This window comes from Anolis carolinensis, chromosome 5, assembly GCF_035594765.1.
Source record: "Anolis carolinensis isolate JA03-04 chromosome 5, rAnoCar3.1.pri, whole genome shotgun sequence".
Taxonomy (NCBI): Eukaryota; Metazoa; Chordata; class Lepidosauria; order Squamata; family Dactyloidae; genus Anolis; species Anolis carolinensis.
Window position 1 is genome coordinate 104,735,229 of NC_085845.1, and position 144,179 is coordinate 104,879,407.

At 41.0% G+C, this 144,179-nt stretch overlaps 1 protein-coding gene across 3 annotated transcripts; it reads right to left on the minus strand.

Moving 5' to 3' along the window:
• Positions 1 to 3,929: 3,929 nt before the first annotated feature.
• On the minus strand, positions 3,930 to 112,447 carry slc2a9 (solute carrier family 2 member 9). Of its 3 annotated transcripts, XM_008115897.3 has the most exons (13): positions 112,295 to 112,447; positions 86,532 to 86,617; positions 56,591 to 56,689; positions 49,881 to 50,041; positions 48,014 to 48,138; positions 44,388 to 44,533; positions 41,576 to 41,708; positions 40,491 to 40,678; positions 33,225 to 33,335; positions 24,928 to 25,029; positions 20,430 to 20,505; positions 9,265 to 9,392; positions 3,930 to 5,079 (listed from the first exon to the last, which is right to left on the minus strand). In XM_008115897.3, exons 2-13 carry the CDS (start codon positions 86,607 to 86,609, stop codon positions 4,825 to 4,827), a joined length of 1,602 nt encoding a protein of 533 aa, XP_008114104.2. In that variant the 5' UTR covers positions 86,610 to 86,617; positions 112,295 to 112,447; the 3' UTR covers positions 3,930 to 4,824. The 3 variants fall into 3 exon arrangements, with proteins under 3 accessions (XP_008114104.2, XP_008114103.2, XP_008114105.2); XM_008115896.3 differs by lacking the exon at positions 112,295 to 112,447 and having other exon boundaries at positions 86,532 to 87,107; XM_008115898.3 differs by lacking the exons at positions 86,532 to 86,617; positions 112,295 to 112,447 and adding an exon at positions 71,831 to 72,211.
• Between the last annotated feature and the right edge of the window lie 31,732 nt (positions 112,448 to 144,179).

Genomic DNA, 144,179 nt, shown 5'->3' on the forward strand with positions numbered 1-144,179 from the left:
GGGTACCCTTCTGTAAACTATGGAATTCACAGAATTATAAAATCAATATGCATCATATAAGTAAAAATTAATGCCTATATTTTATTCAGTTCTGGGTTACATTCTCAATATTCTCATTTTCAAACACTGATCCTACCAGTGTAGCATTCAAGTAATACAGTCTTGAGTTGACTCATGAACAGTCTGGAAGCTACTGAATAAACAAGAAAAGAGGACAAAATATAATCTAGCATTTGTTCAGTTCTAACAGCACACTCTTATTATGTTACTTTATGGTAAATAGACAAAGGAGTGCTTAAGGTTAGAATACAATGAAATAGAACTCAATTTAAACAAAACATTCATTGATTTGACTACATCCAGTAAGACTATTTATGATATTCCTGAATGCTTATGCTTCCCTTATTAAACAGCAGTCCCAACATGGGAAAAAGACGTTATCAACAGGAATATTAGATGATGAGACATTGTGATATTCTTTATAGAGCTTTGATATTTCCCGTATGTCCTACAAATGAACCTCTAGAATTGTGACTTTGATATTCAAACAATGGCTGAAGTTCAGTGCATACCAACTGCAGTAGATCTGTACAAATATATGCAAAACATCAAGGAATGCATGTTGGGCAGATGATGGCTCTGAGGATTGAACAAGCGGAAAACATACTGCTTTAACATGTTAACATAGAGTCCTTTCCTTTTAGCAAGCTAGTCGTCCATAAATGAGAAGTTGTATCCGACATTCTAAATTGGCTAGCTCATGACTCATTTTGTTTTTGCTCACATGACAATGCAGTAAAATGTCGCACTATATCCCAAGCTTCCATCTGGGGATTTGTAGCAGTGGTGCAGTGGGTTAAACCCTTGTGGCAGCTGAACTGCTGACCTGAAGGTTGCAAGTTTGAATTCATGAGGCAGGGTGAGCTCCCATCTGTCAGCTCTAGCTTTCAGGGACATGAGAGAAGACTCTCAGCAGGATGGTAACATATCTGGGCACCTTCTGGGCAACATTTCTGTAGATGGCCAAATCTGTCACACCGGAAGTGACTTGCAGTATGTTCTCAAGTTGTTTCTGACATAATGATAAAAAAACCTCTGGGGATTTGGTCATATTATGGCACCAAACCCAACTAATGGGAGGTAAGTATGTTTATGATGGAAAAAGGAAAATATGCTTAAATATATCACTTTCCTTAACCTTTTCCCCATTGATGCTAAAGGGTTCTGATCAAAGACTGGAGTGACTGGCATGCATTTATTGTTACTGAATGTTTTTGTGTCATTTCAATCCTAAGGCAAACTTATTCCAGAATTTTCTTGGCAATATGTCTTTAAAGGTTTGCCACGGTCTTCCTCTGAAAGAGGTCACTTTGTGGGTTTCATGGCCAAGCGAGGAATTGAACTCTGGTCTCCAGAGCCGCAGTACAATGCTCAAACCACTACACCACAATGGCTCCAGTGTATATTGTATATCTAGCATTCTCTGAGGTCTTTGAAGTTATGAATGGCTCAAGCAGGCTATTTTCCACCTTCACACATTTTTAAAAAATAACATCAATGTCTTTCAATACTCTGTGGCTCAACTGTCCCTTTTTTTGTGTCAGGAGTGACTTGAGAAACTGCAAGTCACTTCTGGTGTGAGAGAATTGGATGTCTGCAAGGATATTGCCCAGGAGATGCACAGATATTTTGATGTTTTTACCATCCTTGTGGGAGGTTTCTCTCATGTCCCCGCATGTTGCTGGAGCTGATAGAGGGAGCTAATCCGCGCTCTCCCCAGATTGGATTTGAATTGGCAACCTTCAGGTCAGCAACCCAACTTTCAAGTCATCAGTCCTGCCAACACAAGGGTTTAACCCACTGCGCCACTGGGGGCTCCTCAACTGTCCTAAAACTAGACTCAGCTGCTAAGATTCTGCCAAGGCTCTGCTTCCTTTAGAACTCATTCATGTTTTAAAGCCCCTTTCCCTAAACTTCCATAGAACAGTGGACTTTATGACTAAGATCCACGGGGACAGAGGAAATGCCATCACCTTCATCCAAATGTCAGTTTCCATGTAAAAAATTACTTTGCTTCCTGAACTTAGTAAAACATAAACCCAGGTCAGAATACCTTTAATTTTTTTTAAAAAATAGTTGTATTAACTACAATTAAGAACTTCGACAGTAACATAATTAACTTCCAAAATTAATAGTTATTATTATTATTGGAAACCTATGAGGTTCTCAGCTTCCAGGCATAAATCATGGGATCCAACTCATTTCTCTCTCTGCCTTCATTATCTTGACAGACATTCTGGAAGGTGCCTGGTAAGCTCTAGCTAGGGAAATATAAAGTAAGAGAACATGGCTCACTGGGAAGTCAAAAGCAGAAACATCCCAATACTGAAGAAAATGATGGTTTCTGAAAGACTACTACCATCACCACTGCTCTAATATTGGAGGCTTCAATGATGCTAAAGGGATCCAAAACCATGTATTTTTCCTTATCTGGCATCCCAGTGTCTGCTCCATTGCAGTTATTCTTTAACATAACTCTGAAGGAGATTTAATTGCTCCACTGTCTTAGATGGATCTAAAGATATTCATTGATCAGATTGCACATCCCTAATTGTTGTCCAAATGGAAATATATAGTGGGACAATTTTTAGCTTCCAAAGCTTAAGCAATACAGACTAAAGTAAATGATCAAGCCCAGTATACTACTTTTAAAAAAAGCAATTGAAAAATAATGGAAGAATAACAGAAAAAAAACCCCTCCATCACAATTCCAAATAATCAGCCATATTTAGTCAGGGCTGATCACTTACTATTATTTTGGTGTTGTATCTGCATGATTGAATAATAGAATCATAGAGTTGGAAGAGACCTCATGGGCCATCCAGTCCAACCCCTTGCCAAGAAGTAGGAAAATTGCATTCAAAGCACCCCCAACAGATGGCCATCCAACCTCTGTTTAAAAGCCTCCAAAGAAAGAGCCCCCACCACACTCTGAGGCAGAGTGTTCCACTGCTGAACAGCTCTCACAAGATTGAAATAAACCAAGAATACTAATTTGATGCAAGAGCATCACCCATATCTCTCTCTCTCTCCCTCCCTCCCTCTCTTTCTGCCCATTCATGCTATGGAATCATTTGTAGTTGGATGAGGCAACAGTATTTTTTGGCAGAGAAGGCTAAAGACCTTGCAAAACTACAACCCTAGTATTGAGTCATGACAATTAAAGGAGCCGCAGTGGTGCAATGGGTCAAACCCTTGTGCCGGCTGAACTGCTGACCTGAAGTTTGGGTTGCTGAGTTCGAATCCGCGAGATGGGATGAACTCCCATCTGTCAGCTCTAGCTGGTGGAAGCCCCCCCCCCCCCCAGCAGGATGGTAACACATTCGGGCATCCCCTGGGCAACGTCTCTGTAGACAGCCAATTCTCTCACACCAGAAGTGACTTGCAGTATGTTCTTAAGTCACTTCTGACATGATAAAAAAAGACAATTAAACCAGTTTCAAACTGCATTGATTCTCCAGTGTAGATGTACCCCTACAAGATCAATCCTATTTATGGCTAGCAGCAGGCTGAGCATTTACTGCACTGGAATGCTCCAGGAGAGCATCTTGATTCTGAAATGCTGGACTTCTTGGATATTTAACTTTTACTGATTCATTCAAATTAATTAACTAAACCACTTGAAAATGATGTAAACCAGCACTTTAGTTCAGAAACAGTCACTGACCAAACAAATGGTACTCAAGCCATAAAAGGCTTGCATTCAGAAAACTGCCCTGCCTCATTCTGAAGTACATGCCACATTATGTCTGTGGTCGAATTTCAAAATGCATAAAGAATATCTTAATTATATTTACAAAATAGCTGCCACTACATGAAAATATTCTGAAACATAAAGAAGAAATAATTTGATTCAGATTTGCTTTAAAAAATAAATAAATTCCTAAAACATAGTTGATTTCATTTCATTTGACCTGATTTAATTTGAAGAGGAATGGATAAAAATCTGGTAAACCCTGAGATTTTTTTAAAAAAAATTCTTGCAGATGAACTTTGAATCTGAGAAATCTGTACTATATATGATTCATGCGGTGTTGAATAGTTCCTCCTTAAATTCCTGGAAAACTAAAATCCAAGGATATAAAGAGTTCTTCATCCGTTTGTGCAGCATCAGCTCAGAATAAGTCACTTTGCTCACAATAGAAGCACATGGCAGTCAGGGTTCCAGAAATGCAAAGCATCTTCTGTGAGAGTTACAGTGGTCCAACCCACTGGATAGGTCTGTTCAAAAGGCACGTTCTTCCTTGAACTGGATTGCTTGCAACATACAAAGTTGTTGGTTACAGACAAGGTTTCTCCCGTGAACCCCAATGAGATGAAGAAAGCCAAGTTTTGGGTGAAGAGGGAAATCCGGTCTTTTCTTGCTCCAAAAGTAGAAAGTCGATTGGGCTGGGATAGCAAGCCCAGCCATAGGAGTAATGAAGGATTTCAGTGATAAACTCCAAGAAAATATGAGTGTGGGGCATTGTGGAAGTGAGATGGCATTCCTACCAGACAATATATGGTTTCAAAATCCCCTTTGAAATGCTGAATTGGCCAGACCATTTCCTCCTTATCCACCTCGAGTAATGATCCATTTGAAATTTGCAAAAATATAAAAATAAATCATTGAGCAGCATATCTGAGGGCTAGAATTATATGTCACTGTTCATCTTATAATATACCCACCCTGGTCAAATTCAGTCCCAACAGTTTCCCTTGCAACCACACTGATGATAACAATATCAAATTATATGATGGAAAAAACATTTTAAAAATTGGATTTTAGACAATTCGATTTTTGACTTCTCCATTCTCTAGTGTAGAAGAAAAATTGTGTTCTTGCTCTCCGTGCGGTTTTTTCTGGGCTTCAAATTGATCCATTTCACGAGTTTCCAGTGGAATTTTTTTCTTGGTAAATGCCTGGTTGATTTCAGCAAGAGTCTTGTTTTTGGTCTCGGGTAAGATGAAAAAAAGGTAAATGGCTCCAGCAGTACAGACAGCAGCAAACACAAGGAAACAGTAGGACTGCAAACCTTCCTGAAAAACACAAACGAAACAGAAAATGTACCACATTATCCATCATAGAAATAGACCTCAATTTGAGATATAACAATGTATTACAGGAATGTAGGACTTCTGTCTCTTTAGATGCATCTGGAGAGCAACTTCCATCAGCTTTAGTTGGCATGGCCAATGGTAGTATTATCCCCTCTAATAGTATTATCCCTCCAGCAAAAGATACGCCCTTTGAATATATGTGTAATAATACTAATAATACACTTTATTTGTATTGCACTTTATCTTCCTGGAGGGGCTCAGAGCGGATTACAGTTTTACATATGTTTAACACACTGAATAATGACATACAATACACAGACAGATGTAAAGGCCTTCCCCTTTCCATCTCTTGTGTCTGGAGGCGAGGCTCAACTCCGGCCAAGGGGAGGTGCTCTTGTTCTATTTTTTCCTTGGCAAGGAGCCTGTTGTCCAGACTTTCTTCAATTGTTGCCAGCATGTCTGCATGGGGCGCCCTTTAACCCCCTTGCTGAAGTGGTACCTATTGATCTACTTGCATTATATGCTTTTGAACTGTTAGGCAGGCAGAAGCTAGGGCTGTTCACCCAGCCAGAAGTTCACCCAGACTCGTGGCTTTGAACTACCAATCCTTTGGTCAGCAAATTTCCTAAAGCTAATGGTTTAACCACTGTGCCACCGTGGCCCCTTCTACCACGTAGAAGCAGTGATACCCATAAATTGAATTAAATTAATAAAATCAATATAAGATTCAGCCTTAATGCACATTCTTTTAACTATATTGTAGGTTAAGAAGGTGCAGAAGTATTTCTGAAAGATTACTCTGTACACTTGTGTTAAGAGTAAACCATCCAAGGACCAACTTTATGAAAGAAAGGCTTTTTAAGTGAGTTTAACTTTAAATTATACAGAAAGTGATTAACTCAAGAACCATTTCAAACATTGTGCGAAGGAAAGTCAAGGTTCACTTTCTGCTGGGTATCTAGAATCATGGAAATTGTTTAATGCAAGCAAAATAGAAGTGGGCAAAGCGTGCCCTACAGGCTCCATATGCCCCACTACATGTACTTTGCAGGTGTGCAGAGAACATTTTCACCAAATTTAGAGCCCTCCCACCCATGCCGCTGGGACAGTTTCTGCAAAAAAAATCAGCATTTTGTTGCCTTGAAATATTCCCAAATATCCACTGAGAGTGTGAGGTGCATTTTAACTCTGGATGTTATCTTGTATTAACAATCCATTTCTACTGTTAGGCAGTTTCTTTCTGCTATTGGGAATATAAGGAATATAAATAGCCCTGGGTGATGCAGCGGGCTAAACTGCTGATCTGCTGAACTTGCTGACTGAAAGGTCGGCGGTTTGAATCTGGGGAGCAGGGTGAGCTCCTGCTATTAACCCCAGCTTCTGCCAACCTAGCAGTTCGAAAACATGCAAATCAATAGATCAATAGATACCACTCCGGCAGGAAGGTAACAGCACTTCATGTAGTCATGCCGGCCACATGACCTTAGAGGTGTCTACGGACAATGCTGGCTCTTCGACTTAGAAATGGAGATGAGCATCAACCTCTTAGAGTCAGACACAACTAGACAATGTCAGGGGAAAACCTTTACCTTTACCTACTGCTATTAACTGCTTAATGCTTTTCTTTCTAAACTAGGAAGAAGGTTACCTTGTCACTTGCTTATCAGACATATTAAACAATGAGAAATACCCTCCTTTGAATTGTGCATCATCCAGTATACTCAGCAGACTACAGAACAGAAGCCCTTGCTGGTATTCATGTTGTAATGTCAGTATAATAGATTGAGCCTATCTCACATTTTGTTGGGGAAACAGTGTTTCTCACAGTTTGTTCATGGTGACATTTCCTTTACCACATGTCAACTGAGTAAGGATATCTACTACTGAAATACTGATCTCACTTTGCCAGGTAACGATGGAAGCCTATTACAAACCAAATTTCTAAACATTTTCTTTAGAACGGACATCTCTGAGAATCTTAGTTTTTTATTCAGTTAGTTTCTTTGCTGCCCACACGTATCAGGGTCAAACCAGTCTTTCCTCTAAGAATAGTGCTACCGTTATAAAATGGATAACATGATTTTCTCCCCGGGCATATATACCTTTAAGGATACTAAGGAAATGTAATATTCACCATTTCCTGAGACCTGAGAGTCCCTGGAATGTGCTGTCAGGCTTCATTAGATCAGCTGTCATCCTAGCATAAACTGGAAGACTAGGTATTTGTTTGCATGAAGTACCACATTAGTGGAAACAAGGACATGGGAGAAAAGGCTTGGTTATATTTCTCCTTCTCTTCTGAAGGACATACTGAATACAACTTGGGTTAATATATTGAGAGGTTCTTGAATAAGAAGGAAGGATGGATTAAAAATAAAAGGAAGTAATAAAAGAAAGAAATTGGGAATATGTTTAAGGAAAACTTTCCACTTAGTTATCCACTAAATCACCAAAATACCTGGGAGTTACTCTGGACCATGCTCTGACTTACAAGAAACACTGCTTGAATATCAAGCAAAAAGTGGGTGCTAGAAATAATATCATATGAAACCTGACTGGCACAACCTGGGGATCACAACAGTGAACACATCTGCCCTTGTGCTTTGCTACTCTACTGCTGAAAACACATGCCCAGAGTGGAATACATCTCACCACGTTAAATCAGTGGATGTGGCTTTTATTTATTTATTTATTTATTTACATCATTTATATACTGCCTTCCTCCCCTAGGGGAACCAAAGCAGTTTACAACATAATATACAAACAATACACATAGTGTTAAAAATGATCAACTTATAGCATTTAAAACATCCCAAATAAAAACAGATTAAAACATTGAAAATAAAAACAGTTAAAATCACACAATGAAACATGCCGCATTATCATGGGATGTCTACGCCCAACATCGCTGGAGAAATTATACTGTTTAGCCGGTATTGCACCACCTCCATTGGGAAGTAGCAGCCTATAATGAAAGGACCAAGGTATTGACATCTCCGGCCCATCCTCTGTTCAGACACCAGTCAGCATGCCAATGACTTAAATCAAGAAATAGCTTCCTAAGATCTACAGAGATACTTGCAGGAACACCTCAGCAAACAAGAGTCCAAAGTGGCAGGTACCAGATGAGAAACCTCAATCAGTGGTTGATATCAGATGAGAAACTCTCTCCTGAGCACACAGAAGACAGGGCAACTTGGAAGGCGGTGAACAGTCTGCGCTCTGGCACCACGAGATGCAGAGCTAACCTTAAGAAATGGGGCTACAAACTGGAGTCCACGACATGCGAGTATGGAGAAGAGAAAATCACAGACCACTTATTATAATGCAGTCTGAGCCCTGCCACATGCACAATGGAGGATCTTCTCACAGCAACACCAGAGGCACTCCAAGTGGCCAGCTTCTGGTCAAGGAAAATTTAGTATAATGTCAAGTTTTTAACTTTATTTGTGATTTTTCTATACATTATAACTGTATTCTCATTTCACTTCTGGCATGATAAATAAATAAGTCCACTAAATGGATTCAGTAAAGATGTTCACTGCATTCTGTCCCAAATAATATTAGAAAATTACACTAGACAGCATCCTTGACAATCCTTTCCCCCCTTCTTTCCCAGTCTTGGCTGTTCTGTTCCACAACCTCATTTATCTAACCTGTGTTCCTTCTCTCTCCCTTCTATCTTTGTCTTCCCAAGAAGTCACACAAGTCTTCCTAACTAGAGAAGCATATTAGCTATTTCTTCCAATTCTACTTATTTTCCTGAGGCAGCAGGCTTTTGTGTTTTACTCTATGTGAATGCCCAGTTAATGATAGCAAGCTAATTCATTAAAGAACATTTTAGATTTCAATATTACTTTGGGAATCTAGAAAGCACAGTGTAATCACTAGAAAAAAGAGGAATCTACAAAATAAGTTAATTCTAAGTTCTATATTCAAAGTAGAAAATTTGCCTTTTCATAGTGGAACTTAATTCTGTTTAATAAATTTGAACACTTTAATTCACCTTATGTGGAGATTCATTGTAATCTAAGTGTGTTTACAGTTAAAATGCAGCGCTGTCAATTAATACATATCAATTCATGTCATTGCGTACGTTATTTCACCATTTTCTGTTTTTACTATTTTAGCATTCATATAGCTTATATAATTCAGAACTCGTACCTGAATGAAAGGGAAAACAAGCCCAACTATAAAGTTGGAGAGCCAGTTGATTATTCCAGCAATCATAAATGCAGCTGGCCTTTGAGACTGTTGGAAGAACTCCCCGGTTAGGACAAATGGGATCCCACCTGCAAAAAAGAAGTCAGGAATTCATTTTTTTTTAAATGCCTTCCTCATCAGAAAAACCATATCTCTTATTTTGGCTCACCATCTCTAGTTTCTGTCACTAAAATATTTTACGAGGAGTTGGAGCTCAAGCTGTGAAAGTATCTTGCGTATATTTCACCATCAAAAGGGCATTGAGTGACTAACAAAACATAAATCCATTAGATGAAAATTAATGAGGCAATTAAATAAGACAATTAAAAAGCAAGGGAATGGCTCCAGAATTGTATGAATCTACAGAACACCCAAATCATGTTTAATCCATATAAGCTCTTTGAATGGGGGCCGAAATGAAGAGCTCCAATTTAGCATCCTATCTACAGGTATAAAAAATAAAGTACCTTTTACCATTTTTTCAAGAGTCACGCTGACTTTAATGGTGATAGGAATTCCTCTTCCTTGCCTTTTCATGAATTATTAGTGATATTTGTGATAACAGTGTTCCTTGCAGAGGCTACTGGTTGATGTTTCCCTGTCCGCTTAACCCAGAATAGCACTATAATACATCAGTGTGACTAGTACTTTTAAGGCAACGGTTCCCAACCTTTTTTTGACCAGGGACCACTATCCAACATTAGTACCAAAAGGATTCTGGATCAGTTTTTGGTCAACTTTAGATTTGGTTTTTTTATTTGGGGCGCTGATTCAAAAAATTGTATTGGACAGACCACATCAGCTCCAGTTTCTGATACAGAACATATGTCATCCAATAGCCGCCATCTGCTCACCCATAAAAATCCATATTTAATCATCTAGAGCTGATGTGGTCTATCTAATGCAATTTTCTGAATCAGCACCTAGAAACAGGCCTAAAAATGAAGACACAAAGAATTTTTTTTTTGGTTAGGCTGTGTTATTCTCCATAGTAGTAACGGTCAAGCCGCGGACCATACTTTAGTTCTTGCGGACCACTGGTGGTCCATGGACCACAGGTTGGGAACCACTGTTCTAAGGTGAAAATGTGGCCTGACATTTGGGCCCTCTATCACACCTCTATAATTGGAAAGAGATCCAAATACTGTGTCTTTGGGCAGCAAAAAATGATAGGAGTTTTCACAAGCCTTTTAACAATGCAAAAAGAGTTTAAAAGATGAGCTGTTTCTACTGTCACTCTTCAAAATGCCATGAGTTTTCCAGGCTGTATAACCATGTTTCAGAAGCGTTCTCTCCTGATGTTTCACCCACATCTAAGGCAGACATCCTCAGAGGTTGTGAGGTCTGTTAGGAACTAGACAAGTTGGGTTTATATATCTGTGGAAAGTCCAGGGTGGGAGAAAAAACTCTTGTTTGTTGGAGGCAAGTGTGAATGTTGCAATTGGCCACCTTGATTAGCACTGAATGGCCTTGTAGCATCGAAGCCTGGCTGCTTCCTGCCTGGAGGCATTCTTTGTTGATTTGGAAGAATAGATTGCAAGAAGAATAGGATAACTTTCAGGATAACTTTTCCTCCATTAAAATTTTTCAACAAAACTTCTGTTTTGCTAAGTGGTAAAGAGGAATTGAGCACATCATATCCTAGAAAAATGGGAAAAATGTTTATAGTCATTCCCTTTATGAGTTTTACACCCACCTATAGCCACCCACCCTGCTACTTCAGTAGTATTTCTTTTCTTTTTTGTTAAAACCAAGCCGTGATTGTTGCCACAGCAATTTGAGTTCTTGTTATATCTTACAACCTTTACAATGTAGATTATAAGGATAGGTGATATTAACTCATCACCTGCCAAACGACATCTTCCGTTCAATAAAATGATCCGGACGTAATCATTCAATCCCAAAGGCTCTATGCATGCATTTTACAGTGCAAACACATTCTTCTTTGACAATGATTAACAAAAGTATCACTAGAAAGCTATCCTGCAGTTCTTATAACAGTGTCAAGATAAATTCATAAATGCATCTAACCCATCTGCTGGACTGACTATACTCAGCTGTACACTCTTTTTCCTTACTGACCTAACCAAAATAAAGAAAACAACCTAGTACTTTGAGGAAAGGGAGTCACACTAAAAATAGTAAGAATCTTTAGTTGAAGTTTTAAGCCTAAACCATCAAACCATAAAAAATACAAATAGAATATTTTAAAAATGTTTACTGTTCTCTTCATCTTTAACAGCCATTACACACAATTGTATGTACATTAAAATGAAAAGCACTTATTCACTGAAACATCTTTATAAATAACTGAGACTTGCATAGGTTACCAAAAATATTAATGTTGTTGTTGAAGGCTTTCATGGCTGGGTTGCTGTGAGTTTTCTGAACTGCATGACCATGTTCCAGAAGCATTCTCTCCTGTTGTTTCACCCACATCTATGGCAGACATCCTCAGAAGTTGTGAGGTCTGTTAGAAACTAGGCAAGTGGGGTTTATATATCTGTGGAAGATCCTAGATGGGAGAAAGAACTCTTGTCTGTTTGAGGCAAGTGAATGATGCAGTTGGCCACCTTGATTAGCACTGAATGGCCCTGCAGCTTCAAAGCCTGCTTCCTGCCTGGGGGGTCCTTTGTTGGGAGGTGTTAGCTGGCCCTTGATGTTTCATGCCTGGAATTCTCCTGTTTTCAGAGTGTTGTTCTTTATTTACTGTACTGATTTTAGAGTTTTTTAAAATACTGGTAGCCAGATTTTGTTCAGTTTCATGGTTTCCTCCTTTTTATTGAAATTGTCCACATGGTTGTGGATTTCAATGGCTTCTCTGGGTAGTCTGATATGGTGGTTGTTAGAATGGCCTAGCATTCTCAAATAATATTCCGTGTCCAGGTTGGTTCATCAAATGCTCTGCTATGGCTGACTTCTCTGGCTGAATTAGTCTGCAGTACTTCCCAGACAGGAAACAATCGGGGCCAACTAAACCTCCCAACAAAGGATACCAGGCTAGATTCTGGAAAAGATCATTAAGGAAGTGGTCTGGGAACATTTAGAAACAAATGTGGTCATTGCTAATAGCCAAAACGGATTTACCAAAAACAAGTCATGCCAGACTAATCTGATCTCTTTTTTCGATAGAGTTACGAGTTGGGTCGATACAGGGAACGCTGTGGATGTCGCGTACCTGGATTTCAGTAAGGCCTTCGACAAAGTTTCCCACAACCTTCTGGCAAACAAACTAGTAAAATGTGGGCTAGACAAAACTACGGTTAGGTGGATCTGTAATTGGCTAAGCGAACAAACCCAAAGGGTGCTCACCAATGCGTCTTCTTCATCTTGGAAAGAAGTCATGAGTGGAGTGCCGCAGGGCTCCGTCCTGGGCCCGGTTCTGTTCAACATCTTTATTAACGACTTAGACGAAGGGTTAGAAGGCACGATCATCAAGTTTGCAGACGACACCAAATTGGGAGGGATAGCTAACACTCCAGAAGACAGGAGCAGAATTCAAAATGATCTCTACAGACTAGAGAGATGGGCCGAAACTAACAAAATGAAGTTCAATAGGGACAAATGCAAGATACTTCACTTCGGCAGCAAAAATCAAATGCAAAGATACAGAATGAGGGACGCCTGGCTCGACAACAGTATGTGTGAAAAAGATCTTGGAGTCCTCGTGGACAGCAAGTGAAACATGAGCCTACAATGTGTTGTGGCTGCTAAAAAAGCCAATGAGATTCTGGCCTGCATAAATAGGGGAATAGCGTCTAGATCCAGGGAAGTCATGCTCCCTCTCTATTCTGCCTTGGTCAGACCACACCTGGAATCACACTGTGTCCAGTTCTGGGCACCACAATTGAAGGGAGATGTTGACAAGCTGGAAAGCATCCAGAGGAGGGCAACTAAAATGATCAAGGGTCTGGCGAACAAGCCCTATGAGGAGAGGCTTAAAGAGCTGGGCATGTTTAGCCTGCAGAAGAGAAGGCTGAGAGGAGACATGATAGCCACGTACAAATACGTGAAGGGAAGTCATAGGGAGGAGGGAGCAAACTTGTTTTCTGCTGCCCTGCAGACTAGGATGCGGAACAATGGCTTCAAACTACTGGAAAGGAGATTCCACCTGAACATCAGGAAGAAAGTCCTCACTGCGAGAGCTGTTCGGCAGTGGAACTCTCTGCCCCGGGCTGTGGTGGAGGCTCCTTCTTTGGAGGCTTTTAAGCAGAGGCTGGATGGCCATCTGTTGGGGGTGCTTTGAATGCGATTTCCTGCTTCTTGCAGGGGGTTGGACTGGATGGCCCATGAGGTCTCTTCCAACTCTACTATTCTATGATTCTATAATTCTATGATTTCCCCAGGCAGGAAGCAGCCAGGCTTTGAAGCAGAATCATAGAATCATAGAGTCGGAAGAGACCTCACGGGCCATCTAGTCCAACCCCCTACCAAGAAGCAGGAAATCGCATTCAAAGGTCATTAAATGCTAATCAAGGTGGCCAACTGCAATAGCCACACTTGCCTCAAACAAACAAGAGTTCTTTCTCCCACCCTGGACCTTCCACAGATATATAGACCCCACTTGCCTAGTTTCCAACAGACCTAACGACCTTTGAAGATGCCTCTCATAAATGTGGGCAAAACATCAAGAGAGAATGCTTCTGAAACACGGCTGTATAGTCCAAAAAACTCACAGCGCAAAAATATTAATGTTTTTGCTTATGGAAAAACCTCAATATCCACATGATCCATTTAGTTCACAGAAGAAAATGGTAATGGTAGTCATCATCATATTCAAAAGAATTACTTTGGAGAATATTTTGCTTAATGAATAAGCACAATGTCTTGACATACATTTATTAATAAGGAAAATTTTTTTTTTTTAGAATTTCCCAAAATATTCTAGGGGCTTAGTCAACCATGTGGATAAGATATCTAACTAAAATGATACCAATTGATATCTAATGCAACAATGTCTTTAATGTTTGTGTGTGATTTATTTATAGGTATAGTAGAGTCTCACTTATCCAACATAAACAGGCTGGCAGAACGTTGGATAAGCGAATGTGTTGGATAATAAGGAGGAATGAAAGAAATGCCTATTAAATATCAAATCAGAATATGATTTTACAAATTAAGCACAAAAACATCATGTTTTACAACAAATTTGACAGAAAAAATAGTACAATACGCAGTAATGTTATGTAGTAATTACTGTATTTATGAATTCAGCACCAAAACATCACAATGTATTGAAAAATTGACTACAAAAACATTGACTACTAAAAGGCAGACTGCGTTGGATAATCCAGAATGTTGGATAAGTGAATGTTGGATAAGTGAGACTCTACTGTAATTCAAAGTCATAATTGCTGCAGCGGGTTAAACCACTGAGCTGCTGAACTTGCTGGTGGTTTGAATCTGGGGAGGGGGTGAGTTCCTGCTGTTAGCCCCAGCTTCTGCCAATTTATCAGTTTGAAAACATGCGAATGTGAGTAGATCAATAGGTACCGCTCTGGCAGGAAGGTAATGGCGTTCCATGTAATCATGCCGGCCACATGACCTTGGAAGTGTCTATGAACAACACTGGCTCTTTGGCTTAGAAATGGAGATGAGCACCAATCCCCAGAGTCAGACATGACTAGACTTGATGTCAGGGGAAAACCTTTACCTTTACCTAATTCAAAGTCAAGCTGGACTTAATACCCTATGAAGGCATCATATTTCCTTTAATCCCGGCGGCCAAGCATGGTCAGCCCTGGTTAGTACTAGGATGGGAGACCACCGATTGCAGTGGACAAAAAGAACAGAAGTGAACAGAAGAAAAAATGGGCAAAGCCATATTTGATGAACTATTACCTAATAAAACCCTATGAAATTCATAGGGCCAACACAAATTGACAGGAGAGAAAGTTCAAAGTTCCAGACATACACAAAAGTAAAGCACCAAAAAAGCATAAGCAGGAATCATAAGATAAATGGCTCATGATGCACTATTTCTCTCTCTATCCGTTGCCTGTGGGTTGGTGGGTGACATTACTCTCTGAGAACAAAAATTCTCACTATATATAATTTCTAAAATACCACAAGCTAAGCTTGACCTTTGGACAGACTGTTTGATGGGACCAGAGGGGCTCGTCTTTTTTTGGAACGCCGGTTTGGCAGAAGTGAAGCAAGGTCTTGCTATTAGGGCAGATTTAGTAAGTGCAAGAACAAGCACATTACAGAAGAGCAGTCACAGTAGATTGGAGCAGCCAAGGGCAAATCCAAATAAGGTGACTATCACTTTAGCTGTACCTGAAACCTCTGGCTGGAATCCTGTCCAGGTCATATGTCTTCATAAGTGTATGCAAGACTTAGAACTGAGTAATTTCATAAGATTCATCTTGAATAGAAGGTTTCTGTTACATAGCAGAGCCAGCAAACTGCCTAACGCACACAAGTGTACATTGTTCACTGATACACATTGACACACCAGTGTGCAACATATACTGATGCACTTCATACATCATACACTGCCCATTAATGCTCACTGGCCTTGACCTGCGTAACGGATCTTGTCTACCTTACAGGGTTGGTGAGTGTCCTACCTTGAAGGGCTGGTGAGTGGCCATTTTGCAGGCCTTGCTTGCAAAAGCTCAGCAGAGCAAGGGGGAGGAGCGATCAGGCAGCCATTACTGTCAGTCCAGTCGGATTGGCTGATGCAAAACAAGAAGTTGCTTAGCAACTGGCGATGGGCGGAGCCAAAGTGACAGTTAGAGCTAGGCAGCCAAAGAATTCTTTTTTTCAGTTGGGGGTTAGAGTTTGAAATGTGAAGATAGAGATAGAGTTTTGGGAACTGTGTTTTGAAAAGGAAGTCTCTTTGAGGAATATAGTTAAATGCCTTCAGGAAAGGAAGGGCTGAGAACTATATTGTAACTCTAGAGTTTAGAGTGTTAGTGTTAAATCCCAGGAGAAGTGGATTTAAAAGTTTAAATTGTCCTGTTTGTGTTTCCTTGGTGAAGGAACATATTTACACAGAATCCAAGTTATAAAACCATCTTTATAAGAGAAAGCCTAACTTGTTACTGAAACCGCTCTGCATCTTTATAGTTCAATGTTAATAAAACCACTATGCTTTTTACTGCACAAATACAAATAAACAACAACTTCTTGTTTTTCCTCACATAAAGTGTCTAGCGTGACTCTCTCAATATCCTCACATAGAAGAGGCTCCTGAATAAAGCATTAGTGGAGATAGCGAGTTCGAATCCTCCATATTTTTGGTGGCAGCAGAAACCAAAGCCTCTGAAATTTTTGGCAATTTGAAAAATCCTCTAAATACTATATTTTTAAAAGCCAATCCTCTATAACATGCATTAGTATTCTTGCCTCTTTGTAATCTTTGCTATTCACAATCAGGGTTTCTCAGCACTTGTGCTACTTAGCTTAGTGTTAGTTGTGATGGCAACCAACCATTTGTTGATTGAGTCCCCATGGGGGAGAAAGGCGGGGTATAAATAAAGTATTGTAAAAGGCTTTCATGACTGGAATCACTGGGTTGCTGTGCGTTTTTCAGGCTGTATGGTCTTGTTCCGACAGAATTGTCTCCTAAAATTTCATCTGCATCTGTGGCTGGCATCTTCAGAGGTTCTCTGAAGATGGAGCCCCTGAAGATACCAGCCACAGATGTAGGTGAAACGTTAGGAAAGAATCCTACTGGCACATGGCTATACAGTCCGAAAAACTCACAGCAACCCATAAATAAAGTAAATAATCTATACACATAATAAAAGTGAAAATCTGAATGTGTGTATGTGGCAGGAGTGTCTATGTAAGTAAGATAAGCTCCCACTTCCACAAATAGCTATAGCTCCCACTACTCAGGAGATAACAATGGCTCTTCCTCAAATGACATTGCAGGTTATAGTGAGCACCACAAACATGTCCAAGAGCCCTGCAAATGTCCTCCACAAACACTATATCGTCCACCACCTAAGTGAAGGCTTTCATTTGGGGACAATTTCCTTCTAGATTTTCTGTTTCTCCTCTACCACAGGCATCCCAGTCTCTCTCCATTAGTGAGGAATTTGCAAGGCCCCACCCACTGCCTCTTCCTTAACCCTTTATTATTATTTTCTATGGTACACAGCAAGCAGAGGAATTGATCAGCAACTGAACATATTAGAGAGGGAGATTTGGGAAATTCCCCATGATTTATTCATGATTTATGAATAGTTCATCTGCAATCTAAGAGCACTCTGAACCCCACCAACGATGGACCTGGAACTAACTTGGCATACAGAACCCCCTTGACCAACTGAACATACTGCAGGGGTTTGTGGGAAGAGACCTTGATTTATGGAGTTATAGTTCACCCTTATACAGAGAGCACTGAAACCAGCTGATGTTGGATCTGGATCAAACTTGGCACACAGACCCAACATGGCTGTGAATACTGGCAGCTTCCAGGGGTGACTGCCCTTGGCATATGGGAGTTGTAGTTCTCTATTATACAGAGAGCACTGAATCCAGCCAACGATGGATCTGGACCAAACTTGGCACACAGACCCAACATGGCTGTGAATACTGGCAGCTTCCAGGGGTGACTGCCCTTGGCATATGGGAGTTGTAGTTCTCTATTATACAGAGAGCACTGAATCCAGCCGACATCGGATCTGGATCAAACTTGGCACACACACCTGAGATGGCCAAAGTGCTTACAGGCAGGGTTTGGGGGGTGACTGTCCTTGGTATATGGGAGTTGTCGTTCACCCTTGTCCAGAGAGCACTGAACCCAGTCAACAAATAACCCAGCCGACAAATGTCCTTTTCAAACCACCTAGACACTGCCGGGTCCCCAAGCTAATAATGGCAGAGACTGTGTGTTCCCACTCCTCACAAAGACTTGAGAAAATGACTGAACCTCCATGGTCCCTTTGTTTTATTTTTTTTCATCAAAGGGCTCCCAAATGTTCTTGATGGCCCTGAGAAGCATTTATAATGATGTATGATGAACCTATGTCATTCAGAGTCACCAAGAGTAGTTTTTTGGTGACCGCCTGCAAAAAGAGGGTGGGTGGGCAGGCTGGAAATGTACTCAACCAACACAATTGAAAGAATGATGAAAGACTGGAGACCACATGTCATAAGGGCAATATTATTCATATTATAAAAAGTAATATGAATTGATTTAGTAGATCAGTGTTTCCCAACCTTTGGGCCTCCAGGTGTTTTGGACTTCAGCTTCCACAGTTCCTAACAGCTGGTAAGCTGACTGGGATTCCTGGGAGTTGAAGTCCAAAACACCTGGAGGCCCAAAGGTTGGGAACCACTGTAGTAAATAAACTGTTTCAAAACCAGAGGGATCATTTGCAGCTGTGGAAAATAAATATCTGTGAGTGGATTAACTCCCAAAAACTATACTTCACAAATGAAGCACTCTATTCATGCAGAATTAACAAGAGAACTACTTTTTGTGGTTTTAATAGCTAATTTTAATGTATTAATGCAATGTTTAAATATGTTATGATTTTTATTTTTAATGTTTTATATTTATGTATATTGTGTCCATTGTTGTTTGTATGGCATTGAATATTGCCCTCTTGGAAGCCGCTCTGAGTCCCCTTTGGGGTGAGAAGAGTGGGGTATAAATATAGCAAATAAATATATAAATAAATACTTTGATTATTTTTTGTACTCCATTCTCCACAGAGTGTAGAGCTCATTAAAGTCAGTGGATTATGTGCAAAAGCCCGAATGGAGAAGAAAAGTAAGTGCATTCAAGATCAACTGAAATCAAGGAAACTAATGTGTGCCTGACTTTGGCTGGATCTACACTGCCCTATATCCAGGATCTGATCCCGGATTATTTGCTTTGAACTGGATTATATGAGTCTACACTGCCAGATAATCTGGGATAAGAAGATAAACTGGGATCAGATTCTGGGATATAAGGCAGTGAAGAACCAGCCTGTGAATTGGTCTCTGGCTAAAGTGCATGAATGAAAGGAAAAATCAATGTTCCATTATGAGCATGATTTTCTTGAAAATCTTTTCCCTTTCATTGTACAGCTATACTGAAATATTTTTACCAATGCTGTAGGCGACAGCTAAAGCAATAGTAATTCAACAAAATCAATCCAATGGTATGAAGTGGTGCTGTCAGAAGGCAAGAGCAGAGATGAACATTTCTATTATACAGCACATGTCAAGTTAACATTATGATTTTTTGGTTAAAAAATCTCAGCCTTTCCTGTTTTCCAGCTCCCCACATAAAAAATGATTTTTTGTTCCTAGTTTGAAAGTGTTATTTCCTGTGTAATTACAGAGGCGGTCCAACTGCCCGGGGAGGGAGACATTTGTCTGTGGCGCCATGGTCCTGGGGGCGCAGTCGAGCCCCCCAGAGGATGGCGCCACCCCCCGCCTCCTCCTCCTTCGGGCCCGAAGAAGAAGGACCATCCAGGCTGGCTGAGCCTCCCTGCCGTGGCTCATGCGCCCTGGCCCCACCTCCTGCGCAGCGTGGGGTCAGGGCATGCCCAGCCAGCCAGGATGGGCCTATCCGCCGTGGCCTGGCTCAGCCAGGCGGGAAGGTCCATTTAGGCCACGGCGGGAAGTCCCAGCCAGGCTGGCTGGGCCTTCCCACTGTGGCCCACGTGCCCTTGCCCCGCCAGGAGGCGTGGCCACGCAACGCGGAAGGCATGTCCGTGGGAGGCGGGGCCAGGGCGCGCGATGCGGGAGGCAGGGCCAGGTCTGGCCACGCGTACCGCGTTGTGTGGCCATGCTTTCCGTGGCGTGGGGGGGGGGCGCCAAAATTTATTTTGCCTACTTTGTTTTTGTGACAGCTACAAACTATGCTGAATTGGTTGAAACTCTATGAAATATTCATTAAAAAAACTATAGCAAAATGAGTTGCAGATGTCCCGTAAAAACAAAGTTTTTGCAGTTTAATAAACTTTCCCCATATTTTTATGACAGAACTAATTAGGAAATGACATTTATAACCCAGGAAAAAAACATTGTGTTACATCGTGTAATCAGTGTTCATGACCACTGACCAGTAATAGAAAGCATATGCACCATTTAGTTATGGAAAAAAAATTACTGCAATGATAATTTGCTTGAATTATTCACTTAAGAAATATATTCTTGGGAAAAATAATTACCTGGTCCAATGCAAAATGATGCAATTATTGCAAGAATGCAGACTATGCTGAGGTATCGAAGCCAAATAGCCTGATCCTAAAAAATAAAATAAAAATGCAAGTATTGACAGTATTAATTTGTAATGTGCATACTATATACTGCTCATAATAAATGTAAACATCAGCACCAGTTTCAAGCAGTCTATAATCATTAGTAGCAAAAAGGACAGATGGGTGCATATAAAAAGATGGTTATCATGATGACTCATTCACTGTAGTACAGGGACATGACTTTTAGGACAGTATCTGTGCAGATACTGTCCTAAAAATCATGTATGTATTTTTCAGGCCGGTATGTGTTCACTAATGCATTTAAAGTAACATCAATAATAATATTATTTGCTAGCTAATAAACTCAGTCTATATTATAAGGCTTTACAGCTTAAACCCACAACTTCCTCTGTAAAAAAAAGCAGTAAAAATCTGCTTACATGGATTATGTCATCAGACATCTGTACAAGGAAGTCTGTCAACAGAGCACAGGTATCATATTCCCTGCCCCACTGAGACAATTTTCTGGCTGAAAAAATTGCCAATCCAATCTTCACTACATTGCTTTGCTATAACATCCATAACAGTGGCCAAAGCGTGATTTTGATACCTGGTGACTTGGGAAACATCAGCAGTCTAGTTTGACCTCTATAATTTGTCTCCAAACTTTATTCTTCAAACTAAGAAGTTCACTAGAGGAAGACATGCTTTGCCTCCAACAGATTGTCTTTTGCTTGGTTTTCTGCCTTAGATTTCATCGTGTCAGAAGCTAATTGAGAACACACTGCAAGTTGCTTCTGGTGTCAGAGAATCAGCGGTCTACAAAGATGTTGCTGAAGGAACGCCTGGATGTGTTACTGTCCTTCTGGGAGGCTTCTCTCATGTCCCTGCATGGGAAGCTAGGGCTGCCAGAAGGGAGCTCACCCCGTCTCACGGGTTTGAACCTTCAACCCTCAGGTCAACAGTTCAGCCGGCACAAGGATTTAACCCATTGCACCACCATTGCCCTTAGATTTTATGATAAATGACTAACACTTTGTACTGAAACCCATCCACAGTCTGTTCAGATCAGCTTTAGCCCTAAAAATCATGTTGTTATGCCAGCATTTACTTTACAGTAATATGAATTGGGAATAAACACAAAACCGTCATTTCATTATACATAAGCGGAGGAAGAATAATAATATAATTTCCCATACAAAATCATTTCCACTCTTGTTGAAGGAAGCCTTTCCCCTTCTTTCCTACTGCATATTTGTTCTGTTTACAGAAGGAGCTATATTAATTTGTTGCATGGGAAAACATCAGACTCTTGGTAGGTTTGGCTAAGATAAATGAATCTTGTTACCCTATAATGCAGTACATGACTCCTTGTTAATGTGGCAGAATTTCTAATGATTTGTCTTGGCACAGCTCCACTTGAATCAACCACCATTTCAAAACTGACTTCAGCATTTCACAATATGTACTGTGAAGTGTCTGCCAAAAAATGTTTACGTATATTGGCAAATAGTAAAATGTCCTGCAGTAGTGGGAGAGATCTTTTGAAGAAGTCAGAAACCACATCTGGGGAAAAGTCTTAAGTAATTAATGAAACACATAATGTGCATTTATCAGATCACTGCTGAGATCTTGCATCAGAGGCATGGCTATGATATAATAGCGACTCTCCTACTGATCTGATCCTTGAAACCCATGATAAAAGCCAATCAGCTGTTCCATGAAATAAGAGTTCTATTGGTCTTGGGACATTTGAATTCACAGCAAGGGTGCCACAACTGTAAATGTGAATCCAGGGAAGTTAGAAGGTCATATAGGATGTTTTTAAAGATGTTTTAAAGACGTTTTTTAAATTGTTGATTTTAGCCTGTTCTTGTAAGCTGCCCGAGCCCTAGGGGAGTGGCGGCATATAAGTTTGAAATATATATATATATATATATATATATATATATATATATATATATGTTGGAGTTCAACCCCACACTACCCAACTCTGCAGTCCTCAATGAGAAATAGTTAGTTAGCTTAGAACAGGCTGAGGGAAATCCCTTTCCCTCTGTCTCCTGAGTGACAGTTGGAATATATCTATTTCTTCTCTTTTCTCTGTTTCTGCTCTCTTTCTGATTGGTTACGTAGAATGGATACTTTGTATTGCAGGTGAGTGCCTTTTGTTTTTGACTTCTACTTTTATACCTTGGTGTGTGCTGTGTGTATTGAGACCTCTCTCTGCTTGTGTGTCAGGAGAGATGTGTGCTTGGAGATTTCCCCTCTTTTGAACCTTAGAAGAGATGGGATTAGTTATGGAGTAGCTAAGACCCAGTTATTTACTATTAAGAAAGGTAGTTATTATTTTTGTAAATAAACCTTTTGTAATCGTAAAGATTGAACTCTGGATCTTTGTCTCCTAAGCTCTAAAATTTTTACAGCCACATGGTACTTCATGCTCTGCTTGCTGTGAGCTGAATGCTCAACTATAAGTATCCTGTTTTTCTATTTTGGATGCTCTGCTGTATTTTTGGTAGTTTTCCCTAACCTAACACACAATCCCTATCAATATGTCAGCATGGTAACTAACTACCTAACAGAAAGCTAGCACCCACCTTAATTCCTTAGCATTGGTAGTTTCAAAGGGCTACAAGCAACATTGGAAACTGGTGTGGATAGTACTAGGGCTACCTGGAAGCATGATAGGACCCAAAATAAGCCATCTTATTACAGTAGAGCCTCACTTATCCAACACTTGCTTATTCAACATTCTGGATTATCCAATGCATTTTTGTAGTCAATGTTTTCAATACATCGTGATATTTTGGTGCTAAATTTGTAAATACAGTAATTACTACATAGCATTACTGCATATTGAACTACTTTTTCTGTCATACATGTTGTATAACATGATATTTTGGTGTTTAATTTGTAAAATCATAACCTAATTTGATGTTTAATAGGCTTCTCCTTAATCTCTCCTTATTATCCAACATATTCGCTTATCCAATGTTCTGCCGGTCCGTTGATGTTGGATAAGTGAGACTCTACTGTATATCCAAATTCTGATTGATGAGTCAGTTATACTCAGGTCTGCTCATGACTCAACGTAGCTCTTGCTTCTACTCTAGTGATCATGGGGAATATGTTTTAACCTTTGTGTGAGGAATGGAGATCATGACTTTGCCTGGAGAAATACAATGTGCTGAAAGTTCACCCAGGCAAGCTCTTCTAACCTGTCAGAATTTTAGCTTTCATCCATTTGAGAAAAGCCTCCCAGAACAAAAGGAAGTGTACAATAATTTATTTGAACAGAAGATAACCAAGGTAGAGATTAAACTGACTTTCCCTTAGCTCTGTCATCTGCTTCTGGAACTGTTTTTAGAATTGAAAAACAACCACTTGGAAAACAAATGTCAGTTCTGAATCAGAACATCAAGCTCTTGGCCCTAAAGAAATAATTAGGCATCACTTTTGAAATGTAATACGTAAAATTATATTCAGAAAAGCAAATCGGACTGGGAGAGTTGGTTCCTTTGAAGCAGTACTTCCTTAAAATGATATTGGGTTTTAAAAAAGGGATATTTAAGAACAGAACTAAGTTTCAAGCATGCACATTCAAGTTTCAACCATAGAATTTGGGCTGGTGAAAAGACAATATAGTATCATAGTGGTCTTGGGAATCATAAATGAATGACAAAAATATTATAAATTAATTGCTATTTTGATAAGTTTGTACCCAGAATCAGCAATATTCATTCATAATGCCAAGTTAAAGGGTATAAGAATAAGTGAAAGAAGGAGATCTGTGTGATCCAACAGTTTTACCCCAGAGCACAAATCTCTGAATCAATGTCTTTTTCAAAGATAGGCACAATGTGTTCTGAGATCTGAATTCAGTTTGTAATGAACCTGAGTGCCTCTATGTTGAGTTGAATCCATGGTTTCCTGGTACAACATTAATGCAGATTAAATAGTCATAGGCACCTCTTTCACTGTCTTTTGAACTTTCAATTTAAATTAACCATTGCTGTTTATTTGTTCAGTCGCTTCCGACTCTCCATGACCTCATGGCCCAGCCCACACCACAGCTCACTGTTGGCAGTAGCCATCCCCAGCTCCTTCAAGTTCAAGCCAGTCACTTCAAGGATACCATCCATCCATCCATCTTCTGAAGCATGGCCATACAGCCTAGAAAACTCACAACAACTGTTTATTCTGTTTTTTGGTTACTTAATGACCAGAATACTTTATCCCCTAACTGTTTTAGTAATATATTTCAAAAAAAAAACAATGTCAAGGAGAAGTAGTATGTTGTTTCCTGTCCAATAAACAAATAGAGAAATAAAACTGGCCAGTGGAAAGTGTTTATAGTTAGCCCATTAATTTGTAGTTACATGTTCAAGTTCATACCTTCGTAGAGAGTCAGTAAAAGGAGTGGTCTCATATTTCAAAGAAAACAGAGCAGAAAATTCTTGCATACCTGTAGAGTCATGCACACAGTAAGTATTATGAAGAAGAGAACCATCAAGCCAAATCCTCCAATCAGAAGAGGTCTGCGTCCAACCCGTTCTATCACCAAGCCCTGAAGAAGAAGAAAAATATATGCTGTAGCCTATTTTCTCACAAAACAAGAACAGTTTTGGATTTATCATGTCAATTCTTGTAACTTCTAGTGGATTGATCCAAAGGCAAGTCGAGGGGGTGTGCACTGTTAATGACCCTCGGAGATTTCAAAGATTGAGTCAGGCAATCTTTTCTTACAAAGCAAATGACAAGAGCTCCCAAGTGGAGCATGCATAACAAAGAACTTCATCAGGTGAATTGTCAACATTATTTCTTAACAATAAATGATTTGACACACAAAATGACATGGTGTATGTTCAAGCTGTAAAGTTTCCTAAAAATGCTCTACCAAAATGAGTAAACAGATTCTGCCCATTCTTTAGAAAAAGAAAACCAACTGTAATAAATTACACAAGGAACTCAAAAATACTCTGTTACAGTTCACTGACAGAGGCTCTAAATTCCCCATGCAATAAAAATATTAGTTACAAATAAATACATAATAAATAAACTTTATTTCTAGACCATCCTCTCTCCCCAGAGGGACTCAGGGCCTTCTCAGTGGTGGCTCCTCGGCTATCCTCTCACCAACGAAATTAGATCAGCTCCCTCCCTCCTGGCCTTTAGAAAAAAAAGTAAAAACCTGGTTATGGGAGCAAGCTTTTGGGCAGTAATCAATGCAATGAATGATCAAGGATCATGTGCAACAGATATCACATTTCAAACGGCCTGGACCATGATTCCTGGATTATGTGATTTTAATGTTATATTGATAGTTTTTAATTCTACATTTTAATGTTAAATGATATTGTTGTTTTATGATTTAATCGATTATTGTATGTTACTATTATTGTATTCTGTCTTTGTATGTAAGGCATTTAATTTTGCCATAATTAAATTAAATTAAATTAAATTAAAGGAGCCCCGGTGGCGAAGTGTGTTAAAGAACTGAGCTGCTGAACTTGCAGACCGAAAGGTCCCAGGTTCAAATCCCGGGAGTGGAGTGAGCGCCCGCTGTTAGCTCCAGCTTCTGCCAACCTAGCAGTTCGAAAACATGCCAATGTGAGTAGAACAATAGGTACCGCTTCAGTGGGAAGGTAACGGTGCTCCATGCAGTCATGCTGGCCACATGACCTTGGAGGTGTCTACGGACAACGTCGGCTCTTTGGCTTAGAAATGGAGATGAGCACCAACCCCCAGAGTCAGACATGATTGGACTTAACGTCAGGGGAAACCTTTACCTTTTTATGTTGGAAACTGCTTTGAGTCCCCGTTGGGGACAAACGAAGTAAATAAATAAATAATACATAAATTAACATACGTATAAAATGGCAAACATTCAATGCCACAACTACATCACTTAATATCAAAAAGTATAAAATAACAATAACACTTACTGTAGTAAAAATTCCAAATTAGAAAAAAAATATTTTAAATGTAACAGTCAGTAAAAACATTATTGCACAGAGCGTATACCCAGACCAAATTAAATGACCAAACTGCAGAAAATGTTTGGCATTTGTTCTAGTTTCACTTAGACCAGGCATGCAGAAACTAATGCCCGGGAGCCAGATGCAGTCCCCTGGGTGCATATCTCAGGCCCTCCTCATTTTTCCTGTCCTTTTGGCAGGCTGCCGTGTCCTTATGCCAAAAGATGGGGGAGGAAGGCCCATAGCAGCTGAGAGCTCTGGGGAGCGCTCTTAGACACAGTGCGTCTTGCCCTCCTTCTGGCATAGGGACGGTATAAGGGGCCCCATCCTTACGCTAGGAGGATGGCTTGAGGAAGGCATGCGGTAGCTGAGAGCCTTCCAAAGCACTCTCAGCCGGTGCCTGTCTCTCCCTCTTCCCAGTATATTGCCAAGAGGACAGCTCGAGGATTGGGGGAGGAGGATTGGGCTGGGGGAGGATCGGGGAAGTCACTGTGTGTCCTGTCCTGCCTTCCGGCATAAGGATGGGGTGAGCAGCCCAGTCCTTATGCTGGGAAGCCAACCCAAGGATGACCTGGGCCCTGCCTCGCCCCTCCTGGACTTGTCCTCTCCTGGGCCTCCCCACCCAGCATGTGCCCGATCCCCTCCCTCCTTGCCCAGGCCTCCTGATCAGGCCCACAATTCAGCCTCAAGACAAAAAGGTTTGTCCATACCTGCCTTAGACCATAGCCGCTATGAGGTGACGATTATGTTAATCCTCCTCCTCTCTGTACCCTAAGGTACATAGATGTCTCTTTAAGTGTTTCCTAAATGAGAGGAGGGTGGGCGCCATTTTTATTTCTTTAGGGTGGGAGTTCCAGAGGTGGGGGGAGATCACGGAGAAGGCCCTTTCTCTCATTCCCACCAGCTGCACTTGTGAAGGGGGTGGGACTGAGAGCAGGGCCTCCTCCACTGACCGAAGTGTCTGAGATAGTCTATACAGGGAGATGTGATTTAACAAATAGTCTGGACCTGAGCCGTTTAGGGCTTTATAGTGGGAATGAAAATATGATATTATTTTACATCTACTAAAATATTTTTTTGAAATAATAATAATAATAATAATAATAATAATTTTTTTAATTTATACCCCAGGTTTCTCCCCAAGAGGACTCAAGGCAGCTAATAGCCACACATTGTAATCAATTTAAAACAAATCAATTACAAAAATAAAAAAACAATTAAAAAAACAATTAAAAGTACTGTATGTGTTAGGTGAAAAATAGTTAAAATACAATACATAGAATAAAAATGCATTTTAAAACACCCCTCCCAGATTCCATTCACAATCTCCCCAACAATGTATATTAATAGAAATATATATTTATAGAATTAATAATAAAGCATTAAAAGAATATCGGGGCAAATATGTACATTTATGGGTATTAACACTTATGAATGCACATCACTTGATTATTAATGATCACTTTCAATTGTTCGATCTCTCTCATGAAATGCATTGTGTTTGAGTAATTTTTCCAAATTTCTGACAGTCAGTATTATTATCTCTGTAAATGTATACTGTTATTTCCACTTATGGTGTGATAGAATCATTAGCAAACTAAGCTGAATATATAAAGACATGAACCTGCTTATACTGTGCCTGACGATTTATTTTTCTAACTCACTCCTGCCCCCAAGGCTTCAGGCTCAGCTCTTTCCTAACTCTGATGCCTGAATGTCTTTTCAATTTGGTACATCCAGAACCATGACCTTCTGGAAAGCCTGCAGGAAAACAGAATATGCTGGAAAGGAACTTGTTTTAATGACCCCAAATGCATGTACATTGAGACCACAGGGAGCTTTCAAACATCAGTGTTACTATCATGAAAGAAATCAACTGTTTAGTACTCTGGACCAGTTATGTAGGCTTGAAAAGAGTGGATGTTGATAGAAATATCTTAAAAGGTTAGAGTTTTAAAATATTGTAATATCATGGATTCTAAGCTGGTGCGTCATCAGGGTTACACTGGCATTACACCAAGGCCAGTGCAACTGAATACGATGGAGGTGAACATCTAAATAGAACCACAAACATTCGTTCATTATGATCTGTTTAAAATTTGGCCAAGGGGAACGTGCATTGTGTACTGCTAAACACATGACAGTTCTTTTGTCTTTGTCATCCCAGGCTACCTTCTAACAAATACAGATAAAAAGATAGTTCCCACTCTCTTGAAAGGACATCGGCTCCCTTTTCCTTTTCCTGTTTCCTATATGAGTGCTTTCCCCCAACTAAGCTGAAAGTTGTTTCCAATAGAGGCACAATTGTGATTTTTTCAGTGGTCCCTTCCCCCTCCCTGACACTAAATATGATCATTCAAGAGAGTTATAATTCTTTCTGTGGGTCTTCTTTTCTTTTGGATTCTTTATTTGAGCGTTATAATAAAATGTTGGTCATTCCTTTCCTCTTTTCCCTTCCCACTTTCAGTATCTTTCCCTTTGTCCAAAATCATTACTTCCACCACCATTATCAACATTGTTTCAAATGTTGAAATCTTTAGATATCATCTGGGCTGGAATAAGCTATAATTATTGACCTCAACAAGTGAGAATAAGTCAGAAATCACTCAAAATGTTTGGTTTGAACTTGATGAATCAACCCAACAGTCACTAAAAGAAAGCTAGCTGTTTATTCATGTGTTGTTACTTTTCAGGGGCCTCAAACAGGTAAAAGCCAGGCTTAGCACAGTGGGCTGAACTGCTAGCTGCAGAAAAAGCCTGCCGATCAAAAGGTTGGCAGTTCGAGCCAGGGTTAGGGTGAGCACCCGCCATTAGTCCCAGCTCCCTGTCCACCTAGCAGATCGAAAGCAGAAATGTGAGTAGATAAATAGGTACCACTTTTAGTGGCGAGGTAATAAAGGCACCCTTAAGGACATCTAAAGACAACAACGCTCCTAGGCATGGAAGATCCTAACCCTAACCCTAACCCTAACCCAACAGCAACACCCCCCCCCCCCCCCCCGGTGGCTGGAGTTGAGCACAGCCTCCAAGATGCTGGAAATAAGATGGGAAACACCTTTACCCTCTGTGTATTGTCTTTCTTTATTAATTGTATAATGGCATTGAATGCTTGTCTGTGTGTTCTATAATCTACCTTGTGTCCCCTTGGGGAGACAGAGCAGAATATAAATAAAGTATATTATTATTATTATTATTATTATTATTATTATTATTATTATTATTATTATTATTATTACCATTATCAAGCAGGCCGAACACTATTGTGTAATTTTTATGAAATCATTTAAAGTGATTGTGTGGGGTTATGGCTAAGAGACAGAACTATGAGCCAGAAAGTTCCTGTTTAGATATCTCCATCCCCATTGTAAGAACTCCTTAATAACCAAACCATAGGCTATTGGTCACAGTCAGTTGCCTCTTATATGATGACAACAATCAGCATCTCCATGTCTGAAGAACTTTGAAAAAACTAGTTAGGTATAATCAAACATTTTAGAATTATTCCATAACAGACCTAAATGAGTTCTAGACTAAGGAAAATGTGGGTCTGTCTGTCCAAGATGTCTGCGCATTTTGATTTGCAAAATACAAAGTGGCTGTAGCAAGCTGTCTGTTAACAGTAGCATTAAACTCATTGGCTGGGTCCATGTACAGTGGAAAATATATCCCCGTTACCATCCCCAGTGACACTTCAAGAAACCCTGGCCCATGCCTGTGCTCTTCCACGTTGCATCAGTGCTTCTAGAAATGGCATGACAAAATCTCTTCATATGCTTGGGCATTATTTTCTCACATGTACTAAACTGGTTCCACCATATATGCTGTATTATTTAGAAACAGTTAAAATGAGCTGTGTGACATATGCACTAACCATAAACAGTAATAAAGATGAATACTTGTAATGCTTCAGTATGCATTCCTGTGGTACAGAAATAACAGAGGCAAGTGAAATAGAAGGGAAGTAATATCAGGACACAATGGCATTATGGACTTCATCATATGAGGTTTGGGCTCCGTCCTAGGACACTTCCTTGATGGAGCCAGGACGGAGCCCAATGGAGCCCATCACATGATGCAGGGCTACTTCTGGTGGGGCTCCATCCTGGAAGGATCATAAGGAAAGCTGGGGAAAGCACGTGGGAAGCTGGGCAGTGACGGTTTCCATAGTGGGTTGGGGAAGGGGGTGTTGTGGGGCACGGAGTGCTGGTTTTCCCTGCTGCCCGCCGGATTTGCCCGCTTTTCCCCAGCTTGAGAAGCTCAATGTGATGAGGTCCTATGAAGACCCACTTTTTCATCTTTAGGTAAAGGTTTTCCCCTGACATTAAGTCTAGTCGTGTCCGACTCTGGGGGTTTGTGCTCATCTCCATTCCTAAGCCAAAAATGCAGCATTGTCTGTCGACATGTCCAAGGTCATGTGGCCGGCATGACTGCATGGAGCGCCGTTACCTTCCCACCAGAGCGGTACCTATTGATCTACCCACATTTGTATGTTTTCAAACTGCTAGGTTGGCAGAATCTGGGGCTAACAGGAAGCTCACTCTGCTCCCCAGATCCAAACCTCCAATCTTTCGGTCAGCAAGTTCAGCAGCTTAGCAGTTTAACCCACTGTGCCACTGCAGTGGGTTAATCTTTAAGGACCCATATACTGAGTTTAGGAGAAATATTTAGTGACCTATAGGAGATAACGAAAATTATGATAGTGATGTTGAAAATGATAGGAATGATGCTGATACTGACAAACAGAAGCAGCATTCATTTAAAACATAAGCACAATCAAATTGCTACCTATCACAGAATCATAGTCACCATTCCTATATCTCTATAATGTAAGACATTATTATTATTATTATTATTATTATTATTATTATTATTATTATTATTATCACCATCATAATAATCATTATTATTATGTGCCTCTTGCAAATAACAGAAAAAAGGCTGGGAAAACAATGGTTTGCCTACAGGTGCCGAGTGAGTTTGTCATTGAACCAGAGACACACAAGCTGATGCTCTCGGCTATTAAACTAACCTAACCCCTTTTCCTGAAATATGTTCTAGCTATTAAAATGCAAACATAACAGCAAAGACAAAAATGCACTGTTTTGCTATTCTGCTCATGACCTTATATTCCATTTTCTGCTTTGCTACTATGGGAACATGCTTTCTGACAGAGCCCTGGATGACAGCAAAGATAACAAAGATGCAGAATTTTCTGCCTGGAAAGAATGAACTAATTATACAACCAGTGGAATCAATGTCAGGATTTTCTTTGCTAGAATGCTTTACTAATTTATTGGTAACAAGTATTATATTGATCAAGGCAGTTGTAATAAAAAATTGCTCCACTAAATTTAAAAGCTGAAGTGCTTAGGACCTTGGTCACCTGACACCAGGCTCCCTGGATAAATGTGTTAAATTGATGTAAACCTGCAAAGAAGATTTTTCTTCTTCAGAGAGAAAAAAACAGCAGAAATAGTGATTTTGGTGCAATTCTTGCTACCTGTGTTACTCCTTTAAATTATGGGATGATCTTGTACTTTGACAGTGCAAAATTATGCATGAATTCCATGCAATGCCGCTAAGTTCAGTATGCAATAGTTACATGTTTTTTTTGGTAATTGAAATATCACAAATGAGGCTCTAATACATTTAAGGGAACTAGTTGTTACTGATGAAAGCCAGCTGTTTTCTTATTTGTTTACCATAGTTTACCATGTTATGGAATGTCATTTTTGTTTTTTCTGTGATTATCACCAGCTAAGAGACAAAGGAGACCACTGAAGACCAAATGATACAGAAGAAAGTTCTAAGAATAGCTAAGATAGCAACCAAGTATGTATTTGAAATACCGGTCTCTCCTTGCTATGATTTCTCATGCTGAATTTCAGATGGCCAATTTTACATTGCAGGGAACCTTTCCTCCACACTCTGCCTTCTTTAAAGTGATGTGTAGGTACACAACAACTGTGTATAAACTCCGTGGATTGAACAGAAGCTCTCTGAAGCTTTAGGTACTTTCACTGCCTATTACAGGGAAAACTAGCTGATCCCTAATCAATGTAAAAGACAGATGTGTGCTTTTCACCTTAAGAACAGACACGCATTTAGAGCTTTCTAAGATCTACAGAGATGCTTGCAGGAATGCCTCAGCAAGCAAGAGTCCACAAGTGGCAGGTTAAAACCCGGAACCTCCACCCATGGCTGATACCAAATGAGAGACTCCCTTATGGGAGTACAGAAGACTGGGCAACTTGGAAGGAGCTGAACAGACTGCACGAGATGCAGAGCCAACCTTAGGAAATGGGGCCACAAATTGGAGTCCACAGCATGCAAGTTTGGAGAAGAGCAAACCACAGACCACTGACTACAATGCAGCCTGAGCCCTGCCACATGCACAATGGAGGACCTTCTTACAGCGACACCAGAGGCCCTCCAAGTGGCCAGCTACTGGTCAAAGGACATTTAGTATAATGCCAAGTTTTTAACCTTGTTTGTGTTTTTAAATACATTGCAACTGTACCCTCGGTTCACTTCTGATACGATAAATAAATAACTCCATGGATTCAATTCTTGATAATGGATTACTACTGCAGATTTGCAGTTTTATTCTTATTTTAAAATAGTCTAACCTTTTACAATGTCCAGTAACATTTACACAATGTAGTTGTCCCCTTAGCTTATGGTCTAAGGATACCAAACAAAACACAAAAGGGAGAAAAACAGAGTAAGTCTTGGTTTTTAGATTATTTGTTTGTACAACAGATATAAGCCTCACAATACTTACTGAAGAAACAGCAGCCAAAATCTCAACAGCTCCCGTGCTTAAGGTGATATAGGGGATCATTTCTGGACTTAGTCCAGCTCCTTTGAAAATGTCATTTGTGTAGAACCAAATCTGTAACACGAAGCATTTTTCAATTATTCATTTTTGAAAAAAAATCTTCTATAAAATTAAAGTCTTCATAGGTTTGATGCCTGAGTAATGATGGGCTGGACAAGGGATGCAAACTGTTGTGTTTACCATCTAGCTCTTCAGACGTGGTCCAGCCCAAGCTGACACATACTCATGACTGAATGATGTCAATGGCACTTAACACAGCAATCCTATGCTCCAATTACTTTGGACAGTCTCCTTGAATAAATCAAGTTTAAAATTCATGCTTTCTTTAGCATCTGATTAAAAATCCACATTACCCGTTTTGTGTTGTATAACAGTGATACTGAAAATTAAAAAGAAACAAAACTACATAAATATATTATGCATACATAATAATGTTACATCAGGAGGTGTCAGTTCACCCCTGGGCACTTCCTCTGGTGCTTGCTTCCAATCTAATTTTTTAAAAACAATATTTCTTCCCAATGACTGTGTTGAAAGAGAATTGGGATCCCCTAGTTGATGCCATCACCATTTCCTATAAACACCTCTGTACCCCTAAAGACATTCTTAAGTATTACAAAGTATGTGGAAAGTTTTGGTCGAATGCTACCAAGGCTCCTCATAAAAAGGCAACGGTTTTCCCCTGACATTAAGTCTAGTCGTGTCCGACTCTGGTGGTTGGTGCTCATCTCCATTTCTAAGTCAAAGAACCGGTGTTGTCTGTACACAACTCCAAGGTCATGTGGCCAGCATGTTAGGAAGTATGTGGAAAAGTTTGCTTGAAAGCTACCAAGGCTGCTACCATAACAATTTTACCATAACAATGTAATAAATTGCTGTTTGGAAGATGAGGAGTAGCCAGTTGGGCGAAGAGCTGTGGAAAGAAATAGGTCTCAGCAGAGTTAAAGGGAAGTACAGGACTCGGGAGAAGGAAAGGCACATTTATTCTGTATAGGGGAGGTAGTTTTGTGCGATATGTAGTGTTTTCTCTCTGTGTAATTTATGAGCAAGTTAGCTGTTTTTTCCAGTATTTTTTGTGCAGGATAATTGTTTTTCTCTCTCTATGTGAGTGTAATCTTTGTCTTTTTGATGTCTCTAGTTTGCTTTTCTGCGAGTTGAAAACTAATTTCTTAGTACTTTTTCAGCTGCTTGCTTGTTTGTCTTCCTTAGCATCCTTTGTTTAATGGGTGTTGTGTGATTGATCACACTCACCAAAACAACCACTCTGTGAATAGGCAGTCCTTATCTGCACCATGACAGTTGATTTGTGAGGATGCCGACAGCATTTCCACAATATTAGATGTTACATTTTAAAGCTAGGTTATCTACTGCTCTCTAGGATGCTCCACTTTGAGGTTAGGGTGTTACACAAAATACGGCATCAGTCACAGTGTAAAGGGATCACCTGGAATCAAGTACAAGGGTTATCCAGAAAGTAGATTACGTTTTGGAATTAAAAATGAACAAAGTATAGGAGAAAACATTTACCATATGCAGTTGAAAGCCACACCCAAATACCACTTCTCAACATAGTCGCCATTCAAATCTAGGCACTTATCATAGCGATGAATGAGCTTGGCAAATCCTTTCCCACAAAACTCTGCCGCTTGCGTCCTCAACACAGTGTTTTGGCGACGATGTGCAGCTGCGTGAAGGGGTGACCCGCTGGTTGAGGACACAAGCGGCAGAGTTTTGTGGGGAAGGAGTTGCCAAGCTCATTCATCATTCATCGCTATGATAAGTGCGTAAGGCATGTCATGGCCTTCTTCTATTCATATTGGCCCAACAGATAGGGCCCACAGGGAAACACTGTGCGAGCAGCACATGGCAGCCTCTTTGCATGCTGATGCCAAATAGGGGAGAAGGAGCCATGACTGGCTGCCATGTGGTCCCGTAGTGGATGAAAAAACATGACAGCTGGGCCCTTACTGTTACGGTCATCCAGCCAAGCCAAACAAACCGGATTGGCTGAAGGGAACCAACCACTCCGAATCCGTACACAGTTACGGCTACCAGTTTGTAATGACCATCAAAACCCTAAACATTTCAGGTCCCGGAAACTGTGGAGACCACTTCCTTCTATAACACTACTTCTCAAACTGTAAATCCTGACCCTACTTGGGGTCTCCTTAGCTCAATGATGAGGCCTGAAAAATTGGCAACAGTAAGTCTTCCAAATGTCACCTAGTGGCTGTTTTGTATGAATCTGTTGTGTAGTATAGTGAACTCTGCAGAAGATGCTTCAGCTGTACTTCATAAAAAGGAAAATCAGACTGTTTAGAAAGCTTTGCAAATGCTGATTTGTAAATGTTTGATTTTATACTTATTTTACATACCAATATATTTGGGGTTGCATAAAAAGGTCAACAATTAAAAAGGGTCCTGTGTGGAAAAGTTTAAGAAACCCTGTTCTATAGTATCCTGCCTGCTTCCTGAAATTTCACAGAGAAGCCTTTCTCTGCATTCTAGCTCCAGAAGAGTCAGAACAGAAAAGGAAAAGAGAAAGGGCTGCACCTACAGGCTACAAGAAGGCTTGGCTGGCAGCTTTTTGATAGGCTTTTACAATATGTGCAAGTAGTCCTTGTTGAAGCAAGTGGTGTTTTAATCAGTTTTTTTAAATCTCCAAAATCTGTACCTTCAGCATATTATCTGGGAATTTTTACTATTTTTATTGGAGAAACATAGAGACCAAAAGAAATTAATATTCAAAACCTTCAAGGCATATATTTTTATATATTGGCCTTTTAAATTATGATATGTCCCACAACTAATTAATGCAACTCCTTTCTATCTCCTCTTCCTCCTCTTCCCCTCTTTCTTTTAAGAAAAAGCCAGCTTTTAAATCACAGAACTTGACAGAAATTGTCTTATTTTACCGTGTATGTCATTTTCCTATTCCTCATAAAGTATAATTATATGAAGAGCTATTCTAAAAAGAATAGGTGACAAGATAATGCCATGCTTCTTCTCAGTAAAATATCTGCAACAAGGAACAGAAGAAGGCTGTCATTAGTACTGAAATCCTGCAGTTAGCAGAAAGATATACTCTTTTTGTGGGGTATCTGTGTAAGTTTATTGAAGTTATGGTGCAATTTATTTTTCATCTTATTCTCAGCAGGCAATGAAAAAATGTCAGTAACATCTAATTAACTCTTACAGTGATACTGTAACTGTTTGCACTTGTTTGTCTTTGACAAACAATAACACAATGCTTCAGAGGGACATGTTTTCTTTTTAAATAAATTGCATCATTGCAAATGATTGTCAGGTTATTTCTTAACTAGTTGTGACCTTACCATCAGCTCATTAGAAGGCAAGTGGTTCATTCTGAGTGTTTCTATGTTTATTATAACTTCCTACATAAAATGTTGGGCTTTATGTGGGAAAAGGGGAGTGTATGCTGTGTATTTTGAAATGCACTGTTTTGTCCCATTTTGCCCAAGGAACATGGTCTGAGCAAATGCTGAGGTTCTCTTGTCAAAATAGTCATGGCCAACATCATGGGCACGAGCAATTCAAAGAAATCCTGACTAGAAGATATATAATTTGAGACCAGATTCATGAAAAGATTATCTTGTTCCATATAAAATGACTCAGAAATTGAGGCCATCAAGAGAGGATCCTTTACACAGCTCTCTACGGCTGGATCTACACCAGTAGTTCTCAACCTGTGAGTCCCAGGTGTTTTGGCCTACAACTCCCAGAAATCCCAGCCAGTTCACCAGATGTTAGAACTTCTAGGAGTTGAAGGCCAAAACACCTGGGGACACACAGGTTGAGAACCACTGATCTACACTGTCCTATATCCCAGGATCTGATCCCAGATTGGCCATGGTGGTTCACACCTTGGTTACATCCCATTTAGACTACTATAATGGGCTCTATGTGGGGCTGCCCTTGAAGAGTGCTCGGAACTTCAATTAGTTTAAAGATCCACAGCTAGGATACTCATAGGTGCTGGATCCAGGGAGCGTACTACCCCCCGCTACAGCACTTTAACTGGCTGCCAATTTGTTTCCAAGCCCAATTCAAGGTGCTGGTTTTGACCTTTAAAGCACTAAATCAGTGTTTCTCAACCTGTTTCTCAATTTTCCCCAAACTCCACCAGTGTTCACATTTGGGCATATTGGGTATTCGTGCAAAGTTTAGTCCAGATCCATCATTGTTTTGAGTCCACAATGCTCTCTGGATGTAGGTGAACTGCAACTTCAAAACTCAAGGTCAATGCCCACCAAACCCTTCTGGTATTTTCTGTTGATCATGGGAGTTCTCTGTGTTGAGTTTGGTTCAATTCCATCGTTGGTGGAGTTCAGAATGCTCTTTAATTGTAGGTTAACGATAAATCTCAGCAACTACAACTCCCAAATGACAAAATCAACCCCTCCCCCGCAAACCCCAGCAGTATTCAAATTTGGGCGTATCGGGTATTTGGGCCAAATTTGGTCCAGTGAATGAAAATACATCCTGCATATCAGATATTTACATGATTCATAACAGTAGCTAAAATACAGTTCTAAAGTAGCAACAAAAATAATTTTATGGCTGGGGGTCACCACAACATGAGTAACTGTATTAAAGGTTCACAGCATTAGGAAGGTTGAAAACCACTGCCCTTAATGGTTCAGGACCAACTTACTTATCTGACCACATCTCCTCATACCAACCTGCCCGCTCCTTAAGATTGGCAGGAGAGGGCCTGCTCTCACTTCCGCCACCGTCTCAAATGCGGTTGGTGGCGACAAGGGAGAGGGCCTTTTCAGTGGCTGTCCCGAGCCTGTGGAATACCCTCCCCAATAAAATTAAAACAGCTCCTTCTATTTCCTCCTTCAAGAACCAGTTGAAAACATTCCTGTTTAGATAGGCCTTCAATAAAGAAATTTATTCTGAAGTGCCAGAAAGTGCCATAACGTTATTGACTAGAGCAGAGTGCAATACAACTTGACATGATGCCACAAAAGTATATTGTTTTTAAAATTGCCCATTTTAAGATATTTTTTATTTTATTTATTGTCTTATTGGTCTGGGTTTATTTATTTATTTATTTATTTTTCAAACTTATATGCCGCCACTCCCCTAGGGCTCGGAGCGGTTTACAAGAACCGGCTAAAATCAACAATTTAAAGAACATCTTAAAAACATCTTTAAAAACATCTTAAAAACATCCTAAAAGCACCTTTTAAAACATCAACAACAGAACTCAAAAGCCTGTTGAAACAGGTGTGTTTGGACTGTTGTTTGTATGACATTGGATTGTTGTAAACCACTTTAGGTCCTGTGAAGGAGAAAAGTGGGATATATATAAAGATTCCTCCCTCCTCCTCCTCCTCCTCCTCCTCCTCCTCCTCCTCCTCCTCCTCCTCCTCTTCTTCTTATCTCAGATTATCTGGCAGTGTGTAGACTCATATGATCAGGGCAGATCCTGAGATATAGGGCAGTTTAGAAGGGGCTAGGTTACAAATATCTTGCAGTGCCCATACAATAGAGGTTTGGCTCTTCTCCTCTTTCAGCATTTTCAGATAGAGAGTAAAAACATGAAGACTGAAACACCTTTCTGAGAGTGCATTTCAGTGCACTGTTCCCTTTCTTGCTGCCATCTTTTTGATCTATGCTTCTAAATATTTTGATTATATACATGCTGGTACTTCTGCTTTTGAGTTGTTTTTTAGTTGATTTTTTAAAATTTCACTCTACTTTTCAAGGAGTTTTAATCAGCTCCAAGGATAATATTTATGTAGAAATTATTCTGGCCCAGCCTACCTGCCTGAACATATCTCCTTCTATGAACCATGCCAAAAGTTACAATCTTCTGGCCCTGTTCTCGGTCCCACCTCCTTTGCAGGTGCGGCTGGTGGGGACGAGAGACAGGGCCCTCTACATGGTGGCCCCTCAGCCATGGAACTCCCTTCCCTATGAAATGAGATCAGCTCCCTCCCTCCTGACCTTTAGAAAAAAAACTAAAACCTGGCTGTGGGACCAAGCTTTTGGAGAGCAGTCACTGACATAGACAGCTATGAAGTAATTGCAATAAGATTGGAATGGCTCCTGGATTATGACTCAGATCTTGTGTGGTTTTTAATAGTTTTTTTTCCAGAGCTGCAAGTCACTTCTGATGTAGCAGGATTGGCCATCTGCAAGGACATTGCCCAGGGGATGCCTGGATGTTTTGATGTTTTACCATCCTGTGGGAAGCTTTTCTCATGTCCCTGCATGGGAAGCTAGAACTGATAGACAGGAGCTCACCCTGCTCCCCGGATTCGAACTGCTGATCTTTTGGTAAGCAGTTCAACCGGCACAAGAGTTTAACCCACTGTGCCACCAGGGGCTCCACTTTTAATAGTTGATTTTAATGTATTGATGTGCTATGATTTTTAATTTTTTTACTGATTTTAATGTATGTGTATTTATTTATATTTATATGTTTACATTTGTATGGCATTGAAGTATTGCCAATTTGGAAGCCGCTGAGTTCCCTTTGGGGTGAGATAGAGCGGGTTAAAATACAGTAAATAAAAAATAAATAAATAAAATAGATGAAAGCTTCAGGACTAGAACTTGGCTACAGCAAAGTCAAGTTCGCCACCCTGTCTTGTATCCCGAAGAAGGGGCCCAACTTCAGGAGGAAAAGGTGTGATCTTATAGAGTCTCCAAATTTTTTCTTTCTAAAAACCTTATCTTATGAGGCTGTAATTGTAGGATAGCAGTGGAATTTATTATGCAGTATCATTCCTCTCCTGTATTTTTTCCCCAGTAGAAAAACCTCATGTGATAAGTCCCTTAACACTTGTCCATTGAGATGCCATCAACCACATGGTGTACTCTAATAGGTATCATTTTGCTTTTTAAATCAGCCAGCAAAAGGAAGCCAAATTCATACTGGGACCATGGCATGGGATTTTCAACCTTTTCCTGCTGTTGGAGTTTTGGAAGAAACTTTGGGGCATTGCACCTGCTATTTGAATGGAGTAAAAAAAATGACAGTGGCATTCAAGGGCAATGCATATGATTATCGTAATTCATGTGTACTTTTAAGCTCAGATAAGCTGTCATAAAAGTATTGCTTAAACATTCTCAAGATCTTCAAACATTACAGCAAAGCTTAGCATAAATCTTCTAAGAGATATCTTCCATAAATGCTGAAAAGTCCAACACCATAGCAACATGGTTACTTACAGCATTGAGGCCACAGAGCTGGTAGCAGGCCATGGTTACAACTACAGTCAGTATCTGCCATCGCTTGCTGCTATCACACAGCAGCTGAAAGATGGAAGCTACTTGGATATTTCTCTGCAGTCGACTTTCTTCCAAAACCTCTTCTATTTCATATGACACATCAGATTTCCCAAGGAAGGTCTGAAATGCTGTAAAGCCACAATGGAAACATTTGTTTATAATGCAAATTGTTGCTGTGTGCAAAAAGTGGCATTAGTCACACTGAATGAACATTATTACATTATTAATATTATTTTTTTCGTGTCAGGAGCAACTTGAGAAACTGCGAGTTGCTTTTGGTGTGAGAATTGGCCATCTGAAAAGACATTGTCTAGAGAATGCCCGGATGTTTGATGTTTTACCATCCTTGTGGGAGGCTTCTCTCATGTCCCTGTATGGAGCTGGAACTGACAGAGGGAGCTCATCCGCGCTCTCCCCGGGTTGGGTTTGAACTGGCAACCTTCAGGTCAGCAACCCAATCTTTAAGTTAGCAGTCTACCGACACAAGGGTTTAACCCATTGCACCACTGGGCCAGTATTAATATTATATTAATATTATATAATTATTATATTACCATATATATTTCATTGTATATTATACTGGCCAGTACTATAGAAGAGAAACATTGACCACAATCTAAGATGCACCATGAATGAATGAATGATCACAAACTTAATTAAATAAATGGCTCCAAGTTAATTGAGAAAGAAAAATGAGGTGTGGTCACAAAGCTATTGTGCAGATAATAATGAAAGAATGGACTGCACATGAAATATATGGGTCTTGGGTGCAATTTAGAATTGTTGAAAGAACAGGCCATCAAAAACAGCAGGAGATGCTGTACAAATTCCCACACATAGAGTAGTTAATTGGCTGTCTTATAACAGAGACAAAATTACATTAAGTGTGAAGCAAGTAATTTTTACATCAGACATTCCTCGTGCTAAAGAAAATGACTGCAAAAGAAAAGCACTCTTGTCCCTTCAAAAGGGTTTTTTAAAGCTACATGAAATATGAAATGAAAGGTAATACAAGGATGCCGAACCTTTTTCTGCTGCTTTTGGGTCATGTTTTTCAAGCAAAAGAAAGCGAGGACTTTCTGGGAGAAAGGGCAAGACCACAAGCTGGAGGACTGATGGGGCAATAATCATTCCAAATAAGTAGGGCCACAGGGATTCCTATAATGAAAGTCAATGTAAAGTCTTAATACAACTGTAATAACAAGCAAACAGAAACTTACCATTGTCAATAATTCAGTTGCACAACACTTGCTTCATTCACATGCTGAAGGCTCATTTGCTGTGAATTTCCAAGTTTTTTTAAGGGATTGAGACTATCATATGGCAAGGCTAAGATCTACATCAGTGGTTACCAACCTTTATTTTGACCAGGGACCACTCTCCAACATACGTACCAAAAGGGTTACGAATAAATTTTTGGTCAACTTTAGATTCAGGTTGGTTATTTGGGGTGCTGATTCAGAAATTGCATTGGATAACCACATCAGCTCTAGTTATTGAAACAGAACATATGCCATCCAGCAGTCACCATCTGCTCACCCATAGAAAACCATATTTAATAATCTAGAGCTGATGTGGTCTATCCAATGCAATTTTCTGAATCAGCACCCCAAATAACCTCAGGAACAGGCCTAAAAACGATGACACCAAAAAGCCACATGGAATGGTTCCACTCAAGGAGAGGGAGGAGGAGGAGAAGCAGCGTCAGGAGGCTTGTTGTCCCACCTTTCGTGGTTAGTCAGACTCTCCCCTCTCGACATCCCCATTGCCTCGGCACTATAAGAGGGTTTTGCGAGATCAATCGCTCTCGTTGCAACGGTGTAGTAACGGTGAGGCCATGGATGATATTTTAGTTCTTGGGGATCACTGGTGGTCCACAGACCACAGACTGGGAACCACTGATCTACATGAAGCCTTGGAGGGACAATGCCATTCACAGTGAATCCTGCTGAGGCATACAGAACCATTCAGTATAAGAATAAGATTCGAGTTTCTGTCTAGGATTTTTTTAAATTGTGGTGCTAGACATCCATAAATCCTACTGTGTTGTCTCATAATATGGAGATTAAATAGCTTTGACAATGATTAGCCAGATTGATGGAGAATGGGTCTCTCAAAAACTACATTATGTAACAAAACTTGAAAAAAATCTGTCCCTGGTTTGAAAGTGTTAATTCCTGTTTAATTGTGTAGTACTTCCTTTGAAGATAGTGGTGATACTCCAGAAACTTTGTTTTTGCGGCCGTCACAAACTATGTTTGTGAGATATTCATTGAAAAACTATAGCAAAATGTGCTGCAAGATATCCCACAAAAACAAAGTTTTTGCAGTTTAATAAACTTTTTTCCATATTTTATGATAGAACCAATTAGGAAGTGATATTTATAACTCAGGAAAAATGTATTACATAGTACTATGAGCAAAATGGCAATTTTATCATCAGAGTCAGTATGGTTATGAATACAAATTCCTATATATGAGAAGAAGGCAGTTTTCTTTATGCCCTCCTGTGAGATTCCAAGAACCAATTGTTGGAAAAAGATTAGTCAGCACCTGATATAGAAGTCCAGTTCAAGTGGGCATGGCTTTACTGTTGGATATAGTAAGGTGTTCTCAGTTTGGTATTGCCTTAGCAAATGTTTAAATAACCTGCGAACTGTACTGATTTTGTAGTAATACTGTTTTTACTCTTCCCCCCAAATTTTTCTGAATCCTGTTTTTCTTTCTGAGAGGCAATCTATCTCAGAATTTTATATCTAAAATATATTTACATGTTTAACAGCTTTGAGATACACTTAATGGGAAATTACTGAGTGTTTTAGTCAATTTAAAGTAGAATTACATATGTGTGCCAGGGGCAACAATTAGACAATATCTCATATTCTATCATAAAATCATAGAGATGGAAAAGACTGCATGGATCATCCAGTCCAACCCTCTGCCATGCAGGAAAAGAACAATCAAAGAACCACCAACAGATGGCCACCTAGCCTGTTTTTGTTTTATTGTATCAGAAGCGACTAGAGAACATGCTGCAAGTCGCTTCTGGTATGAGAGAAAAGGCTACCTACAGAGACGTTGCCTAGGGGATGCTGGGATATGTTAGCTGAGAGACTTCTTTCATGTCCCCGCAAGCTAGAGCTGTCAGACGGGAATTCACCCCATCTTGTGGATTCGAACTGGCAACCTTCAGGTCAGCAGTTCTGCCGGCACAAGGGTTTAACTCATTGCCTTTGTTTAAAAGTCTCCAAAGGAATTTCCATCACATTCTGCGGCAGAGAGTTCCAATGTTGAACAGCTCTTATGGTCAGTAAGGTCTTCCTAATGTTCAGGTGGAATCTCCTTTCCTGCAGTTTGAATGAATTTCTCTGAGTCTTAGGACCCTTCCACACAGCTGTATAAAATCCACAATGAACTTGATTATATGGCAGTGTGGAGTCCAGGCCCTTCCAGACAGTCCCTATATCCCAGGATCTGATTCCAGGTTTTCTACTTTAAACTGGATTATCTGACTCCGCACTGCCAGATACTCTGGGCTAAACAGAAAACCTGGAATCAGATCCTGGGATATAGGGCTTGCCTGGAAGGGCCCATAGGTAACCCAGTTCAAAGCAAATATTGTGGCTTATCTGCCTTGATATTCTGGGCTATATGGCTGTGTGGGAAGGCTCCTAGTGTCCAGGGCATCAGAAGACAAGCCTGGTCCTTCTTCCTTATGACAGATTTGTAAACATTATTTACTCATTTCTATTTATAGCTTTGAAGTTAACTTAATCAACAGTGTTACAGTAACTCAGCTGTCTTGAAATATAGTAATGTCTGATGTAGGATACAAACCTTCCCAAATATTTCAGGTAGCCCCAAAACCTGTCCAGTGAAGACACCAACACAGATGAAGATCGCTGTAATTTGCCCTAAGGAGCCACGGATCTGTTTAGGAGATATTTCACTCAAATACATTGGAAGGGCACTCAGAGATACACCTATGAAAGGAAATAGAAGGAGAAAAATAATGTATTAGTAAAAAAAGCAAAAACTAATGAGCATTCGTAATGCATATTTATTAAACTTTGAATAGGGAGTTCTTAAGATTATGGTTCAATTGTGAAAACCAAAAGCTAGATGGATGAACAATTGGAACTATCTATGGGATAATAAGACTCTGTTAGATCAGTGGTTCTCAGCCTGGGGTCCCCAGATGTTTTGGCCTTCACCTCCCAGAAATCCTAACAGCTAGTAAACTGGTTAGGATTTCTAGGAGTTGTAGGCCAAAACACCTGGGCACCCACAGGTTGCAAACCACTGTGTTAAATGATATGATAAATTGGTTAAGAATGAAAGCTGTGAGCTATGAAATCACTGGTTGCAAAACAGCCATCCTTCCCAACACAAATTCATAAAACAAGCAAGTCATCCATGCTCTTGCAGCATCTTAAATTTAGGTATATAAGGAAATGATAGTTCTGAATGTATGGTTGAGATCTGTGATAGGACTGATTGGGTGGATACAATTAAATTTGATCCAAATAAGGTAAGAGTTGAGTGTAATGGGGTCTCATAATTTCTGTGAACAGGTTTGTTGGGATATATATATATATATATATATATATATATATATATCCTAGAGAAAATTGCAATGTTCTGAAAGGATCAGGTTTTGAGCCAATCAAGCATTGCTCCTGAAATCCTGAGTATTAATCCTGACATCAAGTGTCTATTTATTATTATTGTTACTTAGTATTTCTACAGCATTAGTTAGGTAGGTACATGGAACTTCAGGAAGAAAATGTCTAACATGTTTACATTTTAACACAGGGAAACAACCGCTACAGCCAAGTATAGGCTACTGTCATTCATACTTTCCAGATTTAATTCATGTGCTAAAGACTGTATGGAAATAACATCCACCCCAAAATGCTGCCTCTTGATTACTAATGTGGTAGAATAAATGTTCTTACAGCACTTTTACTTGTTAGATTAATTTTTGGGATGAATTCAAGATTTTGGTTTTAACATTTAAAGCCCCAAATTACATGGCTTCCAATGTTGTCAAGAAATATCTTCTTCTATATGAATTTACTGCTTCATCCTGATACTCAAGACTACTCCATGAGGTCCCTTTTAGTTCAGGCTACACAAGAAGCAGACCTTTTGAGCTGTGGCCCAAGTGAAAAGTTCATGTGGCCCATTCTTTACTGGCTTTTCAGATATAGTTTTGGATTATATATACACAGTTAGCCTTCCACATTCACTGGGAGTAGGGAAAAGGTGATTCAAGAAAACACTATTTTTGTACTTGAGAGAATACCTCTCTAGGGGTGCATCTTGACAAGGCAGTTATCTTGATGCTGATTCAGATCGGGTTTAGGAACTGCGTGGCAGCTACACCATCAGCCCTAAACTAGCCCTAAGTGAAATCTTTATGCCACTGTCTGGCCACCACCCAAACTTTGTCCCCCTCTAACTTTTCTTAGTGATTTCTTTTTGTGTCAGGAGTGACTTGAGAAACTGGTATTCAGAATACTATTTAATGGGTGAAGAGAGCAAATCTGTGGCCCTCTAATGCTGCTGTAGTAATCGTGTGATAGGAGCTGGAATCCAGCAGGCCTGAAGGATCACAGAGAAAAAAATGTAGTATTTTCAATCTATAATTCAAAATGTTTTATATCTGTTTTAGGACTATCTCCATGCTAGTTGGAAGATGTAGATTTAAATTACAATTCAGCTATAGCCTGGCTGGAGAGCCTTTATGGAAGCTGCAATCGTAAGTCCAAGTTTATTCGATGCTTAGACCATAGGTCTTTCACATACAAGGCAAACAAACAAATACATGAAAAACAGATTATTAAATACAATATAAAATACACCATTAAAATCTTATGTAAATCATTAAAATGCTACATATATCAATGGCAAGATGTGCCCTTAGAATACTGCATAAGGTACTGCATAGGTGTATTTTATATTGTATTTAATAATCTGGTTTTCATGTATTTGTTTGTTTGCCTTATATGTGAAAGACCTATGGTCTAAGCATCGGATAAACTTGGACTTACAAAAACTTGGACTTGAGAAACTGCAAGTCACTTCTGGTGTGACAGAGTTGGCTGTTTGCAAGGATGTTGCCCAGGGGATGCTCAGATATTTTATCATCCCGTGGGAGGCTTTTCTCATGTCCCCACATGGGAAGCTGGATCTGACAGATGGAAGCTGACTCTGTTCCCCGGATTCAAACTGCCAACCTTTCAGTCCTGCTGGCACAAGGGTTTAACCCATTGTATCACCGGGGGCACCTTCCTTACAGATTCCTGGTGGGCACTAAAATGATATCAGACACTGGGCCAATTATGATGATATCCAGTGTGCTGGGCAGATGACAGAGGAATCCCTCTTATGAACTCCCCAGAGTGCTGGATATTATAATTCCAGGAATGTCTGCTTCAACTTAAAGGGGATAAGGCAGGTGCCATCCTCTTTCCCCAGGCTTCAGCCTAGTAAAGTGTGATGGCATTTAATCAACTGTGCTACTTTACAAAAGTTGATTAGACAGGTCCAAAGTCACTAGATAATCCAGCACTCTGGGAAAGTTCCAGATTATCCTGTGACTTCAGATAAAGTGGGTCAATGCTATGGTATGCTGGGTCAGCTCCCTGCATTGTATAATGACCAGAGCTGATCCAGCTCCCTTGTGGAGAAAATAACATATCAAGATGTGCCCTACATGTTCCAGCAGGACTTCTGGTGGACGTGGGCCACAAAATTGTGCTGGAGAACTTAGAAATCGCTAGAGAGAACATGCTAATTCAAATCGGCCAAAGCCAAACCCACAAATAAGGAGGGTCAACTGTAGTTGAATTAATATGTAGGGTACTTCTGCTCTGATTATTTTTTGTTTTTGCAATTGTTTTGTTTTGTTTGCAGCTTGGAAATTTTTACTGGAAAGTGTTATAACAAATATCTATATTTACACAGAATATGGGGTAATACTACAGTGGGCCCTGGTGTCTATTGAGGTTCAGTTCCAGAGTTCCCTCCCTGTAATAACCAAATTCTGTGAATGCTCAAGTCCCATTATATACTATGGTGCAGTACAATGGTTTCCCAGGGAGAATATTCCATTGCTTACTTACAATACTTTTTTGAGTATTAATATTTATGTAGGCAAATAAGCACCATCTTCAAATAAGAAGCGTGTAAGGCACAGCTACCTACTGAGGCATAAAGCCTACGCTAGAAGACTGATTATAATGATGGTGCTGGGATTCTCATCTGCAGAGTTTGGCACTCAAATTCTGACCTCAAACACCCCTTTCAATTTTTTCTTCTGTAACTGAAATAGTCAACACAGAAGAGAGATGAAGGCTAAAATACACTTTCCCTGCCACCCAAATCAAGGCAGAGTTTATATATGCCGGAGAAAAAGATGCGTCTGAATTGGTAGAAGAGCCCTTTCTGAACCGTACCTCCATCAATGCCCATTATGAATCGACCTACAATCATCATTTCCATGAAACCTGCCAGATGAGAGAATGCCATCAACAATGCAGCCACAATGGCGAATATATTGTTTAGCAGCAGCGTTCGTTTTCTGGAAGGAAATAAACTATATTTCACACACATATTGCATGGTTACAGCACCACCTAGCAAATACCATAAGAAACTACAGTCATTATAAGTGATATGACAAAAGAGATGAAAACCTAACATCCATAATGTCAAAAAGGCACATTGTAAAAGCATGCTGCTCAGTATTATAGAATGACGTTATGCATGGCATTCCAACGCATAGCATGGCCTCAAGATCCCCAATCACCTCTGCTTGGATGCATTGTCCCTTTCAGCTAGCCCATTTTTTATCGTTTCAGAAGCAAATTGAGAACATACTGCAAGTCGATTCTGGTGTCAGATAATTGGCTGTTTTCAAAGATATTGCCCAGGGGACACACAGATGTGTTCCCATCCTGCTGGGAGGTTTCTCATATGTCCCTGCATGGGAAGCTAGTTCTGCAGGTTCACCTATAGAAACCTTGTTATGACTTTTACTGCCTCTAGATAGGGGCCATGGTGGCACAATGGGTTAAACCCTTGTGCTGGCTGAACTGCTGACCTGAAGGTTGATGGTTCAAATCTGCGAGACAGAGTGAGCTCTCGTCTGTCAGCCCTAGCTTCCGATGCAAGGACACAAATCTCTCAATACGGCAGATCTAGTTGTATGACCAAGTACAAAATCAATTCTGATAGAATGGACTTCCTCCAGATATTCGATAACACATACTATGCAAATACATCTCTTGGATACCAAGGACTTGCTCATGTTTTTCCTGAAAAATCCAGTATTTTTGCCTTCTATACTGTGTAAAATTGTTAGTTGTTCTTTAAAGAGAGGACATACACAGATAAATCAAAGTTTTTAACCTAAGTTTTATCTGGACATCAATGCTGAAAAGATCCCAGATAGCATGGTTGTGGAAGACTTCTCGCTGAGATCTTGAGTGCTGCAAAGAGTTCTTGATGAGATCTTGGAACAGATTACATTTGTCTTGGGATATCATGACACTCTATCTTTCATATACAGTAGAATCTCACTTATCCAAGCCTCGCTTATCCAAGTTTCTGGATTATCCAAGCCATTTTTGCAGTCAATGTTTTCAATATATCATGATATTTTGGTGCTAAATTCGTAAATACAGTAATTACAGCATAACATTACTGTGTATTGAACTACTTTTTCTGTCAAATTACATAATGTTTTGTTGCTTAATTTGTAAAATCATAACCTAATTTGATGTTTAATAGGCTTTTCCTTAATCTCTCCTTATTATCCAAGATATTCGCTTATCCAAGGTTCTGCCGGCCCATTTAGCTTGGATAAGTGAGACTCTACTGTATTCAGACTTTTTATCAAACAATATTGTCATGTGCTGATGGGAAAGCTAGCATTTCAAGTATTTTGTCACAGACATGTTGCAATTCAGTCCAAAATGACAGATTTGGCCCCAAGATTGATTCCCTACAGTTTCAATTAACAATGTATAAAAGATGACTTGGTCTTTTGTCTATTGTTAACAGAAACAATACAATAAGAAGTTACCTTATTCTGAAAGTCAAACCTTAAATCGTATTGAAGAAGCAGCATGACAAATTTTCATATTAAAAATCACTTACCCTTCTTTTGGAAAGGAAGTGCAGGCTTTTAAAAATGGAACTTTTTATTTAAGTTTTAAACATGCCAAGTATATTATCTTTTTAGTAATATGATGAATAAAAATCCAAAGAAATCAGATATATATACCACACAGCATATACTGTATATGACCATACGTGCTTACCGCCCAAAATACTTGACAGTTGGGGTAACAATTAAGGCTCCCACAAGTCCACCGATAGCAAAAATGGAAACAGATATAGTCCAGAACAAGGTAACTGATTGTTCTGTCATTGACTGGTTATATCTTCTTTCCCAAGTTTCATTGTAAAATTTCTTGATGAACTAAAAGAAAAGGAAAAGAAACAGAGAGAAAAATGAATGGCAAAAAGTGCTGCACAGTTTTAAAAAAGGTGACAGCTATCTCATATTTATTAACAGGCCATTTTAACCTTCAGTAAATTACTTATCCTGGTTAACAATTTGCCAATGTATGAGGGTTTTAAACCAAGAAGCTATATGCTGCTGTTGTTGTGTGTCTTCAAATTATTTCCACCATAAGGCAAACTTATCATGCGGGTTTTTTGGCAAGATCTGTCCAGAGAGGCTTTTCCTTTGCCTTCCTCTGAAGTCAGTGGAGTACTTGCCCAAGGTCACCCAGCGGATTTCCATGGTGAAGTGGGGATCTGAACCCTGGTTCCCAGGACTGAAGTCCAATACTCAAATCACTCCACCATGCTGCCTCTCTAAGGAGTCACTAGTAAATATGACTTTATAATAAATAAGGAGCTATTTAGAAGAGTATATTAATTATGATTTTGGGGAAGGTTATGTAATGCATTAGATTAAAAACAACAGATTAGTAAATTGCAAAGTTTTATGGGCTGACAATGATTAAACTCCTCCGGGCATTAGCAGCAGCTACTCTGACTACATCATTCTAAATGCTTGTTTTAAAAACTGTTCCAAAAATAACACCAGGAAATTGCTGCAAAACAAAAGTGGAAAATTTCAAATGATTTGTTATATTCAGATTTCAGCTAGAGTATAATGCCACTTTTCTTTAAAAAGGGAATGCTTAAAAAAATTGCACAGCTAGAAGAAAAACAGGACTGGATTACAGTTTGTGAAAGAGACTCTAGGGATTCTGTAAACTAAGGGCCCTTCTACACATGCCCTAAAATGCAGAAGGAAATGGGATAAATGGGTGGTGGTGGCGACAAAATGATGTTTCATGTAAATGCACACTGATTCGGATTAACAGCTGAAAAACACGTGTTAAAATGGTCTGCATAAAACTCGATTTTGGCCAAAAATGTGTATGTTCACATTACTGTATATCCCTGCAGTCAAGGAAAAAATGTGATTTCGTTTGTATATCCTGGTGAGACATGCTCCAGTGCATGTGCACATTTTAAAATCCTGAAACATCTGATCAGGGCTGTAAACAAATGGAGCTACAAGCACACAGGTGGCTAAACTGGAAGCAGAAATCTAAAGCAATTGCAATGAGAACTCTCTGCAACCACTCCTTTGTTATGATGTTTATGAAATTAAACAGAGTTTCAATTTACAATAAGGTGAGGAGCGATATTAAAACATTTGTATGTGTGCACATTTAGATATCCGCATGAGCGCATATGAGGTCCAATGCATCTTGGAGTCAATTTTTTAAAAAATAAACTTCCATTGGATGTCTCTTTCCATCTTGTGAATTTCTAAAATCTGCTACAAACAAAGGTATCAGAATGGCGGAGAACCGTTTACTGGAACGTACAGGTCTATGTTTGGACTTGCTGTCAGTCCTGTAACCTTTTGACTCATTTATTTGACCCGCATTTTGACGCTGTCTGGAAGAGTCCTAAGAGTTCTGGTTGATTTTACAAACACACTGGTTATGGACAGGCTGTTAAGGACAGATGGGATCACCTTCCCCCTCCATCACAATATCACTAAATACTATTGCAGCAGAAAAGACATCTACTATCACAATATCATAGATATATGAACAGAACTCCATATGAAGTCATCCATGAATTTGGTCCACAAACCCAGCCAGCTTAGTAAATTGGTGACAATTAAACAAAGATTAGGAGGAGGAAAGAGATCTCTTCTGTGTGTATGAGTGTGTGTGTGTGTTTTTTTTGTATGGACAGACCTTTGAAAAGTTTGTAAGAGCTTCCAAGTACCATAGTTGATCCAAACTATTCTAACAATGGGAAGAATCCAACAGGAACAATGCAAATGGTTAAGTAATGCATGTATATATTTGAGTCTCAAAAGCTGACTTTGCAAAATGTTTTCCCCAAATGGAATAGTGGGAAAATTACATGTAATTAATTTAATCAAGCTCGGTGACCACAAGTTATATACTTTGGATCACCTCCGGAAAAGAACACAGTCATACAATAAAGTGCAGTTTCTTGTACAGAAGCATAAATGATAGGACTGCACTTCGGTTTATGTTGTGAGTCATTTTGGGCTCCAAGATAGGATAAAAGTGGGTTAAATATTGAATAAAGAAATACTTCTTCTGCATACTATTCCCTCACTTCACATTTTAAGAGGAATGCAGCCATGGTCATGGACAGTGTAACTGGACTGGGAGCAAAACTCCTCTGGCTATGTTCCCTTCAGTACAAGTGATGTATCTATGCTCGTAGGGTCTATTCATACTGTAGAATGAAGGCGGTTTGACACTACTTTAATTGCCATGACTCAAACTATGAAATCATGAAAATTGCAATTTTATAAGTTCTTTAGGGGTGGCGGTGGCACAATGGGTTAAACCCTTGTGCTGCTGAACTTCTGACCTGAAGGTTGGCAGTTGAAATCCATGGGACAGGGTGAGCTCCCTCTGTTAGCCCTAGCTCCTGCCAACCTAGCAGTTTGAAGACATGCAAATGTGAGTAGATTAAAAGATAGTGCTTCGATGGGAAAAGGCAACAAGATGCTCCAAGCAGTCTTGCTGGCCACACAACCAAGAAGTGTCTACAGACAATGCAGGCTCCTCAGCTTGGAAATAGAGAAAAGCACTCCCCCCAGATCCAGAGATGAGCACCGCCTTCAGAGCTGTGTATTTATGACTCATTGTATGTCATTGTAACAAGGCATTCAATGTTTGCCTGTGTCTGTTTATATGCTGTAATCCCCACAGGGAGGAGAGTGGAATATAAATAAAGTGATGTTGTTGTTGTTATTATTATTTTATTGTATGACACAGCAAACAAGAGACATGCTGGATTTCATATCACAAAATTACAAGTCGAACACTTCCCAAGTGTCTAGGACTGTGTGATGTATTTTCGGATGATGCATGCAGATCCCAGTAGGGTGGCCTTTTGCAGTTGGCAGATCGTAATTTTGTCAATGTCTATTGTTTCCAAATGCCGGCTGAGATCTTTTGGCATTATTATTGTTATTATTATTATTATTATTTAGCCTACTCTGACAAAGAGTGTGGGTACCTCAGCAGACTATAAATGACAACATTCCATAGCATCAAGCCATGGTGGTTAGAGGAATATCAAACTGCATTAATTCTAGAGTAGATGCACCCAAAATCTGCCAGTTATCAGAAGCTTATTTAACCAATGCTTGCCTTATTTCGTGGGCTTATTTCCTCCTCCTGCCATCAACTATACTGGTATGATATGCATCTAGGATCCCAGCTCTATTCCTCCTCCCCGCAACGTCCTGTATCACATTTACTTTATCATACATATAGAAGAGTGTGTTAGGTCATTTTCTCTGTATAAATGTACCGCCAGTGCCAACTGGGTTGATTGCTGAACCATGTAATGGGCTTAACCAATGAACAAAGTGCAAGTAATGGGGTCAAAGGTGTGAAATAAACACAGATCCACGGTGACTAATTCCAATATTCCACCCGAGCAGCAATGAAAATACATCAGAAAGAGCTGCCAACTGTACTTTTGCCAAAATGTGTCTTAAGCTTTATGATAACAAATGCTGTACTGATTGATTTTCACCTGGAAAATGCTTATCTATTTTTTTTTCCAAATATCATACTGCACTACTATCATGCTACATTTTATGATTGTCTAGCTTTTTGGGAAGGTCTAAATATTTTCTACAGGTATTTTTTTTCTTTTTTTCATTCAAATATTCCATGCATGAGATATGGTTTTTCCAATGTAGAATCATATCTCACATCAGAAGCAACTTGCAGTATGTTCTCAAGTCACTTTTGACACAATTAAAAAAAAGCCCCCATCTGCAACACACTACCTCTAAGCACTGCTTCAAAAAGCAAGAATGGAGCAACACTACTAGTCACACTTCAATATCTATGACAACATGACCTGATTCCTACTGTGTTTCCCCGAAAATAAGACAGTGTTTTATATTAATTTTTGCTCCCAAAGATGCTCTAGGTCTTATTTTCTAGGGATGTCTTATTTTTCCATGAAGAAGAATTCACAGTTATTGTTGAACAAAAAAAAAGAACATTTATTATATACTGTACAGTAGTTGTCATTACAAACCAGCATAACCAAACAAACTGGGGCCGGGCTGTGGTGCAGGCTGGAGAACAGCCTGCTGCAATAAATCACTCTGACCATGAGGTCATGAGTTCGAGGCCAGCCCGTGGTGGGGTGAGCACCCATCAATTAAAAATAAAATATAGCCCCTGCTCGTTGCTGACCTAGCAACCCGAAAGATAGTTGCATCTATCAAGTAGGAAATAAGGTACCACTTATAAAAGTGGGGAGGTAAGTTTAACTAATTTACGACATTGGAATGAGGAAGTGCCATCAGAGTGGATGATGAAGCAGCTGCTCCCCCCTGTGGCCAGAATCAAACATCCCCTTAGGAGAAGGTTAAATTGCCTCTGCGTCTGTCTGTCTCTGTCTCGGTTCAATGTGTTTATGGGCATTGCATGTTTGCCCTATATGTATATAATGTGATCCACCCTGAGTCCCCTTCGGGGTGAGAAGGGCGGAATATAAATACTGTAAATAAATAAATAAATAAACAAACTGTGAATCCTATCAAGAATTTCTTGTTACTACCATTATTTCCATGTATTTCCATCTGTTTTATATAAATTGTTGTTTTGTAGATTGTTTTATATGAATTGTTGTTTTTACATTGTTTTTAGGCATTGAATTTTTGCCTATTTATTGTAAGCCTCTTTGAGTCCCCTCAGGGAGAAAGGCGGGGTAAAAGTGATGTAAATAAAATAAATAATACAACACTCTATAGTATGTACATTTACCAATCCTGCATGCTCTGGTGTTCTGTTCGGCGGGAATGCTTCCAAATAAAAACGTTGCTAGGTCTTACTTTCGGGGGAGGCCTTATATTTAGCAATTCAGCAAAACCTCTAATAGGTCTTATTTTCTGGGGATGTCTTATTTTAGGGGAAACAGGGTAGTAGTCACAAGCTGAAATGCCAAAAAACACAGCTGCAGAAGCAAAAGATCCACAGCATCTTGGAGATTAAGTACTAGAAGGACAGGTCTGGCTACAATGTTTCACACCTTAATTACCAGGAGCTGTCTGCAAAATGTGTCTGGAGGCTATGGCTCAAACTAAATGTGTGAACCAGACAATTATCAGGTGAGTATTTAACAAATGCTACCGGTCTTGCAGTGGCATTTGCTTTCAAGCTTCCAGATAGCTTTCAAGTTCAATTCAAGGTATTGTTTTTGACTTTAGAAGTTGTGCATGGCCTTGTAGGTCAAAGAAGTCTACCTTCTTCCTTGTGAGCTGCTAAAAGTGGACATATTAAGTGAACCTTGTTGTATGTTCCCCCAACCCCAAGAGATTCGGGTACAGACAGATGACTTTCTTTGTAGCAAATCTCAACTATGGAATTCCCTTCCAAGAGATGTTAAGCTGGCTCCATCACTTTTGAGTTTGGTTAGGTAAGACTGTATGCCTACGTGTCCTGGGCACCAGATCTCTTACAACATTGTGTATTTGTTGGTAGTTATCCAAGTACTAACCAGTTCTGATTGTGCTGATCTTCCAAGATCAGATGAGGAAAGGAATTGGCAAGCTATATCAGATTATTCCTTGCCTAAGAATAATATAATAATAATAATAATAATATACTTTCTTTATTATCTGCTCTATCTCCCTGAGGGGACTAAGGGTGGGGACCCAAGAAAGCCCTATGAAACTTATAGGTAAGCAATAAGTAGACAGGCAACTTGAAGGGAAGCATACACACAAATCTAAGACTGTACCATGGCATGGCCTTTAGTCTTAAAACTAGGGTGGTGCCTGTTTTAACTCTTTCCGGTTTTTAAATTTTTGAAATAAGTCGTTTTACTGTTCAAGTCGCATTAAATGGTGAAATAAAAAGGTGTCCCTTATATAAAATGGCAAAATCAAGGTTTTCTTTGTGGAATATTTTTGGGAATATTATCGACCATGGATGGTTGATTCTGTGGATACAGAAGGCCAATTGTACAGTATCCTCTCTCTGTGTTACACACAATCACATGGAATAGTATTAGAGATAAATAACTTCCATGTAATTCTGAGCATTAAACTATCACATGGAGCAACAAATTATTTCCCCTTCTGTTACTACTAAATGGATACAGCTAAAACTGATCTCTAACATGGGAAGATTTGTGTTAACAGTGTCGTCGACTGGACTTTATTTTTTAGACTGCACAAATTTCAACGACAGAAACACAGCATGGACCTTTAGATGAAATTATTTGATCTTGTAGAAACCAAGAAAGCAAAAAACAAAACAAAAAAAACCCCAAAAACAAAAAAAAACAAAAAAAACCCAACCCCCCCCCCCAAAACCAAAACAAAACCACACCTAATTATAATTGTAACAATAAAGCTTCAACTGGATAGACTTGCAGTGGATACAGTAGTTTTTAAAAGCACTAATTCACTCACCACGGCTGGAGCATTCACTACAGAAAGATTGTAACCATACAGAAAGGATGATCCAAAGGCTCCAGCCACAGAAGCAACAATAAGGCTACGAGACCAGTCCTGAAATGAAAAGAAAAAGTACTGTACTCAAGTCTTTTAAATATTTTAGCTTTGAAGTACTGTTTCAGAAATATATAATCAATCTTTATTTTTAACTCGCCCTCTCTCCCCGAAGGGACTCAGGGCGGCTTCCAAAAGCAAACATTCTATGCCATGCACAGTTATAATAATTAAACATTTACACATAAAATTAAATGAGATTTGACAATTTTGGCTAAAAAGGTGTAAATTGATCAATCAAGCGTCATAGGCAGGTATGTAGCTGAGGGGGGGGTTGAGGGGCTTCACCCCCCCCCGCCCCCAATTCTCAGGGTGGTCTGCGAGAAGAGAGTGAAAAGTGTGTCTAGAAGTTTAATGACAGACCAGAGACTTAGTGGATTAGCAATGATTTCCATCCATTAGGACATTACTATCAAACCAGAAAAAGTAATTGACAAAATGGCTGGGGAGAAGAAAAGAAGATTGTTGCTGTAAAGTAAAAAATAAGTCAAAAAGTATTCTAAACATTTTGTTAATGAAAGTAAATAAATAAGATTCATTATTTAAACTGTTATGTTTATTCATATCATGATCTGATCACCATGCTCAATATATCGCATATGCATGGGGGTATTGGGATAACGATACAAAAGGTTTGCTAGGGTAGATCCTCTCTCGCTCAGACTCAGCCCCCCACCCCCCGAATCACATCCTGGCTACGGGCCTGGTCATAGGTATTACCAGTTACATGGCAATTGTCAACTTCGTCTGCCAGGATGGAATCAATGATATTATTCATCCTCCTCTCCATAGGCCAGCGAACAGAAATACATTTTAGTTCTTTCTTAAATGAGAGGAGTGAGAGAGCTGTTCTGAGTTCTTTTGGGAGGAAGTTCCAGGGGAAAGGATGACCACATAGAAGGCCCCTCTCTGTTCCCACCAGCTGCGCCTGAGACGGGAGTGGGACCGAGAGGAGGACCCCCTCTGATGACTGCAGGGTTCAAACAGTTTTGTAAAGGGGGATGCGGGTTGTCAAATAGTCTGGGCCCGAACCGTTTAGGGTTTTATAGGTAATGACCAGCACTTTGTATTTGGCCCGAAGCAAATCGGCAGCCAGTGGAGCTGCCACAACATGAGGGTTGTCTGCTCCCTGTGTGGCACTCCAGATAGCAATCTGGCTGTCGATCTTTGAACAGTTGCAGCTTCTGAACTATCTTCAAAGGCAGTCCCACATAGACAGCATTGCAGTAGTCCAAACGGGATGTGACTAAAGTGTGTCTCAAAGTACGGGCACAGCTGGTGCACAAGTTTTAATTGTGCAAAGGTCTCCTGGTCACTGACGACACCTGGGGTTCCAGGGTTCAGGAGCACCCCCAGACTACGAATCTGGTCTTTAGAGGGAGTGTGAACCCATCCAACACAGGCTGTAATCTTGCACCCTGACCCACCTTCCGGCTGACCAGGAGCACCTATGTCTTGTCTAGATTTAATTTCAAATTGTTTGCCCTCATGTAGTCCATTATTGATGACAGGCACCAGTCCAGCATCAGGACAGTATCCTTGGCTTTAGATGGAAAGGAGTAATAGAGTTGGGTGTCATCTGCATAAATCTGACACAAAACTCCATAACTCTGGATGATCTCTCCTAGAAGTTTCATGTAAATGTTGAACAGCATGGAGGACAGAACTGAACCCTGAGGGACCCCACAAGCCACAGGCCACGGAGTCGGACAGGAGTCCACCAGGTCCACTATCTGGGTTCATCCCTCCAGGAAAGACCTGAGTTACTGCAAGACAGAGCCCCCAAGCCAGATCCCGGAGAGGCGGCTCAGAAGGATAACATGATTGATGGTATCGAAAGCCGCTGAGAGTTTTAGGAGAACCAGAAGAGACACACTCCCCGTCTAGTTCTCTTCGTAGATCATCCACCAAGTCAACCAACGCTGTCTCAGTCCCAAAATTGGGCCTGAAACCAGATTGAAATGGATCCAGATAATCGGTTTCATCCAAGAAACTTTGGAGCTGGGAGGCTACCACCTTCTCTTGCCCAGGAAGGAGAGATTTGATATTGGCCAATATTTGTAAAATCGAGTGGGATCCAGTGCTGGTTTCTTTAATAATATAGACCAGAAAAGCACCTTAAAATCCAATGTAAATTTTTATTATTGCATATATCTGAAACTTAAATGCCTTCAGTTCATTGAAATAGTTAAAGGTGGCTTTTTGATATAACAGGAATTGATGTAGTCCTCTTGTAATGTGATTGTGCAAGCACAGTGGTATGGAAATAAACTTTAAAGTGCAGGTCTTCATTGTGAGAGCCCCTATAATGACATACCCCATGGAATCCAAAAATAGGGATAGCTTTATTTCTCTCTATTTTTTAAATAACAACATTGACAACAACTTCTTGAAATTTTCATTTCTACCATAAACAAGACATCTTTTTTGCAAGAAATCCTTCAAAAGTGTCTCCTTAAAGACATATTCATTTCAAACTGTTAATAATCAAAAGCTTCGGTTAATTACTCAACCAACTGCTGCTTGTGAATATTATTTTACAAGAAATATTTAAACAACGTTTAATGTAGTGAATATTTAGAGTTTCCTCAAGGGTAGAAGACCCAGCAAGCATTTCTGTTCACAAGACTTCTGCCAAGTGCAATTAATGTGAGATTTTCCCTCATCTGCTACCGTCCGTTTCAATAGCTATCTTGAACACCACACAGTTTCTTGTTATTAAGTTGTGACATAAAACACACAAAGGTTTTATGCCACAACTTTTATGAATTGTGGCATCAATACAGAAATAAAGATACAGTTTCTCTTAATTTGTGCTCAGAGAATACAGAATTCTGTCTATATCAGTGGTTCTCAACCTGTGAGTCTCCAGGTGTTTTGGCGTATAACTCTCAGAAATCCCAGCCAATTTACCAGGTGTTAGGATTTCTGGGAGTTGAAGACCAAAACATCTGGGGACCCACAGGTTGGGAACCACTGGTCTATATCATTACTCTTATCGATTCTAGGTGTGGGCAAAGTGCAGGTTCCATGCTGTGTGTGGCCCCTGCTGCTGTTTTTGTGGCCCTGTAATCATTTTCTTTGTCTAAAAATGATATCTAGGCATTATGGAAGACATTTCCGCCATATCTGGAGCCTTCCTGGACACCCTAGATGGCAAAGCAGTTGTTTGTAAAAATTTTCTTTCTTTTGCAAAAAGAAAAAAAAATCCAAACTGCCGCCTAGGGCATTAAAAGCTCAAAAATATTGTATTTAGGAAGCAGGCATGGTTGAGGTGTAGCCATTAAGTTCTCCTGGGGGGAGCAATGTGAAAACCCTTGCCTTACATAGTTATCTATTCCTGTTTTAGAGCTGTAAAACATGCTCAGGATTCTTGGCTTCATGACTTCAGTTTACAGTTGGCTCTCCATATTTGCCGGTTTCACCTTTCTGGATTTGATTCTTCATGGATTTAATTAATATTTTCTCAATAATAATAATAATAATAATAATAATAATAATAATAATAATAATAATAAATTTTATTTATTACTTGGCTCTCCTGATGACTCGGGGTGGGTACTGTTCCGTCCCCCAGGACGATGGTTTGCCTTACCTATTGGTCGTTTGTTTGGTTTCCCTCCTTTACATTTTGTTTCAGCCTCTGGCTGCAAAAGCCCAGGAAAAGTGGCTTGGAGTCTGCAAGAGCTGGCTGCAGTTTTCTTTGCAATGATTGGTCAAAGAGTACAACATCTTAGGACCGCCCTTTTTTAACCAGGGTCTAGTCTCCATTTTGGAGCCTCATTTTGGCTATAGTCTTCCAACGTGCTGCAGCTGTGCAAAGCTAACTGGGACAAATCATCCTCAAAACCAGGCCAATCTAAGCCTATCCAAATTAGATAAGTATTGAATTATACTGATCTGGAATAGAAAATCTAATTAGAGGAGCAAGGTTATTCCGTCGCTTCTAGAACTAATCTTTGCTGTAAAGATAGGGAAGGAAAGAGTTTCTCCTTCTATTATAGACAGCGTGATTAGAGTGTAGTGGTTTTATAATCACCTTTGCCTTCTGGAACCAGGGATAATTCTGTAACTAAAACCTATAGAAATTTGTTTCATTTTCTGTAACTTTAAGATCTGTGCCAAGTTTACAACTTTGTATGAATAAACATCCTTTTTTTTTTGAAGTTTTCCAGACTCAGTCGTTCAATATTGTTAGGACAGCTTATAGGGATTTGCAGTTCGCCCGGATAAAGGACGGCACGTTTCAGCTTTATAGTTTTTTTTTTATTGTCTGGCGGACGGCACAGGTACAACAAATTCAAAAACATATTAACATAAAATATATACAGCAAATTCCACAGATAAAAACACAAAAATATAAAAATTTGCACCAAACACAGATACAGACTTGACATATACGGTAGTAGGAATAGAATGCAAATCAAAACTCATGACTGAAAATTGACTGGGTAGTAGAGTTGTGCGTGGAACCCGTTTTACTTCATAGTTTCATTACCTTTGGGAGCACGTACTGGGAAGTCCCCCCTACAAAAATTAGCTTGATATGAAAGCAAGCAAAGCCAATCATAGTCTCCCCCTCTGCTCTCTTGAGCATGTGGCACTTCATGACTCCTTGCCTTGGAAAGAGAGTGTGTGTGTGGTGTGCAGTTCCAGGATGCAACCAATCACCTCCTCTAAATTAAGAAAGTCAGAACTTGCCTCCTTGCCTTGAGAGAGTTTGTGTATGGCCTGCAGGCCCAGCATGTGCCTGCCCGCAGCCGAGTGTCTCCTCTAGAGTAAGAAAGTCAGAAATTGCCTTCTTCCCTTGAAACAACGTGTGTGTGGCATGCAGAACCAGCATATCTGCCTGCAGCCGAGCACCTCCTTTAGAGTAAGACAGACAGAACTTGCATCCTTGCCTTGAGAGAATGCTTGTGTGGCATGCAGGCCCAGTGCGTGCTCTGCCTGCAGTCAATCGCCTCCTCTAGAGTAAGAAAGTCTTGCCTCTGCTTTGAGAGAGCGCATGTGACGTGCAGGCCCAGCACCCACATCTGGCTGCACACAAGCACCTTCTCTAGAGTAGAAACAGGTAAGATGCCTCCTTAAGACTAGTGCCTGCCTGAAGCTGAGTGCCTCTCCTCTAGAATAAAATAGCTCAAATGCCTAAAATAATAGGAAGGGGAGCCGGGGAGCCTGGGACCCCTCCCCCCCCCCAATAATGAGCCGATAGAAAATGGATCTTTCAGCACCCCAGAGTGGAAAAAAAATCTGTCCTCCCAATTTTGGGAAGCTCCCAAAAACAGATTGGGGCCCTCCAATGCAAACCAGGATACGAAATGGGTCAAGGTTTACACTGAAAGCATAACCCTACTGGGTAGGCCTGCCAGAAGAGCTGGGTCTTCAATTGCATTTTAAATTCCAAAAGCTCATTTAGCTGTCAGAACTCTCCCAACAGATCATTCTACAGTCTAGGAATATCTAGGTTCTTCAGCATATCTCCATGGTCAAATTCCACCATAGATGTGTACAAAAGGTCTTAGAGATACCCTAAATGAGGTTTATTTGTGTTTTGTTTTTACTTTTGTGGGGGTATTGCATCTGCAACCACAGCAAATGTGAAGCGCTGACTGTAGTTACAAAATGTGATGATTAATCTCTTCATCTATGAACTCTGATACATGGATGTTCTAAATCATCTCAAAACAGAAATGCTGTCAAAAATTATTTTGAAGCTGTAAAAAAATGCATACATTCACTTCCAAGAAATGGATCAGAATGCAAGCACTCATGCTCTAATCTTAATTTGAGCATGCCAGAAGTCAGTTTAAGCACTTTACCACTGTTTCTTGGTAACCGATTTTTGCAGGCAGGCCTATTGCCATAGCAAGAACTCTCACTACAACGACAACAGTCGGGGAGGGCAAAGTGTTCAAAACTAGTTGGCGTATATGATCACTGTAATCATGAATGCAAAGTACGATGTCTCCTAATGCTAAAGTCCACACATTTCAACATGTTAAACCTTTCACTGTATAAGCAGAAAGGTACAGGTATGTTCTTGGGCATTACATCTTAAGCAGAACATTTGGGATCAGAGACAGAAACAATATGGAAAGAATTATGAAAGATTCCTGCAACACAAAGTAAGGGAGGAGTTGAGCATGTTTCAACATTTGTTTTTATCTCAAACTAACAGTATCCATGCTTGAATACGGAATTCAACCAGATTAGGTAAGCTTTTCAAAAGTACACAAAAGCATTACAAACTTTCTAGAGAACACGTGAAGGGTCCTTCCAAAATGTACCCAGGTAAGGACTATTTCCTTCACCAGCCTCCACTTTTCTTATGATTTCCATTTTGGTGGCCAAACTTATAGGTTTATACTTTTAATATAAAAATATTAAAATTACTAAGGACTGGGGGGAAATTATAAAATACATGTTAGTTGCCACTCAAGCAACAGTTGCCTTGGGTTGGAAAGAGCAAACAAAGTGGGATGTTAAAAAATGGTATGAATACCTAGCTGATTTTATGCTTCAGGATTATATCCTTGAAAGGAGAACTAAATATATATCAGGCCGAATAAAAAAAGAATTGGGAGCTGAAATGGGGAAGATTGATAGATAAAGTCAAAGGACAAAGAAAATATGAAGAATTGAATCATTCTCTACTTACGATTGATCAATTAAAATAATATCTGAATGGAAGAAAGTACTGTTCCCAGAGGGAGGGGGAGGGGTGAAAAACTACTTGACATAAATGGGAGATAAAAGTGGAACTAGCAAGTGTAATGTTACTGAGAATATGTGATTGGATGTGTATGTTGATGGATTTTGTTGTTGTTTTGCTGGTATCTACAATAAAAACATATTAAAAAAAACTTTTAATATACTACGTTTAGCTGATGAGGCAGGCTTATCTGCTTCCCCCCTTTCTCTTTGCTTTGTTGTTCACACATGTTGACCAAGGGATTTTGGACACAGCTGCTGTTTACTTAGCTACTGAAGCAGGCATGTACAGCTACACTAGCATTATCCTTTCTCACTTCAAGTTTTATTACATTATTTATTGCACTTCTGGAACCTGACAAGAAAAACAGGAACTGGGGCCATAAATAGGTGCACACATACATACACACATATCAATAGAAAGTGGGATGGTTTTATTATCTCCAAATATTCCTGTATTGCAGATGGAGCATGAGGGTCTCCTGAAACCCTCTTACAGTGCAGAGGCAACAGGGATGTTAGGAGGGGAGAGGCTGACTACCCATGAAAGGCATGTCAACAAGCCTCCTGACTGCTGCTTCGCCTCCTCCTCCCTCCCTCTGAGTGGAGCCATTCCATGTGGTACCTAGAAGTGGGGGTGCCTTCGTTTTAGGCCTGTTCCTGGATGACACATATTCTGTATTAGAAACTAGAACTCATGTGGTCTATCCAATGAGATTTTCTGAATTAGCACCCCAAATAACCAAACCGAATCTAAAGTTGACCAAAAAATGATTTGTAACCCTTTTGGTACTAATGTTGGAGAGTGGTCCCTGGTCAAAGTGGTCCCTGGTCAAGTGGTCCCTGGCCAAAGAAAGGTTGGGAACCACTGCTATAGATTCATAATCATTGGACTTTTCTGCTGTTTGAACCTTATATTTAATTAATATGCTTTTCCTAGGTATTCTGTTATCTGCAAATGTTTATACAACCAATTTAATGATATCAGACCCTGAAATTTCATGATAAAAGTGTGGCAATTGAATATTTTAATAAAAAAATAAAATAAACAAACCAACAAACAAAACTGTTGCTAGCTGGGAATGGGAGAATTGTGGTTTGGCACATCTTGAAAGGAATGTATTTAAGCAAAAGTGCTCATGCTTATTGACAAGACTCCAAAGTTTTCCACATACTAGATTCCACATTTGCACAAATGGCTGTGTTCATGGCCTTGACTTCATTTGTGCCAAAACAACTGATTAGCTTCCCACCCACCGTCAAAAATGAAATGAAGGACCAAACTCTGTGAATGCACCAGCAACTGGTGTTCAGCTGGTGCAGTGCACTAAAAACATTCCAGCCATTATCTTAATGATCCTTGTAATAACCTTTTGAATAAGGCTGACACTGTTGTGCCGATATGTGAACCAGGCCCACAGCCAGAAATACTGCCAAAAAGGGGCCTTAACACTACTTTGGGGGGAGGTGGAGGGGAGGTAAGTCAGCACAAAGCAATCAAACCTAAAGCAGCTCAAAACAAAATGTAATGTTCTGGAACAGGTTTAGCCCTGTTATCAGTTACCTGTATTTCTTTGCATTAATTTTCCAGAATGCTGCACAATAGAGGAACATTCATGTCAACAGATTAGGTAACAGAATTGGAAGAGACCTGGAATATACTCTACAACCGCATCTCTGGCACTGTACAAAGACCAAGCCCAGCATTCCAGAAGACAGGCTTGCATGAGCCGTACCTTGAAAACACCCTGTTTGTAAAAGATTTGTACTAAGGGCTTGCTTGCTCTCCTGCCTGCCCACTGTCCAAGCCACTGCTTCTTAAAATGTGGACCCTGACCCCAAATGGGGTCACCTGAGGTCAATGTTGGGCCCACAAAAAATTGACAACAGTAAAGGGTTTCTGAATGCCACACATATCAGTTAGCAACAATGTGCAGCATTTACAATGGACTCTGCAGAAAATACTTGAAGCTGTGCTCCATAAAAAAGGAAAACCAGCTTGTTTAGCAAGCTTCGCATCGGTGGAGGTCACAGTTTCCCTGGTTGTGGGTGAACTACAACTCCCAGAAAGGAAGGTCAGTTCCCCCAAACCCTTCCAGTATTTCGGCATATCAAAATGTGTGCCAAGTTTGGTCTAGATCCATTGGTGTTTGGGTTCACAATGCTCTCTGGATATAGGTGAATTACAACTCCCCCAAATCAGGGTGAATTTTTCCCAAAGACCTCCAGTATTTTTTTGCTGATCATGGGGGCTCTGTGTGCCAAGTTTAGTCCAATTTAATCTTTGGAGGAGTTCAGAGTGTTTATTGATTGCAGGTGAACTATACATCCCAGTACCTACAACTCCAAAATGCCCGGGCCAATTCACCTCAAAACCCACCAGTATTTAAATTTGGGCATATTGGGTATGCATGCCAAGTTTGGACCAGATCCATCATTGTTTGGGTTCATAGTGCGCTCTTAGATTGCAGGTGAACTATAATATTCCAGTACCTACAACTCCTATAAATCATGGTGAATTCTCTCCAGAGAATTCTTCTCTCTAGTATGTTTAGTTACTTATCAATTTCTCTGTTTGCTGTGTGCCATAGAAAAGAATAGGAAAGGGTCAAAGGAGAGGCAGTGGGCGGAGTTATGCAAATTCCAAACCAATGGAGAAAGTAAGGAACACTGTGATGTCTGTGGTGGAGGAAACACAGAACATCAAGGATGAAATTGTCCCTGTATGAAAGCCTTCACTTGGGTGGGGGCAGTATGGTGTTTGTGGAGGACATTGGCAGGGCTCTTGGACATGTTCACGGCGCTCACTATAACTGGTAATGTCACTGGAGGGAGGGCCAGTGGTGTCTCCTCAGTAGCTATTTGTGGAAGTGGGAGCTTGTCTGTGTAAATGGCCACTCCAGCCACACACATACATACATATTTTCACTTTTCGTATGTGTAAACATTTCTCAGGTAGAAAGGTGGTGTGAGTAGAAAATGTTTAAGAAGCTCGGGTCTAAGCTGCACCATTTATGTGATTCTGCAAAATATTCTAGCTCATGTGGATCATAATGCTGCCAACGAATAAGCATTATATCATCAGTAGTTGCAGTGCTTTGATGAAACCAAAACTAAAGATTCCCATGTGTGTTTCCAACTCAAATCAAGTTGTGTGTGGACGGATAGGACAGATAGCAGGAGTGGTCACGGCTGATGATCCTGATGATCGGCTGGACTATATGAGAGCAGCAGAGAGAGATGAAAGCTCCAAGAGACTTTTAAAAGTTTGGGCCAGGAGTAGGAATGGATTTGGGCTCAATGCCAGGCAGAGAAATGCCTTGGGCAGACACTGAGGATATAAACAATAGAGTCACATGACTAACTTTAGTTACTACTCCTGGGATGAAAAAAAGTAGAGCCAAAGAATTAATGGCGAAAAAGATATGGGAGGAGTTTAACAGAGAAGGGGAAGAGTAGAAAAATGCTAAGCTTAGTTTGTTGTTCCTTGTGCCCTTTCTGATACGGCTAATAAAAACTCAGCTCATTTTTCTTTCCTTCTTCTACTAATTGGCCAACAGTCTGTAGTTAGACAGTATTTTTAGCCCTGCCTTCCAACAGCTGTTGGTCTAAAACTAGCTCAGGGGAAAATGAGACTACTCTCTGCTTGGACTAGAAAAGGGCTACTTACGGCCCCTTTCTTCCATTTGAAGAAGGAATAAGGATGGTAGGCTCCTCTACACTTGCCCAGAGCCTCCCTACACTGTTATTACTGAGGCCCCATCTATACTGCCATACAATACAGTTTCTGAATCGGTTTTGAACTGGATTGCACTAAGTAACAAAATTTGAAAAATTCTGTTCTTAGCTTGAAAGTGTTATTTCCTGTTTAATTGTGCAGTACTTACTTTGAAAGTAGTTGTTATACTCCAGAAACTTGGTTTTTGTGGCTGCCACAAACTATGTTGAATTGGTTGAGACTCAATGAGATATTCATTGAAAAGTCATAGCAAAAAGTGCTACGGGATATCTCACAGAAACAAAGTCTTTACAGTTTAATACACTTTTCCCATGTTTTTATTATAGAATCAATCACAAAATGGCATTTATAACCCAGGAACAAAAATTGTGTTACATAGCGTTATATGGTAGTATAGTCTCAATATAATTCAGTTCAAATCAGATAATCCGGATTCAGAAACTGGGGCCCCTCCACACAGCTATATAAAATCCATATTGAACTGGATTATATAGCAGTGTGGACTCAGATAACCCAGTTCAAAGCAGATATTGTGGATTATCTGTCTTGATATTCTGTGTTATATGGCTATGTGAAAGGGCTCTGGATTATATGGCAGTGTAGATTCAGCATGAATGTGTATGTTGTATGCATGTGATAGACACACACACACACACACACACAGGCCCCTTCAACACTGCCCTATAAAATCCAGATTATGTGCTTTGAACTGGATTATATGGCAGTGTAGCCACAGATAATTCAGTGTAATGCAGATAATGCGGATTATCTGCTTTGATAATCTATATATATATAAAAGCGTGATGGCATCAGGGCAACCCACAAAACAAAAAAACTACAGGCCACCCAACCTCGAAATTTGACAACACAACCCATCATCCACGGCTCCAGTAAGATACAACGAAAAGAAAAGAAAAATAAAGGGAGGGAGAGCAATAATTGTTTTTATCCAATTGCTGCCAGTTTAGAGGGCTAATCTCTTCCCACTTCGTCTCCTAGCAACCAATTCAGCCAAGGGACAGCTAGGGTTCAGTTAGGGGACAGGCAGACTTAGGCCTCACTTAGGCTTCTTCCACAGATTATCTAATTTGCACTGGATTATATGGCAGTGTAGACTCAAGGCCCTTCCACACAGCTATATAACCCATTTATAATCTTATATTATCTGCTTTGCACTGGATTATCTTGACTCCGCACTACCATATAATCCACTTCAGTGTGCATTTTATACAGCTGTGAAAAAGGGGCCTCATATAATCCAGTTCTAAGCAGATAATATAAGATTATCAATATGCAGTAGAGTCCCACTTATCCAACATAAACAGGCCGGCAGGATAAGTGAATATGTTGGATAATAAGAAGGGATTTAGGAAAAGCCAATTAAACATCAAATTAGGTAATCGTTATACAAATTAAGCATCAAAACATCACATTATACAACAAATTTGACAGAAAAAGTAGTTCAATGCTCAGTAATGCTATGTTGTAATTACAGTAGAGTCTCACTTATCCAACACTCGCTTATCCAATGTTCTGGATTATCCAACGCATTTTTGTAGTCAATGTTTTCAATATATCGTGATATTTTGGTGCTAAATTCATAAATACAGTAATTACTACATAGCATTACTGCGTATTGAACTACTTTTTCTACCAAATGTGTTGTCTAACATGATGTTTTGGTGCTTCATTTGTAAAATCATAACCTAATTTGATGTTTAATAGGCTTTTCCTTAATGCCTCCTCATAATCCAACATATTTGCTTATCCAACATTCTGCCGGCCCATTTATGTTGGATACGTGAGACTCTACTGTACTGTATTTACAAATTTACCACTAAAATATCACAATGAATTTAAAACACTGACTAAAAAAACATTGCTTATGAAAAGGCAGACTGCGTTGGATAATCCAGAACATTGTATAAGCAAATGTTGGATAAGTGAGATTCTACTTTAATATGAAATAATTACTGGGATAGAATACTGCAGAACAATATATTCTCTAAAACCAGGACAGTAAATAAAGACCAACAGTCTGAAAGCAGGAAAATTCGAAATTCCACAAAGGAAACAATCAGGGCCAGCTAACACCTCACAAGAAAGGATTCTTCCAGAAAGGAAGCTGAGAAGGGAGTGAAGCATTGTGTATTACCAAAGTCATTATTATTACTATCATTATTATTATTATTATTATTATTATTATTATTATTATTATTATTATTGTGTTGCGGTCAACCGTGAAAATGAATACAATCTGGTTCCAAGTATTCAAAAACACTAAAATCAGAATATATAAAAATTAATGTGGTATATTAAAACAGAACAATACAATCTCTAAAATCAGAACACTAAATAAAGAACAACACTCTGAAAACAGGGGAATTCCACACAGGAAACAATCAGGGCCAGCTAACACCTCCCAACAAAATATTCCCATCATCAAAGTCTGGTAAATCCTCTGTTTTCTCAGGGCCACAGACAGTAGAAGCACATAAAATATTGCAAACACCACCACTCTGAAAACAAGGGAATTCCAGACAGGAAACAATCAGGGCCAGCTAACACCTCCCAACAAAAAATTTACTCGGGGAGGAAACAGCCAGGCTTTAAAGCTGCAAGGCCATTACATCCTAATCATTTTTCCTAATTGCAGCATTCATACTTGCCTCCAACATACAAAAAAAATAAATCAGAAATATTGTATATTCACAACCTTTAGGAAATAATATCCCCTGATGGCGCAGTGTGTTAAAGCGCTGAGCTGCTGAACTTCTGGGCCGAAAGGCCGCAAGTTTGAATTGGGGGAGCGGAGAGAGCCCCCACTGTTAGCCCCAGCTTCTGCCAATCCAGAAGTTCGAAAACATGCAAATGTGAGTGCATCAATAGGTACTGCTCCGGCGGGAATGTAACGCCGCTCCATGCAGTCATCCCACATGACCTTGGAGGAGTCTATGGACAACGCCGGCTCTTCAGCTTAGAAATGGAGATGAGCACCAACCCCCAGAGTCGGACACGACTGGACTTAATGTCAGGGGAAAACCTTTGACCCTTTACCTTAACTACCAATTCCTCAATACTTTATTTCCCATAACACCAGACTTCGCCACAGCAACGTGTGGCCGGGCACAGCTAGTCTGGATTATATTACAGTGTAGAAGGGGCCACAGAGGGACAAAAGATGGGGCACCTTCTACACTGCCATATAATCTATATTATCAACTCTGATAATCCACATCATCTACTTTCAACTGGATTATATTAATCAACACTGCCATTTAATACAGTTCAGTACATATAATCTGGATTTGTATGGTAGTGTAGAAGGGGACTGGATCTATACTGCCATCTAATGCAGTTTCAGGGTTATCTGAGTCCACATTGTCATACATCCAGTTAAAAGCAGGTAATGTGGGATTGTATTCAGCTGTGTGGAAGGGGCCTGGATTATATGAGGCTGGATCTACACTGCCCCATATCCCAGGATCTCAAACCAGATTATCTGGCAGCATAGACTCATATAACCCAGTTCAAAGCAATAATCTGGGATCAGATCCTGGGATATACAGGACAGTGTAGAATAGGCCTGAGTCTGTTCTGCCACCCCATGCAAACGATTGTTACCTTGACGTGGTGCTGGGGCTTGAGCGCCTCGATGATGCCATGAGCTATACCGTGCAGGGCCACCCAAGACGGGAAGGTCATGGCAGAGAGGACAGACTAAATACGATCCCTGGGGAAGGTAATGTCAACCCACCCCAGTATTCTTGCCATGAAAGCTACATGGATCAGTACAACAATGAAGGAAAAAGGAAGAGAGGCCGACCAAGGGCAAGATGGATGGATGGGATCCTTGAAGTAACTGGCTTGACCTTGAAGGAACTGGGGGTGGCGACGGCCGACAGGGAGCTCTGGCGTTAGGCATGTGGGGGGGGCTTGAGGGGCTTCAGCCCCCCCCCCTCCCGAAATTCTCAGGGTGGTCCGGGAGAAGAACTTAGATTTATTATTTAAACTGTTATGTTTATTCATATCATGAATATCATACCATGCTCAATATATCCCATATGCATGGGGATATTGGGATAACGATACAAAAGGTTTGCTAGGGTAGACCCTCTCCCGCTCAGACGTACCCCCCCCCCCGAACCAAAATCCCAGCCCCTCCCGAAACAAAATCCTGGCTACGGGCCTGTCTGGTGTTGAGGTCCATGAGGTCACGAAGAGTCGGAAACGACTATGCTACTGAGCAGCAGCAGCAGCTGTTCTGCCATATAATCCAGTCCGATGCCCTGACGCTGCATTATGTGGCTGCCTAGATCCAAGGCAGTGTGAGAATCCAATAAACCCTGCAGGAGATTTCCCTCTGTGCCCAATACAAGGAAATGAATGCAAAGCCAGCTGCTGGGGCAAACCTCAAAGAGAATTTCCCACTGAATTGGAAGTTGAAGGGGAGGTCAGTGGGTGGCAACAACAGAGGGGGAAAGGGAGTGAAGGGCAGGTGTTCAGGTCCTCCAGCAGGTGCAAAAATGGGCACCTCCCTGGTCTGAGACCGCAAAGAGGCTCCAAACCTCTGAAAAGTACAGAAGAGAAGCAAGCCATGACCAGAAGCAACTCCAAGCGCCCCAGAGGACGAGCCTGTCTCCAGCCAAGGCAACCAGGGGAGCCACGTGGAGGGGGCCGGGGCTACTTACGCTCCTTCCCTTCTTGCTCCCGGTTTGGATCAAGGGCACCAGGTTGGCCATGGCTCTCCCAGGCGCCACCCGCTGCTACCGTGGGCTCGGTACCTGCCTGGCCCTGGCAGAGGAAGGAGGGAGGGCAGAGAGAGGGGCGGGACGAAGGTGGAGCCCAAGAAATCCGCCTCCGAGTAAGAGAAGAGAAGATCTGTTGGATCGAGCCCTACAGGAGCCTCTCCGTGAGCCTGGGTTGGGTCCAAAGGGACTGCCCCCTTTCCCTTTCAGCCTGGATTTCCTCTTGGGTCTACCGAAGGGGAGGGAATGGGTCTAGGAAACTCTCAGAGGCAACGGGTCAGGACGACGTCCCCCTGTGAACACTAGTGAACTGAACACCCGTTTCTTCTCCAGCGAAATCTCCTGGAGGCGGCTCCTTATGTAATGCAACCGACAAGCTCACTTCCAAAGCGTTGGATATGGATAGTGCAACAAGGGGTGATTCAAAGGCAGGGGAGGGGGGAGGAATACTGTAGTTCCAGGAAAGGAGTTGTCCTACTCCAGGAACTTCGTTTTTGTGGCTGCCCCAAATTGTGTTGAATTGGTTGACAGTGTGATTTTATTGTTTATGATTTGTTTTTATTGTTGAGTTTTATATTGCTTATTGCCTGGGCTTGGCCCCATGTAAGCCGCCCCGAGTCTCCTTGAGGAGATGGGGCGGGGTATAAAAATAAAATTATTATTATTATTATTATTATTATTATTATGAGATATTCATTGAAAAACTAGCGCAAAATGTGCGGCAAGATGTACAGCAGAAACAAAGTTTGTTCGCAGTTTAATCTGTTGGGAATCATCATGGACTACTCAAGTCTAAATGTAGTTAGATAGATCATAGAATCATAGAATAGTAAAGTTGGAAGAGACCCCATGGGCCATCCAGTCCAACCCCCTGCCAAGAAGCAGGAAATCGCATTCAAAGCACCCCCGACAGATGGCCATCCAGCCTCTGCTTAAAAGCCTCCAAAGAAGGAGCCTCCACCACAGTCCGGGGGAGAGAGTTCCACTGCCAAACAGCCCTCACAGTGAGGAAGTTCTTCCTGATGTTCAGGTGGAATCTCCTTTCCTGTAGTTTGAAGCCATTGTTCCGTGTCCTAGTCTGCAGGGCAGCAGAAAACAAGCTTGCACCCTCCTCCCTATGACCTCACATATTTGTACATAGCTATCATGTCTCCTCTCAGCCTTCTCTTCTGCAGGCTAAACATGCCCAGTTCTTTCAGCCTCTCCTCATAGGGCTTGTCCTCCAGACCTTTGATCATTTTAGTTGCCCTCCTCTGGACACATTCCAGCTTGTCAACATCTCCCTTCAACTGCAGTGCCCAGAATTGGACACAGTATTCCAGGTGTGGTCTGACCAAGGCAGAATAGAGGGGGAGCATGACTTCCCTGGATCTAGATGCTATACCCCTATTGATGCAGGCCAAAATCCCATTGGCTTTCTTGGCAGCTGCATCACATTGCTGGCTCATGTTTAGCTTTTTGTCCACGAGGACTCCAAGGTCTTTTTCACACATACCGCTGTCGAGCCAGGCGTCCCACATTCTGTATCTTTGCATTCCATTTTTTCTGTCGAAATGAAGTATCTTGCATTTATCCCTAGATGATAGAGTTAAATTGAAGGAATCCTTTCCCTGTTTCCAAAGCATGCCTAGACAGGCTTTACTGTGTTTCACTCTATCCTTTTTACGTCACATCCCTTAGTTTGAAGTTAGTAGAAATGTGAATCTCCAGGGACACTAACTTCTCATTGGTCAGAATGTCTTTTATGGCCCCAATAAACTGGACCATGAGGTTGGAACCATTTTGGTTCTTCTCTTCTCCCTTTGTTCTTCCAGCTAACACGAAGCATCTCGCCGTCTCTCCTGGCAAGATGTAACTATTTAGATATTTGTTATTTTTCCTTTCTTATTTTTCCTTAGAAACCAGTCTAGAGTAGACTAGACAGCGTCCAAGCCTTTCTATCTACAATGGAGTTCTTTTTACGTGAATAAATACTTTTTTGAACTTTTACTGAGACTCTGCAGTCCATTGCAACCCTAAATAGACAAAGGCTTCTCTTGCTCACCCCGTATAAGTAACTGTTGCATTTGAAAGCTTTGCTTTTGCTACTCTGCTGATTTTTGATGTAATCTCCCCCAGAGAAGGTTAAATTGAGTCTAACCGCTCAGAAATTACCACAACATAATTAACTTTTTGGATGTTTTTATGACAGACCCAGTTAGGAAATGCTATTTATCATCCAGGAGCAAATATTGTGCTACATAGTGATCAGACTGCATTGTTGAGATTGACACAGAGAATCTCATCATTCCAATATTTACATGTCCTGCCGCCATACCATATTGGCTTGACAACAAAGGGATTTAGTAATATTAAAAGGGATCTTTTAATATTACTAGTAAAGGTAAAGGTTTTCCCTTGACATTAAGTCTAGTCGTGTCCGACTCTGGGGGATGGTGCTCATCTCCATTTCTAAGCCGAAAAACTGGCGTTGTCCATAGACACCTCCAAGGTCATGTGGCCAGCATTACTGCATGGAGTGCCATTAACTTCCCGCCAGAGTGGTACCTATTGATGTACTCACATTTGCATGTTTTCGAACTGCTAGGTTGGCAGAAGCTGGGGCTAACAGTGGAAGCTCCCCGGATTCGAATCGCCAACCTTTCTGTCAGCAAGTCCAGCAGCTCAGCGGTTTAACCTGCTGCACCACCGAGGACTACTTTTAGTAATATACCAAAAAAAGGGAAACGCTAAAGAATGCTCAAACTTCCGTACAGTGGCACTTATTTCCCATGCCAATAAGGTAATGCTCAAGATTCTGCAAGGTAGACTCCAGCAATACATGGAGTGAGAGTTGCCAGATGTACAAGCTGGGTTTAGAAAAGACAGAGGAATGAGAGACCAAATTGCCAATATCTACTGGATAATGGAGGAAGGTAGGGAGATTCAGGGAAAAAAATCTATTTTTTGACTACAGCGTTCCCTCACTTATCGCTGGGGTTAGGTTCCAGGACTACCCGCAATAAGTGAAAATCCGCGAAGTAGGGACGCTATATTTATTTTAATATTTATACATTATTTTAGTAGTTATACACTATTTTAAGTCTTTGTCAACCAATCGTGTGTTGATAAATCTCCTTCTTTCTCCTCCTGTTGCTGCTTCGGCTCCTTTTCTCTCTCTTTGGCTTCTCCTTCCTCCCTTCCTTAGGCTGTACATTGTAATTTTTTAAAAATTTATAATAACTCTTTTAGAGTTTATTGAAAAACCGTGAAACAGAGAATCCACAAAAAGTGAACCGCAAAATAGTGAGGGAACACTGTATTCTAAAGCCTTTGACTGCGGGGATCATAATAAATTGTGGCAAGTTCTTGGTGGTATAGGGATACCAAGTCACCTTGTCTGACTCCTGAGAAATCTGTATAATGACCAAGTAGCAACAGTAAGGGCAGACCATGGAACAACAGACTGGATCAAGATTGGGAAAGGAGTGCGGAAGGGCTGTATACGTTCACCTACCTATTCAACTTGTATGCAGAACACATCATGCGATGTGCAGAGCTTGATCAATCCAAGACTGGAGTTAAAATTAGAGGAAGAAACTTTAACAACCTTAGATATTCAGATGATACCATTTTGATGGCTGAAAGCGAGGAGGAGCTGAGGAGCCTTCTAACCAAGGTGAAAGAAGAAAGTGCAAAAGCTGGGTTGCAGTTAAACATAAAAAAACCCCAAGATGATGGCAACCAGACTGGTTGATAACTGGCAAATAGAGGGAGAAAATGTGGAGGCAGTGACAGACTTTGTATTTCTAGGCACAAAAATTACAGCAGACGTAGACTGCAGCTAGGAAATCAGAAGACCTTCACTTCTTGGGAGGAGAGCAGTGACCAATCTCAATAAAATAGTGAAGAGTAGAGACATCTCACTGGCAACAAAGGTCCACTTAGTTAAAGCAATAGTATTCTCCATAGTAACTTATGGATGCGAGAGTTGGACCATAAGGAAGGTTGAGCGAAGGAAGATAGACCCTTTTGAACTGTGGTGTTGGAGGAAAATTCTGAGAGTGCCTTGGACCGCAAGAAGATCCAATCAGTCCATAGTCCAGGAAACAGTGCCCGACTTCTCACCGGAGGGAAGGATATTAGAGGCAAAGTTGAAGTACTTTGGCCACATCATGAGAAGACAGGAAAACTTGGAGAAGATAATGATGCTAAGGGAAAAGGAGGAGGGGCAAACCAAGGGCAAGATGGATGGAAGGTATCCTTGAAGTGACTGGCTTGACTTTGAAGGTGCTTGGGGTGGCAACGGCCGACAGGGAGGTGGGCTGGTCCATGAGGTCAAAAAGAGTTGGAAGCAACTGAACGAATAAACAACGACAACAAAAGGGATCTAAATGGGCACTCACAACCTACCTAGTTGTTAGGGATCTTCCACAAAGCAATATAACCCAGAATATCAAGGCAGAAAATCCCACAATATCTGCTTTAAACTGAATTATCTGAGTCTACACTGCCATATATTTCAGATCAAAGCAGATATTGTGGGATTTTATTCAGCTGTGTGGAAGAGACCTTAGTCCCAACTTGAGATGAACAAGTGAATCAATGGGAACGTCCACAAGTGTTAGTGTACCAAGTTCTCATTAATTCAGCATGTCTTCTCTAGCTGGGATTAACAGTCTGGCCCAATCCTCCAATTATGCAAAGCAGGCAGGGTCCCATGCAGTGGTGGCTGGTGCTTTCCATGTAGGCAAGATGATGAATCCATCAATTTTTAGACTGGGCTATCCAAAATGGCCAAACTATTTTGAAAATGAGGTTTAGCACTTTGGATAACTTCCCTTAAAATTGGAGCTAAAACCCAGAATGACTGGAGAGCCACACTGATATTGGGGTAATGAGCTGCCACTAGTCCTTTGTTTGTGTTACATATCTGTACTAAGCCACAAGGAAAATTCACTGGAGTCAAGAGAAGGTAATTCTCCCCATCCCTCTATACTGTAGCTATGTTCTGACATGTCTACATCTATGAGTGCTCAAAGTGAAGAGAGGACAAATCTTTAGTGTCTCAGATTGGATTCATATTTAGTGTCTTCATTGTCTTGATCTGGTCTGTTTAGCTCAGTGGTTCCCAACCTTTTTTTGACCAGGGTCCACTTGACCAGGGCCCATTCTCCAACATTAGTACCAAAAAAAATCATTTTTGGTCAACTTTAGATTCGGTTTGGTTATTTGGGGTGCTAATTCAGAAAGGAGTGGAAATAAAATAAATTCTAAATAAAGAGGAAGAAGGTTTGCAGACTGGATTTTCATTCTCGCAGCCCACTGGTTGGGAACCACTTATTTAGCTGCTACATTTTATCAGTAGCATTTGAAAGGGACTTCTATGTTGAATTGGCTGAACGTATGTAGAAGTTTCCCAGCATTTCAGAATCTGTTGGACTAATGGAGTATGACCTGTTATGATCACAATCTATTGGGGATTATGACTTGTTAGGATCATAACCTATTGGATAGTAGAGTTTCAGGAGTGTTCCTTTAGTTTATTCGGTAATGAATGATCACTGGGCACATAAATAACTTGTTTCTATTTCACGCTCTCAGCAGACAAAGATTCAAGTTTGTTTTACTCATGATTTCATGTATTTAAAGATAAGGGTACATTTCTTGTCAGGTTAAACTTTAAAACATTTCAGTTTGTATCTTTAACTTATAGTCTTTATCAGTCTCTTCAAAACTATATTGCTCTATTTTATAACAGTCTACTTCCAAGGAACTCAAGCCTCAACTGACTTCTAACTTCTAACATTGGCTTTTGTACTTTTAGAGCACTATTAGAGCACTGGACTTTAAGACTTTTCTGCAGAATACATAAAGGTAAGGTAGAGTGGGTTAGGGACAAAACTAGTTCACATGCACCCTCCCTGCATTGGCATCTACAAGAAGGCTAATGTCTAAATCCTTATTCATACTTTAGGTGAAGCAGAATATGTGCATTCCTGATTTTTCCGAAACACTCTTCAGCAGAGATATCAGATTCGGTTTCTAGAATCATAGAGAAGGCAGAGACCACAATGGCCATCCAGTCCAATCCTTTGCTATACAGGAACACACAATCAAAGCAGCCCTAGCAGATGGACATCCAGCCTCTGCGTAAAAGCCTCCGGAGAAGGAGACTCCACCACCCTCCAAGGCACCATATTCCACTGTCAAACAGCTTTTACTAGGAGGGCATTCTTCCTAATGTTGAGGTGGAATATTTTTTTCCCTTCAGTTTGAATCCTTTGCTCCATGTCCTAGGGTGCTTCCAGACAGCACTAAATCACGGGTTTTAAATGGGCAAAAAAATCCTGGGACTTCAGAAGAGGTCTCCCACACAAAAAACCCTCATGGGGTAGGACCACTACTGCCCAAGTCAGCAGTACACAATCAAATAGGAACACACACTCTTAAGCCAGGAACAGAACTTTGTCATTATTGACTATTTTTACAGCCTGGCTGCCTGGCCATCTGTTCAGATGCAAGTACACCATGAAACCTCTCTGCATAGATGGTAATACAACAAGGTCTGGGTAATTATAGTGATGATGGCGTTCTGTTCCTGGTTTGATAGTGTCTGTTCCTGTTTCATTGTGTGCTACCTACTGTGAAAGTACTTGCTGCACCCCAGGAACTTCATTTCTCTGTCACAAACTTCATTAAACAGGTGAAGGACAAAGTTCCTCTTCCCAGGACAAAGTTTTTGCCTTCTACTCAAGTGTCACCTTCATTTTAGGAACTGACAAATCAGGAACAATCATCTAAAACCCAGAAACAAACCCAGATAAAAAAATTGCATGATTTCCTATTGCAGGGTCATACAGACATGTGAAGATCTGGATATTCGTCTCAAAATCGTGATATTCCTGCACCTGGAAATCTTGGGTTTTTTTGCCTTTTGTAGCGATTGCTTCCAGATTTACAGGGAATGGTGTCTGGCCACCCTCCTGTTTGTTATTAAAGCTCCTGGGATAATGGTACTGTCTGGATGGGCCCCTAGTCTCCAGAGCAGCAGAAAACAAGCCTGCCTCCTCCTCCTTGGTGTGACATCCTTTCAAATATTCAAACATGAATCTCATGTCCTTTCTCAGCCTTAAACATGCCCAGCTCCCTCAGCCGTTCCACGTAGAGTTTGGTTTCCAAAACTTCCCAACTTCTCATTCCCCTCTTTCTCAAGCGAAACAGTTACGTTATGTGCTCTTTTAATCCCCTGATATAATTAATTTGTAAAGTATACTCTGATTTTTCACTGAAGCTTATTGTTTTTCTTTAACTGAATTCTCTAGATAAAATCTTCACAAATCTAATAGGCATTGTGAAACTTGTTGTTTTAAAGAGCATATTCTGTACGAATACCCAGGGAATTGTGAAAGGAATCGCACTTAAACACTTTTATGAGCTTAGGGGCAAAGCAGTTTGATACGCCCTTTGTGAGTTATGTAACTGATGGTTTTAAGACATGTGATATGTGAATAAATCCTTTGTCGTTTTAGCTTCTCATTAAATGGCAATGAGTTTTCATATGCACAGCAAAGTTCCTTCTAACTCCATAAGAGTAACATGCATTTTAAATGGTAGCAATATTTACATAATACTGTTATTGGTTTCATGTCTATTGTTTGTGGAAGCTAATTGGAGACTTTTGTTTATGAATTGACAATATATGCGACACTAGGAAATGGTGGTGAAATGGGTTAAACCCTTGTGTTGGCTGAACTGCTGACCTGAAGGTTGGGTTGCTGACCTGAAGGTTGCCAGTTTGAATACGTGAGATGGGGTGAGCTCTTGTCTGTCAGCTCTAGCTTGCAGGGACATGAGAGAAGCCTCTCAGCAGGATGGTAACACATCCAGGCATCCCCTGGGCAACGTCTCTGTAGACAGCCAATTCTTTCACATCAGAAGCAACTTGAAGTATATTCTCAAGTCTCTTCTGACACGATAAAAAATGGCACCTACTTCTATTCTCACCTTACCTCTAATTCAGGAGTGCAAATCATGTGGCCATCCAGATGTTGTTGCACTACAACTCCCAGGATTTCTTATTCTTGGTTATGCCAGCAAGGGCTGCAAGGACTTGCAGTTCTACAATATCTGGAGACAGTGTGATTTTCCTCCCTGTCTTACATAAGGCAGAGGTTGCCTCTGGGTTACATTTTTTCTGGAAAAAGAAAAAATATATAAAGTCTATCCTGTTTCAGCTTGTTATTATGTTCTTTTGAGCAGTGTAGATGAACTCCCATTGCCTGGAGAAAATGAATTACTATGAACATTATGGAACATGCATGGGAAAGTATTAACTCCGAGATAATTTTCTGCATGCATTTAAAAATGTATTTTAACTATTTCTCTATTATATGTACTTACTGACTTTTGGAGCAGCATTTCCCCACTTTACTTTATCATGTTAATTAAAATGAAATGAAACCATTTAAGGCAGCCACAAAAATAAAAATAACATTATGAATGATAAATTACATTTCCCTCGCAGTCTGGCTTTATGTCTGGTCACAGTTTAGTTGCCTTGATGGATGACCTCCGCAGAGAACTAGATAGGGGAGTGTTTCCCTGCTGGTTCTCTTGGATCTCTCAGTGGCTTTTGATACGATCAACCATGGTATCCTTCTGTGTTGTCTGTCCGGAATGGGTCTTGGGGACACTGCTTTGCAGTCGCTCTGCTCCTTCCTAGAGGGTTGTACTGAGATGGTGATGCTGGGGGACACCTGCTCGGACCCCTAGCCATTGACCTGTGGGGCCCCACTAGGTTTTATTCTTTCTCCCATGCTTTTCAACATCTCCATGAAACCACTGAATGAGGTCATCTGGAGTTTTCGAGTTGGGTGTCATCCCTACACAGATGACAACCAATTCTACTACTCTTTTCCACCCCATTCCAAGGAAGCGCCCCGGATCCTGGACCAGTGCCTGACAGCTGTAATGGACTGGATGAGGGCCAACAAGCTGAGGCTTAATCCAGACAAGACAGAGATCAACCTGGTCAGTCCTGAAGCCGATCAGGGTATAGGGTGATAAACTGTGCTCAACAGGGTTACACTCCCCCGGAGGACACAAGTCCGCAGTCTGGGGGGTTCACTTGGATTCAGCTGAAGCTCAAGTGTTAGCAGTGGCCGGAAGGGCCTTTGCACAGTTAAAGCTTGGGTGTACCTCAAAAAGCCTGACTTCACCATTGTGGTCCATGCCTGTCAAATCTAGAATGGACTACTGTAATTCACTCTACATGGGGCTGCCTTTGAAGACAGCTTGAAAGCTGCAGTTAGTGTAAAGGTTGGCAGCCAGATTACTAACTGGACCTGGTTATAAGGAGCATACCATGCCCCTATTAAAGCAGCTTCACTGGCTGCCGACGAATTTCTGGGCCCAATTCAAAGTGCAGGTTATTACCTACAAAGCTCGATACAGTTTGGGGCCATCTCCTTCTTTTAACTGGCATGGGCCCTAAGATCCGCCAGGGGGAGGGCTCCTCTCGATCCCACCTCCGTCTCAAACATGTTTGGTGGGGACAATAGAGAGGGCCTTCGGTGGTAGCTTCCTGGCTTTGGAATGCCCTCCCTAAAGAGATTAGGGTAGCCCCCACTCTCCAAGTTTTCAAGAAACAACTGAAAACATGGTTTCTCAAACAAGCCTTTGACCATGATTACTGATTATAGCCTTAATCACTACAAGGATTCAATGATTTGCTTCCCTTCTGCACTTTATGAGGCTGATATTTATACAGCTGCGATTTTGTCAGCCTGCTGGGTTTTATCTCTAATTAATAGGGGTTTTATTCCTGTTTTAAGTAAAATTGTTGAGTTAATTTTATTGTTAAAAGGTAAAGGTTTACCCTGACGTTAAGTCCAGTTATGTCTGACTCTGGGGGTTGGTGCTCATCTCCATTTCTAAGCCAAAGAGCTGGAGTTGTCCGTAGACACCTCCAAGGTCATGTGACCGGCATGCCTGCATGGAGCTCCATTGCCTTCCTGCCGGAGCGGTACTTATTGATCTTCTCACATTGGCATGCTTTCGAACTGCTAGGTTGGCAGAAGCTGGAGCAACAGCAGGCGCTCACTCCGCTCCCGGGATTTGAACCTGGACCTTTCGGTCTGCAAGTTCAGCAGCTCAGTGCTTTAACACACTTCGCCACCGGGGCTCCTTAATTTTATTGTTACTAATTTTTTATCTTTTTGTATTTTGTTATATTTGTATATTGTTCCACTATTGACTGCATTCTGTGAGCCGCCCTGAGTCCCTTTGAGGAGATGGTGGTGGGATAAAATTAAAGCTTTATTATTGAGATGAAATCCAGCATATCTATCTTGATAATAAAGCTTTAATTTTATCCCACCACCATCTCCTCAAAGTATTATTATTATTATTATTATTATTATTATTATTATTATTATTATTATTATTATGATAAAGGCCCCCTGGAACAATTAGGTCACTAAATTTTCATCTATATTGTAGAATTGATACAGTGTAACACATGACTCAATGCTATAGAAACATGGGAGCTGTAGTTTTGTAAGGTCTTAGTCCTGCTTTGTCAAAGAGTAGTAGTGCCCCATGAAATTACAAATCCCAGCAGTCCATAGCATGGAGCTACCACGGTTAAAGTGGTGTGTATTAATTCTACCACATACATGCACTCTTCAGTTCAGTTCCAACTGTATTTTGATGCCGTAGGCTGGATCTACATTGCCCAATATCCCAGGATCTGTTCCCAGATTATTTGCGTATCCCAGATTATCTGGCAGTGTAGATTTATACAATCCAGTTAGAAGGAGATAATCTGGGATCAGATTCTGGGATATAGGGCAGTGTAGAAAGGGCCACACAGAAATAAATTACAATTCTTCAACAGTTTAATCTTGATGGTAGTAACTGAATCTGCATTGCTAATGTCCTTTTTAGTTTTGTGTTTAGTAACAGTGTTTTGGGTTGCTGTGAGTTTTTCGGGCTGTATGGCCATGTTCCAGAAGTATCCACTTCTGACGTTTCACCCTCCTCTATGGAAGGCATCCTCAGAGGTTGTGAGGTCTGTTGGACACTAGGTAAGTGAGATTTACTTTATATATCTGTGGAATGTCCAGGGTGGGAGAAGGAACTCTTGTCTGTTTAAGGCAAGTGTGAAAGTTGTAATTGATCACTTTGATTAGCATTGAATAGTCTTGCAGCTTCAAAGCTTGGCTGCTTCCTGCCTAGGGGGATCCTTTATTGGGAGGTCATTAGCTGGTCTCCTCCAAGGTGAACGGAGCCACCTAAGCTGGACTATACAGGTCAATAGATACTCCACCAGACATTTGTTGGGAGATGTTAGCTGCCTCTGATTGTTTCGTGTCTGGAATTCTTCTGTTTTCTCAGTGTTGTTCTTTCTTCACTGTCCTGATTTTAGAATTTTTTAAATAGTGGTAGCCAAATTTTGTTCATTTTTATGTTTTGAATTGTTTTTATTTGGTATTGTTTTTGTTTAGTGTTCTGAGTAATCTTAGCGTGAAAATCTGTGATTAACCCATTTCTTACTATTGATAAACAATCCATGACTACTGGCTAACAATAGTCCACAATACCCAGAGGGGCGTAGTTTATGCTGGCCTGCAAAGTGATACATACTTCACTTCTTCACTTCACTTCACTTTATATCTTAATTAGTCGCTCTCCACCAGAGTGCTCCGAGCGACTTACAATTTAAAATATCATTCCACAATATAGAAACATTCAACATAAAAACATTCAACAGTGACTATTTGGCATGTGGATGCAATGAGTTCCACAGAATTGGAGCATAGGTCGAAAAGGCTCTACGCCTTGTTGCTTCCAGGCGTACCTCCCTAGGGCCCAGTACATATAGGAGATTTTCCTGGGAGGATCGAGGTGACCACTGATGGAAAAAAGGAATGAGGCGGTCCCTAAGATATAATGGTCCTTGGCCATTTCGAGCTTTAAATGTCAGGATCAGTATCTTGTAAGAGATCCGATGTTCTATTGGTAGCCAATGCAGTTGCTTTGCCTCAGAGCTTTTCAAACTGTGTGTCATGACATGTTGGCATGCTGGCTGCAGTATGTAGGTGTGTCATGTGAATGTAACAAGAAACCTCTGATTATGTGAAACAAACAATAAATCATATTTGTAAATAATATATAAATGAAAGGTTTTCATGAAATACTTTGTGTCCTCAAACCATTTGTTATTACAATTTATGCATGTGTCCGTATCTCTGGTTTAACCTCTGGTTTGCTATTAAATCTGGATTACTGTGTCACGAAATGATGCATGTCTAAAAGGTGTATCACCAACATGAAATATTTATAAAACCCTGTCCCAGTGGTTCTCAACCTGTGGGTCCCCCAGGTGTTTTGGCCTACAACTCCCAGAAATCCCAGCCAGTTTACCAGCAGTTAGCATTTCTGGAAGTTGAAGGCCAAAACATGTTGAGAACCACTGCTCTGTCCTATCCACTTTTGCTTTCCTTCCTAGGGTCATTTCTCTTAACATGCGTTAGTTGTTTGCAAAGTTGTTTACAATTATCAACAAAGTGATAAGTACATTGCATTGTCTGACCCAGAGCATTTTGAACTGTATGTCATGACATGCTGGCATGTCAGCTGCAGTGTGTGGAAAGATGGCTGTGGGGCCGAGCAGGTGTCCCCCAACAACACCTTTTGGGAACAACCCTTCAGGAAGGATTGAAACCACTGCAAAACAGTACTGCTAAGACTCATTCCCATAAGGTGTCCCAGAAGAATACTGTGGTTTACAATATCGAAGGCTGCTGAGAGGTCCAGCAGAACAAACAGGGATACACTCCCCCTGTCCAGTTCCCGGCGTAGAACATCCACTAAGGCGACCAAGGCTGTTTCTGTTCCATGTCCCAACCTAAAGCCAGTCTGTGCCGGATCCAGATAGTCAGTGTTTACCAAGAATGCCAGGAGTTTTGAGGCCACCACACATTCCAGGACTTTGCCCAAAAAGGAGAGACTGGAAACTGGCCAAAAGTTTAGATGAGTACATATTAGGCATTGGCAAACTTCAGACCTCCTGGTGGTTTGGACTTCCACAATTCCTAACAATTTACGACTTGGTATATATAGTAAGTTTGCCCGTGCCTAGTATATATAGTAAGTTAAAATGGATGTATAATACAACCTGAGATGGAATAATCCTCCACAAGTTAGGAATGGTTGATGGAGCAGAAACCATCAATAGGTTGGATTTTCATTATTTTTTGTGACCTTGTAATTACATTTTTTTAATAAAATCAATTCTACCTTTTTCTTGTTGGAATATATATGACTAATTGTTCTTGGGCATATATTTCCCCCTAAGAATTGCTCAGGAATTGGGCTGCTCCAGTCAATCACAGCCCTGGGCAATGTTTTGGTGTTCCTTGAGCTATTTGACACCCTAAAACAAATGTTTCCCAGTTTTTGGGTGTTTTTCTTAGCAGGGAAAAGTGTTGGGATGTAACAATGCTCTGCAGAAGAACAGCGCCCCACAGTGGTAGTGTGGAAATATTGGCTTAGAAATCTTAGGGTAACCTGAAACCTTTTACCTTCTATAATAAACTATCTTACCCCCCACTGTGTATGACGTAAACTGATATTCTCAGCTTTTATCCACCTCTTTCTCAGCTTCCTTTCCATTTTGGACTTTTCAGCTCCAGTTCCTGGAAATATAGCATAGATCCAGTATGTTTCCTATCAGTAATGGAGTTCTTTGATAAAGATTAATTTAGTCTGTAACTACTGATGTTAATTGCTCCTTAAAAGTTCCATCTCAGGCCCCTTCTACACTGCCATATAAAATCCAGATTATCTACTTTGAACTGGATTATAGGGCAGTGTGGGGTAGCGCAATTTAAGGGAGATGTTGACAAGCTGAAATGTGTCCAGAGGAGGGCAAATAAAATGATCAAGGGTCTGGACAACAAGCCCTACAAGGATCAGCTTAAAGAGCGGGGCATGTTTAGCCTGTAGAAATGAAGGCTGAGAGGAGACATGATGGCCATGTATTAAAATGTGAGGGGAAGTCATAGGGAAGAGGGAGAAAGCTTGTTTTATTCTGCCCTGGAGATTAGAATGCGGAATAATGGTTTCAAACTACAGGAAAGGCAATTCCACCTGAACGTTAGGAAGAATTTCCTAACTATGAGAGCTGTTCAACAGTGGAACTCTCTGCCCTGGAGTGTGGTAGAGGCTCCTTCTTTGGAGGTTTTTAAGCAGAGGCTGGATGGCCACCTGTCAGGGGTGCTTTGAATGTGATTTTCCTGCTTCTTGGCAGGGGGTTGGACTAGATGTCCCCAAGGTCTCTTTCAACTCTATGATTCTATAATCCAGTTCAAAGCAAATAATGTGGATTATCTGTTTTGGTAACCTGGATTATATGGCAGTGTAGAAAAGGCCTCACACTCATTCAGTTGCCAAATGTAATTTCCCTCTGCTAACAATAACCAATTTGGATCAGAGGAGTACAGTTGTAAGTGCATAAACTCCACATTGCCTGAAGAAAAGTGGGAGAATGGTCCAACTAGTCAAACTACACACACACACACACACACACACACAATACTCCATGTCAAATATACTGCTCACCATTTTACGAATGTCAACACAAAAATACATCACTTACCACTTTCTTCTTTACTGCAGGATTATCTTTTATTTCGCCAGTGCTTTTCTCCTTGGTGTTTGTTGTGTTATTCTCCATGTTGATATCTGTTGATGAGATAGAAAAAAAAATTAATTATCTTAAAATTAATTAACAGAAATAACTTTTAACCTCTAAACATTCTTAATTTTTGTATGGGATTGATTTTATCCAGCAAGACCCTATCAAATAATGAGGTCCTTCTCGAACTTGTGAATTGTGGTTTTCTCGTGTGAAAAAAGTGCATTGTGTAGTGATAATGTCCAAAAGAAGTATAGTGCTGTATGCGATTGGCAATTGATAAAAACCATAAATAAATAAATATCCCAACACTGTATTTGTTAACAGCTATATGTACCTGTAACGTGCCATACTTGTAACTGCAGTTGTTTAATAGCTTCAGTTGCATAAACTCCAGCCATTTCCAGATGCAGGGTTACCCACAATTAGAAACCATTGTAAAGTTATACTGTCTTTTTTATATTCTTAACAGATTTTCTCTGGTTAAGGGAAAAGGCAGACAAAACAGTAGAAAAGCAGTGGTGAGTGAAAATGAATTAAGCAGAGTGACAGCCTACTACAAGTCTTGCCTTACACTCCCCTCCATGTGTCTGTTCTAGTGTAGTGTTTCATTCATACTATTTTAACAATCATAGAATTATAGTTTACTTAGAATTGCTGTAATAGGAAATTCTCAGTACCACACTAAACTATATTTCCCTAGACTCCATCTGATGGAGCTGTAACTGTTATAGAAATACGAAATTGATATAATTGGGAAGCAGGACATATCCTGGGATGTTACCACTTTGCCACTGACAACCTTTTGGAAAATGGAAATCTCTGTAACCTTGTGGAGATTTCATGATCTTTGGAAAGGCTTGACCTTGTTAGAAGTCACAACCTTTTTGGAAAATGACATTCATTCAAGGCAATTAGGTTTCTCAGCTGTTAAACTGATGTACCTATATATCTCTTTCAGAGCTGGCCCTAGGTATTTTTCAAGTGTAAGCGAACAGAATTTTGCCCCCCCCCCCCCAAACCAATCACTGAAAAATAAAAGCATTGGATAAGCGAAAATGTTGGATAATAGGGAGGGATTAAGGAAAAGCCTATTAAACATCAAATTACATTAAGATTTTACAAATTAAGCACCAAAACACCATGTTTTACAAGAAATCAACAGAAAAAGCAGTCTCAACTGCGCCCCCGTATGTTTTGCGCCCCAAGCGACCGCTTAATTCGCCTCATTGTTGGACCAGCTCTGATCTCTTTGAACGGTTAGGGACAAAGATATGCCAATGTGCGCGCGCACATGCACACATACACACAGAGCAGAGTTTCAGAAGTGTTCTTTTAGTTGCTCAAAAACATCTCTCTTAAAACATCTTGGTTTAAATCATGCTCTCAAGAGACAGACGTCTGTAAAAGTAACATAGTTGGTTTACTCATAAATTTCATGTATTCAGCATACAGGTACTTTGCATATCAATCTAGTTACAGATACGATTTGAAGTTTCTCTGGGCATCTTCCTTTGAATCTTAACAGTCCATAGCAGGGGTCCCTAAACTAAGACCCGTGGGCCGGATGCGGCCCTCCAAGGTCATTTACTGGCCTCTGTCCTAAACTTTTGGCTTATGGTTGACCTAAGTTTGAAACGACTTGAAGGCACACAACAACAACAACAATCCTAATTTTGGACTATTTCATCATAGTCTGACCCCCCAACAGTCTGAGGGACCGTGAACTGGCCCTCTACTTAAAAAGTTTGAGGGCCCCTGGTCCATAGTCTAAAGCATCTCTCTGTTCTGTGAATCTAATAGAGTCTCTGTTTCTACATTGGAAGTCTAATGGCTTCTGTGCAACATTCTGTTCTTACTTCTAAAAGCATACTGTTTCTACTGGAGTCTGAAAGCATACATTCGTTTTTATTAATGTCTCTAAGCATAAAGTTTCGAAAATGGAGTCTGAGTCCTGAATAGTCCCAGATTTGATCACATGGTCTGTAGCCCCTCCCATAACATAGAGTTACGGAAAACTGCATACCAATATAATAATAATAATAATAATAATAATAATAATAATAATAATAATAATAATAATGATACATTTCTTATAACATGCCTCCATCTCCCCAAAGGGACTCGGGGCGGCATACTTGGGGACAAAGCCCAAGAACATAACAGTATACACATATACAATACAGTCAGCAATTTGAATTATGTACATAACAAATAACTAGTGGAGGCTTGAAAAGGCTTGCTATTTCCAACACAACCTTCTAAGTTTAAAGGAACAATGAAGCCAGAACTAATGATTACCTGGTATGCCATTACTATGTTCCTTAAATAATTTCTCTGTTATGGAAATGATATGTTTTTGCTACTACACTGTATGCATATTTATAACAAAAGCAATTATAAAAGACTGATCACGCAAATAATGTACTATGATAATTTCATGCCATGTCATCCATATCATCCTGTAAACGGAGACAGCTTCTTCATATAGTTGAATTCACAAGAGTCATTTAAGCTTGTGGCAATAATTATAGTGCCACAGTTGTATTAGAATTAGGTCAACAGCCTGTTAACTTAACAGCCTGTTAAGTTATAGAGAAAATCAAACCTGTTCTCTTGGTGCTGTCAGAATGCCATTTTACAAGATGGAGACTCCTTACAATTTGACGCATTTATGAAAACTGGGATACAGCAGCTATAATTGTATTTAGATGTCAATGATTAGTTTTTCAAATTTCTCATTCAGGATTAGATAGAAATCCATTTGTTCCCTATATTTTCAGGTAGGTTTGTCCACATCACTATAAAACTCTTTAAGACATTAGATGTAATAAAATATTTAGAATTATAATATCATTGTGTAGCACATTAGCATCCTATCCTTGAGGCACTTTGGATTTTCCAACCTTGTATATTTTGCCTTTTACAACAAGAGTTGTTTGAATGAATATATGAGACATTCTCTGAACATCTTTCTTCTATCTATCTTATCTTATCTTACATATTTATTTGTATATATACACACTGCCTATAAAATACAGATTATCAGATTTGAACTGGATTATATGGCAGTGTAGACTCAAGGCTATATACACAGCTATATAACCCATTTATAATCTTATATTATCTGCTTTGAACTGCATTATCTTGACTCACACTGCCATATAATCCACTTCAGTGTGCATTTTATCCAGCTGTGTAGAAGGGGCCTCATATAATCCAGTTCTAAGCAAATAATATAAGATAATAAATATACAGTAGAGTCTCACTTATCCAACATAAACAGGCCGGCAGAACGTTGGATAAGTGAATATGTTGGATAATAAGAAGGGATTCAGGAAAAGCCAATTAAACATCAAATTAGGTAATCATTATACAAATTAAGCACCAAAACATCATGTTATACAACAAATTAGACAGAAAATGTAGTTCCATGTGCAGTAATGCTATGTAGTATTTACTATATTTACAAATTTACCACCAAAATATCACAAGGAATTTAAAACACTGACTACAAAAACATTGACTACTAAAAGGCAGACTGAGTTGGATAATCCAGAACACTGGATAAGCGAATTTTTGATAAGTGAGATTCTACTGTAATATGAAATAATTACTGTGGTAGAATAATACAGAACAATATAATCTCTAAAACCAGGACAGTAAATAAAGAGCAACACTCTGAAAGCAGGGAAATTGGGAATTCCACAAAGGAAACAATCAGGGCCAGCTAACACCTCCCTAAAAAGGATTCTTCCAGAAAGGAAGCTGAGAAGGGAGTGAAACAGTATGTATTACCAAAGTCATTATTATAACTATCATTACTATTATTATTATTGTGTTGCTGAGCACCAACCCCCAGAGTCAGACACGACTGGACTTAATGTCAGGGGAAAACCTTTACCCTTTACCTTAACTACCACCAATTCCTCAATACTTTATTTCCCATACCACCATACTTCGCCACAGCAACGTGTGTCCGGGCACAGCTAGTCTTAGTATATATTAGGAGGATATTGTAAAATTAGTTTCTTACAACCTCTCCTTTAAATTAAGAAAATTAGTATGTCATACAATTAGTATGAGGAGAGGCGCTCAGCTGCAAGCACTTTAAGGAGGCTTCTTACCTGTTTCTCTATTCTAGAGGAGAGGCGCTTGTCGTACACCACACACGCACTCTCTGAGGAAAGGGGGCAAGTTCTGTTTCTAACTCTATAGGAGGCGCTCAGCTGCAGGCAGGCTGCATGCCACACACACCCTCTCTAAGGCAAAGGGGCAAGTTCTGTTTTTTATTCTAGAGAAGGCGCTCGGCTGCAGACAGGCTGCATGCCCCATACGCATTCTCCAAGGTAAGGAGGCTGCTCACAAAAAGCAGGCAAGGAGCCGGGATTGACTCCTGCTTGCTTTCATGTTGAGCTGATTTTCATGCAAGGAGGGGCTTCTTGCTACTGCTCCCAAAGGAACAAAAGGAACAAAAGAACGAATGTAATGAAGAGAAATAGGTTCCACACACAACTCTAAAAGGAAGAGGCAAAACCACCTTTAAGTACTCCTTGCCTAGGAAAACCTTAGGAAATTCAAGAGATCATTATAAGGTGACAGGCGATTTGAAGTTGTTGTATCCTTTCAAGTAATTTCTGACTTATGTCAACTCTAAGGCAAAACTATCGCAGGTTTGTATTGGAAAGATTTGTTCAGAGAAGGTTTGCATTTGCCTTCCTCTGAGTTGGATGATGTTGAAAATGACCTCAGGAAGAGTGTCATTCAACCAAAGTGACCCAGTGGGTGACTGGAGAGTCAAGTCTTGGTCTCCCGAGTCCTAGTCCAACATCCAAACCACAATACAACATTGGGTGGCTATTTCCTTCTACCTTGCCTTGTAATATTTACAAAACTGTCATATAATGCTATGTGTGTGCAGATATTTACCACTAGATGCTTAGGAAATAGTCTAGTTAAGAACATGTTATCACTAAGCTTTTGGCCAGTTGACTCTTTGACCCCATAGTTCTCCTTGCCTCCAATTTTGACAAAGCCAGACCAGTTTGGCAATTTCAGACATCTAGGGCTGTAGTCTATCTTCTCCACTAGGGAGAGCTGTTACATTTCTAATGGAAAATCTAAACTGCTGCTGTATATGCTAATGTCTATGACAGTAGTTCTCAACCTTCCTAATGCTGTGAGCCCTTAATACAGTTCCCCCTTAATACAGTTGGGAGTCACCATATTTGTGGTGACCCCCAAAAATAAAATTATTTTCATTGCTACTTCATAACTGTAATTTTGTTACTGTTATGAACGGTAATGTAAATATCTGATATGCAGGATGTATTTTTATTCACTGGACCAAATCTGGCACAAATACCTGATATGCCTGAATTTGAATACTGGTGGGGCTGTGGGGGGATTGATTTTGTCATTTGGGAGTTGTAGTTGCTGGGATTTATTGTTCACTTATAATTATAGAGCATTCTGAATTCCACCAACAATGGAATTGAACCAAACTTGACACACAGAACTCCCATGACCAACAGAAAATATTGGAAGGGTTTGGTGGGCATTGACCTTGGGTTTTGGAGTTGTAGTTCGCCTATATCCAGAGAGCACTGTGGACTCAAACAATGATAGATCTGGACCAAACTTGGCACGAGTACTCAATATGCCCAAATGTGAACATTGGTGAAGTTTGGGGAAAATAGACCTTGACATTTAGGAGTTGCAGTTGCTGGGATTTATAGTTCACCTATAATCAAAGAGCCCTTTGAATCCCACCTATGATATAATTGGGCAAATTGGGCTTTTGGTGGGAGGATTCGCCATCTGTTTCCAAAAAGGAAAAGAAGGACAGGAGAAGCCTTCTCTTTGCCAAAGGGGTTCCTAAGACCATCAGAAATATGTGTTTTCTGATGGTCTTTGGCGGCCCCTCTGACACCCCGTCAAGAACCCCCCAGGGGTTCCAACTACCAGGTTGAGAAATGCTGGTCTATGAAATGTTTTCATCAGAAATTATTGTTCAATGAGAAGTATATATTAGTTTTCTTATAGATTTTTTTAAATTATGTAATGTCTTTATTCTATGTATAACCAATCAGGTGTCTCCAGTTAAAAGAATCAAGACATTATCATTGTCATTGTTATCATCATCATTATTTTAGGATGCATTTGCACGATAGAATTAATACCATTTGATGCCACTTTAAATGCCATGGCTCAATAGAATCAGAGGAGTTCTAGTTTTACAAGGCATTTAAGTTACTTCTGTAATGTTTCATTTAAATGCTTGATTAATATTTAATTGTTAAAATAATAAACATGTTTTGTTATCCAATATCTTAAAAAAACACATATTGTAATTTCTATAAATAGTACACTCACATGAATCATAAATGACAAAGTTAGCATTTTTGATGCCATATCCGAAAATGATAGGTCAAGATTGACAACAAAGTTCCATCCATTCAGATTTGATGGTACTGAATGAAACGTTTGAACTATCACTATCACACAACTGCTCATTTGCTTCTTTTCAGAAAGTTAGTAACTTCTGATCAACAGCTGTGATAAATATGTCCTTTTCATTGTACATTACTGAAAATTGTAATGGCATAATTGAATTTGAGGCACAAGTTTTAAACCCCAGGTGAAACAAAGAGCTCATCTGTAGCCTTACTTTCTTGGACTATTGAACAATCCAGGACAAAATTAAAAGGCAATTTTAATGCAAGATTTAAACATATATTTCTATTTTCACAGTGAAAATGCTAAACTTGTAAAGCAATTGACAGGTGTGTTGCTCCCACAAACTTTGAATATAATGCAATTAAAGTCAACTATGAAAATCTCATTTATTTCAATTGCAATATGGATCAAAAACAGATATTTTTGGTCCAATAGCCACTGTCAAAAGGGCCAATGTATTTATGTAGGTTTTAACATCCTCCATAACTTCTCATAAAACTGTGCAATTTTTAAAAAAAGAACAATCCAGGTAGGAATAGTTTATTTAATATTTATTTCATTGTGATCTGTACAAAACAAGGCAATGTTTTACGCAAACTTTGTTTATAGCAGGACGATGTTTTTTGGGAGACCTCTGATTGTTCTTTATGTTATTTGAGATCTCTATAAAACCACTGAGAGAAGCTGCCCAGAAATAGCAGCATGCCCATGACAGGTAATTTGAATCTGTCTTTCTTTTCCTTGTTCGTTTGTTTTCCAGGAAAATTCCCTGGATGAGCACTAAGAAACTGAAGCTTCATTCAGACTCCTGGTGAAAAGCCAAGGTTTCCTGATAGAGAGATTTTTATGGATCCCATCCGCTGTCTAAAACGAATGGCTTTCGAATTATTTATACCGATATTAAATAGTTTTATGAATAGGCATAGTTTCTGCTGTTGAAACTATATTAGACTCAATTGAATTTTGTCTTTATTTGTATAACTGATTGTGTGTGCCTGTTTGTGGCTTCAAGTCACCTGTTGACATATGCCAACCCAATCCACTTCATAGGGATTTCTTAGGCAAGGAATTGTCGGAAGTGTTTTGTCAATTCCTTTCCCTAAAATATAGCCTACAGATTTCTGAAAAAAAAAACATTTTTCCAGAAAAACATTTACTTGTAGAAAACGACATTTATCTATACACATAATAAAAGTGAAAATATGTATGTGTGTGTCAGCTCACCACAGCCGCTCCTGAATGAACACACGAGACTCTCTGTGTTATCACCAGAAACTTTTACTGTAGGAAACATGAACATCAAAAAAGCCAAGAATGGGAGGCTCCGGCCAACCATCCTTTATATACCCTCCCCCTCATTTGAAAAGTCTCTTCCCGCTCAGCAAAACCCCGCGCAAATTCCCCGCCAAGTCCAGCAGCCGTTTCTTCTCCGAGTCCTGAGCCGCAGGTGTCTTATCAATGTCAGTGACCCTGAAACTCAGAGCCACATCCAGGCTCTAGTAGCAGGGTTCTGACATGGCGTCCTCCTCCCCTTCGTCCTGGAAGGAAAAGATTAAACACAACTATTGTTCTCCGCTGTCCAGAGTTCCTTTATACTTTTTTAACAGGCTGCAATGGAATACCGGGTGTACCTTTCCTAGGTCCTTGGGTAGCCTCAGCTCATAGGTCACTTCGTTTATTCTTTTTGCTACCCTGAACGGCCCTATATAGCGTGGAGCCAATTTTTTAGATGGGAACCCCAATTTCAGGTTTTTTGTGCTCAGCCAAACCAGATCCCCTTCGCCCAATTTGTCCCCCTCTCGGCGCCTACGATTGGCAAAGAGCTTGTACTTCTTTTGTGTTTCCCGCAATGCCTCCACCACGGTCTGCCACCCTTGCTTAATTTTGGCCGGCCATTCCTTGTCGGTCTGGCCCTCTCCTTCCTTCCACTCGGGTAGCCTGGGGAAAGGTGCCACCTCCTGTCCGTATACTATTTCGAATGGGGCACGACCTGTGGCCGAATGTACGGCCCCGTTAAAAGCCATCTCAGCAAACGGTAGAAGGTCCGCCCAATCATCCTGTCTATAATTGGTGTACATCCTCAAGAATTGGCACAGTGTTTGTTGGGTGCGTTCGACTCCCCCGTTGGTTGCGGGATGAAAAGCCGAGCTCAGGTTCCTTTCTGCTCCTAACAGCTGTAAGAATTTTCCCCAAAATTTTGCAGTAAATTGGACTCCCCGGTCGCTAATTATTTTGTCGGGACACCCATGTAGGCGATATACATGCTTCACATACAAATCAGCAAGTTTTTCAGCTGAGGGGAGTTTCGGCAGGGCCACAAAGTGTGCCTGTTTTGAGAATAGGTCCAATATTGTCCAAATGTATCTGTGACCTCTGCTGGGGGGTAGTTCGCCTACAAAATCCATGGCCACGCATTCCCATGGCCTCATGGGCTCCACCACCTTCTGCAATAGCCCCTGGGGCTTCCCCGGTGGTGTTTTTCCCTCTGCACATAATTCACACTGCGTGACGTACCCCCTGGCGTCTTTCCTCATTCCGGGCCACCAGCATTGTTTGGCCAACAGTTTAATAGTCCTGGTGGGGCCTAGATGACCCGCACCCTTGTTATCGTGGCACTTCCTTAACATTTCTCGTCTTAAACATTCAGGAATATACAATTTCTTATTTACAAACACCAAATCCCCACACAATTCTCCCTTTTCCTTGTTAGTTTGTAACCATTTGTCCATTCCATACGCTCGCTTCAACTCTTCCTCCCATATTTCTCCTCCCCCCGTGGAAATGGCAGTACGTTTGTTTTCTTTGGCCGCTTGTGCTCGAGTTAGTACTGCCAGGCCCCACTACTTATCTAGGAACAGGCTCCCTTCAGATTCCTGAATTCCTCCCCCGTGCTGAGGCATCCGAGAGAGAGCGTCAGCGAGTATGTTATGTTTCCCCTGGAAGAATCTGAGTCTGAAATCAAAACGGCTGAAATATTGGGCCCATCTAATTTGCTTCGCTGATAGTTTACGAGGGGATCTTAGATACTGTAAATTTCTATGATCAGTCCACACCTCAAACGGTGTTCCACTTCCTTCCAGAAAGTGTCTCCAGCACTCTAGTGCTTTTAGAATCGCTAAGGCTTCTCTCTCCCAAATCGGCCAGTTTTTTTCTGTATCGCTAAACTTTTTTGACAGATAGCCACATGGCTTCAGGTTCCCCCCCTCGTCTTTCTGCAGCAGAACTGCCCCATATGCCCGGTCTGACGCATCGCAATGTAGTACAAAGGCCTTAGACATATCAGGGTGCTGTAGGACAGGTTCCTCAGTAAAACGCTTTTTAAGGGCTTCGAAAGCTTCCTGGCATTCTATTGTCCATGTCAGTTTGGCCCCTGGGGCCTTCACTTTGGCTGTTTCTCCCCTGCCTTTAGTTTTTAACAAATCCGTTAATGGCAAAGTGAGGCGCGCAAAGTCCTTGATAAATGTTCTATAGAAGTTTGCGAACCCTAGGAAGGATTGCAGCTGCTTCCGTGTTTTGGGGGCTTCCCACCCCCTCACGTCTTCCACCTTCGCAGGGTCCATCGCCACTCCCTGGGAGGAAATCCTATACCCCAGAAAGTCTATCTGGTCTTTATTGAACTCGCACTTGGCAAGCTTCGCATACAGTTTCGCTTCCCTCAACTTTTGTAGGACTTCCCTGACTAGTTCTACGTGTTGTTCCTTAGTTCGAGACATTATCAATATGTCATCTAAAAAAATAAAGACTCCCTTGTACAACAATGGATGCAATACTTCGTTGATTAATTGCATGAACGCGGCCCCTCCCCCGCACAAACCGAAGGGGAGCACACGATAATTGAATAATCCGAATGCGCAGGAGAAGGCCGTCTTCCACCTGTCCTCTGGTTTGATCTGCAATTTATGGTAGGCCTCAATTAAGTCCAATTTAGTGAATATCTGTCCTTCCGATAACTGGGCGATCAAGTCCTTCACTAAGGGTAGGGGGTATTTATTTACAGTACTGATTGCATTTAGGCCCCTGTAGTCAATGCAGAGCCTCAGCGTTTGGTCCTTTTTCCGCCTGAACAACACAGGCGCCCCTAGAGGGGAATTTGAAGGCTCTATGAAACCCCTCGCTAGGTTTTTATCAATGTATTTTCTCAGTTCCTCCTTTTCCCTAGCTGACATCGGGTATATTTTTGCCTTGGGAAGCTCTGCTCCTGGGACTAGCTCTATTTTCACTTCAACTCTCCGCTTCGGTGGGAAATTGTCTGCTTCCTTCTCATCAAACACGTCCACAAAATCCCGATACTCTGGGGGTAATTTATCTGCCAGTTCTGCTATTCTGATAGAGTCTTCCTCCCCCCTTTTCCCTGGCTCCCTCTCAACTTCCTGGCTCCCTTCTTCCAAATCCATCCTGAAGATCATGCTCTTATCCTCCCAGTTGATTTGCGGGTTGGCCTGCCCCAGCCACGGCATGCCTAGTATAACATTATAGCTGGCTATTTGTGATATCACAAATGACACCTTTCCTTCCCAACTCCCTATCTTACACTTTACATCTTCGGCACTGTACTTAGCTAACGATCCCGATGCTGTGGATCCGTCCAACTGCGAAAAAGCTATTGGGGATTCTAGGTTCGTTCTTTCGCATCCCAATCCCTCGGCTAATTCAGGGGAGATGATGTTCCTGGAACATCCACAATCCACAAATGCTTTGCAGGTTGCTTGTTTGCTGCCATTTTCAAGCTGAATGGGGACCACTATCATAGCTTTGTCCTGACTTACCAACCCCCCCGAGTGGTGCCTCATCGGTGGTTCTTCCTCGGCGCGTTTTCCTGCCACGGCTCTGGGTTTGGGCTGGCCTCCGCCTTCCCCTTTTCTCTGCCAGCACTCGGCAGCCCTGTGGCCCAACCGGCCGCACACGAAGCAGCCACTCCTGCTGGCGCTCACGTTCCCTGTCGGCTCCGTTCTCCTCCCGGCTGGGGTTGATCCCTCCTTCCGGCTCCCCTCTTTCATCTGCGGCCGCTGCTGTAGCCCTCCTCGGTGCCTCCTCGCCTGGGCCAGCGATGTCTCGACGCGCCCCGCCAGCTGAATCCATCCGCGCAGTGTGTCAGGCTCATCACGATGCACCGCCCAGGAGAGGATCTCCCGCCTGAGACCCTCTTTGAAGAGTTCTATCTTTGTTACTGCAGACCATTCCGGCACCTTTTCGGCGAGGCATTGGAACTCCTCCGCATACTCAGATACCGACCTCTGCCCCTGGGAGACGGTCTTCAACTTCTCCCTCGCCCGGATCTGCTCCAGTGGATCTCGGAAACGGGTCTCCAGGGCCCCCATAAAGCGTCGGAGTGACCCCAGACATGGGTCGCGCCGCGCGTGCAGCTGAACGTACCAGCTGGCCGCTCCCCTCTTCAACACTGCACCAATGGCCCGTATCCGGCTGGATTCCGTTCTAAAAGTGTGAGCATTGTCCTCCATATAGCCCCTCACCGTGGTCAGGAAAAAATCCAGTTCAGAGGACTCTCCCCCAAACTCGATCCTTAGTTCCTCTCGTCTCGGTAGGGGTCCCTGTGGTGGCAATCCCCAATTCTCCGCCCGTCGCAAGCCCCCTTGCGGACCAGTGGGCCCCGCTGCTGCTTCTCTTGGCCCTGTGCCACGCCCGGCATTCGCCAGGGGCACCAGGGTCTCAGCTGGGATTCTCGGAGGTTTTTCCCCTTCGTCGTCACTCTCCTCCACCCGCGTCAGGCTTGTTTGGGTCTTGGGCCGGGCGCCGGGCTCCTTTCGCATTTCCCTTCCCTTCGGTGCTGGGAGGTCTGCAAAGCCCTGGCTGCTTCCCACGCTCACGTCCCACATTGAGCCAGCCCGAAGTTCCCTTCCTCTCTCTGGCTCCGCCAAAAACGCCAGGCGCTCCATCGCCCTCGACATCACTGCCAGGGTGGTCTCCATCGCCGACATCCTCTCCTCCAGAAACACCATCCTTTGTGGGCCTGGGGAAGGTGAACCTTCCTCTCCTCCGGTGCTGTCTCCCCGCACCACTCCACGCCTCTGGGTTACCCCATTTGGCTGGGCATAAGCGGTGGATGACGCCAGGGCCGCCAGCTGGTGGAACTCAGCGTCCGGCTCGGGAGTGGCCCTTTCCGACCTTCCTCCTCCTGCGCCCAAGAGCTCTTCATCCTCCACTTGCATGTTACACCTCACCGCTACAGCGGGATGGTGTCCGTATTCTTGGCTTAGTGTCAGCTCACCACAGCCGCTCCTGAATGAACACACGAGACTCTCTGTGTTATCACCAGAAACTTTTACTGTAGGAAACATGAACATCAGAAAAGCCAAGAATGGGAGGCTCCGGCCAACCATCCTTTATATACCCTCCCCCTCATTTGAAAAGTCTCTTCCCGCTCAGCAAAACCCCGCGCAAATTCCCCGCCAAGTCCAGCAGCCGTTTCTTCTCCGAGTCCTGAGCCGCAGGTGTCTTATCAATGTCAGTGACCCTGAAACTCAGAGCCACATCCAGGCTCTAGTAGCAGGGTTCTGACATGTGTGTATGTGGTGGGGTGGCCACTTACACCAGTGGTTCCCAACCATTGGGCCTCCAGGTGTTTTGGACTTCAACTCCCACACTTCCTAACAGCTGGTAAGCTGGCTGGGATTTCTGAGAGTTGAAGTCCAAAACACCTGGAGTCCCAAAGGTTGGGAACCACTGACTTACACAGATAGGTTCCCACTATGCAGGAGACGCCAATGGCCATCCCTCCAATGACATTGCAGGTAATAGCGAGTACCGTGAACATGTATAACTTCTGCCTGTGTCCTCCACAAACATAAGACTGCCCACCACCCAAGTGAATACTTTCATACGGGGACAATTTCCTCCTAGACTTCATGTGTTTCCTTCACCACAGGTATCCCAGTGTTCCTTACTCTCTCAATTGGTGTGGAATTTGCATGATCCCGCCCACTACCCTTCCCATAGCCGTTTCCTACTATTTTCTATAGTGCACAGCAAACAGAGCAGAATTGATCAGCAACTGAAAATACTGGAAGGGTTTGGGGGACTGACTCAACATGATGGAAGCTGTAGTTCAACCTGCATCAAGACAGAGCACCATGACCCCCACTAGCAATGGACTTGGACCACATTTGCCACACAGAAGCCCCATGACAAATGAAAAATACTTGAGAGGTTTGGGGCAATTGACCTTGATTTATAGGAGTTGTAGCTTACATCCAGAGAGCACTGTGAACCCAAAGAACAGCTGATCTGGAGCAAACTTGGCACACATACCTGATATGCCTAAATTTGAATACTGGTGTGTTTTAACCTAGGCAACACTGGGTATCCAAGCTAGTAATAATAATATAATAATAATTTTATTCTTGTACCTCGCCTCTATCTCCCCGCAGGGACTCAGGGCGGCTTACAAATACAAAAGAGTATACATACAAAAACATCAAATACCGAAAACACACAAATGAAAAATAGAGTAGAAATATAAAATAATGTGCTTTCCAGAAATTCTGTATATTTTTGTGGCACAGTACAGCTTTTAATAGTCCTATAGTATATGTTAGAGGTTAGAACACCATCAAGGATAATAAATACAGGGTGAACAGTTATACATACAAAAAAGGGAAATCTTTCCATGATGGGAGGATCCACTCTCAGTATCCATTGGGGTTTGTTCCAGGACCCTGCCCCCCAATGGACAACAACATCTGTGGAGGCTCAAGTCCCATTATGAAGTGGTTTAATTAAATGGTGCCCCTAAATAATAATAATAATAATAATAATAATAATAATAATAATAATAATAAATAATGATTTTATTTCTTACTCATTTCTCGTGTCTCGAGGCAGGTTACAGAATAATTGAGCCAAAATTGAAGTTTGCTTTTTGGACCTGTTTAAACAATAGCTTCAAGCTGGGGATGGATGAATCCACAGATACAAAATCTGTGGATGAGGGGAGAGCTGACTATACATGCATTTGCAACATTCATACCTCAGAGGAAGAATTAAATGTACTATCATAATTTGTAATTATACATTTCTAAGTCCAAACTTATAACATTTGTTTCCAATGTATAGAACAAACCCCAGAAGCATACTTTTTAATTCTATAACATATTCATTACATAACACGAAGTAGATTGCGCTCAGAATAAATACAAGAAAAGAATGTGTTATGCGTTTGAAAATAGAGAAAAATATTGAAATATGTAAAGTTTGTAGACTAATGAGGAGTACTTTTACACATTTAGACAAAATACACTTTTTCTTTTAATAGACATTGATTTTCTCTAAATTAAGTAAAGAACCATAAGAAACATTTTCCACTTACATTTCTCAAGGTGCCTCTGCTTTCAGGGACTACTTGAAATAAACTCCCAGTCTAAAGAGCACTCATATATGCCACAGAGACGGAAGAAAAAGTTGATGTCATTTAAAAATGACTAATCAATCATTAAACCCACCTATTCCCATTTGTAACTTTCTCTTTTGTAGGGTTTCATGAATGGTTAATCATTAATCTCATCTTTTTGTTAGGTGAGATCAATCAATATTTTGTAAATCAGCATCACCAATATATGAGGAAACACCTTACAAGAAAAATATTTACTGTTGTCCAGTCCATAAATCCTATAAAAATGTCATTCTGAGTTATAGTTGCTTACTTTGGCCCTGATTCTCACTGTAGTTCACTTTCTTGTAAAGGTATCTACATTACAATTACATTACAGTACAAGTAATACAAGCATTACAATAGAAGTCTCATATTTCATCATTAAACTTCAAGTCAATGGTAGGTATGAGAAAATTATAAATATTAAGGTAAAGGTAAAGGTTCCCCTTGACATTAAGTCCAGTCAAGTTCGACTCTGGGGGATGGTGTTCATCTCCATTTCTAAGCCAAAGAGCCGGCATTATCTGTGGACGCCTCCTAGGTCATGTGGCCAGCATGACTGCATGAAGTGCCATTACCTTCCCACCTGAGCAGTACCTATTTATCTACTCACATTTGCATGTTTTCGAACTGCTAGGCTGACGGAAGCTGACTTTCTGATCAACAAGTTCAGGAGCTCAGCGGTTTAACTCGCTGTGCCACCGCTGCTCCCTTATTAATATTACCAAGGCAAATTTAAATTACTTTCAAATACAAGATGTAGCATTATGCTGGCATTATAAAATTGCAAGTGCTATGAATCAGATTAAAATAGATTATAAATTGCTAGTCAAGAATGCATACATCAACCAGATGAACAGCATTGTCCTCAAAACCTGGATCCTAGAAAGATGCTAAAACAATTAAAAGTACAGTGATACCTTGGTTTAGTTAGTTTAATTTGTTCCGTGACCAGTCTCTTAGTTCTCCATTCAAATGTTCTTATCTCAAAGTGAATTTTCCACTGAAACACTATTTATCCGTTCTGTCCTGTCTAATTCCCCCCCCCCCCCCCCCCCATAACAGATCAACTTTAAAATGGTAGAAGCACAAAGTTGTGGCAAAGAAGCACAAAGTGAAGAGGTAGAAGCATGGTTTTAATGATGATGATGATGATGTGATTTTGTGATACGAAACCCAGTGTATATATCTCGTTTGCTGTGTCATATTGTGTTTTTGTGTCAGTAAAATAATAATGTATGGGACAAAATGCCCATCGACACAAATACAAGCAATCCATCAAAGCAAAAAAACAAGGTTAAAATAAAAACATAGTTAAAAAATAACAAAACAGTTAAAACACAAATTCAATAAAACATAAGAATATAAAACAGCCATGTAACAATACTCAGTGAAACCAGTTGCCGTAGTACAATGGGCGTGATCAGGATATACAAGGGCCAGGCATGGGGTAGTGCAAGCAGCATAGATAGGGCCGGGTATTGGATAAAGTGAAGAGGAGCATATTCTGTGAAACCTAGGGACTGAGCATTTCTTCATACTGTACTCATTCCAGCCTCCCTCCCTCTCTTGTTCTCTTTCCTTATCTCTCTTCATGAAGCCAAACACACCAGGAATAAAAACTACACAATGTCAACTAACCCAAAGTTCCTCAAAGTGGACAAGAGCAAAGTGGACAGCAATCCCCCAAAGCAGACAAGCAAAGTGGAGAGGAATCTCCCAAAGCGGACAAGAGCACAAGGCACGGAGGCATGAGGGCTGCTCCCATGTAGCCCTAAAGCCCTGTACTCTCGTTCTAGCGTTACCTCTGTTTCTAGCTCTTAACTCAAAATGCTACTCTTATGTCAAAGTGGAACCTGGGCTGAGTGATGGCTCTTAACTCAAGATGCTCTTAAGTTGGGGTGATCTTAAGTCAAGCTTCCACTATATTTACCAAATGATTGAAAATGGGTATTTGTATGAATCAAGCTCAGGATTTCTGCCTTTGTTTCAGATGTCACTGTCACATTTTAAAAAACATGTCCTGTGGATAACAACATAGGAGGCTTATTAATAACTTTGAAAATGTAGTTGAATCAGCTGACAAAGATAATTTTCTTTAATTTCCAAATGATCAAAGTCAAAGTGGTGCAATGGTTTGAGCATGACTCTTAAGGCCCTCATCAAAAAGCCAGGCGAAGTGTCCCACTTCAACTGGTTACGCCAAGAAAAGAGAGGGGCAGAGGGACGAATCCATCACCCTGTGTAGAACTTTTCCAATCACATTTTTTGGAGCCAATGTTTTCAGCCCCGTTTGGAATGTGACCTCTTCTGGAAGTCACACAATATTGTGTGCTGGCCAGTGTGGGGCTCCGTCCATTAGATGGAGCGAAAGCATCCTAGGATGCTACATTCCCTTCATCTGATAAGGTCCTAAGCAACACAGGTACAAATTCCTACTCAGTCATGGAAGCACACTGGGTGAACTTTGGCAAGCCACATTCTCTCAGGCTCAGAGGAAAACCATGGCAAACCCCTATGTATAACTCTAGCCAAGAAAACCTTGAGATAGGTTCACTTCAGGATAGCCATAAGTTAGAAACAACCTGTAGGCACTTACACCAACAAATGATGGGTGGAAATTGCAATTCCTTTTTAAACTGCCTCCCTCCCATTTGTGTTTACATTCTTTAGCGAGTATAGAAACCTACTAGATGTTAAAGTCAATGATTAAAGGTGGATATATGCTCTTTCTCTATGTTTTCATAGAATTGTAAGAGATTGTAGTGGCTATCAAATTCAACCCCCTTACTTATATAAACCCACTGCTACAGTACCCCTAAGAGGTAGCCAGTGAACACAACACCTTTAGTTGATTTCACTGTCGAACAGAACTTACTGTTAGAAAAGTCTTTCCTCTTTTGGCTGCAGTCACCTTTCTTGTTGTGTGAATCTGTTGCTTTCAGTCTGGTCCTCTCAAGCAACAGAAAGCAACTTTGCTTCCTCTTCTACATGATAGTTCTTTGATTATTTAGAGATAGTTTTTATTGGGTTAGTTGTGCTCTTGCTTTGTATTGATGTTTGATTGTTGTATCGGGCAAGGCCCCATGTAAGCCGCCCCGAGTCCCTTCGGGGAGATGGGGCGGGGTATAAAAATAAAGTTATTATTATTATTATTATTATTATTATTATTATTATTATTATTATTATTATTATTATTATTATTAGATAGCCATCATATTGACTCTCAGCCTCTCCCTCAATCATTTATCATAAGGCTTGGTTATTAGATCTCTGGATACATTACAACTTACCAATAATCATATTAAACTTGAAGTCCAGAACTTTGGGTGTGGTCTGACCACAGAAGAATACAATGGTAGAACAGAGTGCTATTACTTCCCTTGCTCTGTTGACGCAGCCTAGAATGAATTATGGAATGCATTAGAATTGTCTATTTGTATATTTGTTTGATTGAGATCCTATCTTTCTCCCCAAATGAGGCCCAAAGTGAATGCCATATGGCATTGGTTTTTGCTGCCATACCACCTGGGTATGGTAGCACAGGTGGTTAAACTGCTAAGCTGCAGAACTTGCTGACAGGAAGGTGAGCAGTTCGAATGTGTGGGATGGGGTGAGGTCCCGTTGCTAGTACTATAAGAAAAAAATGCGTTCCTAAGGGTTTAACTGACAAGTATCACTTATTTATTTATTTCGTGTCAAAAGCATTGCATAATAAATAAATTTTAAAAAGTGATGAAATAAAGGAAATCACAAGCATAGAAAGGGGGACATAGAAAGAGCCTCCTTGAAGACTGAGTGAATCCAGTCGGGTGTCCCCCGGGCAATGTTTCTTGTAAATGGCTAATCTTTCCAACCCAAAAGCATTGCTTTTAAACTTTTAACACAAGTATCACTAATGGAATAATAATAAGGTATTAGATATCATAGGAACCCCCAGTGGCACAGCGGATTAAACTGCTGAGCTGCTAAACATGCTGACCAAAAGGTTGGCAGCTCAAATCTGGGTAGTGGACTGTTAGTCCCTGCCAACCTACCAGTTCAAAAGCACGTTCAAAATGTGATTACAGGGTTGTTGTATGTCTTTCGGGCTGTGTGGCCATGTTCCAGAAGGATTCTCTCCTGACGTTTCGCCCACATCTATGGCAGGCATCCTCAGAGGTTGTGAGGTATGGAGAAAACTAAGCAAAGAGGTTAATATATATCTGTGGAAAGTCTAGGGTGAGAGAGGTCAGTGTGGATGTTGTGTAGTTAATCACTTTAATTAGCATTGAAAAGCTTATCTGCTGTCTTCTTCCTGCCTCTGGGGCATCCTTTGTTTAGAGTCGTTAACTGCCCTTGTTTGATTCATGTCTGGAAATCCTCTGTTTTCAGAGTATTGCTTTTTATTTACTGTTCTGATTTTTGAGTTTTTTAATACTGGTAGCCAGATTTTGTTCATTTTCATGGTTTCTTCCTTTCTGTTGAAGTTGTCCACATGCTTGTGGATTTCAATGGCTTCTCTGGGTAGTCTGACATGATAGTTGTTAGAATGGTCCAGCATTTTTGTGTTCTCAAATAGTATTCTGTGTCCAGGCTGGTTCATCAAATGCTCTACTATGGCTGATTTTTCTGGTTGAATTAGTCTGCAGTGCCTTTCATGTTCTTTGACTCTTGTTTGGGCGCTGCGTTTGGTGGTCCCTATGTAGACTTGTCCACAGCTGCATGGTATCCGGTAGACTCCTGCAGAAGAGAGAGGATCCCTCTTGTCCTTCGCTGACCGTAGCATTTGTTGGATTTTCTTCGTGGGTCTGTAGATAGTTTGTAGGTTGTGCTTCTTCATCAGCTTCCCTATGCGGTCAGTAGTTCCCTTGATGTATGGTAAGAACACCTTTGCTCTGGGTGGATCTTTGTCTTGACTCTCATGGCTTGTTCTCAGCTTTGCAGCTCTTCTGATGTCTGTGATGGAGTATCCATTGGCCTGTAGAGCCCAGTTTAGGTGGTTGAGTTCACCTTGGAGGAGGTGAGGTTCGCAGATTCTTTGTGCACGGTCTGTCAGGGCTTTGATTGTGCTCCTTTTTTGACTTGGGTGATGGTTGGAGTTTTTATGAAGGTATCTATCTGTGTGTGTAGGTTTTCTGTAAACTGTGTGGCCCAATTGTTGATTGAGTTTGCGGATGACCAGAACATCTAGAAATTGCAGTTTTCCTTCCTTTTCTTTTTCCATGGTGAATTGGATGTTTGGGTGGATGCTGTTAAGATGGTCCAGGAACTTGCTGAGTTCTTCCTCTCCATGGCTCCAGATTGTAAAGGTGTCATCTACGTATCTGAACCAAACAGTTGGCTTTTTTGGTGCTGTTTCTAGGGCCTGTTTTTCAAAGTATTCCATATAGAAATTTGCTACTACTGGGCTGAGAGGGCTCCCCATGGCCACTCCATCCTTCTGTTCATAGAATCCAGTGTCCCACTGAAAGTAGCTAGTGGTGAGGCAATGGTGAAACAGGGCTGTGATGTCTTCTGGGAAGTTTTGTTTGATTAGTGTGAGGGTGTCAGCTACTGGGACTTTGGTAAAAAGGGACACCACATCAAAGCTGATCAGGATGTCCTTGGTGCTTAGATTGAGGTTGCTGATCTTTTCTATAAAGTGTGTAGAGTCCTTGATATAATGTGCAGTGAGCCCAATGTGGGTTTGTAGCTGTGTAGCCACAAATTTTGCCAGGTTGTAAGTCGGCGATCCAATGGCACTTACAATGGGTCTGAGTGGGATGGAGTCCTTGTGGATTTTGGAGAGTCCGTAAAGCCTGGGTGGGAGGGCTTCTGATTTGCACAGCTGTTGGCGTATGTCAAAGTTAATGGAGGAGTTCTTGATTAGAGTGTTCGTTTTTCTGGTGATTAACTACACAACATCCACACTGACCTCTCTCACCCTAGACTTTCCACAGATATATATTAACCTCTTTGCTTAGTTTTCTCCATACCTCACAACCTCTGAGGATGCCTGCCATAGATGTGGGCGAAACGTCAGGAGAGAATGCTTCTGGAACATGGCCACACAGCCCGAAAGACATACAACAACCCTGTGATCCCGGCCATGAAAGCCTTCGACAACACATCAAAATGTGATTAGATCATTAAACACTGTATTGTGTACAATAACTTGTTGTGGATCAGGGGTCGACTCATCCCTTACGAAGAATTAAGAAAACAAACAAGGAAGTTTACTACATTGTAAATGCAATTACCATTCATCATACTATGAATGCAACAGTTTGATTGTGATTTGTAACTGCTTATCTGGCATTTATATTCATTTATTGTAAATAATGCAATGTTTAATGATATCCAATACCTTGCTATTCTCCCGTTGCTAGTCCCAGCTTCTGCCAACCTAACAGTTTGAAAACGTGCAAATGCGAGTAGATCAGTAGGTACTGCTTTGGCGGGAAGGTGACGGCATTCCATGCAGTCATTTCAGCCACATGACCTAGGAGGCATCTATGGAGAACGCTGACCCTTCGGCTTAGAAATTGAGATTAGCGCCACCCCCCAAAGTCGGACTCAGCTAGACTTAATGTCATCTTTACCTTTACTGGTTAACACATATTAAGCTTGTGGTCTGTCAAAATCGCTCCAATTTTTCACATGTATTACTGGCAAGATATAACCTATATTAATGTTTGCACATTCATTTTTCCCCCCAAACGAGATTACATTTATCTTTAGTGAAATTCATTTTGCTGCTTGCCACTCAGCTTTTCAGTCTGTTAGGCTTATCTTGAATCTTAAGTATTAGCTATGGCAGGAGATGCGTCACTGTTGCATATATGTTTAATCTTAAATGCTCACGTACATGTGATTTTTTTCACCATACTCGTATTGTAGAAATTCCATTTCAAATGCATTTGATAGTTAGTTCATTTCCAAAAAAGATGTGACTTTTTTTCTTGTTTCTGAAAGTTAGAAGAACACTCAGGAAAGGGATCTGTGGATTTGCAAGTGTTGTTTAGGTGAATCTAATAGACAGTTGGACAGAATAAATATGGTTTACATTTAAAAAGATTTCTGACATATAGTCAAATATAAGTCAGTTTCATGTATAAGTTATAGGGCCTGTTTTGGGGCCAAAATTATGGATTTTGATATGGCCCATGAATAAGTCAAGGGTCATTATACAGGGTGTTTGAAAAAGAACTCCCAAGTTTTAAGTATAAATACATTAAAACTAGGGAGTTCTTTTTCAAACACCCTGTATATGTACCCTATATAACTCACCAATAAGTCTAGAGATTTTAGTTAAAAAGTCAACTAAAAAAACTGGGTTAACTTATCCATTAGGCTTGTGTACTGACGTGCTTTCTCCCGGTACCTTTTGTACCTACAAGAGCTTGTAACGATAAGGGCCCTCCTGGTATGAAAACCTACCCGCAAGTAAATCAAGCAGGAGCCGATCTCAGCTTCTCCACCCCTATTCAGCATCACAATTGAATCTTATTTATTTTGCTTTGTTTTCCTGATTCTTTTTATTTAGTGGGGCTGACTGGGAGTTGATGACCTGAGGGACAGTGGGTGGGGTGCGCGTACGTGTTTGGGGCTTGGGGGCATTTACCCTTTTAGCTTCTTTTACTCCTTCCCTTCCTCTCCTTCAGAAAACTAAAAGATAATAATAATAATAATAATAATAATAATAATAATAATAATAAGCAATCCCAGGAAACAAAAAGAAAAGCCTACCTCTTCTATAGAGTAGAAAGCAGAAACAGCTTTTAAGGAAGCAAAACCCCAAGCAGAAAGTAGATTGCAGGCAAGAGAGGGGTTTTTTAAGGTAGTCCAGGTAGGAAAGCTCCATTGAGCTCCAAGGTCTTTCTTCCCTGGGACTCTGTAAAATGCTTTGGAAAGCTGTGTGGCATCCTGGTGTTGGAGAGAAAGCGCACACGCCTGCCTCTCCTCTAGAGTAAAACAGCTTTAGGGTTTAAACTTGGTCTCCTTCTCTACAAACAGAAGTGAAAGGCTTCCAAAAGAATGTTAAGTCTGATGCTTATTAAAACCCAGGTCTTAATGAAGGATATGGAAGGGGAGCCCGTGGGAAGTTCCTCCCATAATGGGCTGGATAGGGTGCTTTCTTAACCTTGTTGCTGACACCCAGGCTCTCTTGAAGGGAAGAAAGGCAAGGCTCCCAAGGGAAAGGGGAGCCTCGTAAGTTCCCCATTGCCGCCAATGGGCCAAAAAGAAATGTTTTTTGGATGCAGAACAAAAACACTCATTCGGCAGTGCACCTGTTTTCGGGAGGCGCTGGAAAATGGATATGGTGGTTCCAGTACCTGGCAAGCAGAAACAGATAGCAATTCACCCTAAAGCCTATTATCTATGGATCACTGTGAGTACTATACTCTAACTCTCTTCAAAAAAAGGAAGAATTTCCTTCTCTAAAAAGAGTGAGAAATTATGTATCCCAATCCCGAGTCAGATTAAGGTGGTAGAAAGCACCTGCAACAAAGACGCCTGGCCATTTGACTGTGAAATGTCCATGTTAAATTTAATACTTTTACATTGTAACTTCCCAATTTGAGCCTTAGGGTTCAATGCCATGACACATATTTAACATGGCAAGGAATTTTTGGCATGTAAGTAAATGTCCAATCCAGCTCAAAGAGAATTGGTGAAGATGTCTATTCCTCCTCAATCATCTCTCTCCAAACCTTTTCATCTTCTATGTGAGATTTTTTTAGAAGGAAAGAATGCAGGGAAAAACATTTCCTCATCTCTTATCTGAAGTGTTATTGATACCAGTAGTTTAGTTTCTTTAGATATGCTCAATTACTTCATTTTGGGCTTTCCCAAATGGCCATAGTTTTGAGATATAGTTGAAACACATGTAGCCAAACAACGAAAGACTCATGTAACATTTTAGATAAACTGAGTTATAATGACATAAGCATTGTCTTCATTAGGCAGTTTCTGACACTTAGCATTGGCAATCCAGGATTCAAATGACATTTATTGTTGTATACTGTACTCCCCATCTCTTGACATTTGATACACTTTCCACCTCTATTTTTCTTCCTCTAAACCCATATAAACATTTCACGCCTGTGATGAAATGAACTCTAGTCAGTAAAATCTTATGTAACAATGACATTGTTGGTGTTTAAAGTGCTGCAAGGCTGTGTTGTTGTAATGGAAGTATGTGTGAGTTCCTTGCTGATGCTCATAAATGCATAGATGGGAGACTTTTATTTGTATCCTGAAATGAACTTTCCTTTTCTGAGTTTGCTCTCCCCACCTTTCAACAACTGCTGTCATCAATAATCCTCCAAATACTACAAAGAAAGAGCAATGAATCCCTTCTTTCAGCAGGAGATCATTGAGACCACCTCCCAAATTGCTTGATTTTTCACTTTTTCCAGATATAGCTCCCACATTTAATCCCTGCACACAAAATGGTAATGACATTGATTTTAATGTATTGTTGAAGGCTTTCAGGGCCAGAATCACTGGGTTGCTGTGAGTCTTAAGGGCGGTATGGCCATGTTCCAGAAGCATTCTCTCCTGACGTTTTGCCCACATCTGTGGCAGGCATCCTCACAACCTCTGAGGATGCCTGCCACGGATGTGGGTGAAACGTCAGGAGAGAAAGCTTCTGGAACATGGCCATACAGCCCAAAAGACTCACAGCAACCCAGACATTGATTTTATTTAACTTCTGCTTTCCCCACTTTATTTTAAGTCAGTTCAGCAAAAGGTGAGGCCTGTTTGGCATTGCCGTCCAAAAAAAATTCAGAAACCGCATTACTCCCATTGTGTGTTAAGAGGGAAAATAGTAGGAAGGGGAAGGATTTGTTCCCAACAATCTGCTACTAAGCATGGATAACTCCCATAGCTCCTTTTTAGATTCTCCTTCATATATCTCCCAGATATCATACTGTCTGATACTTACTCTATTCCTAAGCAAAGTCTTTCAATAGGTTCTCTATAAAAATGAATACCCTGGTGGGGTGTGTTGAAGCGCTGTGCCAGCAGACTGCTGACTTGAAGGTTGGGTTGCTGACCTGAATGTTGCCAGTTTGAATCCAACCTGGGGAGAGATCGGATGAGCTCCCTCTGTCAGTTCTCCATGTGGGGACATGAGAGAAGCAAGGATGGTAAAATAATAATAATAATAATAATAAACTTTATTTATACCCCGCCACCATCTCCCCGTGGGGACTCAGGGCAGCTTACATGGGGCAGAGGCCCAAACAACATAAGGACAAAATATAAGCAACATAATACAATCACAATATAAAACAGATAAAACAGTAATGCAATATATCAATTAAAACAACAATACAGGATAAAAAATTACATTAAAAACACATAAAAGGTAAGACCGTAATAAATACAGGATAGATTATTAAAACATCAAACTATTGGGCATCCCCTGGGCAACATCCTTGCAGGCGGCCAATTCTCTCACACCAGAAGCAACTTGCAGTTTCTCAAGTCATTCCTGACATGAATGATAAATCATCATTATCATCATCAGAGTAGGAGATGCATAATCAAATATGACTGCATTCAAAAGAAACAGCCATGTAACTCATTTTATATCCCCAATATTGTAATAACATTAACATCACACATTTTAATAGCAGTGTATTATGTTTTATCAATAACAATTTTAAACAAACATTTTTCAAATTTTGAAAAATAATATGCAAAAATTAATCAGTTGATCAAATGTTTCTAGTCATTTGCATTGATTGTAAAGACACACTACGTTCTTATTCTTTCCCCAAACCAATGCTAGTACATGTAATTCTATTACTTGTTTACTTCCAAGCTCTGGGTTGACCCACGGCCATATAAAAATTTTCACCGAAAGGCTCAAAAATTCATTCTGTTGCTCCATTTCATAAATTACCTAAGTGTTTTCTTGCTCTTCCTTGTAGTTGGTGGTGGGATAGAAACCTTGCTCTCTGCTTTAATCCAAGTGTCAAAAACCTGGAGTTGGTTCACTGTCTTCCTAATGTGGATGCAACCCGCTGTTAATTCTTCCCACCATTTTTTAAACTGGTAGCATTTATAAATTCTGTGTTGTGAACTGACAGCAGACCAAAGGATTTCACATCTAGAGTTGTGGCTTGTATCCTGAAATAAACTATCCTAAGGAAATTCCCAGAACAATGAGAATCATGTGTGGATGCCTTGTCTCATTCCCACAGGTGATCTTGCCTTAGCTCTCCTGTATTAGGTGGGAATCCTCCCAAATCATGTGGTAGGGGAACCAAAAAGTCATGAAATATCCCTTCCATGGAAAACCTTAAGTTCATTTAGGATCCAAGCCAAAGGCTGTCTCTTTGCCAGTTAATTCTGGCCCCTTTTATTGTTTTATTACAGCAATGTCCTTGTACAACCTGAGATGGGCCACGTTCATACATTTTTTTTTCATTTTGTAAAAGAAAAAAACAGTCTTTAAAGCCAATGTGCCATGAAGTCAAGCATAACTAAAATAAGAATAAATCTTTAGCACTCACTTAAGATATGGTGCCAAGAAGAAAAACAAAGGCAAAAAATGATAATCTATTTCATGCAATCATAAAACAAAGGTATATGACTAAGGAAATCTCTTCATTTGTTTTAATGGGATCTATTACATTTTAAATGTTATCCACAGATGATTGCCAATCATGAGCTTGCCAGGAAGGAAATGCATTACATTTTCACCCTATCTTAACAGGAAGAAGCCATAGGAGGCTGATGGATGCAAGTTCCTTCTGGAATGCATCTCCCTTCAGCTCTGCCCAGCCTAGCCATTGTTTTGCAATGATGAGTGTTGTAGTTCACCAGCATCGGGAGATCACAGATAACCTGGTCTACACAGGCAAAGTTAAGCATAAATCCTAAGCAGGGCTGGGCCTAGGTTATTTTCAAATGTAAGTGAACAGAATTTTACCCCCACCCCCCAAAAAAACCAATCACTGAAAAATAAAAGCGTTGGATAAGTGAAAATGTTGGATAATAAGGAGGGATTAAGGAAAAGCCTATTAAACATCAAATTACATTATGATTTTACAAATTAAGCACCAAAACATCATGTTTTACAACAAATCAACAGAAAAAGCAATTCAATACATGGCAATGTTATGTAGGAATTTATTTATTTACATCACTTTTACCCCACCTTTCTCCCTGAGGGGACTCAAAGCGGCTTACAATAAATAGGCAAAAATTCAATGCCTAAAAACAATGTAAAAACAACAATTCATATAAAACAATCTACAAAACAACAATTCATATAAAACAGATACCATTACAAAATAAAATCACATTATATAAAATTTTAAGCACGTCCAAAATTAGAATTACTATATTTGTGAATTTAGCACCAAACATTGAACTGGGATATAGGGCAGCGTGGACTCAGATAACTCAGTTCAAAGCAGATATTGTGGGTTATTCTGCCTTGATATTCTGGGTTATATGGCACACAGCCATATAACCCAGAATATCAAGGCAGATAATCCATATTATCTGCTTTGAACTGGATTATAAAGAAGTGTGGATTCAGATAACCCAGATCAAGGCAGATATTGTGGGTTATTCTGCCTTGATATTCTGGTTTATATGGCTGTATGAAGACAATTACAAAAGAAAAAAGGGGGAAGAGAAAGAAAGCATTCACTCACAACTTTCCTACGAATGGCTCCACAAAATACATCATACTGCTGCTCATATCAATATTTCTTATTTTCTATTTAGGTAATCTGAACCAGCTGCTGCTGTTCACATGGTCATCCTGCCTTCGCTGGACTCTGTGGCCAGAGATCGGGGGATGGCATTTACTGTAGCTTGTAGCAGTGGCCATGTTGATGGCTGCAAACGCGAGAGAGGGAGAAAAAAAGGAGGCTGATTAGAGAGCCTAAGAGACTCAAACCTGTTACTGCCAGGTGCCCACCTAAGGGAATGGGACTAAGGAGAACACCTACAGAGCCATCCCTCTGCAGGTGGGCCTAAAAAATCAAGCAGGTTCTCAAGGGACTACACATTCAAACAATGGGAAACTGCCTTTGTTGAGTTGAAGTCCAAAACACCTGGAGGGCCGAAGTTTGCCCATGCCTGAATTAGGGCAAACCCCTGTATTGCCGGCGCTGCCCGATGGGATCTCTGCTCTGCCTCTCGCTCCCGGTGGAGTGCGCGCGGGGGCGTGTTCTGGGGGGTGAATGGGCGGATGGAAGGGGCCCGAAGCAGGAGCAAGGCCCTGCCTGCCCCACCTGCGCCACTCCCGCCATGCCGGAAAGGACTCTGCCCCGCCCCCTAATTACTATATGCAGCCAAGTACCCCGGGGAGGGAGGGAGGGAGAGACCCGGCAAGCACGGGGGCATGTTCTGGGGGGCACATGCACTTGCTGGGTCTCTCCCTCCCTCCTTGGGGTACTTGGTTGCATATGGTAATTAGGGACAGGGCAGGCGGAGTCCTTTCCGACAGGGCGGGAGTGGCACAGGTGGGGCAGGGGCAGGGCCTTGCTCCTGCTCCGGGCCCATCCGTCCAACCGTCCATCCCTCCCCGGCGGCGCTTCTCCTGGGAAGCTGCAAGATGTGACAGTGGCGGCGAGGAATGCTTTGCTTTGTTAGGCGGGGTCCGCACCCTGTGGGTAGAACATGCTTGAAACCTGTAAGTTCGCTTTCGGGCATTTGGGGAGTTTGGGGCCAGCAGGAGGAAAGGCGCGGGCTGTGCCAGGACTTCTTGGTGGATTTGATAGGGTTCTCTTAGGCGAGGGTTTTTGTTTGTTGGTTTGTTTGGCCAGTCCCTTCCTCTGACTTATCCTCACCCCACAAATTTCTTAGGGTTTTCTTAAGAATACCTAGAGGTGGCGGCCTGGCCTGCCTTTGTGGCCACGGCCTGGCCTTTGCCCAGGCCGCGGCACCCCCTAGGTGCCCCCTAGAGAATGCCACCTTCAGCAACCGCGTACTTCGTCTAAAGATTGAATCGCCCCTGATCCTAAGCTATGTCTGGAGATGAAGGGCTGGACTTTAAGATGCAAATGCAAAATGGGCAATTCATATCGGAGTCTTTAAAAATGTCCCCAATTCATGTTAGGTACAGCCAACATGGTTTTTTATTTGATATGATTATTTTGGTGATTGGATGCTTTCAAATTGTTTTTTACTTTCGGCAATCCTAAAGCAAACCTATCACAGAATTTTCTTGGCACAATTTGATTGTCCTTTGAAGCTGTGAATGTATGAACTGCTTAAAAACACCCCATGGGTTAGCATGGCCAAGTGGGATTTTGAACCCTGGTCTCCCATAGTTTGGCTTGTATTCATATGTCATGGCACAATGGGCTAAACCCTTGTGATGGCAGGACTGCTGACTGATAGGTCGGTGGTTTGAATCCGTGTGTGTGTGTGTGTGAGAGAGAGAGATTCCTCTGTCAGCTCCAGCTTCCCATGCGAGACATGAGAGAAGCCTCACATAAGGATGGTAAAACATCAAACATCCGGGCATCCCCTGGGCAATATCCTTGCAGACTGCCAATTCTCTCACACCCAAAGTGATTCCAAAAACTAAAGTTGATGGTATGGGTTCACACAAAGTTATGGTGGGAAGCTGGTAATGTTTCAGGGAATGGATCCTTCTTTAACAGTTGTAAAGCAGAGTGCAAGTGTGAATAAATGAAACAGACATGGGGATTATTAGCAAAAAATATGTTTGATACCTCATTTTTCTGATCTGCATTGACCTCACCAATGCCACAAACATCATGATGAGATCATCATAACTGTCCATACATTTTCTCCTGGAAAACTCTCATTGCTGTTAGGGAGCAGTCTATATTTTCAGTCATTCACATCTTTTTTGTTTTGTTCTTTCCACCATACATGTGATTAAATGAATTTCTGTTAAGTAGTGGTGTACTAATACTCATATGCTGATATACAGCCGGGCTGTGGCACAGTGGTTAGTAGCCAGTAGCAATAAATCACCACTGATCGAGAGATGTTGGTTCGAAGCCCAGGTCAGGGATGAGCTCCTGACCATTAATAACCCTCGCTCGCTGTCCACCTGAGCACTCGAGAACAGCTGTGTCTGCGATTAGAGAATTCTAGATACTGCTTAATGCAGGGAGGCTAATTTAACTTAATTTATGACACCTGAAGAAGTACTACCATCAAAAAAGACTTGGTGTCACAGTGGATGATGAAGCGGCAGCTCCCCTGTGGCTGGAATAAAGCATACCCTCATGAAGCTGGAGAATGTTAACAGCCTCTACTTGTCTGTCTGTATATGTGATATGTGATATGTCTGACAATTGCATTGAATGCTGTCCTGTCTGTCCAAAACGGCATTGAATGTTAATTAAGACATGAAATTTGGTTACCCTAATAACTAGCATTGCAGTCCAAAAAGAAATCCCACTGCTGCATAATTGTCATTCTAATTGATTGATTTATTTATTGTGTCAGAAGCAAATTGAGGGTACAGTTATACTGTATTTTTTAAAAATCACAAAGTTAAAAACTTGACGTTATACTAGATTTCCTTTGACCAGAAGCTGGCTACCTGGAGTACCTATGGTGTCGCTCCATAGTGCATGTGACAGGGCTCAGGCTGCATTGTAGTAAGTGTTCTGTGGTTTGCCCTTCTCCTCACTCAGATGTGGTGGGCTCCACTTTGTAGCCCCATTTCTTAAGATTAGCTCTGCATCTCATGGTCCCAGAGCGTAGTCTGTTCAGTGCCTTCCAAGTCGCCTAGTCTTCTGTGTGCCCAGGATAGAGTTTCTCATCTGGTATCAGCCACTGATTGAGGTTCTAACCTGCCACTTTTGGACTCTCACTTGCTGAGGTGTTCCTGTGAGTATCTCTGTAGGTCTTAGAAAGCTGTTTTTTGATTTAAGGCATTGGCATGCTGGCTGATATCTAAACAGAGGACGGGCCGGAGATTTCACTCTATTTATCATTCTAATTAACAGTTTTGTTACAACAAAATACTTGGAGTTAAGTCAGTTTACGTACTTCAATATTGTATCCAATGCCATGGCCTTACTTTTTTTTTCTTTCCTATATTTTTATATATAAAGCATTTTCTAAGTTTTAATTCCATTTTCTCTTACCAAGTAGACATTTACAATTTTCATTTGTACTGTACACAGATGTTGGTATGTGACCCAGCAGTTTTCTTTAAAGTGCATTGCAAATTGTTGTGGTCAGAATATATATTACCTCATGTTTTTCAAAGCAATGCATGACTCACAGGCTTTCATCAGACAAATAGGTCTAATTCTATGCATAAATCCAACAGAATGAATTAAGAAAACTCATTCTCTTTTAGAGAAATAACTTCCTCTCTCATTTATGTGGGACTTACCGGTACTATTTTACTGTGCCATAACGTACTTATGTAACTAATGTAATGACCTTGAATTCTATCAAAAAATCTTTGTAACAGTCTTTGTTTTATTCTAATGAAATGCAGTTTAGGGAAAGCTCAGGGGAAGGTCCCAGGGAATTACATGTCTTTACACTAATGCACAGAGCATGGGGATTAAACAAGACAAACTCCAACTTTTAGCACAACACCACACTTACAATGGGATGACTCCCATCACTGGAATGTAACCATTGAAGGCCATAACCTCTTTCACAGAAACAGAACAAAGGGGAGAGGAGGGGGAGTAGCCCTATATGTCAAAACCATTTACGTTGCAGAAGAGATGCAAGATGGAAATCTGGGAAACCAGCTTGAAAGCATCTGGATAAGAATCAAGGGAACCGGGACTCAAAAAGATCTAGTCGTGGGTGTCTACTACAGACCTCCGAACTAGGAGATAGAGTAATCATGGGCGATTTCAACTATCCTGATATCTGTTGGAAAACAAACTTGGCCAAGAGTACAAAGTCCAACAAATTCCTTGCTTGCCTTGCAGACAATTTTATGGCCCAGAAGGTAGAAGAGGCAACAAGGGGATTGGCTACTCTTGACCTCATCCTAACAAATGCGGAGAACCAGATCAATGCAGTTGTAGTGGTTGGATCCTTAGGGGCAAGCGACCATGTGCTCTTGCAGTTTGCAATACAAAGGAAGGCTGAAACTAAGACAAGTCAAACACGCATTCTGGACTTTAAGAGAGCTGACTTCCAAAAAATGAAGGAAATACTGAGCGGCATTCCATGGACGCCAATATTAAAAGACAAGGGAGTCAAGGATGGATGGGCGTTTTTAAAAAGTAAAATACTCAAGGCGCAAATGCAAACAGTGCCAACAAAGAATAAAAACAAGACAAGTGCAAAGAAGCCAGAATGGATGTCCAAAGAACTTCTAACTGGTCTAAGACTAAAAAAAAAAAAAAACATGCACAAGAAGTGGAAAAAGGGAGAAATCACCAAAGAAGAATTCAAACGAATAGCCAACTCCTGTAGGAAAAAGGTTCACAAGGCTAAAGCGCAAAACGAGCTCAGGCTTACCAGAGACATTAAAAACAATAAAAAATAAGCTTCTTTGCTTACGTCAGTAGGAAAAGGAAGAACAAGGAGGCGATAGGGCCTCTGCGAGGAGAAGATGGGGAAATTCTGACAGGGGATAGGGAAAAGGCAGAACTACTTAATGCTTTCTTTGCCTCAGTCTTCTCACAAAAAGAAAGTCAGCCTCAACCTCAGCAACATGGAGTGGATGAAGGATTGGGGGAAATCCAACCCCAAATAAGGAAAGCAGTCATCCAGGAATACCTGGCTGCTCTAAATGAATTCAAGTCTCCAGGCCAGATCAATTACACCCAAGAGTATTGAAGGAACTAGCAGAAGTTATTTCGGAACCACTGGCAATCATTTTTGAGAGTTCTTGGAGAACGGGAGAAGACCCAGCAGATTGGAAGAGGGCGAATGTGATCCCTATCTTCAAGAAGGGAAAAAAGGATGACCCAAACAATTACTAGAAAAGATCGTTAAGGAAGTGGTCTGCAAACACTTAGAAACAAATGCAGTCATTGCTAGTAGTCAACACGGATTTACCAAAAACAAATCATGCCAGACTAATCTGATCTCTTTTTTCGATAGAGTTACAAGCTGGGTAGATGCAGGGAACACTGTGGATGTAGCCTATCTGGATTTCAGTAAGGCCTTCGACAAAGTCCCTCATGACCTTCTGACTAACAAGCTAGTCAAATGTGGGCTAGGCAAAACTACAGTTAGGTGGATCTGTAATTGGTTAAGCGAACGAACCCAAAGGGTGTTCACCAATGCGTCGTCTTCATCTTGGAAAGAGGTCATGAGTGGAGTGCCTCAGGGTTCTGTCCTGGGCCCGGTTCTGTTCAACATCTTTATTAACGACTTAGACGAAGGGTTAGAAGGCACAATAATCAAGTTTGCAGATGACACCAAACTGGGAGGGATAGCCAACACTCCAGAAGACAGGAGCAGAATTCAAAACGATCTTGACAGATTAGAGAGATGGGCTGAAACTAACAAAATGAAGTTCAACAGGGACAAATGCAAGAAGTTGACTTAGGCAGAAAAAATGAAATGCAAAGATACAGAATGGGGGATGATGCCTGGTTCAACAGCAGTATGTGTGAAAAAGACCTTGGAGTCCTCGTGGACAACAAGTTAAACATGAGCCTACAATGTGATGCGGCGGCAAAAAAAGCCAATGGGATTTTGGCTTGCATAAATAGGGGTATAGCGTCTAGATCCAGGGAAGTCATACTCCCCCTCTATTCTGCCTTGGTCAGACCACACCTGGAATACTGTGTCCAATTCTGGGCACCGCAGTTGAAGGGACATGTTAAACAAGCTGGAAAGTGTCCAGAGGAGGGCAACTAAAATGATCAAGGGTCTGGAGAACAAGCCCTACGAGGAGCAGCTTAAAGAACTGGGTATGTTTAGCCTGCAGAAGAGAAGGCTGAGAGGAGACATGATAGCCATGTACAAATATGTGAGGGGAAGTCATAGGGAGGAAGGAGCAAGCTTGTTTGCTGCTGCCCTGCAGACTAGGATGCGGAACAATGGTTTCAAACTACAGGAAAGAAGATTCCACCTGAACATCAGGAAGAACTTCCTCACTGTGAGGGCTGTTCGGCAGTAGAACTCTCTCCCCCGGACAGTGGTGGAGGCTTCTTCTTTGGAGGCTTTTAAGCAGAGGCTGGATGGCTACCTGTCGGGGGTGCTTTGAATGAGATTTTCCTGCTTCTTGGCAGGGGGTTGGACCGGATGGCCCGCGAGGTCTCTTCCAACTCTACAATTCTATGATTCTATGTAAAATTCTCACCAAATCACAAAGCACAGGATTGCATAGGATGAAATTGTCTCACTAAGTGGAATCATAGAATTGTCATTCTGTGGTATGAGTGGGAACTATGCCAGGGGTTGGCGAATTAGCCCTGGAATTTATTGCAAATGTTAAAAGAACTATTCAAAGTGCTGCATTCCACCCTAAAATCCAGAGCAGATTCATTTCACCCTTGGCATGTGGTGCATAACACTGTAGAATGAATGCGGTTTGAAACTAGTTTTACTGTCATGGCTCAACATTATGGAATTATGGAAGCTATAGTTTTATAAGATCTTTAGTCTTTTTTGCCCAAGAGTGCTAGTACCTCACCAAACTACAAATCCCAGGATTCTATAGAACTGAGCCATGGCAGTTAAAGTAGTGTCAAATCATGTTAATTCTAAAGCAGTGTTTCCCAACCTTTTTTTTGACAAGGGCCACTTGACCATGGCCCACTTTGACCAGGGCCCACTCATGAATATTAGTACTAAAAGGGTTACAAATCAGTTTTTGGTCATCTTTAGATTCAGTTCGGTTATTTGGTGTGCTGATTCAGAAAATTGCATTGGACAGACCACATCAGCTGTAGTTTCTGATACAGAACATATGCCATCCAGTAGTCGCCGTCTGCTCACCCACAGAAAACCATATTTAATAATCTAGAACTGATGTGGTCTATCCAATGCAATGGTCAGCTCTGCAGAAAGGAGCAGAAATAAAATTAATAAAACAAGATAAATAAAGAGGAAGGAGGTTCATTGACCGGATTTTTGTTCTCATGGACCACTGTTGGGCCACGGCCCACAGGTGGAGAACCACTAGTCTAAAGTATAGAAGCACCCATAGAAACAATTGGACATCACTGGATGTAGAAGTTAATTCATTTACAAATCTTGGACAAAAATTGGCAAGAGGAGTTTACGTTTTCTGCTCAGCTCCCAATCCTGTCTTACATGAACTGGAGTTATTCTTAAAACAAGGAACACACTTGTCCCTACACTGTCCAGTTATATGCAGTCCAACCCAGAAGTATTACCCACTGAGTTCTGTAGGATTAATTTCTAGTTTATGTTATGCAGCACTTCAGTTTCAAGTAATTTACTGCCACTCTATTCTGATAAGTGGATAATGGCTTCTAACAACTTTCTAAGAAGAATGGGGAAAAGGAAACATTTATTTACAAGGGAATGTACCAATAGTAAAGTTTAGCAAGATATTTTGCATTTTACAGATGTGTGGTCAAATCAGTTACCTATTACACTTCTTTAATAATTGTGGTTGTACTTTAATTATTTCTGTCCTCTGAGTAATACACACGCTTTGAAGTATTGCACACTTGGATAACTTCTTGCCACAGTTTCTAAACAGTGCATTACCTCATTTCCTATATATAAATAAATCTGCCCAACATTTTCTCTTGACAAAATGATGAGGAAGAGTATTATATTATCTGGCTTCCTCATTACAGTGCAACCTCAAGTACAAGAGAATAGTGCACCACTCAGCATGAATCATGCCCATTCCAGCATGAGCAGCCCACACAGTTTGGACTAAATGCCCACATTGGATTAAGAAATCCATTTGAAATGGACATTGGCATGCAGTGTGCTCATTTGTTCTCCTTGAATTAGCTTCCAGAACGTTAACATCCTTTAATAGGAATCCATTCATAGCTCAGTCAACACCCCATTCATTATTTTCTAGGAAACATTGGGGTATATTGTCCTGCAGTTTATTTATTTATTTTTCAAACTTATATGCCGCCACTCCCCTAGGGCTCGGGGCGGCTTACAAGAGCCGGCTAAAATCAACAATTTTTTAAAAAAAACATCTTAAAAACATCTTTAAAAACATCTTAAAAACAGCCTAAAAGCACCTTTTAAAACATCAACAACAGAACTCAAAAGCCTGTCGAAACAGATGTGTCTTACATGCCCTGCGGAAGGCCAACAAGTCCCTCAAGGCACGAACTTCAGGTGGCAAGGTGTTCCAGAGCGATGGCGCCACTACTGAAAAGGCTCTGCGTCTAGTTGCAGTTAGATGAAAAGTCTTAAAACTGGGGACTTCCAGTAGGTCTTGGTCCTCAGAACGGAGGGATCTCTGGGGTTTGTAGGGAGTGAGGCAGTCCCTCAGGTACATCGGCCCTAGACCATGTAAGGCCTTGAAGGTAAGCACCATCACTTTGAAAGTGATCCGGTGCTCAATTGGTAACCAGTGCAGCTGCCGTAAGATTGGTGTTATGTGGCATCTTATCGGGACTCCGGCAAGGAGCCGGGCAGCTGCATTTTGCACCAATTTGAGCTTCCGGATCACCAACACAGGAAGGCCAATGTAAAGGGCGTTACAGTAATCCAGTCTCGAGATGACTGTAGCCTGGATCACCGTAGCCAGGTTGTCCCTAGACAGATAGGGGGCTAGCCGTCTAGCCTGCCGAAGATGAAAAAAGGCAGTTTTGGTAACGGAGGAGACCTGGGCCTCCATCGTCAATGAAGGGTCCAAGAGGACTCCCAGACTCTTTACCAGTAGAGACGGGCATAGCACTTCGCCATCCAGGGTTGGCAACTGGATATCCCCAATGCCCGGTCGGCCCAGCCATAGGATCTCCGTCTTTGCTGGATTCACCCTCAACCTACTGGAATGCAACCATCCAATAATGGCCTCGAGGCACTGATGAAAACTGTCGGGTACAGACTCCGGTCGGCCCTCCATCTTTAACACAAGCTGAGTGTCGTCAGCATATTGATAACACTCGAGCCCGAAATCTCAGACCAGGTGAGCAAGTGGTCGCATATAGATGTTAAACAACAGAGGGGAGAGAATGGCCCCCTGAGGAACCCCACAATGTAGAGGGGACCTCTCAGAGACCAGGCCTCCCCTCTCCACTCGCTGTCCACGGTTGTGAAGAAAGGAGGCCAGCCAATTTAAAGCTGTCCCCCTAACTCCAGCAACGGCAAGGCGGTGGGTCAGAAGATTGTGATCAACTGTGTCAAATGCTGCTGTGAGATCCAATAACACAAGCAGCACCGACCCGCCCTGGTCAAGCTGGCATCGGAGGTGATCTGTGATGGAAACCAATACAGTCTCTGTCCCATGCCCCACACGGAAGCCAGACTGGAAAGGATCCAGTCCGGCTGTGTCATCTAGGAACTGCTGCAGCTGCACCGCTACTGCTCTCTCAATCACCTTGCCCAGAAATGAAAGATTTGAAACTGGGCGGTAGCTGGAGGGAACCGAACGATCTAAATCTGGTTTTTTCAGCAGAGGAGAGACCACCGCCTCTTTTAATCCCTCTGGAAAAACTCCTTGCTCAAGGGAGCTGCTTATTATCTTCAGCAGCGGGTCACGTAATCCCTCCAAGCAGGATTTAACCAACCAAGAGGGACACGGATCGAGGGAGCAAGTGGTCGGTCTAACTGCAGCTATGAGCCTATCGACAACCTCTGCGTCCAGTGGGATGAACTGGTCAAGGGTGGGCCCAGCAAGTGGCCATGGAGTCTCAAGTTCTCTCATTGTATCAATTGTGGCGGGGAGGTCCCGGCGTAGTAGTGAGATCTTGTCAACAAAATAGCTTTGAAAAGCCTCGGCTGAAGGGGCCTGATCATCACTTTTTGGGTTGGTAGGAACCGTCGTTAAAGATCTAATTATTTTGAACAATTTTGCCGGGCATGAGCTGGCGGACGCTATCAAAGAGGCATAGTATACTCGCTTTGCTTCGATGGTAGCATGCTCATAGGACTCCATAAATGCCCTGTAAGCTGATCTCGAAGCTCTGTCATGAAGTTCTCGCCACACGCCCTCTAGCAGTCTCTTTTCCCGCTTCATCGATCGAAGTTCCTCGGTGAACCAAGGAGACCGATTTCGGCGGGGTTGGAGAGGGCGTCTAGGGGCGATCTCGTCGAGTGCATTGGACAGCCTGATGTTCCACGTGTCCATCTGCACATCGATTGAGTCGCTGACAGGCTCCAGATCCTTCAGCGCATTCTGGAACCTACTAGGTTCCATAAGTCTTCTTGGGCGAGCCCAAATCGGCTCGGCGCCCTTGCCAGGTGGGTAGGCATGCTCCAGCCTGACTCTCAGGGCACAGTGATCCGACCATGGAACCTCTAAAATAGATACTTGAAGATACTGGGAAGCTGAAACAAGTTAAATACTAAGAAAATGCAATGAAAATAAATTCACTGTAGATAGACTAGCAAGATGAGAAAATGCCAGTAGGTTAACATTTGCATTAAACATCTAAAAACATATACTTCTGTTAATACTAAAAAATGGTTTGGATTTCCACTACATTTAAATACATGGAATGCAAGTGAAAAATGTTAGTATGTATTAATGTTTTGAGGTTGAAATGTTATATCAAGTTAAACTGTTTGGTGTTTTGCAACTGTGTTTCCGGCAAAGCACTTCAGCAGTGCAGGAGTTAATCACTAGACTGCTTGAGTGATTGCCCACAGAACCTATGGGGCACAGTTTGCCGTGCCGAGAGGCAAAAAAGAAGAATGCCAGCTTCCAGCGATGGCTTTTGCTGCATTTGTAAATATGATTTGTAAATACTGAATAAATGTATGAACTTCAGACTGCAGATGTCTTTGAGCCTGACATTGGAGAGGAATTAGTGAGGGCAGAAGTTCACCAATTCATCAGGGTGCTGATCTGGAGCTGATGATCGATGGTTTTAAAGAAACCCACCAACAGATGCACCCTGACCCCTGGCTCTGATTTTTGACACATATTGTCAAAAAGAAATATATGCACAGGGAGACAGAAGGAAACAAAACCTTGTTATCTATTAATGAAAAATTAAGTAACTACAAGCCAGGCCCATCCCACTCTATCAACAATGTTTAGATACAGTCCATACATGACTATATTCCAAGAGGATATTTTTGAAACAATCAGAGCGCTTTCCTGAAAGCTAAATCTTTGATTCCATCAGAGTCCAGTTTAAACCTGAGAGAACTCATACACAAGGGAGGACGCTTCTGTACTGTATGTATTCAAATATAGATATTTTTTTCTTTGACAAAGCCCTTTTTTCTAAAGTATCAGGCCCTTTCACACAACACAAGGTATAGACTGAACATTTCTTATCCAGAATTCTGAAAAGCAAAAAACTCCACAATCCAAAATTGCCCATGTATATGGCTGAGATTGAGACACCTTTGCTTTCTGATCGCTCAGTGTGCAAAACATTGTTTCATGCACACAAGTATTTAAAATATTGTTGAAAATAGTTTCAGGCTTTGTTTATAAGGTGTACAGGAAACACACAAATTTTGTGTTTAAGCTTGGGTCCCATCTCTAAGATATGTCATTATGTACATATGCACCAAAACGTGTATTTCAATTTTTGTGGGGAAAAAACATCCAAAAAACAAAACACTCCTGGTTCTAAGCATTTCAGATAAGAAATACTCATCCTGTACTCTGATTCCACTTTAACTGCTATGGCTGCTACAGAATCGTTGGGTTTCTAGTTTGTTCAGAAATACTAGAGGAGCTCAGAATTCTAAAGACCATTCCCGAAATTACAAACTCCAGCATTCAATAGGATGGAATTATGTCAGCTGCAGTGGAATAATAGTACTATAACAGTGTCGTGTGAAAAGGCCCCAGGAGCACTATTCAGATATATATTTGGAGTGTGGATTGAGAATAGGGCAAGTAACTACCCCATTCATTGCTGCACCTTTGGCAGGATGTTTGAAGGGTCTGGGTTTATGCAGTTGAAGATTCCCCTAACTGAAGAGCCCGGGAGTCTGTATGCAGCACTCATATGTGCACAACCTGCTCATAAGTGGGATCTTTCAGACATTCTGCAGAATGTGCTGAGCATATTCCGGAGATTATGAGCAATGCTTTAACTTGATTTAACAAAGATTTAATTCGAATAAGACTAAAAGTTAAATATTTGATTTGAGTAACAGAAGGATAGTGTAGATACCAGTAATATGGGATGAAAACCTTTATATTACTAAATAATTTTACAGCAGTTTTTTCTGATAGCTTAAAACACATTTTTATAACTGAACTAGGTGAATGAACATAATGCCAGCAAATTGGGGAATTTCAAAACTTTAACATTTTTCTGATGATTGGGTTGGGTGGGAGGAAACACATGCTCACATGAATAAAAAATTAAAATTACATACATTAATATTTTCCAATAACTTTATTAGAAATAAATAATGCCAAGAGTATTCATTGATTTATCGGAGTGTTATAAATACTAAGAATAAAATATTTTAGTTAGTGTAACTGAACTATAAGGAGTGTGTTAAAGCACTCAGCTGCTGAACTTGCAGACCGAAAGGTCCCAGGTTCAAATCCCGGGAGCGGAGTGAGCGCCCGCTGTTAGCTCTAGCTTCTGCTGACCTAGCAGTTCGAAAACATGCCAATGTGAATAGATCAATAGGTACCGCTCCGGTGGAAAGGTAACGGGGCTCCATGCAGTCATGCCGGCCACATGACCTTGGAGGTGTCTATGGACAATGCCGGCTCTTTGGCTTAGAAATGGAGATGAGCACCAACCCCCAGAGTCAGACATGACTGGACTTAATATCAGGGGAAACCTTTACCTTTTTTAAACTGAAAAGTGAATTGGACTAAATTACTGCTTAGATCCCATTGATTTCAGTGGACCTATTCAAATACAAAGTATTTTGGTGAAAAATACAAGATATACTATGTACAGGTCTGTAGGAACATCAATAGACTAAGTACTTGCAGTTAGGTTTTTAAGTAATTGCTGTATTTTATGTGTTTTATGTTCTTGTATATTAATTCAGTTTATATTATTTTAATTCATGTACTGTGTTTTTAATCTATGTTTTGTTGGACTCGTCCTCATGTGAGCTGCCCAAGTCCCTTCGGGGAGATGGTGGCGGGATATAAGAATAAAGTTATTATTATTATTATTATTATTATTATTATTATTATTATTGACACAAAACATTGTAGGACACAGCAAACAAGATAGATATGCTGGATTCCGTTTCACAAAATCACAAGTCGAACTCTTCCCAAGTGTCTAGAACTGTGTGATGTATTTTCGGATGATGCGCGCAGATCTCAGTAGGGTGGCCTTTTGCAGTTGGCAGATCATAAATTTGTCAATGTCTATCATTTCCAAATGCCAGCTGAGATCTTTTGGCACGGCACCCAATGCGCCCATCACCACCGGGACCATCTGTACTGGTTTCTGCCAGAGTCTTTGAAGTTTAATCTTGAGGTCTTGATCGCGGCTGAGTTTTTCCTGTTGTTTTTCGTCAATGCGACTGTCACCTGGTAGGGCGACATCAATGATCCAAACCTTTTTCTTTTCCACAATTGTGATATCTGGTGTGTTGTGTTCCAGAACTTTGTCAGTCTGGATTCGGAAGTCCCACAGTATCTTTGCATGTTCATTTTCCATTACCTTTGCAGGCTTGTGATCCCACCAATTCTTTACTGCTGGGAGGTGGTACTTGTGGCATAAGTTCCAATGAATCATTTGGGCCACATAGTTGTGCCTCTGTTTGTAGTCAGTCTGTGCGATTTTCTTACAACAGCCGAGGATATGATCAATGGTTTTGTCAGCTTCCTTGCACAGTCTGCATTTTGGGTCATCAGCTGATTTTTTGATCTTGGCCTTAATAATAATAATAATAATAATAATAATTATTATTATTATTATGCTTCTAAGGCTAGGGCCAGCAGCTATCATTTGGCTACTGTTCCTCATCCCCACCCCAAGCATTCATAATAAAATGTGAACTATCTTTGTTTGTTAATCTTTGGTGAGAATTCTGTAGACTCTCAGTGGACTGACACTTATCTTATCTCTCCCAGTACAGTACCTTGTCCCAGGCGGGCAATTAAATGACAAAGTAATTAGCTACTGAGGCAGAGATAAGCAAAGATTGGTCAACAATCCCCGCACTGATCCAGGTGAATGAAACGTGTCACTGCAGACTACAGATAGGAATGCTTCCCTTTGTTGAGATGGGGGCAGAGATAAGTCACACGACATGGAGTTTGGAGCAATGAGTTCTCCAAGTCCCCCAATGGGACCCCATAGATTTGCCACAATGAGTAGCAAAGCCCAAAGATAATGTGATGAGGTCCTAGGACAGTGGTTCTCAACCTGTGGGTCACCAGGTGTTTTGGCCTACAACTCCCAGAAATGCCAGCCAGTTTACCAGCTGTTAGAATTTCTAGAAGTTGAAGGCCAAAACATCTGGGGACCCACAGGCTGAGAACCACTGTCCTAGGACATAGAGCATTCAAATTGCAGAAAAAGAGATTTCACCTGAACATTAGGAAAAAACATCTTGATGATAAGAGCTCTTTGGCAGTGGAATATGTTGCCCTGCAGGATGGTGAAGTCTCCTTCTCTGGAGATTCTTTTTGGAGTGCTTTGACTGTGTGTTCCTGCATGGCAGGGGACCTGGTGGTCTCCTCCAGTTTAAGATTCTATGGTTCTATCTAGGAAGTGTCTCTGAACTTAATTCTGCTTTTAGATATTAGCCACAAGAAGGCATTTTGATATTGGGTTATTATCCATTCTTCTATGGAAGGTAACAAAAGTGATAGGAACCACCACCCCTTTATGGTACTAGAGCCCAAAAGAGAAATTAACTCCCTGCCCATATCTCTACTGGTAGCTGGGATTTGTGACAGGAAATAGCCTCCCCTGCAATTGAAAACCAAGTTATCAGATACTACTACAACATTCTTAAGATCTATTTTAAGAAAATTGAATTGAAATGCTTTCATCTCCCTCAACCTTGCCAAGAAACTTTTACATGTATTTCATTATGGTATAAAATTACTATTGAATATTCTTGTGTAGTAATCCAAATGCAAGAAATCCTCCCAAAGGAATCAATACATCTGACAATGATTCTCAACATCTTTGCTTTCCCGTTCCTTTTTTGTGTGTGCCAGGATTGACTTGAGAAACTGCAAGTTGCTTCTGGTCTTAGAGAATTGGCCGTCTGCAAGGATATTGCCCAGGGAACACCCTGATGTTTTGATGTTTTTATCATTCTTGTGGAAGGCTTCTCTCATGTCCCCGTATGGAGCTGGAGTTGATAGAGGGAGCTCATCCGCTCTCTCTCCGGGCTGGATTTGAACCAGCAACCTTCAGGTCAGCAGTCCATTGTTCTTGTAAGCTGAGGGAGTATGTACACACTAAGCTCACTGAGATCACTGCCATGTATTGTACATCTGGAAACAATTTTCTACAGATTCAGTGTATGCTATCCTGGATTAACCTGGGATAAGAGGTCAGCAGATTCACCTATGACTTGAATTCATTTTGTACTGGAAATTAAGTCAGCCAGCAAGTCTTAACTATTTACTGCCCTAACCCTCAGCACTTTACCCTATTCCTGAATCTCATCGCCTTGCATTTTTGCACATGCCTTCCTTCCCCGTAATTTCTTAAAATCCCTACCGTTTAGTCATGATGCTTGCTATGTATTTTATGAATGTTATTTTACTGTTATTGTTTTAATTATATATGCTGTCGTATTGTTTTATCTGTTGATTGGGCTTGGTCCCCATGTGAACTGCTTCGAGTCCCCTCAGGGAGATGGAAGCGGGTTATAAATAAAGTATTATTGTTATGATTATTATGATTATTTGAATTACAGGGCAGGACCAATCTGCAAGATCATACATTGACAGAAGAACACAGAGAATTCCTCTAAATAAGAATTCCTTGTTTTAGTGCATGAAGCATTGCACTGTGCTCTCTGTGTGTGGGTTTAGTAGTCATGTAGCATTTCCTAATACGACTTTAGGTAAGATTAAGTGAGAAGATAACATATATGTAAGTCAGAACAGATATATTTTTAAGTGTAACTCCCACCTCATTCTCTCTCTCTTTCTCTTTCTCTCTCTCTCTCTCTCTCTCTCTCTCTCTCTCACACACACACACACACACACTGTATTACTTATTGGTACAATCCTACCTTACAAGTTACTGAAGTATAAATATACTTGTGCTTGCTCTTCCTTCAAAAACCACCAACAAGTTCCCGGAATACATGTAGCTTTGGATAGCATAGAGAAGAGTTCATTCCCCCCTGGTGTTTGTTTTGCTGTCTTTGCCCCTGTTCAGAAAATTTCACTTTACTTTCTGTCCCTGTGATAATTGGATTTTGAAAAATTTGGCTTGTTGTGGAAACAAGGATTGGTGTGAAAGTTTCAGTGGAGACACTTTTCCTCCGTGATAACTTTTCCAGGAGCGAATTTCCCTTACAAGAGGTAGATTTCTCTCACTTCCTGCTGTTTCAGCCTCGTTCTTAACTAGGAGTCAGATGTAAGTCGGATGTTTGTAACTTGGGGACTGCATGTGTATTTTTGTTTCTACAAAAGGCATTAATCACAAACAACTCCTTATTTGTAACAAATTACTTGTAAGCTCTGTCTCCATTTTACCAGATATTTCCCCAGCCTGCACAAACCCATCTTCCAAATCTACTCTGTGAAAAAGGTAAAGAACTCTTGGAGTCTGAATGCGAATGAATTCGCCAAGTGATCTACCAACAAACTCAGTCAATTTCAAGTGATAATTCATAGAAGCTGCTGCTTGGGAAACATCAAAATCTATCTCCACGATGCAAAATAACATTATATGGCAGAAGAACATACCATCCATTGTGGTTGTAAACTTTCTAACAGAAAAAACCCACAAGAGTGACAATTATTGACTTCCCACTGCCTTCATGCAAAAATTGCACCTAAACTAATCTTACTGCTGAATAGTTAAAAGACAGCAAGTTCTCTGTGTTGCATTATTTCTTGATATTTCACATCACACTTAGGATTAAACAGATTAGGAAATCACATTCATTATACTAACAAAGGATCTCAACAAAGTATTGCTCCAGGAAAGAAGCAGCCAGGCTTTGAAGCTGCATGGCCATTCAATGCTAATCAAGGTGGCCAATTACAACAGTCACACTTGCCTCAAACAGACAAGAGTTATTTCACCCACCCTGGACATTCCACAGAAATATAAACCTCAATTGCCTAGTTTTCAACAGACCTCACAACCTCTGAGGATGCTTACCATAGATATGGGCGAAACGTCTGGAGAGAACGTTTCTGGAACATGGCCAGACAGCCTGGAAAACTCACAGCAACCCATTCATTCACTGTTAATTTACTTTTGAAAATTGCTCTTTGGGAAGTACATGTTTAAAAAGATAAATTCAAGTCAGTATTCATCAGATTACAGATGTAATTTCTTAACCAGATAGCTTGTTTTAGCTTTAATAGTAAGCACTGTTCATGTCTACATAGACTTTGAAACATACTGTTCTTACCTTATAAGGTTTGGATTCAGGAGCTGACACTCCAAGATAAGTAGTTCTTCAGAAATAAATTCTGCCTAGAGATCTGAGACTTTTATAATTCAGATCACATGGGTGCTGATACTGTTTGAAAATATGCAGCAAGCTAATAGATCTTTTTTCCAGCTTTCAAAATTTTAATATTTTTGGCCTCTTCTAGCAGTCAGGCAGAATTCATTCATACTGTAACTCTTTACCTTCCAGTTCCAAGATATATTGCAGAAGTACTTGCTCAAACCACTCAGAAAACTCTTTCCGTGTCAGTAAAGAAAATGTAAGAAGATAGTACAGAAGAATTCCCACTACACTTTGGTTCCAGCCTCAGAAACAAATCCAGAGACAAATATTGAAACCTACGCAAAGATACATCCATTGAAATGTTTCTGGAGAAATCTTACATTTACAAATCCAGAAATTTGCAACCAAGTCTATAGAAGCATAGAATCATAGAGTTGGAAGGGACCTCATGGACCATCCAGTCCAAATCCCTGCCAAGAAGCAGGAAAATCACATTCAAAGCATCTCTGACAGATGGCCATCCATAATATGCATGATGTATGTATATGCAAATAGAAGTACTCCATTTTTAAAAAAATCCAAACCACTTTTGTTCCCAAGCATTTCAGATAAGAGATACTCAACCTCTACTAACGTATTTTGGACTGCCAGACATAATGCAATCTAATCTACAGTATATGCACAATTACAAATGTTGAATTTTTAAAATCTGGCTCATACATTTAAATTCTGAAAATATCAAGGTAACATTCCAACTGTCTTAATTTAGTGGTGTGCTCAAAAACATTCTAAAAAAAGCTTTAAAATGTCATTCATATAAGGAGGAAGTTATATTTGTATTAACATGAGAAATAGAGGCCCTTTGACATGGGCAGCAATGTAGGCTATCTCAAATTTCATACCAAAATGTCTTTATTAGGTAGAAATCTATTTTTGGACAAGATGTAGTATAGGAACAAATAAAATTTAATAACCTAAGGGGAGAAACACTTGCATGGTTTCATCTAATAACAGATTGCATATTTAAAAGTACACTCAAAACAAATATTTCATTTGCTGGAGGAATAGGAGATCTGATGCCTTTCCTGTTAGTCATACCAACCAAACTAGCCTGGGGAAAAATTTCACTTGAAGCCTTTTGATGTGGCATTGGGGGCTGTGCGGTGGCGTTTGGAGTGTGGAGGAATGGGTGTATTGTTTTGTGATGTGTGCTAGGGAAAACATTCAATTTTGTTGTACAAAGTACCATGACAATAAAGTTATTCTATTATTTTCCTTCGTTCTCTACAGTACAGTAGTCAGAATGTTGAACTCAGGCTTAAGAAAGTCAGGTTCTAGTCCCTACTCAGCTGCAAAGGTTACTGGGGCCACATCTACACTGACCGAGTAATGTGGGACGCAAGAGGCAGAAGAAAAACATGCACAGCCAGTCTCCAAGTTATGAACAAGATTATGTAGATTTATTCTTAAATTGAATTTATATGTAAGTTGGAACAGGAACATTTTAAAGTGTGTGTGTATGTGTGTGTGTGTGTGTGTGTATAGGTAAAGGTTTTCCACTGACACAAAGTCTAGTTGTGTCCGACACTGGGAGTTGGTGCTCATCGCCATTTGTAAGCTGAAGAGCCAGCGTTATCTGTAGACGCCTCCAAGGTCATGTGGCCAGCATGATTGCATGGAGTGCCGTTACCTTCTCACCAGAGGGATACCTATTGATCTACTCATATTTGCATGTTTTTGAATTGCTAGGTTGGCAGAAGCTGGGACTAATAGCAGGAGCTAACTCCGCTCCCCAAATTTGAACTGCTGACTCTTGGTCAGCAAGTTCAGCAGCTCAGGGTTTAACCCGATGAGCCACCGGGGGTAACCATGATCGGCAGCAACGTGGTCTGTTTTGGATGAAAAAAAAATGGTGGCAGAGCCCTTGCAGTTACAGGTGTCCAAATAAGCCAAGGACTGTTTTTTTAAAAACATATATATATGTTCTGCATGGATCTGTTTTTTAAAAAACAGTCCTTGGCTTATTTGGACACCTGTAACTGCAAGGGCTCTGCCACCATCTTTTTTTCGTCCAAAACAGACCATGTGGCTGCCAATCATGGTTACTTTCAGTTTCTATTTGGAAACATGTGGAGCATGGAGAGAGCCCCACCTGTTGAGCCAATCATAATAGAAGAAAGCCATGATGTGTCTTACACAAGCCAGGTCTATATAAACCAGATGAGTGCCTCTATTTCTCATTTCCGTCCTGGCTCTAGAGAGAGATAGATCGATCGTGCTTCAGTCCAATTGCCGCGCGCAGCATTAGCTTTTGACTTAACTTGGCTTTGCCTTCTACTAGCATTTTGGCTCCAAAACAAATAGCATTAGCAGCAGCAAATCTATTTCCTTGAATCCAATTTCATTATTTGATTTTCCTTTATTTTCTTGATTCCTTATTTAATGAGGCTGAGAGTTGGAAAGTGAGGGTGTGTGCGTGCGTGCGTGTTTGGGGACTTGGGAGAAAACAAATCTCTTGGGTGGGTGAGTGTTTTTCTTTTAAAAAATTAGAGTGCTCTGAGCCTTGACTCACCCTCTTTAGATTCTCTCCTCTCATCATATTTTTTCTCCTCTCTCCTCTTATTCAGAAAATACTTGTGCTTGATCACACATAAAGTCCTGGAACTGGGTCAAGGTCTTGGTGGTGCTTATATGCAACAGAGGCTGGATCTACACTGCCATAAATTGAATGAATCTGCATTATATGGTCAATGTAGATTCATATAATGCAGCTCAATGCAGTTAGACTGCATTATATGGGTCTACACCAGTGGTTCCCAACCTTTGGGTCTCCAGGTGTTTTCGACTTCAGCTCCCACAGTTCCTAATAGCTGGCAAGCTGGCTGGGATTTCTGGGAGTTAATGTCCAAAACACCTGGAGGCCCAAAGATTGGGAACCACTGGTCTACACTGACCATATAATGCAGTTTGAATATAGGGCAGTGTAGATCCAGTCATAGTGGTTTGCTCTGACCCTGTTCCAGGATTCAGTGCCTACAGCTTCACACTCACGGGGGTTTCGGCTTACCTCTCACATTATGGGCCCTATTTTGGAGTATCCTGCAATTTTGTTTATACAGTAGAGTCTCACTTATCCAACATAAACAGGCCGGCAGAATGTTGGATAAGTGAAAATGTTGGATAATAAGGAGGGATTAAGGAAAAGCCTATTAAATATCTAGTTACGTTATGATTTTACAAGTTAAGCACCAAAACATCATGTTTTACAACAAATTGACAGAAAAAGCAGTTCGGTACACAGAAATGTTATGTAGTAATAATTACTGTATCTACGAATATAGAACCAAAACATTGCAATGTATTGAAAACATTGACTACAAAAACATTTGCTAACTGCGTTGGATAATACAGAACGTTGTCAGGACCCGGATTTCAGGGCCTGTACTCTGGCACCAAGGGGTGACTGCGGGGCCTCCAGGACCTCAGGGGGGTCTGCGACATGCGGGGCCCTGGGGGTTGCTGCCACCAGGACACCAGCAAAGAAGAGAGGAGCTAAGAATAGAGTATGGGGGAGAATCTCCCGAGCTGGATTTCTTCCTCACTGCGGTGAGGGGATATATGGAGGACAATGGCCACACATTCCAGACAGAGTCTAGCCGAGTCAGAGCAATTGGGTCAGTTCTGAGGAGAGGAGCAGCCGGCTGGTATGTCCAACTGCATGCCAGACACGACCCGTGTTTGGGGTCGGTGAGGCGCTTCTTGGCAGCGTTGGAGGCCCGCTTCCGGAACCCGCTGGAGCAGATCCAAGCGTGAGAGAAACTGAAAACCATCTACCAGGGGCAAAGGTCAGTCTCCCAATATGCAGAGGAATTCAAGTTCCTGGCGGAGAGAGTGCCAGAGTGGACGGATGTTAACAAGCTGGAATTCTTCAAAGAGGGGCTGAGATGCAAGATCCTCTCTTGGGCGGTGCATCGAGACGACCCAGAGATGCTGCAAGGTTGGATCCAGCTGGCAGGACGTGTCGAGACTACTTTGGCCCAAGTAAAGCGGCATCGAGGGAGACAACAAAAACACCAGCGACCGAAGGAGGAGGGCAGAAAGCTGGAGCAGCCCCCAGCCAGGAGATGGGCTGAGACGAAAGGAAGCAGCGGGGGGACGAGGAGCGGATGCTTCGTATGCGGTTGTGTGGGACACAGAGCTGCGGAGTGCTGGCAGAGGAAAGGAGGAGGGGGCATACAGCCCAAGCAGAAGGCGGCAGCGGGGAAACGCGCTGAGGAAGAAACATCAGCAGGAGACCCTTCAGGGGGGTTGGTGAGTCACAACAGGAGAATGCTAGTGGTTTCAGTCAGACTGGAAGGTAGCAGCAAATGGGCCACTTGCAAAGCATTCATAGACTGTGGATGTTCCAGAAATATCATTTCCCCAGAGCTAGCTGGAGAATTGGAGTGTGAAAGGTCTACACTAGAAACTCCAATAGCTTTTTCACAGCTGGATGGGTCAGTAGCCTCAAGATCGCTAGCCAGATACGGTATCGAAAACATAAAGTGCAAAGTAGGGCTTTGGGAAGGGGGAGTAGCATTTGTAGTATCCCAAGTGGCAACCTATAACGTAATATTGGTGATGCCATGGCTCAAGCAGGCAAACCCACAGATCAACTGGAGGACGAGGAGCCTGTATTTCCAGGGAAAGCAGACAGAAGAGAATCAGGGAGCCAGAAAGGAGCCGGGGAACCGAGGAGAGGATAGATGTGCCAGACTAGTGAAATTAGCCAGCAAACTGCCTCCAGAGTACTGCGACTATGCTGATGTATTTGACGAGAAGGAGGCAGATAGGTTCCCATCAAAAAGGAGGTTGGAGGTTGGGATTAAGTTAATACCGGGGGCAGAACTCCCCAAGGCAAAGATTTACCCTATGTCAACCCAGGAGAAGGAGGAGTTAAGGAAATACATTGACAGGAACCTAGAACGGGGTTTTATCGAACCGTCGAATTCCCCCTTAGGGGCCCCAGTGCTGTTTTGACATAAGAAAGATAACTCTTTGAGGCTCTGCATCGATTATAGAGGCCTGAATGCTATTAACACAGTAAATAAGTACCCCCTACCTCTGGTGAAAGATCTAATTGTCCAGCTATCGGAAGGAAAGATATTTACGAAGTTGGACCTGATTGAGGCCTATCATAAATTGAGAATTAAACCAGAAGATAGATGGAAGACAGCATTTTCCTGTGCCTATGGCCTATACAATTATCGTGTCCTCCCATTTGGTCTGAGCAGGGGTGGAAGGGCCTTCATGCAACTGATGAATGAAATACTACATCTGTTGCTGTACAGGGGTGTTTATGTATTTCTAGATGATATCCTTATATTAAATCAGGATAAAGCCCAACACGTAGAATTGGTCAGGGAAGTCCTCCAAAGGTTGAGGGAAGTGAAGTTGTATGCAAAGCTGTCTAAGTGTGAATTCAACAAGGACCAAATAGACTTCTTGGGGTACAGGATTTCATCCCGGGAGATAGCAATGGATCCTGCAAAAGTGGAGGATGTGAAAGGGTGGGAAGCACCCAAGACCAGAAAACAACTGCAATCATTCATAGGCTTTGCAAACTTCTATAGGGCATTTATCAAAGACTTTGCGCAACTCATGCTGCCCCTCATGGACCTGTTGAAAACAAAAAGGAGGGGTGAAACAGCTAAAGTCAGAGCCCCAGGGGCCAAGCTGACATGGACATTAGAGTGCCAGGAAGCTTTTGAGACCCTAAAAAAGAGGTTCACCAAGGAACCCATTCTACATCCAAACCATTTGTGGTACATTGTGATGCATCAGATTGTGCATATGGGGCGGTTTTACTGCAGGGAGATAAAGAGGGGACACAGGCAAGAGGCCACTATAAAACTAGAAATGTAATCCAATAATATAAACTATAAAACAGTAATTTCTATATATGCTATTGTCATAGAACATTCAGTGTGCAACCAAGGATGATAAAGATTCAAAATATACTAAATGCTTCAAAAACACATCTCTCAACCAAAATATAATCCATGTGTTACCAACACACATACATTCATAGAAAGTACAACTCTATGTTCAGAGTTTGTGAGTCCACTGATCACCAGAGTTCATGTTCCACATGGAGGACTGTATAAATAACTAATTGTGAGTCCAAATCTAAACGTCCAAAGTAAGTGAATCCTTTTTTTAAAAAAATCCAATGTTTTAAACAAGTCCAAGGTTAGTCACCATTCACGACTGGTTTCGACTGTGTAGTCTTCCTCAGGTGGTGGTTATGCAGGTATGGAAAACCTGCATAGAGTAGTCAATTTTCCCATGTAACACGTTCTTCAAGTATATAAATTCAATGTGTCATTATCAACGACGGAGTGGACCTACAGGGAATACATACGAGTGGCTAGAAACACTTGTACAGGATAAAAATTACAAATTACAAAGTATAGTAAAAGCATTGAAGACAGGAGCATGTATACTCACATAAACTCTCCTACAGAGGTGCTGTGCTACTGGTTTGATTCCTTAGACAAGCACAGGAGAAGCAGGTAGAACTCACTATATATAGAGAGAATTTTAAAGGAGCCCAGTATGGATATAGGTGTGGCTATGTACCAGCCATTTGAAACAAGTTTTACATAAAAAGAACCTATTTGAACTTCACCAAAGGTATACACCAAGCTCACAGAAAACATTGAAATGAAATAGAATCATTGAGACCCTTAGGGTGAACTGTTTTAAGAGTAAATATCCAGAAGGCTTCCTGTTATTGTAGTTTGGTGCATAAATCTGTGTCTGAGGAAGAAGTAACTACCTCTAAGACTAGAACCCTGAATGATTCAGGACTATGGTTTATGTAATTGAAATGTTTATACAGGCTTGAGTCAATGGCCCGATTCCTGATCTTACTCTTGTGTTCTGTTACACGGAGTTTAATTTCCTTTCTTTGTATTGGATAAAGAGAGGAACCTTAGACCATGCAGTTACTTGTCAAAAAAGTTCAGTGAAGCAGAGAAACGCTGGCCGATTTGGGAAAGGGAGGCGTTAGCGATATTGAAATCATTAGAAAGCTGGAGGCACTTTTTGGAGGGTAGCAGGACACCTTTCGAGGTATGGATAGACCACAAGAATTTGCAGTACCTAAGGTCCCCCCGCAAGCTTTCAGCGAAGCAGATAAGGTGGGCGAAGTATTTCAGCCGTTTTGATTTCAAGCTGAAATTCTTCCAGGGGAAGCATAATGTGCTAGCCGATGCTCTCTCCCGTATGCCTCAACATGGGGGGAACTCCCAAGAACCCGAGGAGAGTATCTTCTCAGACAGGCAGTGGGGCCTAGCAGCACTAACCCGAGATTGCCTGAGAGATGGCAAACTCACAGCGATTACTACTGGGGGGAAAGTATGGGAGGGGAAGCTGAAGCAGGCATACAAAGGGGATGTCTGGCTGCACTCACATAAAGAATGAGGGGAAATAAGTGAAGGTTTGGGGGAAAATACTGAAACGGTACCATGACAGCAAGGGTGCAGGGCATCTAGGAACTACCAAAACAATACAACTCTTGGCGAGGCAATGTTGGTGGCCTGGGATGAGAGGGGATGTCAGATCATATATCACCCGATGTGAGCTCTGCGCTGAAAGTAAAACACCCCCAGGGAAACCACAGGATCTTCTGCAGAGCGTAGTGGAACCCACAAGACCCTGGGAATGCGTGGTGATGGATTTTGTGGGTGAATTACCTCCCAGCAAGGGCTACAGATATATTTGGACAATCTTAGACCTGTTCGCGAAATAGGCCCATTTTGTAGCACTACAGAAACTCCCATCGGCAGAAAAACTTGCCGAAATGTATGTTCAACATATCTATCGTTTGCATGGGTGCCCTGAGAAAGTAATCTGTGACCGGGGAGTTCAATTGACAGTCAAGTTTTGGGGAAAATTTCTGCAAATGTTGGGGGCGGAGAGGAATCTGAGTTCCGTGTTCCATCCAATGACCAATGGTGGGGGGGGAGGGGGGGTCGAACGCGCGCAGCAAACATTGGGTCAATTCCTACAAACATACTCAAATTACAGGCAGGTCGATTGGTCGGAACTGTTACCTTTTGCAGAAGTAGCATTCAACTGAGCAGTACATTTGTCAACCAGCCATTTCCCTTTCAAAACAGTGTACGGGCAGGAGGTGGTGCCATTCCCAAAACTGCTGGAATGGAAGGAAGAAGGGGGGCAAGATGACGAGGAGTGGTCAGAGAAAATCAGGGCAGGGTGGAGAGACGTAGTAGCGGCACTATAAGAGACACAGAGGAAATACAAACTATTTGCCGACTGAACGCGCCGGGAAGGAGAAAAGCTGGTAGAGGGAGATCTAGTTTGGCTAAGTACGAGGAATCTGAAGTTAGGATTTCCTTCAAAGAAATTAGCGCCATGCTACATAGGCCCATTCAGGATTTCAAAGATAATTAATGAGGTCACGTACCAATTAAGATTGCCAAAGGACTTGGGAAAAGTGCACCCAGTGTTTCACTGTAGCCTACTGAAAAAATATATAGGTACATTAGACGAGGGAGAGCAATAGCTATATTTGATATTTTCCTTCCTAGGAAGAAGAGGAGGACACCATGTCAGGACCCGGATTTCAGGGCCTGTACTCTGGCGCCAGAAATCAAGGACACTGACATCCCAGACTGATAAGGCACCTGCGACTCTTGGCCCTGAGGAGAAACGGCTGTCCGGTTTGCGAGTGGATTTTGCGGGGTTTTCTCTCAGCGGGAATTGTAACTTTGAATGAGGGGGAGGGTATATAAGGGAGTCTGTGAACTGTTCAGCACTCTCGGCTTTTTACATGTCAATGTTTCCTGTAGTAAAAGTTTCCAGTGATAATGGAGCGAGTCTCATGTCTTCATTTGGGAGGGGCTATAGTGAGCTGACAGAACGTTGGATTAGCGAGACTCTACTGTACCAGTTTAAGGCCTCTAAAACATATACCTATGCATATTTGTACTGTGTGTCATTTGAATTCCATGTTTTGAGATGCTTCAATCCTTGCTAAGCAGTCAGGGTAGATGGACCCTGAGTGATTCTCAGCCTAACCCACTTTGAGCCACAGGGAGAGGTGGGTTAGAAATAAAATTATTAGCTGTAATCTACTTCTTTATGCTGCCATGGCAAAAGGACATTGCCACAAATAAAAACTAGTATTGTGATTTAACGACGGTATTGATACCCCCCTCTCCTCTCCAATGTCCTATTTTATGAATGGCTGGAGCATTGTCTACCATGTCTTTGTGCTCCCCCTCCCCCAATTCTGCTTTCAGCAAATCCAAGATGAAAATGTCCCCTCTATTCTTTTCATCCTGATATGTGGAATTACTGGATGCTTGGGAACTGGTTTGGCCCCTTTCTGTTTGTTATGGAATAGGGTACATTCAGATATAACAGTACTGTATTAGTTATCAGTACAATCCTACCCTACATGTTACTGAAGTATAAATATACTTGTGCCTGCTCTTCCTCCAAAAACCACACACAAGTTCCCGGAAGATTTAGTTTGTTTAAATATCAGATTAATTCACTGAAGCCTGTGTTGAAATTTCAGCCCTACAAGACAGTGCTTACTTAGTCAGCTCAGACTTCAAAACTAGTTTCCCATTAAAACAAGTCACATTCTCAAAGAAAACTTCTCCTCAATTTCTACTACTACTCTTTTTCAAACAGAATGAAAGTGATTTTTCAGGCCTTTCACCTATATCAAAATGACTTATCAATGCAGATATTCTAGTCCCTTTTGTGTTAAATAGAAATATAAACCTGAAGACTACCCTTCTTTGCAGTCAGCAGGAAGTATTCTGTATAACTGAAAAGCTTGCAAGGAATGTTTGAGATACAGATTCTGTCTTTGATGAGGTTTTCCCTATTTAGCAACACTTTTTGTTCTTTTTCTTTTCCTTCTCTTTATCTTTGGCTTACATGTTAGCTATTTAAGCAAAATTTTCTGTTACCATGAATTCAAGATACTGTTGCTGGCAGATGAAAACATTATCTTGTATTATTGCAATTGCATTATCAACAGGGTGGTTACATGAAAAATACAGTTGGATATAAGATAAACTATTAGCCAGTGAAGTTTTCATGGTAATGCACATCTGCTGAAAACCCCTCTTCTATACAATTGTTAAAGGTACAGAAGTGGTGGGATCCTTAAGTGAGAGTGACCATGTTCTTCTGGAGTTAGTAACACAGAGGAAAGGGAAAACTAAGAAAAGTCAAACTTCCATTCTAGATTTTAGAAGAACTGATTTCAGGAAATTTAGGGAAATACTGAGTGATATGGTATAGTGATATCAGATTTTCTCTGTGCCAGATTCTACAGATACAGATTCTACAGATACACCCTAATAATGGTTACTTCCAGTATATCTGCTGATATCTATGTATATAAAAGGGTAATGGGATCACGGCACCGGACAAAACAACTAAACTAAACACCCCACAACCTTGAAAATTGACAGCACAACCTCTCATCCATACCTCTACGTTCATACAACAAAAAGAAAAGAAAAATTAAGTCCTAGCCACAGCAACGCATGGCCGGGCACAGCTAGTCTGCTAATAAGAGAACAGTGATAACATTAGAACAGTCTAAAATCCCATTTATGCTGCTGAAAATTAAGCTTTTTCTGTCCTACTTCTAAATAATACTAGCAGTTTTTGTGACTTAGCTATCAGCCCATCATTTTCCCCCAAACATAATAGGAGGGTGCCTACAGAGGGAAGGAACAAGACAATGTTGCAGTCTAGTTCTGCCAAAACAACTAACACAGGAACAGAGAAACAGTCATTAAACTATCAATGAAGAACAAAACAACATTGTTTCTAGACTGGATGATTTTAAGAACATGTTACTGTGAAAAACCTGTCTGAACCACTGGCAAATTTAATACCAATTGATGTGGTCTCTCAGACTGAAAGAGATGTGGATTGAGGGTTCTATTGATGTTATATTGACATTGAATGAGGATGACTTTCATAGAGATACCATACATATATCTTGCAGACGGCCAATTCTCTCACTCCAGAAGCGACTCAAGTTGCTCCTGACACAAAAACAAAACAAAACCATACATTAAAGTTGATTTGACCTCATAGGGCCCATCCACACAGTACCTTTATCTTAGGAGCTCCTGGTTCAAAATGGTGGGTGGCCAAACAATGTCCCCTGAAAACACGGGAAGAATCGCTACAAAGCTGAAAAATTGTGAGATAAAAAAGTGCACAAATATCCTGGTTCTTGCCAGAAGATTCAGATTTTCGAATCTGTATGTCCCCAGACTCAGAAAACAGAAGATTTTTTTATGTTTGTTTGTTCCCGGGTTATAAAAGCTGGTTCCTCATTGCTTCTCTTGTAAAAATATGGGGAAAGTTGATTACACGGCAAAAACTTTGTCATGGCAAGAGGGACATCTCCATCCACCCATTTATCAAAGTTTGTAGCACACAAACAAAGTTTGTGGAGTACGACAAGTACTTTCAAAGTAAGATCTACACCATTAAACAAGAACACACTTTCAAAACAAGAACAGAATTTAGTCATTACTACCATTATTCAGAGGCTGCATGGCTATCTGTCAGGACACAAATACAGAGTGGTGTATTTATGCCTGGAAGAACAGAGTGGTGGTCCCAGGTTATAAATGTCAGTTCCTCATTGCTTCTGTTGAAAAAACATGGGGAAAGTTGATTACATGGCAAACACTTTGTGTGTCACAAACTTTGATAAATGGGTAGATGGCAATGTCCCTCTTGCCGTGACAAACGTTTTGCCTTGTAATAAACCTTTGCCAGGTTTTTATGATAGAACCAATGAGGAACTGACATTTATAACCCAGGAACAAAACTCATATGAACGACGCGCATATTCGCATCAGCACATTTTTTTTAATAAAAAAAAAACCACTGGAATTTCCAGCAGACGTCCCGTGACAGCCAACTTGCAGCCTTCTAAATCCTGGAACAAAGCAGCAAGTCTGGATGTCACAGACACAAATCCTGGGACCAACTGGTCTGTGTGTGGACCTGCTCTCGGTGCCAGTTTTTTTTTTTTTTTTGCCCTCATGGAAAACCCATGATTTGGTGCTGTCTGGAAGCGCCCTAAGTTTGTTAATGTTAACTGCTGTCAAATC

Excerpts from the sequence above, each read along its gene's own strand:
- slc2a9 (XM_008115897.3), bottom strand. The coding sequence starts at position 86,609 with ATGGAGAATAACACAACAAACACCAAGGAGAAAAGCACTGGCGAAATA. Across the intron at positions 56,690-86,531 it reads CTGCAGTAAAGAAGAAAGTG|GACTGGTCTCGTAGCCTTAT; the intron begins GTAAGTGATGTA and ends TTTTCATTTCAG. Across the intron at positions 50,042-56,590 it reads TAGTGAATGCTCCAGCCGTG|TTCATCAAGAAATTTTACAA; the intron begins GTGAGTGAATTA and ends CTTTTCTTTTAG.